The 144,179-nt window shown below is 37.8% G+C and overlaps 3 protein-coding genes, 2 long non-coding RNA genes and 2 pseudogenes across 13 annotated transcripts; all 7 read right to left on the bottom strand.

The window, feature by feature from the left end:
- Nucleotides 1–13,958: 13,958 nt before the first annotated feature.
- Nucleotides 13,959–31,163, bottom strand: LOC132152742 (zinc phosphodiesterase ELAC protein 2-like). 3 transcript variants are annotated; one of them, XM_059561622.1, is made up of 25 exons: nt 31,121–31,163; nt 30,769–30,996; nt 29,655–29,705; nt 29,452–29,522; nt 29,183–29,247; nt 28,989–29,046; nt 27,904–27,972; nt 27,699–27,815; nt 26,841–26,896; nt 26,660–26,718; nt 26,495–26,567; nt 26,301–26,413; nt 26,131–26,229; nt 25,914–26,052; nt 24,386–24,471; nt 24,035–24,156; nt 23,591–23,681; nt 20,176–20,314; nt 19,596–19,634; nt 19,395–19,504; nt 19,158–19,257; nt 18,604–18,724; nt 17,129–17,207; nt 15,801–15,945; nt 13,959–14,654 (listed from the first exon to the last, which is right to left on the bottom strand). In XM_059561622.1, exons 2-25 carry the CDS (start codon nt 30,945–30,947, stop codon nt 14,433–14,435), a joined length of 2,403 nt encoding a protein of 800 aa, XP_059417605.1. In that variant the 5' UTR covers nt 30,948–30,996; nt 31,121–31,163; the 3' UTR covers nt 13,959–14,432. The 3 variants fall into 3 exon arrangements, with proteins under 3 accessions (XP_059417605.1, XP_059417589.1, XP_059417598.1); XM_059561606.1 differs by lacking the exon at nt 31,121–31,163 and having other exon boundaries at nt 30,769–31,038; XM_059561615.1 differs by lacking the exon at nt 31,121–31,163 and having other exon boundaries at nt 27,699–27,812; nt 30,769–31,038.
- A 2,013-nt stretch (nt 31,164–33,176) lies between these two features.
- LOC132130440 (THAP domain-containing protein 6-like) lies at nt 33,177–33,899 on the bottom strand (annotated as a pseudogene).
- Nucleotides 33,900–34,859: 960 nt separating this feature from the next.
- Nucleotides 34,860–45,526, bottom strand: LOC132152709 (dual specificity mitogen-activated protein kinase kinase 4-like). Of its 7 annotated transcripts, XM_059561540.1 has the most exons (14): nt 45,305–45,526; nt 43,796–43,831; nt 42,152–42,184; nt 40,375–40,392; nt 39,844–39,946; nt 39,575–39,749; nt 39,306–39,425; nt 39,099–39,218; nt 38,962–39,013; nt 38,739–38,866; nt 36,719–36,796; nt 36,496–36,644; nt 36,209–36,254; nt 34,860–35,479 (listed from the first exon to the last, which is right to left on the bottom strand). In XM_059561540.1, the coding sequence occupies exons 1-14, from the start codon at nt 45,405–45,407 to the stop codon at nt 35,366–35,368; spliced, it is 1,275 nt and encodes a 424-aa protein (XP_059417523.1). In that variant the 5' UTR covers nt 45,408–45,526; the 3' UTR covers nt 34,860–35,365. The 7 variants fall into 7 exon arrangements, with proteins under 7 accessions (XP_059417523.1, XP_059417532.1, XP_059417541.1 ...); XM_059561549.1 differs by lacking the exon at nt 40,375–40,392; XM_059561558.1 differs by lacking the exons at nt 40,375–40,392; nt 42,152–42,184.
- A 12,348-nt stretch (nt 45,527–57,874) lies between these two features.
- LOC132126658 (uncharacterized) lies at nt 57,875–59,356 on the bottom strand. The gene is made up of 4 exons (XR_009427434.1): nt 59,249–59,356; nt 59,021–59,105; nt 58,373–58,500; nt 57,875–58,252 (listed from the first exon to the last, which is right to left on the bottom strand). It is a non-coding gene; the product is annotated as an uncharacterized LOC132126658 (long non-coding RNA).
- Nucleotides 59,357–65,248: 5,892 nt separating this feature from the next.
- Nucleotides 65,249–116,301, bottom strand: LOC132130348 (butyrophilin-like protein 2; annotated as a pseudogene).
- A 43-nt stretch (nt 116,302–116,344) lies between these two features.
- LOC132152704 (uncharacterized) lies at nt 116,345–121,968 on the bottom strand. The gene is made up of 15 exons (XM_059561527.1): nt 121,836–121,968; nt 121,424–121,765; nt 120,986–121,336; nt 120,587–120,694; nt 120,408–120,503; nt 119,713–119,805; nt 119,458–119,508; nt 118,934–119,047; nt 118,539–118,688; nt 118,241–118,318; nt 117,882–117,980; nt 117,628–117,711; nt 116,829–116,924; nt 116,608–116,703; nt 116,345–116,436 (listed from the first exon to the last, which is right to left on the bottom strand). Exons 1-15 carry the CDS (start codon nt 121,891–121,893, stop codon nt 116,360–116,362), a joined length of 1,893 nt encoding a protein of 630 aa, XP_059417510.1. The 5' UTR covers nt 121,894–121,968; the 3' UTR covers nt 116,345–116,359.
- Nucleotides 121,969–139,482: 17,514 nt separating this feature from the next.
- Nucleotides 139,483–141,754, bottom strand: LOC132126619 (uncharacterized). Its single transcript, XR_009427425.1, has 4 exons — nt 141,401–141,754; nt 140,957–141,052; nt 139,949–140,044; nt 139,483–139,813 (listed from the first exon to the last, which is right to left on the bottom strand). It is a non-coding gene; the product is annotated as an uncharacterized LOC132126619 (long non-coding RNA).
- Nucleotides 141,755–144,179: the final 2,425 nt, after the last annotated feature.

Genomic DNA, 144,179 nt, shown 5'->3' with positions numbered 1-144,179 from the left:
TTTCCGTCTTTTCCCAGATACTGACACACTAAGGTGATGTCGGCGTAAATGAGTTGACATGTTTCAAGTATTCCCTCTGGTGTTTTTTTTTTGTATTCCCGCTGGTGTAGGCTACCCTAGATGCGACATATTGTTGTTTTTTTTATCCACCGCTCTCTTGCCATCACCATTATAGCTTACAGGGAATCCAAAGTGCACCCAAACACCAGACCTGTTGGTTATTGGAGGATCTTCTATTTCTGGTCTGTTAAACGCATTGGCCATTTTGCAACGAGCCTTCAGCGCGTACTGAGTGAGCGAGCGCCTGACTGAGTAGCCTAACATAAACATATAAGTTGGTGGTTTTTTCTTCTTCGGGGGTGTCAGGGGCATTGCCTGTTACGTCGTTTGGGTTATTGGGCTACCTTGTTGAATGCATATCATTATATTTCACAATTTTTTTTATTTTCCAAATATAATTAATTAGTCCAACGAACCGTTCGGTCCATAATGCGTACCGCATACCGAACCGAAAGCCTCGTACCGAATGGTTCAATACGAATACGCGTATCGTTACACCCCTAATATATATATATATATATATATATATATATATATAAAAATCAAATCCATATCTTTCTTACCATAGTTAAAAACCAATGCAATATTTGGGTCATGTATATTTTAGTAGAAGCTGAGATTTCTGTTCCTGCTCATGCACACCGAAATTCAAAATATAAACATTTCTACTAATAATTCAGACATTGTTTTATTAGCATAGAGTAGAAAATGAGGGTAGCATCTTGTCTTAAAGAGTCACATCATACATTATTCCCAGGTTCACACCACAGGACAGGACCTATAGAGAGAGAGAGAGAGAGAGAGAGAGAGCTTTCACATGGCATCTCTGTCTCTATCAATAGCATTCTTCATTCTGGGATTCTGTCCCTGGCTCTCAGTCGACACACCTCAGCTCCCTCATTCCTACTCTATATGGCTTGTTTACTAAAGCTAGGTGTTTTTTCCCCTCAGGGAGTTCATAGACTCACTGATACAGACCCCATGAAGACACAAAACATCATCAACTTTCTCTCGTTCTGTTCCAGAACCCAGTGAGCTGAATGTTGACTACATAAGTGGCAGTGTTTGGGGCACTACATAGGAAGCATAGGACACATGACGCAACCGACACTCCGATGCTGACATGCTACTCTGATATGAACAAATACATACACTGCAACTCAAAAGTTTGCGGTCAGAATGATTTTGTTTGTTTGTAAGAAACTGATTCTTTTATTCAGTGAGGATGCATTATTGATTACAAATGACAGTAAATGCATATATAATGTTACAATATTTCAAATAAATGTTGCTATTTCAGACTTTCTATTTATCAAAGGATACTGAAAAATATAATGTATCATGGTTAAGACAAAAATATGAAGCTGCACAACATGTTTTAACATTGATAATAATCAGAAATGTTTCTTGAGCAACAAATCATCATATTATAATGATTTCTGAAGGATCATGTGACTCTGAAGACTGGAGTAATGATGCTGAAAATTCAACATTACATCACAAAAATTAAATTACATTTTAAAATATATTTTATTTTAAATTGTAACAATATTTCACACACCATTTCACAGTTTTTATGCCATTTCTGAACAGCCTTGGTGAGCAGAAGAGAATTCTTAATAATGTATAATAATAATATATAATTACTTTTACAGAATATTAGATCATTTCTAAAATTAGAACTACTTTTATATATCACAGTGCATATTATATTAATTCTGGGATTATGGCTCCAATTAAAATTAGATATTGACTTGGCAACTAACTGAAATAAGTCAAAGTCATTTCATATTTTTTTGTAATATTTACTAAAAAAAAAAAAAATAACCCTAAAAAAAAATAATAATATATATATACTAAAAATTTAAATGTGAAATTAAAAATGTTGTAGAAAAATTAATAAACATTTCAAAAATGTAAAATATGTTAAAATTAAAATAAAAAATAATATACCGTAATATATAATGATCAAAATAAAAAATAATTATATAAAAATAAAAGCAAATTCAAAATAATTTAATAAAAATAAAACCTATATATATATTGCTATGTGGAGTTTATGTGTCTATACATGACTTGTCTCCCTTCTTCAGTGTATATCTGTGTGATTTTAGTGCACATTTATTTATTCAACAATCACAGCCCAATTCCTCAGGTGCAGGATAAAATTTGCATGCTGAACATAGGGTTTTATTCACATCACTTATTGGCAATTTTAATAGTCATGAATAATAATAAAAAAAAATCAAATTGTGTTTCCTCATTGTTTCATATCAGTATTACATTTGGCAAAAACTGCTTGTTAAACTGAAAAGTGAAACTTTCAGTGAACCTGAGTTTGAGTCAGAACACTTTTTAGTCAAAACTTCCCAATAAATGGCTCTGAGGAAATGTGAGCAAACACACTTTAAAGGATGCGTCTAATGCTATCTATTAGAAACATCCAACATCTAGGCAAAGTGAATCTGTTAAAAGTAGAAAGACAACAAAAGAGAGACTTATGTGCAGCCGGACTGATTAAAAGTGTGGAAAGCCTTCGTTTAAACTCCCTCCGTCTAACACAGCCAGAAATCACACACGGCACAATCCCGAACAACTTCCACAACCCACAAACGCACAGAATGTCACTCATTATCATTCAAAAGAAAACAATTACTGCGTCCGAGCGCCGTCTATTGTTCCCCACGTCAATCATTAAGGTGAGAATTAACGCTGCATTCCTCTTCAGATATTTTAATGAATGTGTTCTTCTCCTGACAGCTTGACAGACGTGTGTTTCGGTCTTTCTCGTTTTCTCTTCACCAGCGGAAGGTGAAGATAAAGTTTCCTCTATCTGTGCCTGAGCAGAGACTGTCCGTCTCGGATAAGGACCCATTTCCACTGGTTTTGTTGAAAAGCAGTCTATTCTTGAGTATTTACATGCATTTTTTTTTCTGTTGATTGATTTGGCTCCCATTCCAATTGCACAACTGTTGGATTTAATTACCTTTTTATATAATAATAAAACACATACAGGTAGCCTACATACCTGCTTTTTTGATGCAAATTCAGTGTTTCTGCAATGAAAATTGGTAGAAGTACAAGCAACATCTTGTTTTATTAACAAAGCACTCTCAGAAAAAAAAACAAAAAAAGTGTGAATATATTTATCTGTAGCTAAGCAGTACCCTCACAGTTTCTACCTTATACCCCTTCAGGTTGCATGCGATATTATGCATGCTAAATCTTACCCTCAAGAAACTAATATGCACCTTGTAGGAGTAAATAAGATGCAAACGTGTACTTTTGAGGGTACTGCCCCAATGTATTTATTTTTTTCCTGACAGTTCACTAACTTCAAATCCTAGTGATCTGCCTACAGTAAGGCATCATAGACAGATCTGGGTAGTAACTGATTACATGTAATCTGGATTACATAATCCGATTACCAAAAATGAAGTACTTTTAATTTGATTATACTACATTTTAAAATACTTGTACTCAGACTAGTTTTTTTGCATTATTCATAATTTACTGACTTTCCTTAATTCTTTTCCTTTTCATCTTTTAAAATGTCCTTTCTGAAATAGCCTACCGCTTATATCGATTCAGAAAGATTTCCGGTTTTATGGACATTCGCACAAAAACTCAAGTCTCAAGTCTGGTGGCTACAGAAAACTGATTGATTGTTGCTGTTAATAACATGATAATGTGATAAACTAATTAGATCAAACTTAATTAAAAAGAAATAAAAAAAGTAGTCTAATTACATTACCTGAGTGAAATGGATTACTTTACTAACTATAATTTTTGTCATGTAATTTGGGATCAGTAATGGACTACAGTTTCCATGCAATCTACCCAGTGCAAGGAAGCTCATTGGGTTTTGGAACAGAGATTCATTTATATGGCTATGTTCAGATTAACTTATAGCCTAACATACTACTTATATTATTTCTGCAGTAAATAGTGTCTCCTGTGCACTATATGTGCTAATTTTCAGTATGCATAAAACACTGATAATACTAAAAGTGCAATAACCTATAGGACAGATTAAACATGAAATACTGCATCCAGATTGAAAATCACTCACCTTGCACTTGAATTTTGACTAATAAACCGGTAATGGCATCAACAGCTATTTTAAAGTGCCCTACTTTGACAAATGGATTGTGTATCAGCACAGAGACCAACATTATGTAATTGTGCACAAAATCACAAATAAAACTACACAAAACCCCCCCCAAAAATCTGTGTATTCAGGTACACACAGCACAGTTTTCAGTAAATGTAATAATCCATTCCAGACACAGCCATTATTTTGTCACAGTGTTATATCGGTAAGATCTTAAATCGCTTCACGGCCCAAAAATATTCGCAGACACCCCTAAAACAAAACCACCCAAAGACACCCGAGCACGGCGTGATGGAGAGAGATAAAATCTTCATTTCTCCCCGGGGATGATAACCTCTATCGTGCACATTGGCTGAAATAAAAGCTGAGACATCAGCAAACTTCACTACCGCGGGACACGGCTTTATGGATTCATATCGTTTAACTAAATTTGTTTCTCTGTTAGATTATGTGCGGCAGTTCCCATTTCCCGCCCGAGACTGTTTGTCCATTTTGGTGAGCATCCTGACCTCCTGTCTTGTCATACTAATGCGTACAAATGCAAACACTGACCACCAGTGCAAACCTTGCTCAATGTGAATGGATTTGTAAGGATAACAATCTAATCTCCGAAATGGCCACGCATTTATTTGGACTGATTTCATTACTCGGTAGAAAGAACGGAGAGGTTTTTTTTTTAGCTACTGAAACACATTGGAAGAATGTGCCTAGGAAAGATGACTTTGCAAAATCTCATTTCGTCCTCACTGAGAAACTCTGCAGCCCAAACGAGCAGAAAGCTGTTTCATTCAGTCTGAACAATAGACGAACAAACCGCTAACTCTGACAGACAAAACACTTTCCTTCGCCACAAATGTTCCCCCGGAAAATGAGGACCTGGAGGACCGGAGAACACAGGCAAACAAAAGACACTGATTTGTAAGAGACTTCCCAAAAGTGAACCAGCAAACAAGACCGCTGCTATCGCAATCGGTTCATGTAAATTACAAAACAAAATGTAGAAAATTCAGCAGGGGTTTTGTCAATGTTTGGAAACCTTATTTGTTATTTCACTGGTGTCTGAGGGTGGAGATTGCTCTGCAGCTGAAGGCCACAAGTTCACTGCCTGACTCTAAACTATTCAAACTAAACTGAAGGAAAACAGCACAAATAATGATCGGTTCTCTGCTGGGATCGGTGTACATCCCGGTGTTTACTGAAATGCAGGTTGGCCTGAAAGCCAGAGGTTTGTTTTAGTTTGTGGAAAACAGTGAGGAATGACCTTGATGCTAAAACCCTTTCTGTCTTTAGGATCTTTTGAGAAGTTGAGATAATAACAGAAATTAGTAATAATGACAATAGAATAGGTGTAAATAACTGCAGTACAAAATTCAAAATGCAAACACATGTTGAAAATTGTGACAAAGTAATCTTTAACAGACATCTTACAGATGTACGTGTGTTATCTGGGTTAGTATTGAATTAGTATATTATGTTATGTAATGTCCGTGTAATGTATTTTTTAAAAGGGTTTTTAGAGTGTGGATGCACTGGAGAGTTTCACTCTTTTACACAAAATAGTCTGTAATAAGGATGTCCAACATAGCAGAAAATTACCAGTAGGCAACATTTTATTCATCCCTACAAAAATGGCAGATTTAAAATACTGTTAAAGCACATAATATGGTACACTGGCCTTAATTTTTACAAACTTTTCACTCATGCAGTGATGCATGACCAGATGCTCTGGTGCCGCTCTGAAGAAACACAAGAGACATAAATGCTGCCAATTATTAGCCACGGTAAAAAGTTTTGTAACTGGGAGAGATGAGGGAGTCACAATGCTGTTAGTACTGAAGTTAACCAATGTGCTACGATGAGTCAAACACCGACGCGATGCATTATTGAAGAGTTTAAAATCAACATTGCTGTTTTTGAGTAGCACTGCTGTTGTGAAGGGCAGTGAGAGATCGCAGTGAGCCGACAATAGCGGGATATCATCGATTCTGACAAATCAATGTCATTGAAACTCAAGCTGTTTTACTGTTAGCTCTCAGCTCTGAGAATATTGCGTTTCATAAAAACGAACCTTTGCCACACATACGCACACACATTATCATTGGCATGGAGCCACAGAAAGTCATAATTTTCATAATAAAATTGAACATTGACCTTTCTCACCCACACACGCTCATCCGCCATTATGAGACGCTTTTTATTAACCTTCCACTCGCTTTTCTTTCATTATCTCCCTCGTTTCTTGCACCTCTTGAAACTACGTTATCAGACTTTAGAATTCAACAATTCTGCAGCTATTAAGATATACACATTTTCATTATTCTAAGTTAAATTCTAACTTTTACCAACTGTATTCCTCCAACGACTTGGCCTTCTCAAAGGGAATAAAACGTGTAATCCTGTCTTCTTGGAGTTCAGAGGAAAAACATGAAGACAGAGAGAGAAAGTAACACAAGTGGTTTGCTAAAGGCTAGTTATCACTCATTTTCAAAGTGAGAAACTGAAGCAATACGGATCACGTCCTCCAATTCATACGGGTCATCAGACTGCGACAAATGACAAAAATCAGTGGTACTCACACCACATAAACAACTTTGCTTTTTGGTATTAGTAGTTGAATGACACTCCTACAGTACATCAAGTATGAACAATAGTACTAGCGACTGACTTGGCAAATTCCACTAATTAAACTAAGATAACTGACTTGCAAGAGTATGACTTCATTTGAACGCAAGAAAAGAGTGTAATTGACAATGCTTAACTAAAGCACGGCACATAGTATGTTTTCCATCATGAGGGTTAAGGGTTTTAAAGTCTGGATTTCTTGCACTCTCTGTTAAACAAAACGGTGTGCTTGAAAGCAATTATTTCAGAGAGACCGAGAGGAACGTGTCTCAGTGGAGCCCTGAAACGCTGATGAAGCAAACCAGTGAGACAGAACCAATATAAAACACGGCTCTCTCGGTAACGAGCGGAGGATTAGCCAAAGTTTCTGAGCCTGCAAAAGATTGTTTAAATTAGAGATCTACAGCTTGAGATGGTTTAATGTCAGTCCATGATCAACACGGCAGAACATTGACTTCAGACCTGTGTAGTTAAAAAACACAACGAGTAAAGTATCTGTATTATAAACAGTGGTATGTGAGATTCAGATCAGTGCATCTCAAATTAGTGCATTGAGAACAGGATTTCAAAAGTGCAAAGATATTTGCACTTGCATGCTTATACCAAAGTGAAATAAAACCAGCAAAAAGGGTGGTTTGAAAGTCTTAGCTGGTCTCCTAAATTGGCCAGGCTTTTCTCATTTTTTTTTAGTTGGTTTAGTTGGTCAGCAAAGTGCCTAAAACCCCTCTAAAATTCAACAGACTGGACCATTCTGGCATATAATAATAATAAAATAAAAAAACAGGGTACTAAAAAGTATGTACTTCTCCGTCTCCAGGCAGTGAAGTACATACTTCGACATATGGAAATAGTGATGCAGCAAGACTCCCAATTCTTTACTTGGCAGTCCTTTTCATAGCTTTTCCAAAAGACGAGTCCACTGGTGTTTAGCAAAAATGTTTTGCTTTGAGTTATTTTCTCTTGAAACATGCAGGGATCCATGGTTCAGTTCAGAGCCAGTGCTCTTTAGGGAATCATGGACGCACTGCATGTATTGACTGTTCTCTCTAGGCAGTCTGGTATTTTAAAAATAGTTTCATGAAAACTAGATTTTTTAATATGCGTCCCTGTCTGACGTCTGGGGTTTAAATTAGGGATTGATTCACAGATACACTCTACATAAGTATGCAAATGTAGAAATACAAATATTTGGCTAATGCACTGCAAGCATGTAGCCTTGCTGGACCTATATTAACATGTTTTTGTGTTGCTGGGTTGGTATCAAACCTCAGTACTCAAGGGAGCAACAGAGTACATTCAAGTGTCTGATGTGTTTTTATTCAGGTAGCTTTTATAAACATCAGGGTTGTGGCATTTAATTTCGAACTGAGAATGCCTTTTACAATCCAACTCAACCGCTGAATTTGAATTGAATTTGTACTGAGGTTGCAAATGGGATGCGGAATTGCAATTCCAATTTGAAATCAAGGAAACAAGTCAAAGAGTTCAAAGAAATTAATGTAACTAATTTTAAAGAAAGAAAAGCAAAGTTAGTCTTTTTTTTTAAAGCCTTGCATTTTTTGTTTTTCTTACAGTTAGAACAGCTGCGATAGAGTAATAGATACAGTGGCTGATAGATAGAGACAGAAAGAATGGATAGAGATTATAATAGACACAATTAGTGCTGTCAAACGATTAATCTCATCCAAAATAAAGGTTTTTGTTTACATAACGTGCATTGTGTAAATTTATTATTTATATAAATTCACATGCATGTATACATTTAAGAAAAATCAGATTTATAAGTTTAGCATATTTATATATAATATCAGTTATATTAATATAAATGTATACACAGAAATATTTTCAAAATATATAATGTATGCGTATTTATATGCATAATATATATACACTGTATACACACATATTATGAAAACAAAAACATATTTTGGATGCAATTAATCATCGGACAGCACTAGCTAGCTAGATATAATGAATGAAAAAAAAAGCAGACAGATAGATAGCCTTTATGTTCACATAATAGAGACTCTGAGCCTCGTTGCTGGCTGTTCAGGGCAGAAACATCAAGCACATCCTAAGCTCTTTCTCAGCTGTCAGTTTTTCTGTCTGGAGATGCAGGTCATTTCTGCACTGAGACTTCGAGCAGATCCAAACACTGTGATCCGGAGCAGAACGGGGCTGATTTCACATGCAGCACCAACAGGACATCTGGTCTCGACTCGCTCCCCAGAGATGAGGTTTGCTTCTCGACAGTCTGCTAATACAAACATGCCTGCTGCGGGAACAATGGAGCCAACCACCAACCATCCTGAATACTAATGTCTACCATTGTGCCGCCTGTAACGCAATGCATGCCGGAGTCAGACACCTGCAGCTTTAAACCTCCGAGAAGGCAATTTTCACGTAGTTGCTGAGCTATCAAAGACCTGCCTGCATTGGCATCACTCTCTCTCTCTCTCTTCTGTGATGAATCTTTTCTCAAGGAACAAGACATGAGATACCAGCGAACAGAGGTGTGACGTGTCTCGAGTTTGACGCTGATCAGTATCTGACGGGCAGGTCATGTAGTTTTGGAGTCTACCAGCAATTACCGGCCTGTCCAGGTGAGCTGAAGTGCTGTGGAATTAGGCGATGATCTCTGGTGTAATCACACTCTGTCCACATCAGTGCCCACTCAAATGCATGCTGAGGGGGAGAGACAGAACCGAGGTGAGCAGACAATGTCTGACAGGTTTTAGAAGAACTCTATAATCACCTGAAGTATGAAACAAATTTCACACAATGGAGTCAATTGGGTAAGCCCCAGACTCTTTTACCTGCCTGCCTGAATGCTTGTGTAACTCAAAGTAAAGCAAATCACACATGAAATTGCTTTAACATCTCAGTTGTTTCTTCTATTACTTTTAAAAATAAAGATTCCAAAAGTGGGCTTTCATAACAATGCCACAGAAGAACCATTTTTGGTTCTCAGAAGAATTTTTCAGTAAATAATTATTTAGAGGAATGTTTCTCTCAAAGAACATTGGTAAAACTTTAGTAAAGGCTTAACAAGAGGAATACGACAACTGTAGCCGAAATCCTTAACACGTCTGTAGGCCTTGACCCCAGCCTCAGTCCATTCCTTGTGGAGTTCACTCAAATTCTTGAATTGACTTTACTTGACAATCCTCATAAGGCTGTGGTTTTCTCGGTTGTTTGTGCATCTTTTTCTTCCACACTTTTTCCTTCCACTCAACTTTCTGTTAACATGCTTGGATACAGCACTCTGTGAACAGACAGCTTCTTTGGCAATTAATGTTTGTGGCTTACCCTCCTTGTGATGGACGTCAATGATTGTCTTCTGGACAACTGTCAGATCAGCAGTCTTCCCCATGATTGTGTAGCCTAGTGCACCAAACTGAGAGACCATCTTGAAGGCTCAGGAAACCTTTGCAGATGTTTTGAGTTTATTAGCTGATTGGCATGTCACCATATTCTAATTGGTTGAGATAGTGAATCGGTGGGTTTTTGTTAAATGTGAGCCAAAATCATCACAATTAAAAGAACCAAAGACTTAAACTACTTCAGTATGTGTGCATTTAATTTATTTAATATACAAGTTTCATAATTTGAGTTGAATTACAGAAATAAATTAACTTTTCCACAACATTATAATTTATTGAGATGCACCTGTACATTAACAAGATCTCAAACTGTGCTCAGATTAGCCGGTCTACAATTAAAACTCAAAGATCTCAAAATATGACCTCAGATTTTTTTTTCCCAAGATCAAAAGATCTGAGCTGCTCCACATAAATTTTACATTTCTGTGTTTTACTGTATATGACAACAAGTAACTCAATGATATCTCAGTTTCTCTGAAGGAAGCTTAAAATAAATCTGAGACAAAGTTGATACTTGATAGCTTTGAAACGAAACATAACAGAACTCCATTCAGTCTAATGAGTGATGAAAGAGCAAAATCTGAGCAGGGGATAGCTGAGCTTCATAAAGGATCCCTTCAGGGGCCAAACCCACTTCCACAAATATCTACTGTAAAGAGAGATGCTGAGAAAACACACCTGCTTAAAAAAAAAAAGAGCTGCATCACAGCAGAGGCTACACGCATATGCTTTTATATGAACAACACACTGCTCACTCAAGGGACTTAGATGATGGGGTTGTGTCCCCCTGTAAAATAAATAAAATACAGAAATCACAGCATACCACAACACTTCCTGGATGAAAGAAGACATAACATAAAATGTGGAAGAACTGCAGCTGGACACACGGATATATTTTTAACTAAATGCATCACTGTTGTGTTGAAACTAAACACGGATATCTCTTTTCAAACAAAATGGTGTGCTGAAGTCAGAGAGGTTCTTGACATGAGATCAGCAGGTTTAGAGGGACAGTGTGGAGCCTATTTTTCTGGCCCAGAACTGGATTTTCTTCAGGATGAAACCTGAGATTTTTCCAGGGAGACTGTCTCTATAAATAAAAGCATCTGTTACACTTACCAGAAGAGAAGAATGTTCTTTTGGACCACAGTGACATCTGTCCTGTTAGCAGAGTCAGTTCACAAGGAAAGAGTGCTTGTCTTAAACAAGTCACCAACTATTTTTTAAACCTTCACAGGATGTACTACTATTGGTCCAGTCGGGTTTTGATAAGTTTTTAGACTACATAATGTATAAACAAAGACCTGACCTCATCATCTTCATTAAGTATTTAGTTCGTCAATAATTGCTTCTTCATTCTTTCAGTGGGAAACAGTCAGTGTAATTCCTGACGAAAGATCGGCCTCCAGTGGCGGACAACAGAAATGCATCCAGACAATTGACTACGAACAAAAAAATTGCAAAATGAGGCTGTGGCTCAGAGTGAAGAATATGTTCCTGAGGAATTAATAAGGAATAAACGCAGAGGTTAATAATAAGACGAAGAAAAAAAAGAGAGAAAGATTACCATAAAGTTTTCACTCTTATTCTAAAGAGTGATTCCAAACAAGATATTATTGGAATCATTTTCAGAGCATTTCTTTCCCAGCTATGACACGATCGTAACATTTGCCGCCAATCGAGCATCTTATTTAAAAGCGCGCGCTGCCGTTACTGACAGAACTGCTGCGCGCGCTTAACGTAAACGAACCGTTGGCGAGGACAGCGCCTTTCCAACGGAAGACCGAGGGGTTTAATTGGGAGTGGGACGTAGGTATACTGTACATTAATTAGAAGTTATTCATTTAACTAATTTTAAAGTTTAACTTAAACAAAACCATGTAAAACTATTAAAACCTGTACATTTCACATATTATTTGCAAAAATAATGAAATACATAAACATAAATCCACCAAGGCCTATCTGTGTTAAAAATGTTTTTTTAAACCATATGATGATTTTTTTTTAATTCATCAGTTGATGGCATGTTTTCCTTTTTGAATGGGCCTCCAATCTGTGCTAAAATATTTGGTTTCTGATGCTTTTAACTTGCCGAATAGTCTTGCCCCACATGGACGCCACAGTCTAGATGACCTAATGTAGACAGAACTTGTTTTGAATCCAGAACATTCCTGTCAGAATTCAAACTAAAAGAGCTAAGAGAATATTTGATAGATTTGTTCACAAGAATGAGTTTGCACATGGAGTCCAAAATACATTTTTTGAAATTAACAACACCAGATCACCTCAGAGAGTGCTAGCATTAGGCTAGTCTTTTATAAGTGATTTTCTTTTTCAATAAAATAAACTTTTTGTTTTACTTCAAATCTATCAGATGCTTGATATATGTAGATAAATCCCACTGTAATTATATTCACAGCAAACCACACTTTATTTGAACGCTATGATGAATATTTGATCAAAACCGCTCTGCGAGCGTAGCAGCGAACAGCAGGATGCAGTGCCATCGACAAGATCAGAAACATTCCGGTTCTGTGTAATAAATTGATACCAGTGTCAGACAGATGCCACAGACATCGTTTAATTTTTCATGTCTCTGAGCTATATCACATCAGTTTATTTTTCAGAGGCGAAATTTGATTAGATGTCAAGATGGGGTTCGACATGTACACAAATGGCAAAGCAAACATCTTTTCCCGTTGGGAAACACTTAATGAAAGAGTAACCATCAGACCCAGAGACGTGATGTTAAATCAAAGGCTTTGTTAGCTGACTGCACAATCTACTTCAGCGACAGCTTCATCAGTTCCCATTGAAGAAAAAAATGATGCCGTCTTCGTCTCGGTTACAATTAAACAAAAGCATAAGGCCTAGCATCTGTCTCAAAGGTTTTTGCTCTTATTTATTTATCGATCAACATTATTTAAAACATAATTTTATAACTTACTCTGCCTTTGAAAGGACTTTTGGCTGATGTTATCAATTCATAATACATAGTTTTTATGCACTGTGAATTGAGGGGATGGTAAAAAATATCATCCCGACCTAATTTTTGAACTTATGTTACATCATCAAAGTAAAAATGCATTGCAAAAACTATTTCGTGTGGTGAAAGAGTACATCTTTACTCTGATGATACTTTCATCCATTTTGTATGAACGTTCTACAACTGACAGCACATTTTTTTTCTCCTCAGCCTTCCTTTTTTAGCGGTTTTAAATCTGAAACATCAGTTGTGTCATGTTTAATACACAATTTAAAATCTTCTATAAACAAGTGGTCTGTAGCTTGATTCGCAGTTATTTCTACAACTAACATATCCTGGTACATAAGCAAGTCCATTTCCAACATAAATTTCATACGCTTTTATGTAAAACCAAACAATATGCATTATAAATGCATTAAAACAATATTTTATGCAATATTTCAAATGCAGAAACATTGTTATAACAACATTTATATTCTATATATAGTCTAAAAATCTTTTATTTATACACACATTATGCAAGTAACAATGCTTGTTTTTTTTCCTGAAGATAAACAAAGTAGTGTTTGCACAGGCAGTTTTAATAAAATTGGGCAAAGGGGACTGAAAATAATTACAATAATGACAAACAGTTATCCAGGTTTATGTTTATTTCCTTAAAATAATTAGAAAAGCCTAATCTGATCAGCCAATTCATAAACATATAATAAAATATTTCATTCAGAAATTTACTAGTGCTATTTAATACACCACTGCATTCAGTTTACTCACACACACACACACACACACACACACACACACACACAAACACCTACTTGATTCAAACTAAACTGAAAAGCTGCATCACTCCCAAATAAAAATTCCAAACTTAACGTCTTCTTTCAGTTCTGAAATGTTTCTGTTTCAGGTTTAAAGAGGCTGGAGGGCTGAACACATAGCATAGCAAACGTTCAAAGGTTTAAGGTAGTGTACTTTCCCACTATCACTTCAGTCAAACCTGCAGCTTTAATCAAATCGATCACAGCGGGACTGACTCCAGATCTGATCCCAGCCAGGAACCAATATGCTGTATTTCAGATTTGGCTTGAAACTCAGATTCATCTCCAGCTGCTTTAATCTCACTCTTTCCAGTTTGACTCTGCAGACTTCTACCCAACATGAACCTTGTGATGTACATTTTAAGATCATAACCCATTGGTTCAGTTTTTCCCAAGCCTGCCTTCTGATTAGTTGGGCTGGTCTAACCTTCACCCTGATTGGTTTCCCGTCAGTTCGTCTTAAGTCGTTTGATGACTGCTTCCTGGTGGAGGTCATCTTGCTCTCTCTTGGCACCTTTGCTCGTTCCAGACTCTCCATTAGATGAAGGCTCAGCGGTCTTCTTCATCTCTCTCCTTTCTCTCCTCTCCTCCATCTCTTCAATCTCCTCTGCAAACAATGCCTTCAGAGGCCGAATGAGCCGTGGAAGCATCGGGAAATCTCCAAATCGGATCTGTAAGGACAAGAAAATAGCATATCACATCACTTCACATTTGATTATGAATGCTTAAAGAACTTTTGAACTACGAAAGTGAGGTGAGAACGAAAAAGAAATAAAGGGAAGGACTGAAGGAAATAAATAAAGAAGGCATTATTTAAGTAAGAGATGTTGTAAGAATGTAATTTAGGAAGTAAGGAATTAAATAACGGATGGAAATGAGGAACATAAGGAAGTATGGCAGGAACAAAGCATGAAAGTCATTAAGGAAGTAACTAAGGAAGGAAGAGAGGAGGAAAATAACTAAGGGTGGAACGATAAGCAAGGAAGGATATAAGTATTAGAGGAAGCAACTGAGAAAAGAAGGATGCAAGGAAGGAAACAACTACGGATATAAGTAAGGAGGAACATTTCAAAGGATGGAAAAAAGGATGGAAGTATTTCAGGAAGTAACTAAGGAAGTTAAAATAGGATGGAAGGAAGGATGGATGGAGTTAAATAAAGAAATAAAGGAGGAAGAAAGCAAGAAAGGATATAAGTAATGGAGGAAGTAACAAAAAAATGACAAGGAAGGAAGGAAATATTAGGAGGAAAATAACTAAGGATAATAGGGAAGGAACGAAAGATGGATGGAAGTACTGCAGGAAGTAAATAAGGAAGGTAAGAAGTATGCAAGTAAAAGGAAATAACTAAGGAATAAAGCAAAGGAGGATGCAAGTAATGAGTTACTGAGAAAAAGCAAGGAAGGAAATAACTAAGGATGGATGTATGGAGGAGTATAGGAAGGAATAAAGGATGGATGGAAGTAATTAAGGAAAAACATTAAGGATGTATATTTTTTAAGGTGTCCTTGTTACACATTTGACATGTAATTAATATTATAAAAATAATAATAAAATATGCATAATTACATGCAAATAACCCAAACCCTAATGCTAACCACATAATGAGTACACTTAGTTATTTAATATTACTGTAACAAGGACACCTTAAAATAAAGTGTAACCGAAAGTTAATAGGGAAATACCTAAGGAATGAATTAAGGAAGTGTGGAAAGATGCAAGTAATGAAGAAACTGAAGAAGTACATACGAAAGGATGCATAGTTTATTTAAGATAGAAATAATTATTTGTGAGTTTTATGTGAGAATATCCTCCTCACCCTCATGTGGTCGAAGGAGATCCCCACTTTGCCGTTGAAGTCGTCACTGAAGAGAGGGATCTTGGCGTACCTCTGACTGAAGTGGTTCAACACGATGAACTCCGCGTTCATCTTCATCCCAACGCCGATAGCCTGAGACGTGGTGCTGGAAAGAGTTTCAGATACAAACAAATCACTGACAAAATCACAATTCAAACCCTAAACCTGAGGCTTAACATGAACATCTGGGAATGCTGTGCTGCAGTATTAATCTGTTTTCCTCAACCATTTCTCATGTTCAAGGGCTGAAGTAGGATCTGTTTTCTACAAAGCCTACAACACAGACCTGTACATTTGTGAGTTTCAGCTGATAAAGCTAAACCGATCCTTCAGCTATCTGGAAGACGCTCTCCACACTCTCAGGCAATCAATTCCTCACTGAAACCCAAATGAATCCCCCACAAAATCTCCAATCGATTTCGCTCAGAAGCTCTCAGCGTTATTCAGCTCTCAAATTGGAAAGAGCCGCAGTGTGAGACACAGAGCAGTTCATTCATAGACCCAGCGCCTGAGAACTCCAGCAGACGACAAGAAACCCAAATCAATGCTCATCTGAGAGGAGAATCCCACAACTTCAAGAGAGACCCGCTAGAAATGAGTCCTCCATCAGGAAGCACATTATCCACTGGGAAAGCTGACCACTTTCAATGCAGATTTTCTCCCTCTGCCTACAATTGAGGGCGATTTTTTAGCTCCCAAATCAAAAGGTGGTTGCTGCATCTTGTTTGTTTTGTTAGTTCGTAAATAGCCAATACAATCTCTTCACTCAAGACATGAGCTGTCTGATAAGAGCTGTTGATTAACTATTGCATGATTTATGGAGGAGAACTCATGCTGATGAAATGCATTCATTGCATTAGATGTTGATGGAAATTGTGCCACAATTAATTACTTATTTTATATGTGAATTAGAGCTCAAAAGGTCAAGGGTGGTAAGATTTTTTCTTTTCTTTTTTTAAGATATCTCTACTGCTCACCACGGCTGCATTAATTTGATAAAAATACAATACAAATGTATACTGAGAAATATTATTACAGTTCAAAAGAACTGCTTTCTACTTGAATATATTTTAAGATGCAATTTATTCCTTTTAACAATTAAAATTTGCCTAATTTTTAAAGTTTGCACTATTGGTTCTGTTATTTTACTATTAAATACTGTGAAGCTGCTTTTAAACAATCTGTATTGTATAAAGCGCTGCATATATAAAGGCCACTTGACAAACACTACAAGAAAACTTAATTAAAACACTTGTTGTGACCCTGTTATTGACCCTGTGTTCATGTACCTGTGTCTCTTCTCACATGCTTCTTCTTCCATCCCGTCCTCCAGTGTGGCTTCATGAATCAAAAGTGTTGCATTCTTGCCTGAGAGCAAACCAAGAGATGAATTAAACTCCCCCCACCACACACACACACACACACACACACACACACACAGATAAATTACAGCTGACATGCTGTTCCCTCTTTCCCCCCATTGTAAAACACACACCAGTGCACACTCTGTTTCTAGAAATCCATCACCAGAACAGAGACAACAAAGGCCTTTCCTAATGAGACGAGCGGACCGAACCATCTCCGGATTCAGGAGGGGAGCTCGGTTCAGGCTGAATGCACTCCATCACCGCTGGACTCCCTCAGGAGCCATTAAAGAGGTTTCTGTGACTAGGAGAACAGCAATGGAGTGATCGATTACGTTGCTGATAAAGACGGGAAGCAGCATTTAAACGCAGGCTTCATTCGTATCGATCCGTGAGTCACTATAGAGATTCAGGAACAATTACAGACTCTCTCTTTCCTGATGGGCCTTTAATGACCAGGTTCTGAATATTTTGAGGCAAAACTCTCTGTGGCAATAGACAACGTTTAGTTTGTCCGAAAGTTCAGACTGGAAATATGCAACTATAAATCTTACAGCAAGGAAAAAAAATTCTCATCTTAAATGAATGAATGAATGAATGAATGAGTGAGAGTTTGAGAGTGTTTGGGTTGAATTATCCTGTCAAGAGCATTTGCTGTCTCCCATTTCACCTCATAATCAATAGAGAGAGATTTAGATAGGTCAAGTGCAAAGATCGCAAGTGTAGCTATTCGGACAAGGCAAAATTCTCATTCAATTTATTGCAAAATAATGAGAAATTATTTAGGTAACGCTTTCAAGTAAAGCCCTATTGGTTAACATTGGTTAATGTTTTAACTAACAACGAGTGAAACATTGAATTTAGAGTATTGTTTGTGTTATTTTAGTATCACTAAGACACACTTACAGATTTTATTAAAATTGTGAATTGGTTATTTTAATGTTTGGTTGCATTTGTCCGTTTTTATTTCATATCAAATTGCTAGTTCATGATAATTTAGGATTAATTAAAATGAAAAGATACGACTTTTGATTTTAACGGCATATTACTGAATGTTAATAGAATATTAGTAAATGCTGAAAGTAATAAATTAAAAAAAGATCGATAAATGCTTTAGAAGTATTTTTATTTACAATTCACAATAACTAATGTAGTTAAGTAATGTTAGACATTTCCTAAATTAAAAAGTGTAACAGCTTTTATTAAAATATATATTTTGGTTATAATTTCATGAATGAGGAAAATAAAATTAACCTTTATTAACTCAAAGGTTAAAGCATCACTGCATATGGTCGAAAAACTATAACATCTGAAAGGCAACTTTTAGCCAGTTTTACCCTTTCAACTATGTACAGTACACGTGTACAAAAGCATGAGTGGTCATAGTGTGTGTGTTTTACCCATATTAACGACAGCATCGCAGGGCATGGTGTCTCCAGAGAACACGAGCTGCCAGCCAGACTGATGCGTCAAGCTGCAGGCGAACGCGTTCTTACAGTGACGAACATAACACGTCTGAAACTACACAATCAAGACAGAACGAGAGGTTTCAGAAGCGATAGATCACAACATGCTCATGCACTCTTCATTCAGTACGGACAGACAGTAATCTGAAGGGCATGCTATCAGATATTTAAAAGATTTACGAATAATATTTTGTTTTTAATATAACAGGAACAAAAACTAAAAAATTTATTGCTTCTCTGAGTGAATATGGCAATAGATATCTGATTAAAGTACAGCTACTTTTTTATGTTTCTTTTTGCATTAAACATTTTCCAATTCACATGTTTGGCTGAAAGCCTGGTTGATAATATAAAATAAATACTTTCAGAGCAACAGATATCATGATAATAACACATATATACATATATATATATATACACATACATACATACATATATATATATATATATATCTGTGTGTGTGTGTGTGTGTATAAAATCATACAGACCTTGACCAGGTCATTCTTCTTCAGAACACCCTGAATTAAAGATTTGGTCTTGACTTTGGGGATCTCTGCGTCATCACACAAAAACTTTGATGGGATAATACTGGAACGATTACAAACAAATGTGAAAAGTGCAAGTGTCTAGGACCAACTTCATTTACTCTCAGTTGTAAGAACTCTATGTTCTCACAGAATGCTAGAAAATAAAGATAAAGATAGAAGGTAATTTTTCTCTCGTACTTGATGTGGCTGAGTATCTGCTGGCAGTGATCATGATACTGGTTCAACCACGTCATGATCTGCACAGGAGCGATCAGGTACACGGGACTGAACGCTTTACCTAGACTGTTCTGCATCACACAAGACGCCATGATCAGAGAAATAATCCATACGCATAATCAAGAAATAATGAAATGTATATGCAAATAGATGTATGCATACCAGAGCTCGCTCTCGCTCCAATAATAACTGAATCAAACCCTGTGTGAACAACAAAACATACAGCAATCAACAGTCAGCAGAGCAAAAAATAACACTCTAGATTATTATTATAAATCGAGTAGCTCTGGTCCTTGATTCTGATTCGCTGAGATGTTCAAAGCTGTTGTAAATTACTCTCCAAACATACACCTGTGTTTACGTTTGTGTGTTGCTCGGCAAACAATTTGTTGCAACCGCAACCGTTTCTGAGGAACTACATTGTTTGGAGGAAGAATAATGGTTTTATTATCATTACACTTTATTTGCTCGGTTTTATTTTGTGAAACCTAACCGTGTCATGCCTAACGCCCCTTAGCTTTTATAAAGTCACTGTAAACCACAATTTCTTGAGGCTTAATGTATTATGAAGGATTTATCACACAGCTCTATGATTCAGACTGGTTGATTCTGTCATTAACTATTTAAGCATAATGACACTAAACTTTATTTGGGATAATGTATAGTCACATAATCTGGTTTACTGCATGTATAATCACCTCATTGCACATTATCTTGTCAGGTGTGTTTGTGAGGCTCCTACCGTGTGATGATCTGCGTGGAGGTGTGACACAAAGACAGTGGAGAGTCTGGAGAGGATCTCGTCCACATAATCGCCGTAATGACGACACAACTGGCCAAACGTTCCCTCGCCACAATCCAGCAGCAGCGACTGAGATGAGCTGAGGAGCAGAGACATGTTTAGGCATACTTCACTCCATTATAGGGCTGTAACCATTCACGGTTTGACCATAAATCAAGATAAAATTCCCCACGGATAGGATTACCGTTTCATATTTTAACTATCATTAAACCATATTTGATTACTGCAATTTGAACAACTGAGGATTAATAAATACTGTCCATTATAAAGCGCAATCTCATGTGCGCACAGTACGCAGAGTACAACGTTTTGTGTGAAAACCGGGGGGGAAGAAAAGCGGTGAGGTTTTAAAAGAGTGCTAAGGGAATAATACAAATGAATCACGATTCTGCTTTGTCCACAGAGGTTACAGGAAAACAGCTGTAATTCTATAGAAGCAGATTAGTCTCAAATATAATTCACGCAAAAAAAACGATTCACACATGCGTAGACAATTTCACATGCATGAAACCTAATTCACGTACACACAAAAAAAATTCACGTGCGTGAAAAAAAAAATATTCACAAAAAGCAATTCACAAGCGCAAAATAAAATTATATATTTATAAAATACATTTCACAAATGCAAAAAAACTATTTGTAGATATACAACTGTGCACAAAAACCTTTGAATGTTTAAAATGTACGAGTGTCTGAATGTACGAATCGTCATTTACTACGAATCCACTCGGATTTGTGTGTGTGTGTTTTTGAGACTTTCCTTGCAGAGCTCTCTTCCCACGTGGGTCTGTCGTACTCTTTAGCCAATCAGATGCGAGCTTACCATTCAACCAATCATATCATAAGCCACTGAGTGCATTCAAGGAGCACGATTCTGCACACCTTTTGCGCAATATGGATTAATTATAACGGAAATTAAGCCTTTACATCAGTAATCCAGCATGGCGAATGAAGAACGGGAAGCACGGGTAAGAGTTTAGTTTATTTCATAAAAGTCTGAGTTTAAAAAAAACGCAACAAAGCGGTCTTTTATCGCCATATAAAGAGTCATGAACAAAGAACATCAACAAAGTTTCAATATAATGCAACAAAGCACAAGCTTCCCCTTTTAAGAGGACGAGTGACAGACACAGGCTCAGTAACAAAGCACGGTTATTTTCAGCAGCATAAAAGAAACAATATGCAAGGCCTATTAAATGACCATGGAGCTAGCAGCAGCATCATCTCAAACCCGCGGCCCGTCACCAATTCAAATGCGTCCCACCATGCTGAACACAATTAATTTTTTTTTTCAGTTTCACAATTATTATTATTTTTTACATTAATTTAAACATTTACTTAAGAAATATAAGCTATAGCCTAATGTTTTTTTCATGTTAAATTATTTTGTGTTTCATATATTATTTTCAGACATGAGCAGACCTACTCACATAACATTACTCATTTAACGAACACATACAAGCGCCCACTTTGGCAGAATTCAATCAACAGCCATTAGTTCGGTAAAATAGAGCATCATAATGGACAAATTTGCTTTTAAGGGAGAAAAAAAGAGAAATGTGAAAAATGCCAGCGAATGAACACGTATAAAAAAATAATAGTCGCAGTATCAGTTGTGAAGGAGAGTGCTGGATTTTCGGTTTGCCCCGCATTTTACTTGAAGTTCAGGCAAATGGGAACACCATATATTACATAGCAATCATCCAACAATTGAAGAAATGTGGCAAAACATCTCTGGAGAGAACCTTATATTATTAAATTCGAATGTGCTTTCCATATTTGGATCAACATAGGCTACATTTGTGAACACACATTTTCTGCAAGGTCGCGTCAAGTCATGCTCCCGTGCGCGTCTTACAGACTGCATCTTAAGCCATATGTTAAACTTTCCGCGTCCGTGGGGAGTCCGTTATGGACCGCTTGGTAGGCGTGACGTAATCATTGTCATGGGAGAGTGTGTGCGGAGGCTCTGAGAGGACGAACGCGTACCTCCCATTTTTTTTTGACCGCGCGGACAGGTGCGCGTGGTCAGTAGGCTTCAAAAGCACAATTGCACATGTGGAGGCAGTGTGAAGAAGCCCATTGCTACTCGAACCTGTGCAATCCGCTTGCACTTGGACTTGGACCATAGTGCGGCCCAGTGGAAAAAAAGGTTGAGAACCACTATAACATATATAGTTACAAATTAAACAACGTTTCTAAATATGTGATGTTGTTTATCTTGATCGAACTACATTGCTTCAACGTAGTGGTTAACAATGACTAGGCTACATGTTTTAAAATGTATTACTGTAAGAAAGTACACACTGACCTTACAGACATTAATTTATAAAACAAGATTATTTAGAATTATAATTTCACAACTCTCAAAATGTTACTTTTGTCTTTACAGGTCTTTCTTTTTACTATCCTGATTGCAGTTTAATTTATAATTACTGTAACTGTCCTGTTACAACCGTATTTTTTTCTAACTAGTTTTCTAACTAGAAAAACTGTCTTGATTGAATGTGTAAACGATAAAATGTGTAAACTCAGACTTTTATGAAATAAACTAAACTCTTACCCGTGCTTCCCGTTCTTCATTCGCCATGCTGGATTACTGATGTAAAGGCTTAATTTCCGTTTTAATTAATCCATATTGCGCTAAAGGTGCGCAGAATCGTGCTCCTTGAATGCACTCAGTGGCTTATGATATGATTGGTTGAATGGTAAGCTCGCATCTGATTGGCTAAAGAGTACGACAGACCCACGTGGGAAGAGAGCTCTGCAAGGAAAGTCTCAAAAACACACACACACAAATCCGAGTGGATTCGTAGTAAATGACGATTCGTACATTCAGACACTCGTACATTTTAAACATTCAAAGGTTTTTGTGCACAGTTGTATATCTACAAATTGTTTTTTGCATTTGTGAAACGTATTTTATAAATATATAATTTTATTTTGCACATGTGAATTACTTTTTGTGAATATATTTTTTTTTTCACGCACGTTAATTTTTTTGTGTGTAAGTGAATTAGGTTTCATGCATGTGAAATTGTCTACGCATGTGTGAATCGTGTTTTTTGCGTGAATTATATTTGAGACTAATCTGCTTCCATATAATTCTGCTGTTCCATAAGCGCCACCTTGTGGCTTTACAGAGAGTTACGTTTACATGCAGCCCGAGTGCAGTATTTGTCTGGGCATGAAATGGACCAAATTTGCATGCCCTGGTGTACATTTTGATTGGTTGATTAAAAACAAGCTTTCTACACATTTAAACAATTCAAATAACGTATCTTTATGGAGCAGATAAAATACATAATTTATTAATCAATTATCATTTTGACTGCCATTTTTATTTTTTTATTACCTGATGTTCACTAAAGTTCCACTGACGTTTCTGATCTTCATTGGCAGAGAGGAGCCGGTGCCCAAAAACACAATCTCAGGAAACTTCTCACCTTTACCAAATAATGAACAACAAATTAAAAACATCATAAACATCTAAAAATACAGGAGAAAATCAGCCCACGCACCCACTATGAGAGCTCAGTTATTTTATAGCTCATCTAGACTGTTGGCGGTCCTTTATTATGATCATTTTCCAGACTTTAGAAACGCATATCCTTCGATCGGAGGCATCTGAGACAGATACAGTACAGAGTGAAAGTGAGAAGTGAAGAAAGTTTCACTCAGAGGAAATTAAATGTCAGGCTGTGGAAGTGTTCTTTTCTTTCTGCTCTTCTAATTCGATACTTTCATCCCATCCATCCCTCTCTCTCTCTGTCTGTCTCTGATTCGGTAGAAAGCTCACCAGACGAGGAGATGGACGCAGCCGCCTGGAACTTCCTGCATTCCTCCACTTCCTCTAAAAACTTTGGCACTTCGGCTGCTTCCTTCACAAACTCCTCAGAGTCGCAGGACGGGATGGCATCTCTACACACACACACACACACACACACATGAGAAAAGTTCCTCAAATAAGATCAAGTCTGGCATTTATAAGAACTTTCTGAGAACTAGTTTGTTGAAGATCAAACTCACAATTTTTGTTTCAAGCTGTTAGCTTACACAACAAGCTTGTGTGTTTCAGTTTAATGAGGGCCACAATAAAACTGTCAATTAATTTTGGACTTCTACATAGCGTCTGTTGACCTGAACTGACCTTTGCCACTCCAGTCTGGGCCGAAGCTGAAACTTCATCAGACACTCGGCTCTGACGTTAGCAACACGGAGAGAAGCCGGAGGCTCCTACAACAACAACAAACACCATGATGAATAAATCTTTCCTTACAGATTGGGGGGGGGGTAAAAACACTTAACCGTTAATTGGAGAAATAATATATATATATATATATATATAGAGAGAGAGAGAGAGAGAGAGAGAGAGAACTAGAAAAAAAATATATTTAATTTTTGTAATTTAATTAATTAATTTTTTTTTAAAAATCAAGTATATGAAGGATAAGCATAAAAAAGAGACCATTTAATATTACATTAAAAATAAATATTACATTAATTTAGCAGAGTTCAGTTGAGTAAATGTAAATAAAATATTAAATGAATAAAATAAAAACATAAAAAAATGAAATTAGAAAATAATTTTAAAAAAGTGCAATTTAAAAAAATTAAGAGCACAAAAAAATGTAAATGTTGGAGCTATTTTGCACTGTTTATTTTGGCTTAAGTTATAGTCTTAATTTATTTATTTTCTTTTCTTGCTAAAGGTTAACTTGCTTTATTTTGCATTTTTATGCTTATTTTTTTTTGTTTATTTACATTGTCATTTATTGGTCACATGGTGCTATGTTAATTTGCATAAATAGGTCAAGGTGGGAGGAACCAGCAGGGCTGCGAGGGCATATGGTTTTTTACCACAGCGTGAGAGAAGCAGCAGGAAATGTCTGTGAGCTTGCTTATGTGTGTAAATAAACCTCAGCGAACTCATCTTTTGCTATGGACATTAGTTTATTTTTTGGTACCTCTAACCATGCGTAAAGCCTAACCCATGACGTAGCCTCAGTGGCCATTTAAGGAGAAAGGTGTTATTAGTTTTAAGTTATAAGGACAAATAGCCACTTCAGTAAATATATAACTTTGATCAATAATAAATTTTAAAATGTCCCAGCTGGTAATGGTTAAAATATACGTCAAACTTATCTGTAACAGAGACTGTCATATTAAATACAGTTTTACAAATGCATTAAATATGGAATTAAATTAGAAATCATTAAATGAACAAATTGGGAGAAAAAAAAAAATATTAAATTAGACAAAAACATTTTTTTTTTTTTACTTTGAAAAAACAAACACAAAATTGTATTAAAAAATGTATTAAAATACATGAGAATAAAATGACAAATAATAAATAAAATTGATACGTTTCTTCTGAAAATAACTAAATGAAAATAACTAAATGACTAAAGCTAAATGAAACTGACCTGTAACATACCTTTTAATTTTACATTGAAAAGTTAAATTAAAATGTGCTACATAATAATAATAACAATAAATGAAATGAATAAATCAGAAACCACACACTAAAAAAATAACAATGGTCTGAATTTAACTGTTACAGACACTATTACATATTAAATTAGCCTACAGTATGGAATTAAATGAGTGAGACTGTAATAGTTAACGAAACCTTAAATAAATAAAAGGGGCACGAGTGAGTGAGTGAGGTGCTGTACTTTGGTCTTGTAGAGTTTGAGCGGAGGGAAGATCTCAGAATGGATGAGGTTGAGCTGCGTCTGGAGTTTGTGACTGCGGGTGTTGTGCGGCGTGAACGTCTGCTCATTCATCACCAGATGCTCAGTGCTGCTGGGAAACCTGAGACACGACAGATGCATCACACACACACAGCTCACGATCAGATCTGAGTGTGAGATCGCTGTTCTCCAGCTGTACCTCTCCATCCAGCTCTTGTACTCCTCCGTGTCCAGCACTGACTCCGGCGTCATGTGAACCACGAGAGCCGCACGATCCTCCGCTCCGCCCGTCTGAAACCTGCACACATCACAACAGGAGATACAGAGAGAGAAACAGGCCTCGTTTCTCTACTGGACACACCTGCTCACCTTTGGAAGACGTGATTGGTGCAGAGCGGCTGTATGAAGTCCTCTGATGGACAGTCGACGACTATGAAAACAGGCCCGGGATCAGCCGGAGTGCACAGCTCCTCGGGTCGGATCTGAAACACACGCTGCACGGTGAGCTGGGAAACCGGCAGATCTTACACTCTTCAGATCAACAGAACTAAAAAAAAAATCACCTCTTTTCCATCATGCTTCACAGTTTTTCCAGCTTTCAGAGCTTCGATTATGGGCCCGATGGCTGCTGTTCCTCTGCAGAGAACGCAGAAACAGAAGTGATGCTCTAAAGCGTGTGTTTGTGTGTTATAGTTCAGTCCTGAAACCATCAGATATCAGACACTTACACCGGCAGGCCCATCTCTTTAGCTTTCAGTGCCATGAAGTTCCCTTTCTTTGAGTGCAACTGAAGGAATATTAGAAAGAAAGTATGGTTTTGAGCACCGTGTATGATCTTAAAAGGTGAAAAGACACATTTATACTCATGAGGTCAGAGAAATGCGTCACATTGAGATCGTTTCTGCTCACCTTACACACGTAAGCCACCACGAGAGACGAATCTCTAGTAATCTTTTCCCTGCCTTCTGTGGAGAGGAAAAAAAGAAATAAATGAGTTCTCTGCCTCTTATTCTCTTAAAGTGCAAAAACATGAAACATGTAAATACAAACGTTTTGAGAAAATCAGATGTTTGTTAAAAGTTTTGCTGGAATTTAGACCAATTTTGTTTTTTATCATCGAAATATGAAGTTAAAATGCATTATTATTTAACTCAATTTGTATCAATACATCTAGTTCAAGTGTAATAAAAATTACTTAAATTGTATTATTATTAATATTATTATGGGCAAAACCTAATTCATATAATAGACAAAGTATGTGTTTAATTGATCAACACAAACCATGCATTTCAAATGTTGTAGTACGGTATATTAAAAAATAGATATCATTTTAATAAGACAAAATATGAAAGCATAATATAATGGCCAAAATAAAAAAATCATACTGGAATACTGTAATTCAAATGCAACATTTATTATTATTATTTTACCTTTGGACAAAGTCTAACAATATAATGGACTAAATTAACTTTTTAATTTTAATTATTATTATTATTTTTTTTTTTATTAATTGTAACAAAATGATTTGACTTATCATCATTATAACATTTTATTTAATAGTAAAACAAATAAAATAAGTAATAAACGAATACATATATTTGAATAAAACATATACATAAATAAAAATAAAATTGTTCATTGTTCTTTTAAAAGAAACTGTTAGTGATTTCAGTCCATTTCTTTGGTCATATAGACCCAACAGTGTGTGGAGTGTGTGTGTGTGTGTTGTCTGGCCTGGACTGGCTGATCTTCTGCTGGCGGTGTGACCCTGACTCTCCTCCAGATCGTCCAGTGTCTTGAGCGCCCTCTTCTGACGGCTGTTAGGACTGCTGCTGCGTCCAGAGCCTGGAGAACAGCCTCCGGCCTCCGCTTTACACTCAGCTGCTTTAAACATTCACAGTTGAGAGCAGTGTAAAAACGTTTTTAAACGTTCATGGTGGAAAACAGGGAAAAAAACCGAGGTGACACTCACAGAAGAGAGGAATTTGACTGACGCTCATCGTGTCATCTTTATATTGAGGTTCTGTATACGGTCTGACAGCTGCAGACAGAAACAAAAACAATCAATCCGTCTTATTTTAGTATTATTGATACACTATTAGAGCATTTATATATGAACCTTTTCAGACAGCTTTTATAGTTTCACTTATTTTAATTTTGGTTTAATTTTAATAAGTTTATGTCCTTTTTATTGTGTAATCTTTTTTTTTGGGGGGGGGGGGGTGATTGAGTTAAATTTTAGTTCAGTTAAGTTTAGCTGAGCTACAGTACGTTGTATTAAGTTATGCTGAGTAGTTTAAACTGAGATAAGTTGTTTAATTTAAAAGAGGTTAAATTTAAATTGTTTTATTTAAAATGAGTTAATTTTAGTTAAGTGTCATTTAAATTGAGTTGTTTATGACGAGTTGGGCTGAGCTGAATTTAAGTACGTTTACTTTAGCTTATTTAATTTTAGTTGTGCTGAGATCAATTTAAATTTAGTTCATTTTATTCAAGTTCAGTTAAGTTTCATATAAACAGTTTAATTTAAATTGAGTTGAGATATGTTTATGATGAGTTGAGCTGATTTTAAGTAAGTTTAATTTAGCTAAAGTTTAGTTTGGTTGAGCGGAGACAAATTTAAATTGAGTTCATTTTAGTCAAGTTCAGTTTAGCTTAGTTTATTTCATTTAAACCAAATTAAGTTTAATTTAAATTGATTTGAATTGTTTCATTTAAAATCAGTTAATTTTAGTCAAGTTCAGTGAAGCTTCATTTAAACTAAGTTTAATTTAAGTTGAGTTGAGATGTTTATGAAGAGTTGAGCTGATTTTAAGTAAGTTTAATTTAGCTTAAGTTTAGTTGAGCTGAGCCGAGTTAAGTTACATTGAGTTGAGTTAAGGTTTAATGTTACCTTAAGTTTGCTTAGTTCACGTTTTTCATCTGATATATGGCATCTTATTTATTTCAGATTTATTGCAATAAACAAAAATGATTTATAATAGATTTAGTTGTTGTTTTAGTAAACAGTAATAGCACTGCATGTAATCCATATGAGAGGATAATGGTGGGCTTTACCAAGTTTAATGTCTTCCAGCTGTCCTGAAAACACTCGTATGGCTTGTAAATATTTCTCCTAAGACAACAAAACACAATTCAGTGAAACACTGCAAGAAAATTAACAATAGTCAAAGATTTTGGAGAGTTTTTTGTAGTGAGAAAGACACAAAGATCTGCATTAAATGCAGATGTGTAGTGTTGACAGACAGTACCAGCTGCGGGGGTCCTGACAGGACGCACTGAGGGACTCCAGTGTCTTTGAGGGTCAGGATCATGCCTGCACACACAAAACAGAGAATGAAGCGGTCACACAGTGAACCGAGCAAACACACGCAGTCTCTAATCATGGGAGGAAACATGGATTGTGAATAGCTGCAAATCAGACAGAAAGGTTTTCAATCGGCTTCATAAACAGCAATGAAAGAGGCATTAGTTGTACAGAAAAAGCTTCAGATGCAGCAGAATAAAGTCCCAGTCTGACCTGATAAACCGCCGACCGTCTCCCAGCTCATCCTGGTGAGGAAGATGTTGTCCAAGCGTGCAATTTTTATTCTGCACTCAAACAGAAACACTTTACAATATGCAGTTTAATATGCAGACACAATTCACCAAACGCTTGTTTTGCTCTCTGATCAGATCTTTATAAGAGGTCAAGGAGTAAAACAGTGAAAGTTTATCTCTTACTTGTGTTCCTGCATCAGTCTCTGTGTTCCTTCACCACAGTTAAACAGATACCTGCATATGAAAGACATGCTTTATTAATAACACCGTAGAATCACTTACATTAACAATATACTGCTTAGACAGTCAGTGGTCCATGCATATTAAGATAGAACTGTAATCAAATAAATAAATGTATATATTCATTAAGCAGATGCTTTTAGCAAAGACAGATAAATGAGTCAAGAGTTTCACGTTTTGTTTTGAAATAAAATAAATAGTAGGTGATTTTATAAATTCAAATAAAGTTAAATAATAATCAAATAACTTGAATGATATATCATTTAGAGCTACTAGCTAGCACTGAGCTTCTGTAAAAACCTTTAAAATCATTCCTTAACTTAAATACTCACATTTTTATAAGTTTAGCAGTACATTTTTTCGAAGTATCATTGTACATTTCATGTTCATAAGTTTGATTTATTTTGATATAACGTTATGATTGGATATGATTATTTTTATTTTGATATAACGTTAATAATGCATGTTTATAAAGTACTGATTTGTTAATAAGCAGGCATTAAATAATGTGATCATGTTTGCGCTATTATTAATTTTATTTATACAGCATTTAATGTTCTATATTTGTTTATTTATTAGTAACCTTTTATTATCAATTTCCTCAATTATGTATTCATTAATAATATACCAAATAGTATACATACTACTTAGATGTTCAGTGATTACATAATAAATACATAATATATACACAGTACACACAAATGTTCACATCTTGGATGCGATTAGTCGTTTGACAGCACTATTAATCATCTATTTGTAAATGCATACTTCTGTTTATATATATATATATTACTGGTTTGTTAGCATTGCATGAAGTGATAGTTTCTTAATGTTATTAGTCTTATCACGAATAGTTACCCACATTTGTATAATATTTATTAAGTAATTAACATTATAATTTGTTTAAATAAGTTGACATGTCATTGAACTCTTTACACATTTCCATACTTTACTCAACGTCAACTAAGCATGCATTAAACCTGGTGAAGGCTGTTCTAAAGTGTTTTATATGACGGATGTGAGTGTGATCCTGAGTGAGGTGAGGATCAGCGCGCACCTGTTATACTCGGAGAAGACATACAGCGAGGCTCCGTTGTCTCGGCTCCCGGCGCCCAGCGCCTGCACATAGACGGTGGAGGGCCCGTGCAGCTCGCCCTGCCTGCGGCTCTCCTTCAGCTTCACATGGCGCAGGGGGTCTCGGACAGCTCTGCTCTTCCTGGAGGACTGAGTGTGCATCAGTCTGACGGATCCCTGCAGCGCAGGCTCTTCACACACTCCCAGCGCTCTAAGTGCAGAGAGACGCGCGAGCATAATCCACGCTCATCAGCGCGACTTCTGCGCGATAAACACAAATATCACTAATATCCGTAGACGTGTTCTGCTACAGGACAGCAGTTTGGAGGACTCACATGTGTGTTGATGCTGGACGCGCTTCCGACGCATGGTGATGACGCATGATCACATAGAAATAGAACTAGCTAGAATGGCGCATAAATATTTACAAGGTTAGTGAAAATTAAAGTCGTTACATTTATAATATAATATAATAATATAATATATAATTGAATTAGTCACTGCGTTTTTTCAAAATAAATGTCTATTAAAGTTCACCATTGTGATTGTTCAGATGTGAAACCACCAATCCAAATGAGTTATTTTTATTTTCAAACTTGACTGCGGTTGGGCCATTCTGATTAGCGCTGAGAAAAGTAACACGTAATTGAGAACGCGGTTATCTACATCCGTTACTTTTCTCAGCGCTGGTCAGAAGGACCAACCACCATAGACATTATATACGTAGACGCCTCATAGACTGACGCTGCCTATTGGAGCGGACGTATCAGCGCGGCGCCATCTTGGATGGGTCCCCAATGCGCCGCCCGCCGCATTTATTTCTACTGAGGAAGGTGTATCCTCAACTACAATGATCATAACTCCCCGAGTTTTTACCGGATTTTCACACGGTTTGGTTTGTTACAAACGGCAGAGACTTAGTTATGATACAGGACGCGGTCACACATTGAAAAATTCTGCTTTCATGTTGAAAGACTTTGTATTACGCTCTTTAACAAAGACATATGGTAGACTATGGCACATTGATAAATGTATAAATGAATGAATTTTATATTTTAATAAAGAAAAAAGTTTGATTGTTCATTTGAATTTATTTCTCTCTCACACACACAAACAATGGCATATTGATAAATGTATAAATTAATGAATTTCATATTTTAAAGTTTGATTGTTATTTTGAATTTATTTCTCCCTCACACACTCACACAGGAATATTGATAAATGTATAAATGAATGAATTTTATATTTTAATAAAGAAACAAGTTTGATTTTTCATTTGAATTTATTTCTCTCTCACACACACACATATACACTCTCACACACTCTCTCTCACACACACACACACACACACGCACACACTATCACACACTCTCACACACACACACTCTCACTCACTTTCTGTAACACATATACGTACAAGCTTCCCATATATACTGTACCAGCTCAGATTTTTTTTTTAGATTAGATTAGATTCAACTTTATTGTCATTATGCAGAGTACAAGTACAGAGCTAATGAAATACAGTTAGCATCTAACCAGAAGTGCAAGAATATAGTGTTTTATATACATAAAAGTGCAGAGTAAGTGAAGCTATGATATACAGAATGTACAGTGGAGTTGCTATATACAGTATTGAGCAGAGTATGTACAGAATATAAATAGGAATGCAAATGTAGAGATTGTATGTACATTATGAACAGAGCAATGTAGGATTATATATGCATTATGAACAGCAGCAATGTGAGAACAGTGATAATAAATACAGTTGGATGAGTGTGTAAAAGTATTGTTAAACAATGTATTACAGTATATACAGAATAACAGTAGTGCAATGATGTTTTTATAGAAATAGTTTACTGTGCTTTGTACAGTAACAGCTTTAGACAGTTTACAGTAATAGCTAGAACAGTGTGCAGTTTGTGCAAAATATGATTAGTGCAAATGCATGTGTGTAAAGTACTGTGACCAGTGCAGTAAAAGAGCAGGTGCAGGTTAGATTGGTGGTGTGGCGTTTAAAGGCCTAAAGTAAACGTTATAATTCCAGGACATTCCAGCATTTTACATTACCCTGTCAGGCTTGCAACTGGGACTGGGGAGCTAAAATCCTTTAAAAAGAACTGTTTTGCACAGCTTCTTGCGTATGCTTGCACTCTGTAACTCCAGGATAGTTAATTTTGCGATGTGGTGCAGCCTTACTTTGTGAAATACAGACACCACAAATGACACAAGCATAAAATGATGGTTCTCAATTCCAAATGAATGTCAGTGAAAGAAGGTGTTTTTTTTCATGTGTGTATTTATTTAATTATAACATATACTCATACACATATAAGTGTATGAGTATTTCTAAAAAGAGTTGCAGAAAGCAAGGGAGAGATTTTGATATGATGCTCACAGCTGTATGGGACATATCAAATAGCTTACAAATACTCACATCATTGGGCTGAGGTTCACTTTCAGGAAAATGCTGAGAAAGACCCACTGGTAGGCTCTCTTCAGCTTTCCTTGAAGTTTTTGTTTTCCTCGTTACTACAGGCTAAAATATAATAAACATAATACTTAAAAACACGTATTGTGTATTTGAATACACAATACATCACTAATACATGCAGAAATATCTAACGGTTTTACCGTTTTTGTTTTACATATGAATCATAGACATCTCTGTTAGCATGTAGAGTAAAACACACCTACTCTTTGGAGATGACATGGGAAGTTGAAGACAGATGGGGTCACACCATCTCGAAGCCTGACAATCTGACCCGTCCTGTCAAAACCATCAGGCTTGAAGTGTTCACTGCAGAGCTTTGACGACTCAGTCACAACAAAACCCTCCCGTCTTATAGCAACTTCCCATTGCCTCCTCAAGCCTGTATCACTGGGAAACCTTGTGTGTGAAGAGAGAAAAAAAAACAGCAAGAGATAATGAGAGAAAGTTACCAGTTCCTGCTGAACGTTACACGTAAGTAACGTTAGTTACGATGACATAATTGTATAAATGGTAAAATAACCTAAATTATTATTCAATCTTACTTGTGAAATGTAATCCCCATGCGATCTGGTATCAATAATGCGTCGGTTATTGCAGCCATAAGCTGCACAAAATACGGGCATAATTGCTCGCTCTCCGTTGACTCCGATTGACTCTGGTGCTAGCGTTGAGTGGAGACTGGAGAGACCCAACCAATATGGCGGCGACGCTGGATCACGCTCCAGCACGTCATGAGGCGTCTACGTTTATTATGTCTATGCCAACCACTGCCGTTCGCGATTGCTTGGAAAGGATCGTTTAATGGACACTGCTGTAGTGCTTTCTCATTTCCATTTTACTAATCAGTTCGGGCTTTTTAGATATATTTGAAAGACTATACTTTAAAGTTGGCAAATTTCTGAAGTAAAACAAAAAAACATCTTGAAATTTGAACATGGATAAATGGGAAATCAGCTTTCTGAGCTTACAGGAGCCCTCTGGAGGAGAAAATTTATCTTTTATTTTAAAATCATTAAAGTAATGTATTTTTGTTCCAAAATAGTGCAAACGAAATTATATATTTAAAACAATCTGTAATTTTATTCAATTAAATATTATGAGTTAAAAATAGTGTTCATATCAAATTATCAGCATTGTTATTTTTAACAATGCCATGTTTTAATAATTATTTATATTACGTACATTATAAATAATGAAAAAATAAAGATCCGTAATATAAAAGTGATATTACATTTAAGAATTAAATTATAAAACACTGCATTATTTTAAAATATATTACATTAAAAACAATAAAATACATTAAATAGCATTTGTATATTATAAACAATTAAAAGAATATTCATATATAAAAATTATTTATTATTATATATTTAATAATATAAATTACATTACAAATCTAAAAAAGAGATCTAAAATATAATACTGAAGAATCAAATAATAAAACAAAATTACATTGTAAATCACTCATATTAATATTTAAAAACGTCAGTGCAGTAAATAAACAACATATAGAGTCATTATACCAAATATAAAATTATTTGATAAGATTCGCTACATCCTACAAAGCACCAAACACAGAGTCGTTTCCATATTCCTCAGTTTTATTTATATTATCAGCACATAGTCGTTGTACAGTGAGGATTACAGAAACCCCGGCCACCTCTGCATCATCATTCACCTTTACATACAAAACACGTTTAATATCACATACACGAAGAGGAGGGACAAGACACGAGCAGATTTCCAGTACGTCGAAGGCTTTCCGAATCAAATATTCCACAAGTGATTTCAGAAGTATAAATACAATTCCAGGCTTATTTATTATTTCATTATTTAATATCAGTTTAAAATCACTATTCCGCATCAACGAGAGATCAGACCGCCGTCAGACATGTGTGTGTTTGCGCTTTACAGGTGTGTGTGTGTGTGTGTGTGTGAGAGAGAGAAAGTAAGAGAGAGAGAGGGAGGGAGGGACATGGGCTAGGAGGTATTTTACAGTCGAGCTTGAACTGAACGCCGCGGTTCTCTCGTGTACGGTTTCCTGTTTAATACTGCCGTTCTGTGTTTACACCAACGCTTGCGCCTCGTGTCAGTCCACGTACATGGGGGAGCTGGGAGACGCGGGCATCTCGTCCAGGATCTTGCAGACATAGCTGGCCACGTCCACCGTACGCTCCTCGTATATCTGAATGAAGGGATGTTTCTGAGACAGAGAGAGAAGTTCATTTTACTTTCATTTCTTTCACTCAATAGCACATTCTTGAGATTTTCGTGTCCTTTATAATGCACATCTCAAATAACCTGCGCTTTTATCACATTTAAAATAGGCTAAAAACTCCTACACTGACTTTTTGTAGCCTCAATAACATATCAATAATCAATATCATATTTATATAAGAGTCAAGATTCCCCCGTTATGTAAGTGAATAAGATATTAAGAAGTCATTTCTAATTATGTCAAGCTCTTAAATATTGTATTGCTATCTGTGAGTAAAATAATAATTATATTAATAGTAATAATAATAATTATAAGTCAGAATCTCCCAAAAACTACTGGAAAATTCACATAATATATTAGTATTTTATTTTATTTGAAGAAAATCCTGTCTTAAAGTTCCTCCACCTCTGGATAAATACATTTCCATGGCTTTTTATTTGAACAATGATTTGGTAAACAATTTTATAAGCAATTTCTAGCTAATTAAATCTTTTATAGCATAATTTATCATATTTCCTAAGGTCCTAACTATTTGAAATTTCTCTCATGTCTCTAGGTTTTCCATAACAATAGAAACTCTCATTCAACTTTCATGCAAGTTACACTTAATATCATAACAAGATATATAAAATATGATGATATAATATAATTGTCATGATACAATATCATAACAAGACTTTCAAAGTGTTGCATCTACAGGAAACAGGTACTCACCAGAAGCTCTTTGTACTTTGGCCTTTTTGACTCGTCCTTTGTAAGGCTGTTAGAAATTAAAACAAGAAAAGATTTCATTAAAACCCTTCAGAGTCAGATTAATCATAAGATCAAGCCTGAGCTCTTGCAGTTGCTGTGAATGAGCAGCAGGAGGCGTCGTGTGCGTCACGTGATCGCACAATAAATCGGAGTTATTACATCCCGTCAGCTGAGTCAGCAAGCTCTGAGAAAGAGGAAACACTGGAGACCTCAGTGTGACCGCGCTCGTGTGTGTGTGTGTGTCTCACCACAGGTTGACAAAGTTGATAAATTTGGGGGAGAACTGTCTCTCCTCTGAGCTGCTGAGCTGCGGCGGGTCGCCCTTCACCACCTGCGTCAGCTGATCGAACACGCTGTTCCACTTGGGGTAGGGGAACCGTCCCGTGGCCAGTTCATACTGAAACAGCATTGCAACACATCAGACACAAACAGAAATCACTTTCAGATCCCATGACAGATCATCATCCTCACCAGGGTGATCCCCAAACTCCAGACGTCTGAGCGCACATCATAACCCTGTCTGGAAGCGCTGGGGTCTATCCTCTCCGGCTGAGGGACAAACACACACATCAACATCATTATTATTATTACTAATGCTATCATTTAATACTTTCAAACAAATAATCACATCCAAAATAAGTTTTTGTTAAATTAAAATGTAATGTGTCTATACATATGTATATATAAATACACATGCACATGTTATATTTATATTTATATAAAATAAAACTTATACATGAACAGAAATATATACATATTTTTTTTAAATATATGCATATGTGTGTGTATTTATATATATATACAGAACAAATATATACATTGCACACACATTACGTAAACAAAAGCTTTTAGGTGCAATTAATTGCAATTAATCGTTTGACAGCATTATTATTATTATGCAGTGTTGTTTTTTTATTAATAAAAACAATAAATATAATTAATGTTTGGAAGTTATATTTATGCCATAAGTAATAATTGAAGTAATAAAATTGTTTTGTTTGGATTGATAAAAGTAACATTACATTAACATTTTCAAAAGTAAAGAAATCAGGAATATTCTGTTTTAATGTGAATGTCTCATCCTTTATGACAAAGTTCACATGATTTTTTGCTTCTATCATTTAAGCATGAATGATAAGTGCTTTATTCTAAATAAAAATACAGTATTATTAATTATTTTATTAATAAAAAGTAATTTCCTAGTGCATGCGATTTAAAAAATATTAAATATTATTATTAAATGCTTATTTTATTAAAAAGAAAAATCCTCCATTTCTGATTGTTTTTTTTCTGTTTCAATCAGAGATACCTCACACTGTTGAGATTAAACCATTTCATTTTTTACATTTTGATGCATTTTTTGGCATGGATCAGCACGACATGTTCTTTTAAATGCAATAATTATAATAATAATAATAAAAAAAAACTTTCTTAACTTTATTAACGGTTATTAAAAAGAATAATCATAATATATATATTTTTTTATCTAGTTTTCTGGCAGAGAAAATTTCTTCTTCTGACATATAAAGTCCCGTCCCATGAATATTCAAATTCATTCAGAAATACATGTGATATCTGAGGTAAATTGTGCTAGCATCATGTAGAAAAGCTGAGATCATGGGTTCATTTCTCTGGACACACACACTCCTGATGAACACATAAGCGTTTAACTGAGAGTGCTCTTCCAGCACATCAGACTGTCTGTGTCTGCCTGTGTCCAGCTGCTTTACAGACCCAAACACCACAAAAACAGATGTGCTTCCGTCCAGACAGCAGCAGAGTGTGTGTGTCACATACTAACAGCTGTGCATCCCAGTCAACACACTGATAATGCAGTGAGGAGACTCTGGGGATGATGATGTTGACGATGAGATCACAGCTAAGATTAGAGCATGATCTCATCATCAGCAGCAGAGCCACTGCAGAGCTGAGCTTCATTCATGGACACTCCTGCAGTTACATCACTCTACAGCACACACACACACACACACACACACACACACACACACACACACAGACACGCGCACACGGCAGGAAATTACGGAATTTCTTTTATTTTTCTGCAAGTACTTTTTCCCCAATCATTATGAAAATGTATATATAACACACACACACACACACACGCATTTTCATAAACTTCATACCATATTAATACGAATCAATTTCGTATCAAAGTTTCCACAAAAATATGAAGCGGCACAGTGTTTTCCACATTGATGATAATCAGAAATGTTTCTTGAGCAGCACATCAGTATATTAGACTGATTTCTGAAGAATCATGTAACACTGAAGACTAGAGCAATGATGCTGGAAATACAACTTTGCATTACAGGAATAAATGACATCTTACATACGACTTTTCACTGTATTTTTGGTCAAACAAATGCAACCTTAGGGAGCAGAAGAGACTGTTCAAAAAGATTTCAAAATCGTACCAACCTCAAACGTATGAATGGTAGTGGTAATGAATATATAAATGAATAAATCTTACTGCCATGTACGGTCTGCAGCCTGCGTCTCTGGTTTTGGCGATGGAGTCTACCAGCTGTCCACTGATGCCAAAATCACACAGCTTAATGTTGCCTTTCCTGTCCAGGAGGATATTCGATGGCTTTATGTCTGCGGGGAGAATGGAGCAAAAAAGGACTCCATCTAAACCAACTCAAACCATGCAGACAAAAATACACTGCTAGGGCTCTTTCTGCTTCTCTTACCTCTGTGAATAATTTTCAAGTTTTCTTTTAAGTGGTTAAGTGCTTTCACAGTCTGAAATGAGAGAAAGACAACACAGCATTTTAATCAACGCATCACTTAATCAATGCCAAAGTGGATCAAACGAACGAAAACTCACAACTAATGTTATTTTCCCTAAAATCTCCTCTGGAATCACTTCGTCTAAAGAGGAATAAACGTATTTGTAGAATTTGTCAAAGGAGATAGACATGAGCTCCATGCATATCCAGCAATCCCCCTGAGGAAGACAGAGACAGAGCAAGCGTCTTGAGAAGAAAGACTCTCTCAGAAAGCATGAGACGGTAAGCAGAGCAAACGGACAAACCTCTCTGAAAAGAGCCCCGTAAAACTGGACGATGTAGGGACAGTCGCTGCTCCTCATGACCACATCCAGATCCATCAGCAGCTGCTTCTGTTCTCGCTCGTCCACCGTCGACCGGATCCTCTGGCACACAAACAGAGTCATGAATGTCAGCTTTTCTAGTTTATACGTGCATTTTCAAAAAGGCTGTGTGCTATATTGATCACACACACTTTCAGAGACAACCTAAGGTGTAACAGAAAGCGGTCAGTAATTCATGACGCGTGTCTCACTTTGACGGCCATGATTTGTCCACTGGGTTTGTGCACCATCTTGTTGACGGAGCCGTACGCTCCTCGGCCGATCTCGCCGAGATCCTTCAGGTCTTCGGCTGTGAAGTCCCAGTGCTGCTCCGGAGAGATCTTCAGCTTCCCAGACGACTCGATACTGTGTGTCCGCAGCCGCTCTCTGAAAACACACACACACACACACACACACATGCACGTGAAGAGCGAAAGTTAAACTGTAAGTATCTTCTAGCCATCAGATGCTCTGTACTCACATGTGTGGGTTCTGGAAAGGAAGTCCGGCGGTGTTCAGAGTGATTCTGGAAGTAGGTTTGATCGGAGGATTGGCAAAATTTAACTTGAGGGCTTTACGTTTACCTGACAGAGGAGGAAGAGACCTTCGGGTTAAACAACACAGTCAGGAAACAGCACTTTCACACCCAAACCAACACACTCATTTAGCATGAAGATAAAGTTGCAGGTGTATTTTATTCAGGTTGCTGAAGGATGAGATCTCTAACTAAGCCATGGAAGATGTGAGAGACCAAAGTTCACTAGAGACATGCACATCTGAGCACCAGGAGAGGAACCCAAGAGCCAGGTTTCCTGAAGCCATCAGAGCACGCTGAAGCTGTAAAACATACTGAGGGTGATGATGGCTTTAGCAAATCTGGCAGCAGAGGACAGCGACTGCAATCTGACATGCACAAACCCTGCGTTTAACCAAATCAGCAAATCTTTCCCCATCTACCTACCTACCTAGACTCCAGACAGACAACAGAACGAAAAACTAAAGACAGACTTACCGTCATCACAGACACAACCTAACACAACCCAAACACAAAATTATACGTGAATCTGATTCGTGCAAACTGTACAGTTCATCTAGACTGCGAGAGGTGCGCTTTTATAAGCACTAAAAATATCCAGCACCAAAATGAAGCCAATGCAACATGAGAGAAATAGTGACGGATTTGTTCAACAGAAACACCAAAACGAAAATTAAGACTTTTATTATAGTTAAAAACTGAAAATAATGTTTCCGCAATTCAATTTGGTTAATTGAACTCTGTATGCTTGATATTTCACCTTAATACATTTAAGTAATTTTACTGTAGAGTAAAAAAAAAAAATTTTTTTTAATTATTTATTTTTTTTTACAGTGAAAATTCTTCAAAACACATTATCAAAGAAATTAAACGTCACTGTTTCAGTCACTGTTTTTTTTCCACCAAATCTCCAGGAAACCACAAATAATATTACTTTTTTATGTTTCTTTATAAAAAAAAATCCATACAAATAAAGAAAAATAATGTTAAACCAAATCTAACACTGATTATAACTGGTTTTGTAGGGAAAAATATTGATCAGACTGCGGAATTAATAAAAATGAATATAAATGTGGGCAATCCAGCTAATTTTCATTAAATTTAATTTTTCTTATTTCAGTATTTTATCACTGTATTTTGGTCTGTAACTCTAAGCAGCTTTCTATAGATATTAAAATAAAATTCTGAGAAGGGAAAGAGTAATTAGTTTGCCTTTTTTCAGTTTCTTTTCCTTCGCTATAATAATAATAATAATTCACAAGGCATTTATGTGACTATTTCTGCTCTTATAAAAAACAGATGCACATTTCACCTCAATCCACAATTTCGAGGAAATATGGGACTTTACAGAGTTATCAGTATTTTCTAAAACTATAATTAATGCTTGTGTCTCCATATAATTGCTAACTTGTGAATAAATTCAAATTAAGTAATATGACACAAGAGAAACGAAAACAACGTTAACATAAAACAAACAACACTTAAGCACCAAAAGCCCTTCAGATTCATGTAATAACTGGGAAATGAGGGTAAACTCATCTCTGAGAACTTGGACTATTTTCCCTCCACCACAAGAATGTGAGGATCCGAATACCAGAGGAACGGCATTTCTGAAATCTCACGGCATGTGCGTCCATGTCCCAACAAGCTGGTGTTTGTTCGAGATGCTCATGCCAAAACCATCCCAGCAGTGCTCCAACACTAAACAAAATGCAAACCCAAGAAAACAGGAAGACGGCTACAACACCCAAGACAATGTTGACTGCACCGGTTAGTAGAAAGTCGTCTAAAACAACAACCAGAGCTTCCATTACTTTTTACTGTATGAGAACCATAGATCAATGCATGCGTGATCATTAAAGAGATCTTGATCAAGTGCAGGCTGATTTTGATCAAAATAAAGTCAGGACCAATCTCCTGTCCAAGAGGGAATCTTCTGGTCAATGGAAGCTCAAAGTCTTAGACTTGTGCCGATTTCTCACTAAAACCCTCTTTATGTTGTTGTTTCAAAACAGATATATGAACATTTTAAGTTACCGAATGGAAATACTGCCTACCAATGTGTTATTTAATGGCTTAAATTACAATATCTAGAGAGAAGGGTGGCTGAAATAATGCTGATATAGACTTAATACAACCTGATGACAAACGTCAGTATGATTTTTTATTTTTTTTAGACCGGCACAAGTCCAACAGAAACCCATTAGTGTCCCCTAAACCAGCGAACAGACACGCTTCAGAAGGGTTGACTTACTTTGATGAAGTCCAGACAGGTTTATCTGAAACCCTGGTGAGGAGAAGAACAACGGACACATGGTTTGAACATCTGTTCAAGTCCAACGCTAATTCTTTCATAATCTGCTCTTCATAGCTATGGAGTCTCAATGAAACCTCAAAATACAAGAAAACCAGCTGGCGGATCTCACACTGAGCTTCTAGAGCTCGCTCAAACCAAACCTTTGTGCCGGGATGTGCATCAGTGAACCGGGAATCATGGGAAATGTGTGCACATGCAGAGGAGGCTCACACACAACAGCAACCGGAAACCAGCAGAACGTAAAACAAAGGAAAACACCAGACTACGAGAGAGATGAAGGAGAGAAAATCCAAATAAAACCGTTCAGAGAGGGAATATATAAACAGCGGTTGCTCTGGGGAAAACAATTTCACAGGCTCTCACCGTGGTCCGGCATCAGGGAGGATTGTGGGTAAGAAGAGACGAGAGATAAAGGGAGAGAAATATCATGAGGGGAAATATTGAGTTTCATTGCTTAAATACACAGATTTAAAAGAATCCGTCCAGCCGGAGTTTGGGAACTTCAGACTATGTTGGAGAAAGATTCATGTTAGGTTATTTCAGGACAAATACACTTGGAAAATGTTCACTTGGAAATTGCTACATAGTTACACATTCGAGAGACAGTAGAGAGTAGAGAGACATAAATAGTATTTTCTTTTAAAACATACTCTTATAATCTTTTTTTATGACAATAAGGAGGTTTTGCAACACAAAGCCATAAAGAAGATGATACACATCTTAGGCAACAAGTTTATCTAAATACAAGAACGCAGAGATGAACTTCATTAATCATGGGTTGATAAATCAGTTTCCTCTTCCCGTGTAAATGTGAAGCCAATGCATAAAGCTTCCCAACCAAAGCTGAATCACGTCAGACAGCAGTTTTAGGAAATACAGGAACTATGGTGAGATGCAGGAGATTTTGGAGAAGCACAGTAAAATGGGAAAACAGAAGGACTAAATGCTACTGTAAAACTGAAGGGTTTCTATTGAGATTCAATCAATCATAGAGTTAAAATTCAATATGGGCATATATTCTTTATAGCTGAAATCAACCCAGAACAGTGTAAAAATGCATTACATAAACACTAGTTCTACAAAAAATAACAATAAAAATCAGTAAACATGCACCAGAAATTAATCTAAAAAACAAACGTCAAATTCATATTTCAACCCAAAATCAGATGTATGTGTGTAGATGTAATTCTATTGTAATTCTCTGTTCTACAGTCATTTTTATTTAATTACCTTAAAACATAAGCATACTTCAATTATTATTATTTAGTTTTTTATTCTGCATGAATAAATAGTAGTATAATATAACCATGTATAAAGACTAAAATGAACAATCACAAATAATGATAAAAAATGTAATAAAAAAGTAATCTTATAGTTCTTATTACTGTACAGTAATTTAGTTATAAATAAATTAGTAGTACATAAATCACTATTGTGTATTTCTTAATTACATGATAGTATTTGTCATTTGTAAAATTGTAATAAGATGGCTTCATTTCCTAAAGACAAAACACAATTATATTCTTATATATGTTATACAATGTCCATGTCCAAACTGTTCAATGTAAAGTCAGTAACTACCTGAATCACTCTGAAACCTCCAGCATGAGCTGATGTCTGAAAATCAAAATGAAGTACATCAGTTTGGAGAGAATACCCAGGTTTATTAAAGAGGCAACTGAGGTTGGCCTAGCAAATTTGAGAGGAAAACTGACCCATAAGAGATTACAGTTAATGGCACGGTAAAGATATGCAGTTAAATCTCAAAGTGGAACTGAAACATCTTCAATAACAAGACAAGCAAAACAGCAATTGTAATGATCTTGGTGATGACTTTATGATAAACACAATTCATGCACATCGGTGTACTTGTTCAAACCTGCAAGCTTTCAGTTACCGGCACATATCTTTAACCACTTCACCACACCAAGTCCAACATAAACCATTTAAAGAGTCACATTTTTAGTACCAACTCATTAGAGATGTCTGTTTTCCACACAGTTCCACATTTGATGTTAAATACAGCAAAGTATCACATTTTCAAGCTGGTTAGTGTCCTAAACTAATCCACATTCTAACTAAAATGTAAAGTTTTGGTATATAATAATTATTTTAAATGACACATTCTATCATTCATATTCAATCACCAATATATCATGCTGCAATTGGAGTCTTAAAAACTACCCAAATTACAATCCTAAAAACATTTATGCAGCAGTTTGTCTAAAAACTGGGGGCCATAAGATGCCAGTAGGCCCATGGAAAGGTTTAGAGAGAAATAGTGTAAAACATACAATAATAATAATAACTAAATAAAATAAAAAAGTGAGTAAATAGAAATTACATTAAAATAAATATGTATGAATGGGTACATACACAATAAACTATATAAGGCGAGGATGATCATATGTTGGGGCCCGTGGCATCTAAAATATTGAGAAGCGCTGGTTTATGACAGATAAGCTGTCAGTGATCTTACCATTTAACAGTGTCGTTTTCTTTACGAAATCATTCTTACTTCTGTGGTCCACAGATAAATCAAATAACATCTAAATATTTCAATTTATTAAGAAATGGCTTTTCAATTCCCCCCCGAAAAACACTCGCATTTATGTTGAGTTCATTTTAGCATCGTATCGTTAGCCAGTTATCGTTAGCCATCCAGCTAAAAATGTCAACAAACTCCAATGACAGTCGGTAAACGAACAATGACAGAAAACGAATTGATATAATACTAAAAATGTGGGCTTGCAAAATATTCAGCTAAACATAGGTTACGTAGTAAACAATGTAATATCACGTTGAAAAAAATTAAATATTCACGGGCCTGTCAGTGTTTGACTGAAGCGGTTAGCCGTGCGGCTAACAGGACGCTTACATTAGAATTAAACCTACTAGTATAAAGCAATTTAACAGCGGTTACTACGTTAAAACATACAATTCAAAGTTTGTAAATCCTAACTGAGATCGATAGCTTAGTTAAAGCTACGCGGCTAGTAATGCAGCGCGATTGAGTCTCGTGTGATGCGAGTAAACGGTCGTTGGATCTCATTGTAGGGTGGATGGATGCGCGGTTCGGTGGTGTCTGACCTTGCATGCTGCTCATGGTGCTGATGTGCTGGCTCTGGGTCTGGTGGTGCTGTGCGCTGGAGGCTGATGCAGATGGGTTACTGCTGGGGCTGGACGTCGCCATTTGAGTTTGACTTCCAGCAGCCAGCACTGGGCTGCAATGCAGATAGACAGACAGCAAAGCAACCTACAGTACTGTAGTGTACTGCACTGAACTGGACTGCAATACACTACACTGCACTGCACTGCACTGCATAGCGCGCGTGCGCTCTCTCTCTCTCTCTCTCTCTCTCTCTCTCTCTCTCTCTCTCTCTCTCTCTCTCAATTCAATTAAGCCTTATTAACATGACTGTGTAACTCAATGTTGCCAAAGCATTAACATGTATATATAAATGATAAAAATAAACAATAGAAGAAAAGAAACACATAGATAATAAATACTATTATCTAAATAGATGAAAAGATAAAGTGAGTCAGGTTAGAGTTAGAGTATAGTATAGTATATTTTCATTGAGTATATTTCAAATAATGATAAAATGGATGATGTCTTTGATTTTACTTATTTTGGCAATAAAAGTTAAATATCACCATTGACCAAAAAAAATAAAACATCCATATTGACCGACCACGCCCCTGTATCTGAAATGGTTTGGTCCTGCCTTATAAGCGCACTCATCAGTGACGGTGTTTAGTTATTTGCAGACAGTCAATCAACGCACGGTGTGCTAGCAGTGTTATTTTCGTTAACGAAGACAACGACGAAAAATATTAGTTAACTAACATTTTTCTGTGACTAAGACAAGACGTTGACGAGCTAAAAATTATATCGGATGACGAAATGTATTCACCGTTTTCGTTAACTAGACGAGACTGGACTATCCTATAGGCTATTGTCTTTCAAAATGTGCGTCCCTGTCATTGGATTGCGATTGGATAAGGGCCGTTTGAATATCTAGTCAGTGTACAGCCGCAGTGGATGGATAGACTAATAAAACGTGAACTAGCGATCTGAAACAATGGTACTGTGTACATTTTAGGACATCCTCAGACCTCAGTCATTAAATGAAAAGGCGTTATGCCCAGGGGGGCAGGGTTTCATATTTTTTTGAACACCCGCTGGACCGCCACCTGCTGTTAGCATTCCATTGACTCCCATTCATTTTGGCGTCAAGCAAATAACTTTACATCTGAGATGTTTAAAGACTCAATTTGTCCATTAATTATTTCTAAAGAAACACAAAAATGTATAAAAGGCTCCATTACCTTGTCTCTTACGTTATGGTCCCGTAGAAGCAGTTTTTGTAAAAAATAGACTAACGAGTGTGTCAAAACCTGCGACTCTCTGTCGCACAGTAGAGAAATTACCGTATGGACAGGAGGAGAAGCTCGCAGGCAATCTTTTACTGTCTATGAGGCTATCGGGGAGGCGCGGAGGCATAAAGTCAAGGGAGATTATTAATCAGAATACTTACCAAAATGTGCTCCTATTCACACTCGCCTTTTCTGGAAGTTTCGGGGGGTGATTCAGATTTCTCTTGGCACACTGATTAGAAGACGTACATGTTGCTCACGTGACATTTACGTCATGAAGCTCAGTTTGAGTCTGCGCAGTACGCCCGACCCCCAGGAAGTGCGTGCTTCTAATTGACTTCACTTGTCTCCGTTGAATCCAATGGGGTTGCTGTGTCCATTTCTTTTACTGTCTATGGTCATGCCTCAGACTAAGGGTGCTTTCACATCTCTAATTCGGTTCATTTGGTCTGAACCAAGGGCAAACAATTATACATCGTAGCATTTTTCAGCTTTTTTTGGTTCCTTTTCACACCACACTGATTGCTTTGGTCCGAACCAGTTGAAACGAAACAAAATGCAGTCACATGACAACGTCCACGTCACTCATTGGCCATGACATATTTCCTAAACTGCTTTTCGATTGGTCAGAATTTAAGTGCGGGAAAATTCCAACATAAGAGGGAAAGCCAGCAAACAACATGGAGACAACACAACTATGGAGAGAAGACTGCGCGGGCTGGTTTTGTCCCTGGCCATAATCTAGTACATTGTTTGTATACACCACAATATGCAAACTCTACATTTCTATAATGAAGCACGGATGCGGCTTGAAAACAATGTTCTAATGCACTGCAAACGGCGAGCAGGAATCGCTCGTAACTTCAAGCGGAGGCGTGCATTAATTCTTCTTAACTCTGACATGCTCATGGTCATCTGACAAAATTTCTATGAGCACAACACAGCTGACTACGGCAGCTGGTTTAGTCCAAAAATTATCAGTACTTTTTGCAGTTGGGTCTGTTTGAGGTCAGATCACGTTAAACGGACCATAAACGGACTGCTCCAGAGTTCGTTTGTAAGTGTACCGAGACCAACTCTTCAAGCAGGTCTCGGTACGCTTGTTTGGTCCGTCTTTGGTACGCACCCGAGTGCGATTGCTGCTTTCACACCTGCCCAAACAAACCGCACCAAAGGGGGAAATGAACTCTGGTACGATTCAACCGAACTAAATGAGGCAGGTGGGAAAGCACCCTAAAAGGCTTCAGTCATCATCTGATGCCTTTTTGCCTGAGTCCGTTTCGTCTGATGCCTAATTGTATGAGACCTGATGTCGTTTTTCCTGAGACCTGAAGCTTTTCAGTCAGAGACTCAATGCCGTTTTGTCCGATGACTGAAGCCTTTGAGTCTGAGGCATGACGCCTTTTCATTTAATGACTGAGGTCTGAAGATGTCCTAAAATGTACACCATACAATGGCCCCAGCACCCAAAGGAGTAGGGATGAGGTGACCAGACGTCCCGTTTTTCCCGGGAGTCACAATTAGTTGTCGATTAACTTAAAGTTAGTAAAAGCGATATAGGCAGAATCAGTGTTCTCTCTCTCTCGCACGTTTCCACTTCCTCAGTTCTCATATACAGCGTGATCAGTTCTCAGCACTCAAATACACACACAACAGTCCAAATGTTTATTGTGTAGAGTATCTCACGTAAATACTTTAAGTTATGGATTAATGGACGTGAACAGGTGGGTGAAAACTGCATGTGTGTCAGTATTTCATGCATGCCTTCCGTCTTAAAAAGACAGCCTTCCAAATGAAATACCCATGTCATTAATTTTAACCAATATAAGACGTTGAATAAATGTATACATGTTAAGTAAAACCTACAGCATCTGAAAAATAGGTTTCATTTGTATCTCTATTGTATTTGTCTTATTGTGCTTCTTTAAATAAATATATATATACGTACATTATATATATATATTTTGGCTTCATTGATTTGATCTAAAGAGAGAAGAATTCATGATTATTTTAATTTGAAAACTACATATAAATTAGCTACCAAAATACATTTTGGTAACTACAGTTTGGCTAAAAGTAGTGACTGAAAGTTGACAAAAATGCAATGACTTTTTGTCAACTAAAACTATGAAAGACTCTGTTTCAATACTCTTTGGGACTAAATTGGTCCACTTTCTAGTAAACTTTGAGTACACAACTAGTTTACGTCAATATTTTTAGCTTATACTGCAACTATACTAAAAGTGAACTTACAGGTACACTGATAGTTTACTAATTAAATACTTGTAGTAGCATTTTTAGTATACTTTGCAGTATAGTATCATTGAGAAAGCATTTGAATTATTGCTTGGGCACTTAAATAAATACTGTGCTATAAGCAGTGTTGGGAAGGTTACTTTGGAAATGTAATAGGTTACAGATTACAAGTTACCCTATTTAAAATGTAATAGTAGTGTAACTTTTTTAATTACTTTAATAAAGTAATGTAACTAATTACTTTTGAGTACATTTTGATTACTTTTATAAATTTCTAATGAATGTTAATTTGCAACTGTTAATCATCTTCAACCATTTTACACCATGCAGGTTTAACCTTACAGTAGTGCTCAATACTATCAGACTTTCACCATCCTTCATCACTTAAATTAAGATGATCACATTTGAACACATCCACCACACAATCAGACTTTACTTAGAGATTGATCTGAAGTCCAAAGCAGATTTAAAATCAAAAGAAATAGTTTATAGATACTGTTTTTGAAACAAAATCTTTGCATAACTACAGGCATCTAACTGCATCTAACAATGGTTTAATAAAAGCATATACATCAACTCAAATACGGTTATCTAATAAGCATGTGTCCTATTTTGTGTACTAAACTCCTGAAACATTGGTGTCTTTTTGAAACACTGCTGTCTCTTTGTATATGATATGATGATAGTTTCTCAAAATAAGTAAAAAATGCTCATGAAGTGACTGTTCTAGAGATTAATTTCCATGAGGGGCGGACTGGGGAAAAAAATAGGCTGGGAAATCTCACACTCATACACCCACAACCCATTCTGAAACATGGACAACCCTATTTTTTTTTTTTGGACCTGACATGAAAAAGATTTGAATCCTTAGGTTGGGGGACTTGCAACGTAATTAAGAGTTCTCTCCTGAACTGCACCTTCACTTCCATTATCCATCCATCTCTCTCATGACTTTAATACTGAAGATTTTTATTTGACTTTTACCATGTTTTGTAAGTACAATTTTGTTTTTTTGGCAAATGAATTACCACTTGTATTTATTTTTACTACAAATTCCATAATTAAACCACGGTTAGTGCCATATACCATAGGCTATATTAATTTTCCTAAGGGTTGTGTTTTTGTATCCACTAGCTCCCCCTAAACCTATGATAAAATATGATGATTTGTCTGCTAACTTACTACTGTAACATTACAAAAGATAATAATGACGTTGTTTATACAGTATTTTGAGTGATTGCGAGCAATGTGCTGCTGCTGCTTGACTAAGTAAACAAAGACAAAACTACATTAGCATATTTACAGATGAAACTGACCTGCACCTGAAACCCTGAACAGAAGTGTCGCTTCTCTGCTCCAGCTGTGCGCTTACACAGTTCACTCCGGTCTCTCTCTCTCGCATTGATTACTCTGAGTCTGATCCAAACCGTTCGGCGGAGGCGCGGAGAACCATTGCCAGTCACGACTAACCGATTCATGATTTATTAGAAATTTAATTATCGAATGGCGGATTCGGAAATAATAGCTTTAGTATATTCGGCCTGCAATTATACAATAACACTATTAAAGTAGAAGGCCAAATCGTCTGCCAGGCCACCGGGAATAGTCCCGGTTCTCCCGATGTCCAGTCAGCGCCTGATTTCCACAGACACGCAGAAAGTGCAGGATTCATATTCAGTCTTTTTGCGGCTTAATATTCACAGACATCAGTCCATATCGGGTTTTGATTCAAGTGTACTGACCTACTTTTGATTTATTCGTCCAAAATGTGGCATATTGCGTCCGCGTTATAGGCTGAATTCCATTTTTATGACTGGATTCTACGAATGTGTTTTCCGCGTCTCGGAGATTATGGGCCATATGTCTTAGTGCAATTTGGGAAAGAAATAAGCTGTATGTGGATGTGTGTAAATATTCAAATGTAATCCTCTTTGTAATCGTTACAATTTTCATAAGTAACTGTAATTTAATTACTCATTTTTTCTTAGTAACTGTAACTGATTACTGTTACATTTATTTTGTAATTAAATTACGTAACGCCGTTACATGTAACTAGTTACTCCCCAACACTGGCTATAAGAAATACCCTCTTAGTCTTCTCTTTTCTATGTATTTGTTGCCACTTTTTTGAATGAAATTACAATGCCAGTTTGTGCATTTGTTGTACAGATATTTATAATAAAGTTAATGATGGGCAAAAGTGTTGCAGAATACAGTAATGAAACTGTAAAATTACAGAGCACTGCTGGAAAACCTGCTGCCAGCATTTTACTGTAAAATTACAAAAAAGCCGTAATTCAGAATACAGTAATAAAACTGTTAAATTACGGTACACTGCTGGAAACCCTGCTCCATATTACCATTTAATTTACAAAAAAAGCTGTAATTCAGAATAAAGTAATAAAACTCTTAAAATACAAGTATATTTCTTAGAAGTACATAAAGCAAATTTCTGAAAAGTACATAACAAGTAGACTAAAACATTTAGTTTGAAAGAAGTATATAGCACGCTTGAAAAAAAAAAAAGTCTTATTCGTAAGGGTAATGAAAATTGTGCAGCTAGTGTAGCTGTGTTGTCATCTTCTCCAAGTATGAAGGGCATTTTCTCAGTATCACTAAGTTCAGTAAATGATGGTACCACATGAATCATGTGATTCCTCTGTTTTCTGGTTTAGGTTTGATCCATTGAAAAAAGTTTCTTCACACCGTTCTGCATTCTAGGTTATAAAAAGATAAAATATAAAAAATAAACAATATTTAAGAAAAATGAGCAATCTTTAATAGCATTGCAAGAAACAGGTTAGCAACTATGGTTTTGGGAAAGGCACCCCTGATCTAGAAACTCACTTCACTTTCCTGCAGAGACCTATACCTGTCGAGTTTGAGGAGGAAAAGGCGGATTAATACTTTCCAATATTTCCCAAGTATAGGTCTCTGCAGGAAAGTAATGGGAGTTACCAGATAAGGGTGTTTTTAGACCATGATACCTGATTGGCTGACATCATAGTGATGGTAGGTTTAGGGGTGGGGTTGGGTAAGCAGGATCATTTTGATAGCATGATTTAGAAACACCCAGCAAACTGGACTGCAGTACCCATTTTAACCACTAGCTGTCTACTCTACTACTTTTTTTTTTTGCAATTATCCTGCTCCTTGTTAAACTTAAATACAGTGAGTTTATATCTGTAGTCTCATATTCATTGTAATCAAAGTCTGTTTGCAACAGCAGCTGGAAACCACCATGACTCAATGGCATAAAAAAACACACTTATAACATACTCAGATTTTCAAAACATTTTTCATCAATAATTAAAGCAAGTGTGTCAATTAAATTAAAATATATCATATTAAATGTTTACATTAGTGTGTTGATATTAACACACATTTATGTCTGCAAGATGTATTTTAATGATTGCTTCATCTGGAAAATGTCTGCTGTACAAAAATCTTATAGACATCTTTAATACACCGGTTTTACATACATTCTAAATCATAAACATCTAAAAGACATTTTCTAAATGTATATTTGGCATCTGATACTGAACATCTCAGAGCCATATTGCAAATGAAAGAACCACTTAAAAAAAACATCTTTCAGATATAAATGCAGACATCAAATAGACTTTTCCATGATGTATGTCTGCTATTAGTGTATAACTCATAGATGCCCATTTGTTGTGCACCGAACAATCATGTTAACAAGCTCAAACTTCACAGCTCGGCTATGAAGTTAAAAGAAAAAAGTCAAACGCCATCATCTTTTACAACATGAATATAAGGATGAATTTGCATTTGTGGAGGTATCTAGATCTGCTGTTTATATCATTTTATGATATAATTTTCACATTACTCTTTATAAAACCCTTTAAAAAAACACAATCAAATCAAAGGAATGGTAAGTAGTGTTCAATTTACTCTTATTTGCATATTGCATGAATCATGAATTTTATCTGTGTCATTGTAGAAAGAGAAAAATATTTATGGTCACCCAGGAGCTCAGCTGAAGCATATCAAAACAAAAGAGACTGGTTCGGTCGGATTACTGGATTTTGTTGAGTGTACATGCTTCAATGTAACAGTCAAAACAATTATATTCAAAAAGCACAATAAACAATATTATAAAGAAGAGTTCAAAGAATTATTCTAACAATATAAGGCTTACATGTTCTCTTTGTGACCTATATTGATCTAGAATTTGAGAGCTATAACCAAAAAAAAAAAAAAAACTCCTGCCAGCCTGGTGTAAATCAGAATCATAAAATCAGAATAATGGAAATCAGGTTATGTTTTGGGCCACACTATCTATGAAACAAACAAAAAAAGCACCCTCTTACTTAAATAACTTAAAAAAGTGTGCAGCCATCCCAAATAAGCAACCCATTCTCACCCCAAAGGCGTCAAAAACCGAAGAATGGTCAAGCGCCCCTAGCGTCACTTTTCTGACGCACTACGACCTTCATTGCTTTCAGTGGGAAACTTTTGGCGTCAGAACTTCGACGCGAGGACATGAGATGTTTATCGCTATGAAATCACGTCCAAGAAGTCTCATTCAGCACACATCGCAATACTTGCTGTCAGTTCCACAGTTTGGGTGAGTAGTCGTATATATGCTCTTTTAATGCCTTTTATAAGATGTATTCTGTCTTCTTTATTAATCAGATTAGCGCCATATGTTTAATCGCTGTATTATATCGGTCATCCGCGGCTGTCTGTGAGTTTCATTGCGTTTAAATAAATGAACACAGCTGCTAACTATGCTAACTGGGGTGATTAAACTCTATCGGTCACGTGACGTGCCATAGACCTTCGATCCGATTTATATTAATTTCAGGTTCAATGATGTTGCATTTGTAGTAAAATCATGGTAATCACGACACTTACAGTAGTAATAAATAAAATGTGAAGTTAAAACACAGTTAACGGGACATTTACCATGTTTTTACCACAGTAACTGTAGTTTTACTATGGTATATTAGTAATCAATACAATAATCACTAAACCAGCTATGTTTGTATCACTGTAATGTTAGTGTTTTTATGTGCTTTTATATGACAGATATCACAGTAATCATATGTTCTGTACCATGCTTTTAATACCTTTTAATGTAAATCCAAAAAAAATAAAACATTATAAATAAATAATAAAAAAATGTATTTTTCCATCTTGCAGTTCATTCATATCAGTTTATATCTAAATATTTTGCTCACAGATCATTATTAACATTCTGTATATAATTCAATTTTATTTTCTCTCCCCTTTTTTATTATTTTTATTTTTATTTTTAGCTGAAAAGACATAAAGGCAGTCAGTCCAGTGGTGTTTCTGGAGAGGTATTCCTCTAGAAATGGAGCAGACAGAAAGCTGCAGAGACAGACATTTGCAGCAGTAAGTCTGTGATAGTTTGGCTCTTTTATCAAACATTCTTGCTGTTATAAATTGTACAGCATTTGTTGTTTCTTAAACTGTTGCACTGTCCAAATACCCACACTTGCCATCTTTGCACTTGACCACTTGATTACTTATTTGACGTCTTTCCTGTATTTGGCCTAGTGTTCGAGTGTGCATGATGACCACAAGTGTGTGTCGAACTTTTCATGACCTGATGACTGTGTTTCCCAATCCTGGTCCTGGAGAACCCCAACACTGCATGGTTTTGGTGTCTCTCTTATCTGACAAACACACTTTTGAGGTCTTGGAGTCTACACTGATGAGCTGAATCAGGTGTGTTTGATCAGGGAGACATCGCAAATGTGCAGTGTTGGGGTTCTGCAGGACCAGGATAGGGAGCCACTGCCTTATGGGACACACTTATGTGTTTACAGAGATTTTTAATATCTAATAATTATCAATATTTCACATACTGTACATTGATCTCGGCAAAAAGTCTGACGATTTACTCCAAAACATGATGTATGATGGGGTACACTAAGCGTTGAATTGCGCTCCGGAGCAGTATTGGAGAGGTTTAGTGTGTGTTAAGGATGCTGTGCTTTGACATTATTAAGACCGGGGACAGTCTTGTGCACACACTGTCACGTACACACACTCTCAAGTGGCCAAGACTGCAAGTGTGGGTATCTGGACAGGGTCAAAGTCTTTAAAATGATCCCTAAACACAGTCGCACATCACTTGTATGATATTGTACAAGCCCCAGGACTGTCTCCTCTGACACAATCAAAAGAATTCATATGACTATAGCTTGCTATTAATTACTTGCTTTTAATAATGAATGCATTTAACATTTAGTTATAGAGCATCTTTACAGAGGCTGCTTTTATGGTCTAAACAAAACCCAGTGTAATGTATAAGTTGAATGTAATGTAATATTTCCTTCCTTTCTGTTTTACAGGATTGTTTGCAGATAACACTGTAGTTCTCCATCATGCAGAAGGACTCACCTCGTTAACTCTTTATCCCCCGCACACACAGAAATGGTCCCTGGATCAGTGATTAGACTTTGCAGTGGTTTGATTTTTGCAAAAGATGTAACTTTGTTTTAATTATAAGCTCATATTGAATACATTACAGAACCGTGATGAAAACAATAGTTAAAAATAGTATTTTTCGCATTGATAAAGCATATATAAGATAAAGCTCTTTTTCAAGCTTCACATAGTAAACTTTACTTGGTGTCTTAATAATGCTTTTATCATAAAAAAAGCATCAGTTCTCATCAGGAGTTTTAGTAAAGGAGATATTCATACACAGTCATCCCCTAGTTCCAGTCATGAAGTGAATTCATGATGTTATTGTCAAAGGTAGCAGGTGTTTGTTTTCCTGAACACTTTCTCTGTCTTCCATTGTTCGGACAATCAGTGTTTATTTGATGCTGTGCTGATAGAGTTTTTAGATGATATTGCACACTTGATTTGCATGTCTTCATGATGTTATTTTGTGAGTTTGAAACATTTACATTGTGTTGTATAACATTTTGGTCAGCTTTTTCCAGTGTTCTCTGAAAGACATACTGTATTTACTGTTTTGTTTTTTAATAAAAGCATTTTCATTTGCATACTGAAAATAGTTAACGTTTACAACATAACTGCCTTTTTATTCTTAATTTGGGTACATCTTTAAATGAGTTTGACATATCAATAAATAATGGAAGATCCTTACAAAATATGCATGTTCATTATGCTTTATGTATTTATTTGTTCATTCATTCATTCATTTATTCTTTCTGTTTTTATCCCTAGAGTTCAAATGGTAGAGAATGGTAAATCACAGAAACACAATTTAATGTGAACAATTGTAACTTTAAAACACAATGTAATATACAATGTAAGTTTTAGAAGCACATCATTTGATTAGTAAATATATTTTTCTTTGGTCAAAAAAAAATTAAATCTTAAAAAATCTGTTTTATATTTAATGAGAGGAATCTATCTGTTGGATACAACTGCGACTGCTGGGGATGTGCACGTCAATATTGCCCAATTTTTGTCAAGCTGAACAACAGAGGAAGGTGTAGACGTTAATAAAACAGAATCTAATAAGTAGCAAATATTATCTATTGTTAACCGAATCTATCCCTTCAGCCGGATAACGAAAGACATCTGTCATAAATGGATAAGGAAGTGTGACGCCGCTGCTCAACTTTGATGTCATTGGCTGTGAATTTTCAGGACAGTCTGTTGTTGGACTATCTTTTAACCCATATTAAACAGCGCATCATGTTAAAAAGTATGTTTTGCTGCTATCATCACATTAGTAATATATAAAGTCAACAATGAAGTGTCGCTATCTTGAGAAAAATGATATCTTTAGCGAGATCCTATCCCTAACCCTAAGCATAACTTCAATGAACTACAAAAAACAGCCCTCTAGTGTTGCCTTTCCATAGATAGAACGACGGAGGCTTGTGGGTAATGTAGTTTAAAACTTTTTATTAACGAAACAAAATTAATTATTTATTTTAAGGAAAACTGGATATCTAAATATGTTCAATGTGCAAACCTATATGATATATTTGAGAGGCAGGCTGAAATGTGGTATTTTACAGTGAGCAATATTTAAAATGCCTTTATGACAGCTTTCCATTTATTTCTGAAAAATGAGCTCAACATTATTTTATCAGCATAGCATAAGTAGTAATCCTGCTGATTTTCGCTTTGATACGTTAATTGGACTCTGATTTACAGCCATTTGAAATGTACAGTTTTGGGATCTTCCAGTGGGTGCTACTGGGCCCCTGGGGGTAGAAGGGCAGTAAAACCTACATATATGTGTTCTCCTCATCATGGACAACAAACTGAGCTGAGTCACATTTATATCTGACAGTTTTCACAGTCCTCTGTTTTCTATTCTTACATCATTACTAGTATACCTTTTGACAGGACATTGTGAGGCCATCTGATGAAACATGGAAAAATTTGAAAATTATTTAATAATGAAAATAATAGATTATTTCTTTGATTTTTGAAGTAAATGGCAATAAATATAATGGATGAACCTGCAACAACTTGCCTTTATCTATTCCTCACTGTAAAGCAGTAATCAAGGACAATTTATACTGTGATACTTCACTATTACACAAGGACAAATTCATGCAGTGCTAAGAATACTAATATATATATATATATATATATAAACTAATGAGCAAAAATCAGTGTAAAAATGTCCTCCTCACCCCCGTATCTTCCTCATGTGCTGGACATCAGTAATGTGCTTGCTCTTGGTTTGAATACAGTACAAGATCCACGTTGATCATTCCTGCTGCTATTCTCAGTTATCCCTCAAGTGTTTGTAACAATAAAGCCCATGGCACCATCTTGTAATGCAAAATAATTAATCTTGTAACTCCCTTTATTTCACAAAAAAATTGCATATTTGTTACTAAAATATAAAAAATAACTTTCTGGTGTACTGATGTCCCAGATGTTATTAATCTGATCAAAAATGTTTATGACTTAAGTAAAAAATAATCCCAATAATTAATATGTAGTTTTTCCAAGTCTAAAATAAACACATATGAGTCTACCTAGTAAAATGACGTGTTTACCAAGAATCTTCAGAACACAATATTCACCATTTTCATTTTATTGAAGCATAGACTATAAAGTTGATAAAGTAGCATCAAGACAAATAAGATTCAAGGAAAATAATTATCATCAAAAAGACATTAACCTCATATATTAATCAGTTCACACAGATGAGTGATGAAATGTCCTTAAAAGTCACACAGTCCCATCCAGTCAACTGTGATAAAGATCATGTGATACATATAAGACATGTGATACTGTTTCAGAAAATAATGATTCCTTATCATCACATCTAAACTGGTTTCATCTCCCCATCGTGATCTTCTCTTGTGTCTGGAAACAGTTTGTGGTTGATATCCAGCACTGATGTGGTGTAGCTTGTTCTCAGCCAGAGGATCTCTCGGTCCTAAGATCCCAGACCTGGTCAAAGTGAAACAAACAATCCAGATGAAGTTGTTTAATGGACAGAGAGCTCAGCTTATGTTCTGTGTGATTGTAGCAGTGTGAGCAACTATGACACTTGTAGTACTGTACACTTACCATTCTTCAAGCTGCTTTAAGACCTTTAGAGAAGCTTTTTCTCTGAAGACAATTTACCACATCATCTTCTTTCACTCCTTTCAAGAGCATCACTTGGTCAAAACCCCTCACTTGGCTGATGAGATCATCTGTACAAATTAAATTACTGCAATAAAAATTTCATTCTGTAAGAATTAAGAAAAAGTTACAGAGGCAAGGGTCTTGTTCATGAGACTGCATTAGCATGTGTAGTTCTCAGAGACTCTAGAATTCATCTATTGTTGCAGTAAATGTGTCTTTCTTCCTCTAGAATCTTTCTCCAAGGTTCCTGACTTCTCTCACAAATGTGTTTTAGTCTGTGCAGTGTAAGTTCTTGCTTTAAACCAATCAACTATCAATCCACAATTTATAACACAACATTTACAAAACAATGAAATCATTTCAATTGGTGTTTATATAAACTAAACCAATTTCATGACACTTGTCTGCTTCTAAAACATGTGGTGTGTTTTTAAAAACATAAGATTAAAAATGTCCAGTCACACTTTGCTTACATGCTGTAATTGTAATAGTATAAAAAAAAAATCAAGGCTGACATGACCAGTCCCGTGAGAGATCATCATAAAGTGCTGTAACACATAACACAGCATTGCTTCAACACACACATACCAGAGGACTTCTGGTTGTTTGAGCTCAAGATGGCCGTCTTCATTCCTCATCCTGGGCAAATCATTTCCTTGGTCTTCCTTCTCTTCTGTGAAACAAGATAATCTCTACTTACTCTGTGTGCAATTAATATTGCTCATTAAACATTTAATTAAGTTAATTTAAAATAAGATTCAGACCAGAGCATTTGAGGAGTAAATGTTGATTCAAAAAAACTGTAAACAAATGTACCTGGGAAGAGCTGATCATGGCAAGATTCACTGAGACTCAGTAATAGCTCTTTTAGTTTTTAGGAAGGTTTGTGAGGGTTGGCTCACCAAAAACTTCTAAAAAGAAGAACAGCATTATCTGCAAACAATCCTGTAAGACAGAAAGGGAGTAAATATTATTATGTGCAACTTATACATTACACTGGGTTTTGTTTAGACCATAAAAGCAGCCTCTGTAAAGATGTTGTATAATTAAATGTTAAATGCATGCATTATTAAAAGCAAGTAATTAATAGCAAGCTATAGTGATATGAATTCTTTTGATAGTGTCAGATGAGACAATATCATACAAGTGTTAAACTGAATTATTAAGACTGTGATGTGCGACTGTGTTTAGGGATCATTTTTAAGATGTTGACCCTGTCCAGATACCCACACTTGCAGTCTTGGCCACTTGAGAGTGTGTGTACGTGACAGTGTGTGCACAAGACTGTCCCCGGTCTTAATAATGTCAAAGCACAGCATCCTTAACACACACTAAACCTCTCCAATACTGCTCCGGAGCACTATTCAACGCTTAGTGTACCCCATCATGCATCATGTTTTGGAGTAAATCGTCAGACTTTTTGCCGAGATCAATGTACAGTATGTGAAATATTGATAATTAGATTTTAAAAATCTCTGTAAACACATACAGTAAGTGTGTCCCATAAGGCAGTGGCTCCCTATCCTGGTCCTGGAGAACCCCAAAACTGCACATTTGCGATGTCTCCCTGATCAAACACACCTGATTCAGCTCATCAGTGTAGACTCCAAGACCTCAAAAGTGTGTTTGTCAGATAAGAGAGACACCAAAACCATGCAGTGTTGGGGTTCTCCAGGACCAGGATTGGGAAACACAGTCATCAGGTCATGAAAAGTTCGACACACACTTGTGGTCATCATGCACACTCGAACACTAGACCAAATACAGGAAAGACGTCAAATAAGTAATCAAGTGGTCAAGTGCAAAGATGGCAAGTGTGGATATTTGGACAGTGCAACAGTTTAAGAAACAACAAATGCTGTACAATTTATAACAGCAAGAATGTTTGATAAAAGAGACAAACTATCACAGACTTACTGCTGCAAATGTCTGTCTCTGCAGCGTTCTGTCTGCTCCATTTCTAGAGGAATACCTCTCCAGAAACACCACTGGACTGACTGCCTTTATGTCTTTTCAGCTACAAATAAAAATAAAAATAATATAAAAGGGGAGAGAAAATAAAATTGAATTATATACAGAATGTTAATAATGATCTGTGAGCAAAATATTTAGATATAAACTGATATGAATGAACTGCAAGATGGAAAAATACATTTTTTTATTATTTATTTATAATGTTTTATTTTTTTTGGATTTACATTAAAAGGTATTAAAAGCATGGTACAGAACATATGATTACTGTGATATCTGTCATATAAAAGCACATAAAAACACTAACATTACAGTGATACAAACATAGCTGGTTTAGTGATTATTGTATTGATTACTAATATACCATAGTAAAACTACAGTTACTGTGGTAAAAACATGGTAAATGTCCCGTTAACTGTGTTTTAACTTCACATTTTATTTATTACTACTGTAAGTGTCGTGATTACCATGATTTTACTACAAATGCAACATCATTGAACCTGAAATTAATATAAATCGGATCGAAGGTCTATGGCACGTCACGTGACCGATAGAGTTTAATCACCCCAGTTAGCATAGTTAGCAGCTGTGTTCATTTATTTAAACGCAATGAAACTCACAGACAGCCGCGGATGACCGATATAATACAGCGATTAAACATATGGCGCTAATCTGATTAATAAAGAAGACAGAATACATCTTATAAAAGGCATTAAAAGAGCATATATACGACTACTCACCCAAACTGTGGAACTGACAGCAAGTATCGCGATGTGTGCTGAATGAGACTTCTTGGACGTGATTTCATAGCGATAAACATCTCATGTCCTCGCGTCGAAGTTCTGACGCCAAAAGTTTCCCACTGAAAGCAATGAAGGTCGTAGTGCGTCGATATTTCGACGCCAAGAGGCACATTTGGCGTCAGAAAAGTGACGCTAGGGGCGCTTGACCATTCTTCGGTTTTTGACGCCTTTGGGGTGAGAATGGGTTGAAATAAGACAAAGGCACTTTCAGATGGTAAGACAATGATTCTCAGATCCCACACTGTGCGTTTACCATTTACCGAAAATAAAAACCAGTAAAATCAATACCCTGATAATGGAGCAATTTTGAAGCTTCTTATATATAACAATTTACTAACCTGTTTTCAGTATTAGTTCTGTCACCATTACAACAGAGTTTACTACAACAACAGCGACTGATCCAAACAAATACACTGAGACTTTACGAGGATAATCTGTAATGCAAGTTAAAGCATTAAAAAGTTAAAAAGAAGAACAAAGACTAGCAACAAAACATAAGCTTTTATGATCCAACATGAAATTGTACAAACCCGATTCCAAAAAAGGTGGGACACTGTACAAATTGTGGATAAAAAAGGAATGGAATAATTTACAAATCTCATAAACTTATATTTTATTCACAATAAGTAAATAATAGTGAGACATTTTGAAATGTCATGCCAAATATTGGCTCATTTTGGATTTCATGAGAGCCACACAGTCCAAAAAAGTTGGGACAGGTAGCAATAAAAGGCTGGAAAAGTTAAATGTACATATAGGGAACAGCTGGAGGACCAATTTGCAACTTATTAGGACAATTGGGAACATGATTGGGTATAAAAAGAGCCTCTCAGAGTGGGAGTGTCTCTCAGAAGTCAAGATGGGAAGAGGATCACAAATTCCCCCAATGCTGCGGCGAAAAATAGTGGAGCAATATCAGAAAGTGGTTTCTCAGAGAAGAATTGCAAAGAGATCGAAGTTATCATCATCTACAGTGCATAATATCATCCAAAGATTCAGAGAATCTGGAACAATCTCTGTGCGTAAGGGTCAGGGCCGAAAACCACACTGGATGCCGTGATCTTCGGTCCCTTAGACGGCACTGCATCACATACAGGAATGCTACTATAATGAAAATCACAACATGGGCTCAGGAATACATCCAGAAAACATTGTCAGTGAACACAATCCACTGAGCCATCCACCTTGTTCCAACTTTTTTGAGATGTGTAGATGCCATGAAATTTAAAATCAACTCATTTTCCTCTTAAAATGATACATTTTCTCAGTTTAAACATTTGATATGTCATAATTTTGTATTCTGAATAAAATGTTGAAATCATTGCATTCTGTTTTTATTCACAATCTGTACAGTGTCCCAACTTTTTTGGAATCACGTTTGTATATTAATTAATTTTTATTCAGTCAGTATATATATATGATTTATGTTACAGTTGACAATTATTTTATTAAATGCAATTAAATCTCTTTGTTGTCCCTCTATTTGTTAACATTACTGTCTTAATGTTGTTTGAGTTTTTAGTTTCTGCATTATCATTGATTATAGATGTTATGCTTGATCACATATAGCAAACAATTATGAATGCTAATTTTAATACACAGACATGTGGAAAGGCTAATAATAGAATGAAACAGAGATCATGAAAATATAGGAAACTCAAGAGAGAAAAAATAGACTTGAACAAAGAACATGAACAAAAGTAAATTTGGAATACTCTACCCATATCTGTCAGGATGGGTGGTGGAGGGATGAACTCAAATGCAGACAGTAGTCACAGCAACACAGTTTATTATACAAAAAAACAAAACCCACGAGGGGGCAAAACAAGGGCTAGACAGACGAAGGAAGACAAAACTAGACTAACACTGCACTTAACTAGACTATGACTAAAACACGATCAAACAATTACTTAGACAAGACAAAATCACAACTGGTAGCAACAGTAGACAATCTTAAACAACGTGACAATATTTAAACAATGAACCGACAAAGGGACAGAGAAACACACGAGGTTATAAAGGGAGGCTACTAATGAACACAACAGGTGGAACAGGTAAATTAATGAAGACAAAACTAGGGTAACAAGGGGGGCGGGGCAAGGGAACGAGACAACGCAAGCACATGGCCCAAACAAATGGCCATGTGCTTGCACATAAAACATGGGCCTGTCATGATCCTGCCACAAGACTAGAGAAAAATCAGAGACAAGAAGGCAGAATCATGACAGAACCCCTCCCCTAAGGAGCGGCTTCCAGACGCTCCCTAAGGGAACACTAAACACGTGACATGACAGACTGAGACCAGGACACAAACCGACAAATAGCAATAAAGGCAGACATGAAAACACGACAACAGGGTTGGGATTAAACAACAAAAATAACAAACACGGGAGGGGGGGGTGGGGGTACAACAAAGTTCATAGGGGGCAGTCCAGGGTGAACAGGTGGACTGGGGGTCTTGGGTGGACAGGACGATGGCTGATGGCGAGGGGTCCGGGCAGACTTCGATGGGGACACATGAGGAACAGTTTGGGGTGATGTGGTGACAGGGGTGACCGGGGAAACGCACAGGGGTACAGAGGGCGAAGAAACAGGAAACCCGACCGGGGAAACAGCAGGGGACACAACAGGACACATGACTGGGGGTGTAGCAGGCGGCCGAGGAGCGGAGAGAGGAATGGAGCTCACAGAATCTGACTCAGAACCCACGCTCCACATCTCCACCTTGGAAACAGCGTTGTCAGTAGCGTTGTCTGTAGCAGTCTCTGGAACAGCGCTCACGGCAGCTGACTGGGGTTCGGCGCTCACGGCAGCTGACTGGGGTTCGGCGCTCACGGCAGCTGACTGGGGTTCGGCGCTCACGGCAGCTGACTGGGGTTCGGCGCTCACGGCAGCTGACTGGGGTATGACGCTCACGGCAGCCGACTGGGGTATGGCGCTCACGATAGCGGGCTCTGGGACAGCACCTGGGAGAGCGCTAGCAGTAGCGGGCTCTGGGACCGGCAGAGATGAAGGGCGAGAGGCTCCCTTTCTCTTCCTCTTAGGTCGCGGTGTGGTAGTCATAGCCGGACTTGTGACCGGTTGGAGAAGCTCAGCGGGATCTGTGACTTGCGTTGGATGGGCAGTCTCAGACAGCGCTGACTCAGCCGAGGATGACTCCGACGAAGAATCCCACGAAGTCCGTCTCCCTCGTTTACCATGAAGATTAACAGGCGTGGGAGGCGCCTCAGGACTCGAGGAGGGATGTGCCTGATCCCCCAGTGTTGCAACGGCCAGGAGACGACCCTCTGGGATCACTGGCAGCTTGGCCGAAGGTGGGGACCTCGAGGGGGAGACCTGCGGCTCCTCCTGGGAGATACTCTCCCATAGTTGGGCATAGTTCCGCAGGATCCACTCACCCTCGGACGAGTAAGGGAGGGTGACCCTCTTCTTGTCAGTAGGGGATGACAGCCAGCACTGCTTGCGGAACTCCAGTTGTCGCTGGAGTTCGGAGGACCCCCTGTCTGCGGAGTTCCTTCTTGGTCGGTTCATTCTGTCAGGATGGGTGGTGGAGGGATGAACTCAAATGCAGACAGTAGTCACAGCAACACAGTTTATTATACAAAAAAACAGGAAAACAAAACCCACGAGGGGGCAAAACAAGGGCTAGACAGACGAAGGAAGACAAAACTAAACTAACACTGCACTTAACTAGACTATGACTAAAACACGATCAAACAATTACTTAGACAAGACAAAATCACAACTGGTAGCAACAGTAGACAATCTTAAACAACGTGACAATATTTAAACAATGAACCGACAAAGGGACAGAGAAACACACGAGGTTATAAAGGGAGGCTACTAATGAACACAACAGGTGGAACAGGTAAATTAATGAAGACAAAACTAGGGTAACAAGGGGGGCGGGGCAAGGGAACGAGACAACGCAAGCACATGGCCCAAACAAATGGCCATGTGCTTGCACATAAAACATGGGCCTGTCATGATCCTGCCACAAGACTAGAGGAAAAATCAGAGACAAGAAGGCAGAATCATGACAATATCATCTAATATATATGGGAGGTATGTCATTGCCCTTAATAAATGGAGAAACCCAGCCATGCAGGCCCATTCAATGTAATCTGTAAATAAAAAGAAAATAAAAAGTAGACTCTACTGTACCAATGCATTTCTAAATATCAAGTTATTGTTTTGCAACATATTTAATTAGCTCTTTAAAGATTTCTTATTTATAAAAAATATAATACCTTTCTCACTTTTCATTGTTGTAAGGTAGAAGTAGACCATTACTAAACTTGACACAAACATGAAAAGTAACCATATTGTCCTCCATGTGAGTGGGTTACCTAAGGAAAATTACTTTTTATAAATTATCTTATATTATTGATCATTAAAAAAAATCTATCTATCTATCTATCTATCTATCTATCTATCTATCTATCTATCTATCTATCTATCTATCTATCTATCTATCTATCTATCTATCTATCTATCTATCAAGAAAAAGAATAAATACATTTTCACATACTTACACTTGAAATTTGTCCCACATACATATTGCCAACTGAATACTGTCACCATAACTAAAGGTCCCAAAACTAAGAACCCTAAATTTTGGAAATAATACATTTTATTGTGGACAAGTCAAATTGTGTTAAAACTGGTCAAATTTTACTTAAGTTAACTTCCTCTTAAACCACCTCTTGATGCTCCAAATGTATAACACAAGAGAATAAATTGCATTGAAGGTACAATATAATAGCATAAATCAGCTATAGCTATTAATTTACTAATAATCTTTTCACACAGCTGGTCCTTTTCAGATGTCTTTTGATCTCTGAAAGCAGCGAGTTCTATAAAAATATAAAATTAATTCAAAAAAATTAGTGGATTTATTATGATTATTATTTGATTTATGGCATGAACGTTTAAATCATTGAAATAAATGAAAAGAGTAATGAATTTATTTAGCAATATTCTACAAATAGAATCTATTTGGAGGCACATTCAGTTGATGCTGATAAAATGTTAGGTATTTATTATACTATTATACTTGTTTGTGTGCTTGTAAAAAAGAAAACAAGCTTGCAAACTGGGGGGGGGGGGGGGGGTCTAGTGGTTAGAGAGTCCTAACCCTAGGGTTGTGGGTTCGATTCTCGTGCCAGCAATAACACGATTTACGTGCCCTTGAGCAAGGCACCGAACCCCCAACAGTTCCCCGGGCGCCGCAGCATAAATGGCTTCCCACTGCTCTGTCTGTGTGTGTGTGTGTGTATCCGCAGCATAAATGGCTGCCCATTGCTCCGTGTGTGTGTGTGTGTGTTTGTTTTTGTTCGTTCGTTCATTCATTCACTGCTGTGTGTGTGTGTGTGTGCACTTTGGATGGGTTAAATGCAGAGCACGAATTCTTAGTATGGGTCACCATACTTGGAGGTATGTCTTGTCACTTTCATTTGGGCACAGAACCCATTCACGGTTTGTCTATCTTTTTTTTTTTATCCCTGTTCCTTTCTTTAATGATCCACATAGACAAATCGGTTTAATGATCCACATGTGCAAACCAAGTAACTAAAACACCCTTTAGTTTGTAGCACCTAAATGAATGTCACATGTTCAAAAAACATTTCCCTAAAATCTAGAAAATTCTTACCTTTAATTACAATGCAGGAATACATCAGAAGCACCACTGCAAAGATGCCTGTTATGAAGTTTCTGTCTTCTGCGGCATAACTTAGACTCATTCCCCAAATACGTACAAAGAGAACTATAACGTGAAAGTGACATCACCAAAAGTTACCAAATATTGACGAGTTTCATTCACAGCCATATCCTCCTGACTACCAGGAAGAAACAGTTTTGTGAATTTAGTATTTTAACATGTCACTACATAGTTTAGAGTCACTACATAATTTTTTTTATTGATATTTTATTAATATCATGCCTTGTCTTAACAATTTTTATGAAAGGATATGAATAGACATGAAAAGGCAATAACATTAGGATTTTTGCTTTAATCCCAAATCAAAATTTGTCTTTATAAAGAAAAAAAAAAAAAAATCACAAATCTATCTATAAATGGGTTATAATTTGGATATTAATACATTTTTGGGGCAACATAGATAGAATGAACAAATAAGTGCAATAATTGGAGCAATAGTTAGAAAGATTTTCATAATATCTAATACGATTATTGATATAATTTGTCTATTTATTAGTTTTGTCTCCCAAAATGTGTAATAAACTTGCTTTAAGCCCTGGTATCTGCTACAGTGGACATGTATGACATCGATGGAAGGTTAGATTTTGATTTGAAACACCATAATATGAGATGTTGATATATGACTTTATAAATTTTTTTTAGTTATTCTCTCTCTCTCTCTCTCTCTCTCTCTCTCTCTATATATATATATATATATATATATATATATAATTAGTCTGCTTGTATGATCATGCAATATAGCTGCAGATTCAATCTGACACATGACAGATTAACAAAAGATTAACTGCAAACATCAGCAACTGCACATACATAAATGACGGACAAGCTCTTTTATAGGATATTGTTTTGCATACCTGTATAAAAAACTATTGAAAAAACAGCATATTCAACAGCAACACTCACAAGCTTAATCCATCTTCTAATGCCTGTAAAAACGAAGGATACAGCATGTTAAAATCTGCATCAGAAGTAAAACACTTCATCAAGCAAATGTTTAGATGGACTGCTCTCCTATGGTTTTAAAATAAAACATACATGGAAGACTACTTAGATATGGAGCAGTATTCAACAACATAAGAGGTTTCAGAATATAAAGAGCACAGCAAATGATGATCTCATTCCAAAATCCTGAAAAGAAATCAAAGTGAAATTAATATATCACAAAACAAAGAGGAGGCAGCATGTAATCTGACTTGATGTTAAAGGCCGTGTTGCAAGGTAAATTTTTTTATGAATTTGTGCAATTTGCTTGTTGGTAATAAACATTTAAACTGTTATCCATTGTATTTTATGTTGTTGGGTATCACAAAACAGAATATAATACGAAAAAGTAGGTACTATTTTACAGCGGTCTCCTTTCCCCCACAATGCATTGCGTCACGTTGGGGAGAGAATTTACCAAAGCCGCCTTGAGAGCATTTAGAGAGACTAGAGAGACGAGTAGTAGACGTGAGTATTCAGTTAGTGCAGATTATAGATAAATACATAGATATAGATAGATAGATAGATAGATAGATAGATAGATAGATAGATAGATAGATAGATAGATAGATAGATAGACAGACAGATATCGACCAACAGCGACCCAAACGCACTCACTTCGCAACAGCACAAGCTTTTCAGCGCAGTTTCCATGGGACGACACCGCCCACACAAGCACCTGCCAAACACAGCGGCACACACGCGGCTACGTTTGCAACAACATTTTCACCGGAGGAAGAGATAAACGCTTAGAAACGTCCATATAGTTAGCATGATGCCTTCTATTTCTAGATGACAAAGACAAAGTCTACCAGTACTACCACACTATGACAAAGGTTACCGGTACTTATCTGAACTAACGTCATGATCACTGCCACTAGATATAAAGAAAACGTAGATTTTTCACTCGGTGCTACTCAATGACAGTATAAAAAAAATTAAAATAAAAAATAAATAAATGAATAAAAAACATTATATATATTTGTGTGTGTGTGTGTGTCGTTATTGTGGACTGCTGCTCGTAGACTAGCTCCAGTGCTCATTGCTGCGATGCTAAATGATAGCAACTCACCAGGACACTTCACCAACTCTCCACTCATTCTCCTCGGACCATGGATAGGCTTTGGCGGACATCAGTTATTGGCAATTCCTCATTTGCCCTCTCACATCTGGCAGGTTCTTAATTACACGGCTGTAGGCCATCATACATGTTGGCGCTTGCCACCTCTTCCTCATCCCAGTCAGTCGATATAGTTCTGATGCTGCGTTCCAGGCAGGTTTTTGAGCTCGTAATCCCTATTTCATACCACGACTAACGACTTTGTACCGTTCCAGGCAAGTTCCGGCAAACTTTCGGAGCGCAAGGAGTTGTAACTAGATTATTTTTTTTATTGCAACGTTACATTGACCTAAAATCGTTTTTTCAACGTGTACCACTTGCATAAACACTGCATCCGTAGGCAGTAGTATTAGTAGGGGCTATCATCGTTGTTTCGCGTAATGTGTGACCTCGAAACTCGGAGTACATCGATCTAGTATGAGACACGAGTTCACGGGTTGGAAGTCACGGGTTTGATTGCAGTTCCAGTGCACTTTCACGGGTTTAAGGTTGGAAAAACACGGGTTACGGGTTGCCTGGAACGCGGCATCATACTAGACTGAGGCTACCTTGCCTCGACTTCTCCCCAACGTGACGTAATCACAGAGTTGTGTAAAAAAAAAAATGTTAATACCAAAAACTCTTGGTCTTTAAGTCCATTTTTGAGACATTTTAAAAATGATATACATATCTTCAGTGATTTATGTACCCATTAATCGAAAGTGGTGGTTAACCTGCAACATGGCCTTTAACCTTGAATGTGCATATCTGACCAATTTACAACCAATTATAAAACATAACCAAATTAAAGTAAGAGAAGCATGTTGGTTCCCCCAACTGTGGAAGTAAAATATTTACTTTTAGTGAAACCCCAAAAGATGAAAGTAAAAAACACAGTCATGTTTGGACAGATGACAAGCAAAACTTGAAGTTTCAGAGTTGTGCCTACAAACAGAGAGAAGAACTGTCAATTTACAAATAAATAAATAAAACTTAATGATATCTGATACAGACAGTCTGACTAAACTTCAGAGATTATATTCTTATTATCATTATTCCTGTTGTTATAAACCTTCATTAGATGATCTGCAGTAGATCAGACAGCAGAGCAGGATTGCAGATCCAGATGCAGAAATACAGAGTATCAACACCATTATGTGTGAAACAGAAAAACCTGTAAAACATTGATATGGCTTTTGTAAGATGTGGACTTCCACATGTACAGGTGCTGTTCATATAATAAGAATATCATCATTTTTATTTCAATAATTACCTTCAAAAAGTGAAACTTGTATATTATATTCATTCATTACAAAGAGACTGTTATATTTCAAATGTTTATTTCTTTTAATTTTGATGAATATAACTGACAACTAAGGAAAATCCCAAATTCAGGATCTCAGAAAATTTTAATATAACTTAAGACCAATACAAAGAAAGGATTTTTAGAGATCTTGGCCTACTGAAAAGTATGAACATGAAAAGTATGAGCATGTACAGCACTCAATACTTAATTGTGGCTCCTTTTGCCTGAATTACTGCAGAAATGCAGTGTGGCATGGAGACGATCAGTCTGTGGCACTGTTCAGGTGTTATGAGAGCCCAGGTTGCTCTGATAGTGGCCTTCAGCTCTCCTGCATTCTTGGGTCTGGCATATCGCATCTTCCTCTTCACAGTACCAATCTGTGGGGTTAAGGTCAGGCGAATTTGCTGGCCAATTAAGAACAGGGATACCATGGTCCTTAAACCAGGTACTGGCAGCTTTGGCACTGTGTGCTGGGGCCAAGTCCTGTTGGAAAATGAAATCTGCATCTCCATAAAGTTGGTCAGCAGCAGGAAGCATGAAGTGCTCTAAAACTTCCTGTTATACGGCTGTGTTGACCTTTACACTGGACCTCAAGCAACGTGGGTTGTGTGCCTCTTCTCTTTTCTTCCAGACTCTGGGACCCTGATTTCCAAAGGAAATGCTAAATTTACTTTCATCAGAGAACACAACTTTGGACCACTCAGCAGCAGTCCATTCCTTTTTGAAGCGAGACGTTTCTGACGCTGTCTGTTGTTCAAGAGTGGATTGACACAAGGAATGCAACAGCTGAAACCCATGTCTTGCATACGTCTGTGCGTAGTGGTTTTTGAAGCACTGACTCCAACTGCAGTCCACTCTTTGTGAATCTCCCCCACATTTTTGAATGGGTTTTGTTTCACAATCCTCTCCAGGGTGCAGTTATCCCTATTGCTTGTACACTTTTTTTTCTACCAGATCTTTTCCTTCCCTTCGCCTCTCTTTTAATGTGCTTGGACACAGAGCTCTGTGAACAGCCAGCCTCTTTTGCAATGACCTTTTGTGTCTTGCCCTCCTTGTGCAAGGTGTCAATAGTCGTCTTTTGGACAACTATCAAGTCAGCAGTCTTCCCCATGATTGTGTAGCCTACAGAACTAGACTGAGAGACCATTTAAAGACCTTTGCAGGTGTTTTGAGTTAATTAGCTGATAAGAGTGTGGCACCAGGTGTCTTCAATATTGAACCTTTTCACAATATTATTATTTTCTGAGATACTGAATTTGGGATTTTCCTTAGTTGTCAGTTATAATCATCAAAATTAAAAGAAATAAACATTTTAAATATATCAGTCTGTGTGTAATGAATGAATATAATATACAACTTTCACTTTTTGAATGGAATTAGTGAAATAAATCAAATTTTTGATGATATTTTAATTATATGACCAGCACCTGTATATTATATCTATGCTACCCACCAATGTACTGGCCGAACTTTATTACTCCGTTAATTGAGAAAGATGTTTTTTTTCCTCAATACAACTATATAAGGAAAACCCGTAATGGCAAAAAATGGCGGTTGTATTTACATGTCCTGCCCCTCCCACTGGAAAGCCAATCATCTGCTTTTAACAGTCAAGTTGGGAAACATTTGAGACTATCGCCTGGTTCCACTGACGTATGCGCACAGTTGAGGTTTTGCGACAGCGGAGATGATTTGGCAACGGAGAGTTGTGGTGTGTGGAAGATCAGACAGAATCCACAAAGAGGATGATAACAACTTGAAGGCATCGGACTACCAGTTAAAGCATTTTATATCGACCACAAATATGTTACCTTACATTCTAAGTAAAAGACACCAGCATTCTAGATAGAGACGTAAATGAAGTTGGTGTCGTGAACCCTTGCGCATGCGTAGTAAAAGTATAACCTGTGGGGAAAAAGGCGTTTTAAACCTAATTTTTGGGCAAAGTCAAAATCAAACTTTTTCAGTGATTTTTATCATATTTTACTGCGGTTTCTATAAATGCAGTTTTTATGTCCAGGTGACCAGTGAAAGTGCAGTTCTGACTCTCTGCCTATTCATTAAGATAGGAGCCTGGTCTTGTTAGTCTGAAATAGCTGCCCGGAGGCATTGCCAAGATGGCGGCCGAGTGGCACGACTTGCCTAAAAGGAATTTGGTTGAGGTTATGTCTTTATACTGTTGCTGTAACATTTACTTATGTTACTGTATAGAAAATCAATTTACAGGTGTGTAACCCGGTATTCATTTATTTTTATAATAGTGTCAAATAAAAAGATTTTACCAGGATAAAGTGGGTAGTATTTAGCAGGTCATGTAATATTAAAATGGCAGCCAACTTATTTATCTCTGACATACCCAGTCTCTCCAGTACAACAATTGCATTGGCTAAAAGTCCTCCAGCAAACACTCGACACATGTAAACTCCCTTATCCTCAGTTCTGACACTCTTCAGTCTGAGAGAGAAGTTTCCTTTGGGGATTTCAGCAGTGAAGAACTCAACTCTGTCTCTGTATCTCTAATGTGATGAATCTGGAAAAGTCTTGTTGTTTTGGTACAGAAGAACTAGAATATCTTCATCTTCATTTGTTTTCTTCCATGAAACCTCTTCAATGTCTTCAAGTGTGATGTGAGAGTCTACAGAGCAGTTCAGAGTGACGTCCTTGCCATCATATGCAGACAGGTACTGATCTGATCCTGATACTAGCAAACGCTCTGAAAGAATAAAAATAACATTAAATATGAGCATCAAATATTTTAATGAAATACTAGACTGAATTTCTACTATAAGTAATTGGATTTATTTACTTACCAACATTTTATTTCAACCACAATCTCACCAAAATTCTGCTGACTGTAAACTTTGCAGGTGTACTGTCCCTTATCATCAGCTGTCAGATTCTCCAGACGGAGGGAGAAGTTTCCATGTTGAATCTGATCAGTAAAGAAATGAGCTCGATCATGATAATCCTGATGCTGGGTCTCAGGTCGACTCTCACCATCTTGATACAGATGAACCAGAGTCTCTGAGTCTGCTCTTCTCCATTCCACCTCCAGATCCTCCATTGATAAGAGTTCATCAACATAACAGGGCAAAACGACTGAAGATTCCCGAGAAGCAACCAAAGGACCAGAGGGACCATGAACACCTAACCCTGAAACAAAGACTTTTGTGGTTTATGCTTGGTTTGCAGTTTGTTCTGTCAATGCTTCCCAAACCTTCCTGCCCTGCACTTTTTGTGTTTATCTTTTTGTGTCTGCCTAATCAGACACACCTGATTCCACTTATCAGCTCATTAGTAGAGACCGCAAGAACTAGATTGGGAGTGTCTGATTAGGGAGACATACAAAATGTGCATGGCAAGGGGTCCTCCAGGACAGATCTGAGAAGCACCGTTCTAGTGTAAATGGAATCCTACAGAGATAATTATCATTATATACATGATTAAGTATCTACAGAATGTAAAAGTAGAAATGCACAGTAGTTCCTTAGGTTCTTCTTAAAAATATCTTCTTAAAATCTCTACAAAATGTTTCTTTCCCATTTTATCCTTGTAACCAGATACATTCTATATCTAAAATTTTTTTTAAGCAAATTGTGGTCTTGAGAGTTGAATAGAGATGCTTTAATAATAATACAAAAAATGAAAGCTGCAAGTAGCGATAAAAGCGCCCTCGCCCCCCTGGCTCACCACCACCTGGTGACCATAGGAGAACAGCGAACGTTGGGCCATATGCTTATAAAATGGTAAATATTTGTGTCACATTTCCTACTACCAACAGGTGACACTATGATTATAACTGAATATTGGCATGTAAATGTCTTCAGGCCAGGACTCTTACCAAACATGTAACGTTTGGGGCAAATCGGACATTGCATGTTTAAGTTAGTCTAAAACAAGTAAATTCCTTTTGCCAGCAGTTGGTGTTATGACTATAAATCAATATTGGCCTTAAGATGAGTTGAGGCCAAGACTCATGCCAAACATGTAAATTTGTGACAGACCGGACGGACATTGCATGTTTTATTTAGTTTAAAACAAATAATTTCCTGTTGCCAGCAGGTTGCGGTGGTGATTATGGTTGAATATAATTTAATATAAATTTAGATGTGTTCAGACCAGGGGTCTCATTTATAAAACTATGCGTAGGATCTTAACTAAAAGTTTACGTGCGCCCAAAAGCCAAAAATGGCGTACGCCAAAAAATATTCCGATTTATAAAACCGTGCGTACGCACACCTGTAAGCAATGTTCCCTTTATAAATCACAGATCACCCGCAGATGTGCGTACGTGAACCAGCCTCATATCCCGCCCTGTACACGCCCATTTTTAACCATAAATAGTCAATGCAAATCACCTCATGATTGCTGATCAGCATGTAAATGAGAGTGGAATCCCATATATACCTGGAAAACTGGCATGCGACCCGCCAATTAATTAATCCAAGAAAGTGAAAACGTGCATTTCTGTTAGCCTAATTTTAATAATGGCGACAGGTGAGAAAAGAGGAAAAAAACGTAATTTCTCAGATACTGAGATTGAAACACTTGTAGGGGAGGTGGAGGCTCGGAAAACTGTGTTATTTGGTGGCCACAGCAGTGGGGTCACTAATAAAAAGAAGCAGTGCGAGTGGCAAAGTATTGCTTCTGCCGTCAATTGTGTCAGTGGGACAGAACGGACAGTTGCAGAATTAAAGAAAAAATGGTCCGACCTGAAGGTATACAAATTTTTTTTTTACCAACATATTACATTTGTGTTTTATTAGGCTATATACCTATATAAATAGCAATATTGATTTTCAAAAAGTTTTATTTACATGTGCTTACAGTATGCAAAATATGTGAAATAAAGATTCTCATTCATTCAAGGTGGAGGCAAAGAGAAAACTGTCCTCCCACCGCCAGAGCGTGGCTGCAACTGGTGGGGGCCCATGTACAGCTGATCTCACATCAGTGGACAGCAAAATCGCGGCTATAATTGGGGAGGTCAGCGTGTGTGGTATTGTGTCGGAAAAGGAGGGAGACACTGACGTGACTGAAACCACAGAGGAGCAAGGTTAAACCGATTTTTAATCATTAACGCTGTACATTTGAGTGTGTGGGGTGATAAATGGATAAATGTTGCCAATTGTTTGTCCTCCAGTCCTTCCGGAGTCTGAAGCTGTAAATGAACAGGAGGTTCAGGGTGAGGGGTTCTCAGATGCAGATGCACAGCGTCCGGCTCAAAGCAGTGCCCCTTCTGCGTCTGGCACGTCCAAAAGTGGTCGGGTACTCACTGACGCAGTCCTGCAGTTACAGCGAGAGACAATAAACGCTGTCAACAGGGTTGCAGATGAGCTACGGCAGATGAGAGAAGTGATGCAAGAAATTGCACAATCATTAAAAGATGCAGTTAAAACATGAACCTTGAGTTTTGTCTTTCTTTACAAACGCCGCATGACATCCTCACGGATTCTTGCACCTCGTTGATATCCCTCTTGTCGGCCAGGGGGCTGTGGCTCGGGGTCGTAATGCTGGGGTAGAGGGAGAGGAATACCGTTTCTCAGTGCTATATTGTGCAAAACACCACACGCCCTGACAATCTTGCACACTTTTGCTGGATGGTATAAAAGTCTGCCACCCGAGGCATCCAGAGCACGCCATCTGCATTTCAGGATGCCGATGGCACGCTCCACAACTGCGCGGGCACGAGAGTGGACCTCGTTATAATGAGTTTCCTCTGCGCTCTGCGGGTTTAAAAATGGGGTGAGGAGCCAGCGTCTCAGGGGGTAGCCACTGTCGCCTGCAGGTTATAATTATATTAAAAACAAAATTGTTACAGTTTCTACTTTTTAATATTGTTAAACTCACCAAGAAGCCAGCCATCACGTACTGCGCCTGCATTTAGTCTGTTCCCTACACTGCTATGTGTCAAGATAAAGGAATAATGTGTTGAACCAGGCCAGCGTGCCACAATGTTTGTGAGGGTCATGTTGGAGTCACATATGATTTGCACATTAATAGAATGCACATGCTTTCTATTAACATAAGCAAATTCATTTTCAGATGGTGCCCTTATAGCAACATGAGTGCAGTCAATTGCGCCGATTACATTTGGGAAACCAGACATTGCTGCAAATTGCGTTTTAATTTCGGCCTGTTCTCGCACAGTGTAGGGGAACCTGATGTATCGACTAACCATATTAAGTATACCATTTAAAACGACAGATATTATGGCACTCAGGGACGGCTGTGATATACCAGACCTATAGGGTGAGATGATAGATTCCAATAGAATTATTTCATATACAAAAAGGTCTTAGAGACAAATTTGAGGATTACTTATAGTTTTTTTATATTATTAATTTACCTGTCTGCCAATTCCCGCTGGAAACAGCCGGTTGCCAAGAACCCCAGAGTGGTGAGGACTTGTATTTGGACTGGGATGGCATGGTTCCGGCGTGTTGCCCTCTCTAATACTGGACCCAATTCAGCACATAGATCCAAGAGCACAGCTCTAGGGAATCTAAATCGGCTTATTAGCCAGTCATCATCATGGGCCAGGAAATCATCATGGTCCCTGAAAACTCGTTCTCTCCTTATTCTGCCATTAGCGTAATCCTCCAACAGTGCCAGGAGTGCCATCATGAAGCATTACATACCCGGGTCACCGGAGAATTTATATGTTTCTAGCAAATAGACTGATCGTTAACACCTTGACAAAATCACTTAATTAATTTGTGGGCGAAAATTTAAGACGAAAATGTTATAGTGAACACATGCTTCTTGACGGTTTTGTAATGAACACCGTAATAGTTAGGACCGATGATGAGTAGCGATTGTGCTTCATGACTGTATTTGCAGACTTTGACATTTTATGATATAGGCTATGTACATTAAGGAAAATATTTCCTTTTTACACTGTGTTCTGCAGTGCTCTAATAAAAGGGTATTTCATGCTATTCTGTAGGCTATCACATGTATCGCGCCATGTCCTCCTGTGCTCCCGTTGTGGACAATGTGACTGTAAGGCAGCGCTGATTATTATTTTATTTTACTTTTAATACATTTTGAATTACGTTTGGATTTTACTAGATGTATATAGCCTAAAACAATCGGCACAAATAACACTGTTGGATTTAATCTTCATGATAATGTGGATATAACGTATGAAATGGAGTGAAAATTAAATGTCATTCATTCTTATAATCGTTCTTCTCACATTTATTTTCTACAATCTAACTTCAGTTCACGACCTCACCATCGGTGTCGCCAATTCCCTTTGTCTCCAGAATGTGCGTACGCACGGCTCAAAGTTTGCTTAAAGGTGCGCACATTCTCCCGTCAAGTTTGTTTTTTATAGATCACAACCTTTGCGTGGGAACTGGCGTACGTACGTTTCCAGCCCCGTTTTGTGCGTACGCACGCTTTATAAATGAGGCCCCAGGACTCTTATAAAACCTGTGACGTTTGAGGCAGTTTGGGCATTGTATGCATGAGTTACAGCAACTTAACAAGACCCTGGACGAAAACTCAAGATCTTCGCAATTTAATGCCACAAAGGTCTTTTGATGACCCTCACCAAATTTGAAGACAATCCGATTAAAACTGTAGGAGGAGTTTTTTAAAGTACAGGCATGGAAATGGCAAAAACTCACAAAAATCGTACATGTAATTCAAAATAACATATTTCCTGTTTGGTTCTGGATTTTGTACCATGATACTTTCTTGTAGGTAATGGTTTGTTACATGTGTACTGATTTTCGTGCATGCACGTAAAACGTAGCTCGAGGTGCACTCAGTTGAAATTCTACAGATGGCGCTATCAAGCCATTTTTCCACACCCACTTCTGAAACCTATTTCAGATGAAAATTTTCACCAGTTCTGATGCATGTGCAAAGTTTCGTGAGTTTTGGAGCATGTTTAGGCCCTCAAAAATGCAATTCACTTTGGTGGTGGATGAGGAGGAGGAAGAGGAGGAGGAAAAGGAGAAGGAGTAGAAGAAGAAGAAGAAGAAGAAATGGAGCAATTCCACTCGGGCCCTAATAAAAAATTTTTAAGCTGATCAGATAAAGCAACCAGGAAATGTAACCCGAGATAAACAACATGCTTCGCAGTAAAATCTTAGAAATATATCCACAGGTGTATTATAGAGGACAATTTGAACTATGACAGAATAAATTAATAAAATCTATGTATAGAAATCTCATTGTCAGGTCTCAAATAAATTAAAGTGCTAAAAGCTAAATAAATCAGAAACATGTTTAATGCATAAAATAGAGATTCATTTAAATTTGCTCTTAATATTCACAGTATATTTAATTTTTACACGACACAACTATATAAATTATGTTGACATAAATGAAACAAATTTTGTTTAGTGTGTTTCTACCTTGAACAATTTATTTGAGTTCATTTTGTGCTTTTTTTCTCCAGAACTAGCAGAAAAAAAAAATTATACATACCATCAGATATAACTAGAATAACAGCCGCAGAAACAAACACAAGCAGATCCATGTTCAGCTGAAAATATTTTTTGATTGAAGGTCTGTGAGCATATGTTGAAACTTGATTTACTTTCTTCCTTTTAGTCTAGATAGATCTGATAAAATGCAGCTAATCCCGATGAGCAGGTTCTGATTAAGCTGTACTATGCTAAAAAAAATTATAATCAGTTTATTCCGTTTTATTTTCATGGTTAACTGCCTTAAAAATCAGGTTTGCAAACCTGTCTACATGACCTGATCACCATGGCCAAGACAATAAATTACATAAAACCGCACCTTTGTAAGATATTAGTCAGCATTTTAATTGCTATGTGTGTTCGTTGCAGTTTTTCATATGTATCATTACATTATTCAAGTAAGCTCCGAACCAGTACCTGCATTTAAAGGTGCCATCTGCAAAAATTGAGGTAAAAATATACAAAAAATGACCTACACGCATCAAAAGTATGAGAAGAAATAAGGGCGATGATGTCATTAAAAAAATGTCGTTATAGTGCTGCAGAGATATCAACCTTAATTAGCATTAGCATTACTAGCCCCGGCCCGACAGGTGTCGTAATACCAGTTTCGGCCATGGGAGGCGGTATGCGGGCAACATAACCACCAGCCAACCTGCAATACACGAATAACTCGCACGGCTTGTGGGCGTACTTATACCTGATGTCAATCGTGTGGAAAGTACAGCCCACTACTTCATTTCAGTTCAGGGAAGAGAGCGGAAGGATGACTTAAGCCCTTGGCAAGAGACCACCACCTGCTACAGGGAAACAACCGCGCTCGGAATCACAAATCAAATCCGATATGAAAAGGAGCCGAACCAGAGTAAACATCGGCACTGCTTTCAATCGCTGGAGACAACTGATGGACCTGAAAGAAATGAGGTTCGACACCGAACTTGCAACATTTCTTTTGGATTGGTAAGTTAGATGCTGTTAGTATTTCGCTAGAAGTTTGTTTTATATGTTTGTGTATTTTTTTTTCGGGAAGTTATAACATAGAAATGTATCGAAGGCTGTTCTATAGACGTGCTAATGTTAGCGATGGCTTACCGTAGCTGCGTTTGATAATTAGCTATCTATAACTTACCCATTTTTTTATATCATAAGTAACCTGCTCTAACTAGTCTGTTGGTCTCTGTGTCCTCTTTGCTTCGTGGTTTTTCTGTCATACATGCCAACCCTCCCGATTTTTCCGAGAGACTCCCGAATTTCAAAGCCCCTCCCGAAAATCTCCCGGGCCGACCTTTCTCCCGAATTTCTACCGATTTCCACCCGGACAACAATATTGCTACACCATCCGCCGTTTCAGACCGAACAATAATAAAGGTTACACCTCGAAGTCAAGCGCGGCAAATTCAGAACGGAAAAAGAAGCAGAAGAAGGGGAAAAGGAAGAAAGAAGAGACATGGCGAATAAAAAGAGAAAATATGCCTGCAAATTCCTAACTGAATGGAAAAAAGAATTCACGTTCATCCAGGACAGCTCGAAGGGGAAGGGATATGCTGCCTGCAAACTGAATTTCACAGATGCTGCTCATAGCTACACTCCTTCAAGGGCTGTGCTACTGGCTGTGAAGCATTGCACCTTCAAATACAACCATCAGTAGAGGAGTGTTGTTGTTATTGTACATAATATGTATGTATAAATTATGTACAAATAAATGAATTATATTCTTCTTCTTCTTTTTGTTTGTGTGTGTGATTATATACCCCCCCCCCCTTTGAATATCTCTCTAATTCTGAGGTCTCAAGGTTGGCAAGTATGTTTTCTGTACGTGAGAAAATTGATGTGTTGCATGAAAGCATGTGAAAAGAGTCAATTGCGTGTGTTTCACGGTGAATGCTTGAGAGTTGGCAGCTCTGGTTACGTTGGTTGGCGCTAGCTTGGTCAACATCAGCTGTCTGATGTTGACCAATGATGTTGACAGAATGCTGTCTGTCAAATTAATTTAATTCAAATAATGTGTATATACAACTCAATGTAATATGAACAAAACGAATATGAACATATTCACTGGTAAAGGTGAAGGGGAGTAGCTTGAAGATGTCATGTTTCAAAATCACTTGACATCGCCCAAGGTTCCTCTGGAGGCAAAACGTCCTCTTATAGCAGCGGTTCTCAATTCCAGTCCTCGCACCCCACTGCTTTGCATATTTTGCACGTTTCTCTTTGTTAACACACCTGATTCAGATGATCAGCTCGTTAGAAATGAACTCCGTGCATGAACTGTTTTTCAAATGTTCATTGCTCCCTACTCTCTGAGCAGGGGAAATCTGTTGAAGTTTACCTCAAATCGAAACATTCATTCACTGATTTGTTTTGTGCAGCGTCTTTAAACATGGACAACTGTGACATCATATACCTCTGTAAATCAATACAATTTAAATTCACGTCTTGCACACTTCAATGCACTTTGATTGGAACATATAGCTACGTTCGCTTCGAACTGGAATCATGGCTGAATATCCTGTGATGTCCACTTCGCAGGGCACTTATGTTCGAATAGAACAAATGTCTGAAGCTCATTCTCATTCAGACATTCTCAAATGTCTCATTCTCGGAAAAATTTTGGAACCTACTTCGACACACTTTGAGTAAGCAAGGTTTGGGGTTAATCAACCAAAAGTTAAGGGTATGGCAAGTTAACCGTGCTTTCTGGAATACACCCAAGTTAGAACACTCCCACATACATTAGCACACTTTTGTTTCATTTATTTTTCTTAATGTTCAGTGGCAGCTGTGACAGCTAACAGTGCTCTGTCTGACCGGTCCCAGTCCTGCAGAGGCAGTATTTCATATAATTAGCAATAATGTACAGTATTAATATTCTCACAATAAATGTTGTTACTTTCATTTTCAAAACTGTAAGAAAGTACATTTGTTAAGCATACTTGTACAAATATAAAGTACTACAGGGTTTTTTTCTTTCTCATTGGACAGCAGCACTACAAAAATATGCTCTTTTACAACATGATGCATTGTTGTAGATTAAACTACCCAACAGTTTTACTCTCAATACCTTAAGTATATTAGATTATACAAGATAATACTTTTACTTAAAGGACAGTTCAGCCAAAAATGAAAATTTTGTGTTTGACATGTGCCTTGTTCCCCTGTCACTCCATTGTCCTCTGAGTAGCTGAGGACCATTCACCAAGAGATTGACCTCCTGAAGACCCCAGAACACATGGAGCGAGCGCTGGGCTCAAACTGATGTTGTTTTTCTGACGTTAAACCTAAGCTATGCTGTAAATGGTGGTAAAAAGTACTTTCAGTTATGTATAGAACAATTTGTTTTAATGTGTAAAAAAATTCTACAGGACAAAAAAAATAAGGACATAAAAGAATGTTTTGTGAAAAAAAAATTATAAGCTGCATTAAAAAAATATTACAATGTACATGAGTACTCTTATTTACACATGAATATGAAAAACTAAAATACAAAATGTACAGAAAGTACTCAGGTTTATTTACGAATAAATTACACACTAAAAAAGAAAAATGTATACAACTTATGCATTTCATTTTTAACTTGCATCACAAAAATAAAGTAGAGAAACTAGGTTTTTCCATTGACAATATGACATTTAAAAAAAAGATATTGAAAAACTGTAATATACACATTTTTTTCTACTGTTATCTCTTGGCTAATGAAGAATGTATTTGTTAAGCATTCTCTTAAGAAGAGAAAACTTGCGCTCTTCTCTCTCTCTCTGGAGTTTGATGTCCTCCCTGAGCAGCTCCACTCGCCCCCTCAGCACAATGATTTTCAGCAAAAATATATACTATTAACTTTGTATTTTTAAGTCTTTCCCAGCAGGCTCTCTCGCTCCAGAATAGTAATAAAACAAGAGAAAATGGAACCACTTATGAAAAATATAAAGACCAATAGAAAATATGACACAGCAGGCCATGCACACAAAATACTGCAGTGCTAAAGTTTGGTTAAAACATCTGTAGACATCTCTTGCATGACAGAACTTCAAAAACACAAAGAGAAATACGCTAAGTATTTGAGTGAATGAAAATACAATAACCTACTTACATATCAATGTGAAATCCTCCACAGAACTTTCACCTGCCACCGTCGTCATATGCACACAAGGGATTCTGGGATATGGTAGGGTACGAAGTGTCCATCACGGACCCCCTTGCAGTACTTTAACAATGTTTTGCTTATTTTCTACAAACTTATAACAATTAAAATGTTTTGTAGTTGAATAACAAATGGCTAAATCAAAGCATGCAGTAATTTGTATATTTTCATTTCAAAGATAAAAGTAGATTGCTTTTGCTGAATAAAGATTTTGTGTTAAAAGATTTATTAACAGATGTGGTGAAGGCATTACACACATGACATGTACTACACACCTGTATAAATATAAAATACATGGTCATGTTTAGAAAAAAATAAAAATAAAAACAGATGAAAATAAAATTGAGAAAATTGTCAGTAGGCGGAATTACAGCAAAACAAAAACAGATGTTAAATGCCCAAGTATTCCATCTTTTTAGTTTCAGTTTAATGGAAATTGAAAAGACTGCCCATAGTCAGATAACAAAAAGATATTTGTCTAGATTTCTCTTCTCACTTATGCAGGTTTTTTATTAACAGCCGCTTCTACACCGCAAAATCTGGAGTGTTAATTTAACACTCTGAGTGTGGACTCATATAAACACTGAAGCAGTGTTAAAAGTAACACTGAAGCAGAGTTGAAGTTAATGAGATAATTAAGTTAATTGAGTTATGATTGACCATTATTGAAGACACCTGGTGTTCAGAGGTGGAAAGTAACGAATTACATTTACTCGCGTTACTGTAATTGAGTAGCTTTTTTGTGTACTTCTACTTTTTTAAGTATTTTTTTTAATCTGTAATTGTACTTTTACTTAAGTATATTTTGTTTGAAGTATTGTACTTCGCTACATTTTAAAACACATTAATTACGGAGTAAAAAAAAAATCGCTCCCTGGAAGCTATGTCAGTAAATAATGGGCAGGAGGGCAAACTGGCGCTAAAATCACAAGAAAGATGCAGACGGACAAAACAGGCGTTAGTGGTGCAGACACCGCTGAAAACGAAACCCCGTCATATTCTGAAGTTGAACTTGAAGGAAATGAAGTGAACCCCTGCCCATATTTATGCTGTGTATGCTGTGCTTGCCTAGGGAGACCAAACTAGCAGTTTATAAAATCTCGACAAGACATCAACCCCACGTAATGTAAAAAAAAAAAAACAACTGTCAAATATGTACTATTGTGTATTATGTATTGTGTTAATCAGCTACATGTCGGCTGACTCGATTTTCTTCTCATACATTCCCGTAGCGTCACAGTGCATTTCCCTAAAGAAGCCGAGCGACTTCAATGGGGCTGCTTTGAACAGTTTTTTTCAGTGCTCCGAAGCTAGACGGTCATTGGATAAATGATGCGATTATGTCCCGCCCATGGACGCTCAGCGTCTCTGGAGGTGAATGAAGACTGGGCTTCCGCGTGATGATTGGAGGATCTGTCGATCTCCTTTTGACTGACAGCGGTCTGCACCATAAGAAGTCGGTGAAGCTGTTTCACGCTCAGTCCCATGATCGCGGATTTCTCAAGTGTATTCGAAAGACAAACTGCGGCAATATTTCTTGATATTTGTAAAATGCAGAACCACCACAAAATTGAATTGGTAACTAAGACAGATTGAAAATGTGCGAGCACACACACACACACAGACACACACACTATAGCCATCTAGTGGTTAAAGTGATTTATTACAATTTTTAAACTGAATTTCCCCAAAAATGGGCAAAAATCTTACATTAAACCTTATAAAATTATCCATGGTATCCCCATGTATGAAAGTTAGAAATCTGGGTCTTTTATGAAGTGAATTTTACCTGAAATGCTTTTTTCTTTTTTTGTAAAAAAAAAAAGCCTATTTAAATAAATATTTATTTATTTATAGAAATGTAAAAGATTTAAATCCTCCAAAAACTGTACAAAGTTTAGTAAAAACATAAATGAACAGAGTAAAATTATATTTGTAAAAAATTTAAATATTTTACTATTACAAAATGAAATGTTATTGTCTGGGGTCAAAAAGACCCCGAGTGTCACTACAAATGAAGACCATCAGAGGGTTATAATGTAGGCCGAAAATGAGCTTCCCCTCTTTGAAAGACCAGCAGCCGCCACTGATATATATATATATATATATATATTTATATATTTATATTTATATTTATTAAATATATATTTATATTTATATATATATATTTATATATATATATATATATATATATATATATATATATATATATATATATATATATATATATATATATATATATTATTATTTTGTTTTTTTTTTACAACAGGACAATAAACTAAGAGACTTGCGTTTTAGACACCATATTGCCGGTTTTTGCTCTATTTCTACAACAAAAATTTATTCCAAACACAGCCACCAAAGCAAAATTTTGCATCTCTGAGCAACATGACAGTGTTTCGTTTCTGAATGAATCAACCGTTTAAATGATTTGGTTCAATCGCAATGACTCACTTATTAACAGTGACTTGCTGACACATACTGGCCATTTTAATTTCACATTTAAAGTATCTTTTGATTTTTTTTTTTTATAATTAAGTTTTTATAATATCAAATGAGCATTCAACATTTTATGTCTGGCATATCAAAACATTATTCATGCATTTGTAACTGCAGGTTAAATGCATTCTTGTCCTGCACTAAACAGTGTGTAAATACATCTAAATGCCACGTCCGATGAAGCTTTTGCATTTCCTCTGTATTGAAAAGATGAGTTTGTTGATACTGATTTGCCTGGTAACAGCCCAAATGTTTTATTATTCTAAATAACTGATTCCTTTAATTAAAAACAACTAGTTTGAGATTAATAGGCCTATCCCAGGGGTGTCAAACTCAGTTCCTGGAGGGCCATAGCCATAGTTTAGTTCTAACCCTGCTCCAGCACACATATCATGTAGTTTTCAAATAAACCTAAATGATTAGATTAGCTGGATCAGGTGTGTTTAATTAGGGTTATATCTAAACTGTGCAGGACTGTGCAGGAGTTTGACACCCTTGGCCTGTCCCATTTTTGACTCCCTCCCACTGTTAAAATGTAACTAAGTAATTTTTACTCTGAGTAAATTTTAAATGAGCTACTTTTTACTTTTACTTGAGTTGATTTTTTAGACTGGTACTTTTACTTGTACTTAAGTAAAATTTCATTAATGTAATGGTACTTTTACTTGAGTAGAATATTTTTGTACTCTTTCCACCTCTGCTGGTGTTAACAAGCAGACTCACCAAACGAGAAAATCACAATTTGTGTATCACCATTATAGTGGTCAGTGTTAGCTTTAGTTGTGATCTTGGCTTGTGGCTTTTTAATTTTAAAATTTGTTTGGCAAACCAAGAACAAAAGTCATCGGGTGGTGATGATTATGTTTTAATGTAATTGTTGTTTGACCTGAGTTACTGAAGTCATTTACAGTGTTTTCTCTAAATAAAACTATTGATTGTAACAGCTTTGGTTCCACAATGAAAGCGTCTGCATTTTCGATACATTTTGTAGCCATCCCTTGCAAGTGATTCTGATTTTATTTTTTTTTTAATTAAAGAGTCTTTATTTTAGGCACACACAGATAACAAGAATCAGCGTATGAATCTCAACAACAGTGACAAACAGCATATCCAGATAAACAGATCTACTCTGAACATCACAAAACTAGATATTAAAAATTCACATAAAAACAGCAAAAATAAAATATAGTTAGAATAAAAAGTAAAAAAAACAGTTCAGCTCATAATTTATTCATGCCGCAATGCATGATGGGAGCCATGGATGAGTTTTTATTGGCTACAACATGCTTTTTTGATGGTCACCATTGTTGTGATGCTCATGCTGATTCTTGATGTCTTTGTGTCTAAACTAAAGAATTTTTTTCTTTGTGTAGAACTAACTTTTAAAAACATGTCATATTATGCCAAAATTGATGGATTGCTATCTTTTCCCCCCACTTAATTTATGTATACATTAAAGAAACCTGAACTCACGCATTCAGGTCACTCCATGAGAATTAGTTCAAACCACAATCAATAGCACACATGATTGCCTTTGCTCTGGTCTGTATATTATAATTCTGTTACCACAGCCCCACAAAGTCTAAAGTAAATAACTGAAGGTTCAAGATCCCAACTAAATCAAACACTGACCACTATAATGGTGACACACAAATTGTGATTTTCTTGTTTGGTGATTCTGCTTGTTAACACCAGGTGTCTTCAATAATGGTCAATCATAACTCAATTAACAATTAACGTAATTATTTCATTAACTTCAACTCTGCTTCAGTATTATTTTTAACACTGCTTCAGTGTTTATATGAGTCCACACTCAGACTGTTAAATTAACACTGGGGATTTTGCTGTGTATAGCATGTGAAGTTTACTTAGGCTGTTTGCTCTGTCAGAAAAAAAAAACATGGATATTCTGAGTCATCATTTTACTTGTAAATAAAGTTGCGGTCTTTTCTCATAATTAGCTTATTTAATGACATTACAATATGTCTAGAAAACACACCCTCGTTTCTGTAATGAACAAAGAGACCTTGCTCCCGTACAATTTGGTACAAGAAATCAGAGACATCCAGTTATTGTAACTCAATGTAATTTAGGAAACCAGTCCCTCATGTTTGTGATACCACTGAATCAGCCTGAGTTTCATTCTGATCTTCAGTCTTTTCTGCTGTGTTCTGGTTCTGCTGTGATGTGTGGACTCGTTTAGATCTCACTGCATTCTGTTCAGGACAAGACATGTCATTTAAACAGTATCCACATACTTTTGGAGAATTATTTAGTACAAAGTAAAAAGTCTCTTGATTTTGAAGGTTAAATGTAAATCTTAAATAAGCGTAGCTTTACAAATGATACTAACCTGACAAGACTGCAGAAAGTTTACGAACTCTGTGAGGTCAGAAAACAGGGACAAAAGACATTAGTGGATCTGATAATTCTCCGTTCAAGTTCAACACTGTACACCCAGACCTTTGAAAATAATATTTTAAGTAGAACACACAAAAAAAAATCAACCCGACCAGTGCTCTCTTCCACCCTCAATAACAAAACTAAGGTGAGACCCTTGAGTAAGGCTCCAAACCCCCAGCTGCACCCCAGGTTCCACAACATTGGCTGCCCACTGCACCGGGTGTGTGTTCACAGTGTGTATGTGTGTGTGTGCACTTGGAAGGGTTAAATGCAGAGCACAAATTCCAAGTATGGGATACCATACTTGGCCACACATCACGTCCTTTGACAGAGCAGGTTACTTCCGGGTGTGCTTCACACGTTTCTAGCATTTGTAAAACTGCATTTTTCCATCTCAAAAATATATATAAATTATGGCCTATGCTCTCAATGTCAAATGCAGAAATGTTAGTCCATGCATTTATGACCTCAAGGTTAGATTATTGTAATGCTTTATTGGGTGGTTGTTCTGCACGCTTAGTAAACAAACTACAGCTAGTCCCAAATGCAGTAGCAAGAGTTCTTACTAGAACCAGGAAGTATGACCATATTATCCCGGTCCTGTCAACACTGCACTGGCTCCCTATCAAGCATTGTATAGATTTTAAAATATTGCTTATTACTTATAAAGCCCTGAATGGTTTTGCACCTTAGTATTTGAATGAGCTCCTTTTACATTATAATCCTCTACGTCCGCTACATTCTCAAAACTCAATTTGATAATACCTAGAATATCAAAATCAACTGCGGGCGGCAGATCCTTTTCATATTTGGCGCCTAAACTCTGGAACAACCTACCTAACATTGTTCGGGAGGCAGACACACTCTTGCAGTTTAAATCTAGATTAAAGACCCATCTCTTTAACCTGGCTTACACATAACATACTAATATGCTTTTAATATCCAAATCCGTTAAAGGATTTTTAGGCTGCATTAATTAGGAAACACTTCCCATAACACCCTATGTACTTGCTACATCATTAGAAGAATGGCATCTACGCTAATATTTGTCTGTTTCTCTCTTGTTCCGAGGTCACCGTAGCCACCAGATCCAGTCTGTGTCCAGATCAGAGGGTCACTGCAGTCACCCGGATCCAGTACGTATCCAGACCAGATGGTGGATCAGCACCTAGAAAGGACCTCTACATCCCTGAAAGACAGCGGAGACCAGGACAACTAGAGCCCCAGATACAGATCCCCTGTAAAGACCTTGTCTCAGAGGAGCACCAGGACAAGACCACAGGAAACAGATGATTCTTCTGCACAATCTGACTTTGCTGCAGCCTGGAATTGAACTACTGGTTTCGTCTGGTCAGAGGAGAACTGGCCCCCCAACTGAGCCTGGTTTCTCCCAAGGTTTTTTTCTCCATTCTGTCACCGATGGAGTTTCGGTTCCTTGCCGCTGTCGCCTCTGGCTTGCTTAGTTGGGGTCACTTCATCTACAGCGATATCGTTGACTTGATTGCAAATAAATGCACAGACACTATTTAATTGAACAGAGATGACATCACTGAATTCAATGATGAACTGTCATTTTGCATTATTGACACACTGTTTTTCTAATGAATGTTGTTCAGTTGCTTTGATGCAATGTATTTTGTTTAAAGCGCTATATAAATAAAGGTGACTTTGACTTTGACACATCCTGAAAATTTAAGCTGCTGGTCCTTTGATTGCCCGTCGTTGGCTGACTGCAGTACATGTCAAAAACCCATCCCTCTCCATGTAAACGAATGGGAATCGAGTCAAAATATATGATATATGTTCGATAGCTTTTTTTTTTTGTGATGTTTGATTTTAGCCAGTTTTAATTTAATGTAATAATATAAAATATGATTTAATGATATAAAAACAGGGCATGTCATTATGGTTGATTGGGTCTGCAGGATTTTGATACCAATGCTCCACCTCACAACACAACTGTGCAGACTCTGGCTCCAGACCAATCTCTATTTGCAGACTCTGACACCACATGACATCATTTACACAACATGGCAGCGGCCATACTGAAATGCTTTGGCTTCACTTTTCTATAGTAGAAGGAAGGGGAAATGCATCATCCATCTTTTTTACAGTCTATGGTTAACTCTGATATGAAACAAGGTCTCAGCTTTAAAACTGTGTGATTTAAAAAAAAATTAAAACAAATATTGTTTTGTGGCTCTTTAATGTGTTGTGAGAAATCACTGTATTGTTCAACCATTTTTCAAGTGTAAGTCAACCGACGTTAGTCTGCTCTCCAGTCTGATTTGTTGTTAAGGCTAGAAGGGATACATCTGCGACCACTAGCCATGCACATTTACATATTTCCCAAGCCAACAATATATGTGAATTCTACGAAAATGGTTTTTAAAAAAGCACACGGTGCCATAGTTTCATCACTTTACAGTATCGCAGTGAAGATCTTTATTAGAAGCACGCACTTCCTGGGGGTCGGGCGTACTGCGCAGACTCAAACTGAGCTTCATGACGTAAATGTCACGTGAGCAACATGTACATCTTCTAATCGCTGTTCCAAAAGAAATCTGGATCACCCACCGAATCTTCCAGAGAAGACGGGCATGAATAGGAGCACATTTTGGTAAGTATTCTGATTAATTATCTCTCTTGACTTTATGCCTCCACGTCCCCCTGATAGCCTCATAGGCAGTAAAAGATTGTCTTCGAGCTTCTCCTCCTGTGCATAAGGTAATGGAGCCTTTTATACATTTTCGTGTTTCTTTAGAAATAATTAATGGACAAATGGAGTCTTTAAACGCCTCAGATGTAAAGTTATTCGCTGTCAAAGTGACGCCAAAATGAATGGGAGTCAATGGAATGCTAACAGGGGTGCTTCAAAAAAATATGACTGTCTGTATAAAAAAAATACTAACTGTCATGTTAGTAGTTTGCATTGTATGCATGAGCGATTATTAAGCATGTTAGCAGCAGCATTAGGCATCTGTGCTTATACAACTTGAGCAAAACGCGGTTTACAGCATATGTAATCGCTCTGAGGACACACCAATTGTAACGAACATGAAATGGGTTAAATTAATTAAGCATTCTTGTTTGCCTTTTTATGGGGATTAACTTTGGCCGTCTGATCATTGTACAAACATGAATAAACAAGCTGTTATGCTGCTGCTGGGACTGAAGTGGAGAAAGTAACCGCAGTTACTAAATTGATATTTGCTCAGGTGGGTGCTGGGGTCTCTTCTAACGGATTGCAACACATACATTTTGTTTATTAAACAGTACGCAGTGCGCGTCTAATTCAAGTTAAGCCAATCGGCCGGGTAGCACAGGCTCATATAGTCATGGCACACTATTGTTAAGCTGCTTGGCGTGGTGGCCAAGGCTCACACAGCCATAGGCCACTATTGTTAAATTAATTCAAACTTTAGACAAGAAACCTATGGATTAGTTCATATAATGTAAATTTAAACTAATGGTTCGTAATGGAGACAATTTTGGGTTATACTCACTAGGTGGAATGTGTGCTGAAATTAGCACACAAAGGATGAAGAAAGATTCTAAAGGAAAGACAATGAATCTCAAATCTCCAACTGTATGATCACCATTAGCTGAAAAAGAAGAGATGCGTGTCTGTGTTTTATATAGATCTATCTATCTATCTATCTATCTATCTATCTATCTATCTATCTATCTATCTATCTATCTATCTATCTATCTATCTATCTATCTATCTATCTATCTATCTATATAATCTTATCACTGTCGAAAAAAGTAATGCAGTTGTACTGTAATAGCTCCAGCTAAATACAGATGAATTCAGCTCATGAGTCTGATTAAAACAAGTCTGAATTTGAGACACTTCAACTATTTCTGTATCCAGTCACTCAAGACTAAAATGACTTCTGACTAATTTATGCACATTAGATAGTACATATATCTGACATGTAAAGTATACGTTTACTTTATGGATTATGAACATTTCTCAATTTCTTTTTTCTAAAATACTAAAGCACTGCATCCACTTACCTCTTAGTATCATTTCTGCAGATAGTGCAGTGGAGGTCAGTAAAACCAAACCAACTGATCCAAACAGATACACAGGTACACTTCGATGAACCTCTGTAATGCATGTTTAAACATTTAATATAAAGTTCAAACTGAATTATGGCATAAGTTTACCTTTAGGGACATAAAACTCACACACGCACACACACAAAAAAAAGTTTCCGATTTGATAATGGGAGAAAAGTAAGCCACATTGAAAACTACCCAAAGAAGATTCAAAGTAGATGATCATTACTGTACCCTGATCAAAACGAAGATAAATAAGATCTTCATCTGTAAACTTTATAATTGCCCAAATTATTTGCATAAACACCATCACGCAGCCCCATCCAATAGTATCTGTTGATCAAAAAGAAAAATAGTATAACTTCTCCATATTTTCATTAAATTGCATTATTTACAATATATTCCTACACTGTAAATAAACTGTAAATATACACCCTTTTAACAATGATATATTGCATACCAGCTGCATACATTATTATTTAAAATTAGGGCTGGTAATTTAACGTGTTAATTAGATTAAGTATGCAGAAAAATAATGCATTAAAATGAACGCATTTAACACACTTGCCCCGCCCCAGACCTATGTGGATCATCTCATACAATTGTTTGATGATTCATATGAGGCAGGACAACAACTTACTGCATGATGGGGCCTAGAGAATATCCCTAAAATTCAAGATATGGGTCAAAACGCCCGTTTGAGATTCTCATTTACATCACATAGTTAAGAAATATAACACGAGCTGTGGGCTAAGTGCAATATCACACTAGTGCAAATGTGATACTCATTTTTTACAACAGTTCATTTAATTTAAGAGGTTAATATTGTGTTATTTTAGATATAATGTTGTCTGTTTTGCTCAATTTTGCCAACCAGAAGATAAAGACAAATCAGAACTGTTAATCTCCGAGCAACTCACAGCGGCATTTCAATTCTTAATCCATGTCTTGAACGAATTTAGTGAATCATTTGGCACGTTGAACCATTGGCATATGCGTTGGCTTTGAAGTGGCGCTGCACAGACAGATCGGTGTATGACATCAAAGTACCGTGAGAGCGATTCAAAAGCACAAGGAGTCATCTGCTCTTGCGGTACTTTGATGTCACACCGATTGGTATGATGATGATGATCCGCTTCAAGTCGAGCAAGCCTAATGATTCAATGAACCATTCATAAAGAAACTTTTATTTCACTCCTAAACGAATCAACCATTTGAATGAATCAAATGAATGAATAATGACTCGATGACTTAATCATTAAGACATTTACCACCACCTACTGGCGGTTTAAAGGGATAGTTCGCTTTCAAATTATATTTTGGTATGTTTTAGCTTACCTGAAGGGCATCCAAGATGTAGGTGTGTTTGTTTCCGCAGTAGTTTCCATTTTGATATTTTTAGGTCAAACCGTTCTTGTCTGTGACTCATATAATACAGGTCTATGGTCACCATCTCAAAGAGCATGCACAGAGAAGTCCAAATTAAACATTTCCCCATCTCTCGCGCGTGTACATCACTCATTGTTTACACAGATTTCGGAAGTGTTACCTTTTACTGTGAAGATCTAAACATATTTAGACGTACAGGAAATCACAATGGAAGACAATTTCTATATATCAACATACAACATTGAATTTTTTTCACAACCATATTTATTTGAACCAGAATACACAGACCAAGTACTCAGGAGCGATCCGCTGCAGCAGCACGTCTTCAAGCCTCAGAGAGACAGAGATCTCTTCAAGAGATTGGTGGTGTTTTAGTAGCAAGTGTTGTGAGATGCCAACAGAAGTGGAGAGCATATGTTGTCATGAATGGAACATAGCAATGCCACAACTACTTTGTTTAGTTTGCCACGTATAAACTGGAGGCGACGTCCAATGCCAGTGGCTCGCTGTCAATAGAGTGAGTAATGTGTTGTATTTGTATTATTATCTCAACGATTATAGGGTGCATTATAAACCAATTAATTAATTACAATTACTGCATTATATTTCAGACAGTGCTGATTGGTGGCGTGTCATGTGGTAAACAGTAAACAATGAGTGACGTACACTCACGAGAGATCACTCCCGTGCTTTCCGCGCTTGCGCAGACTAAGCCAGAGCACGCGCACACTTCACACACACCGGGAAGCACGGGCGCCCTCAGATCACTTGGACATGGTTGTGTATAAGAGGTAAAAACGATATAAATACTGTTTGTTTTCTCACACAAACCGTTCGTTTCGTGTCTTAGGTCATCAATGTGTACTTACGATGGGGAATTGTTTAATTTGGACTCCTCTGTGCATGCTCTTTGAGATGGTGACCATATACCTCCATTATATGAGTCATAGACAAGAGCGGTTTGACCTAAAAATATCAAAATGGAAACTACTGCGGAAACAAACACACCTACATCTTGGATGCCCTTGAGGTAAGCTAAAACATACCAAAATATAATTTGAAAGTGAACTATCCTTTTTTAAGTTTATTATTTAGAGTATAATTTCATTAAAGAAATTATTTCATATTTTCATAGTAAAAATAAAATTAAGAAAATAAATTAAAGTTATAGTTCACCCAACCAAAAATGACAATTCTGTAATTTACTCACATGGTACAAAAGAGTATATGTAATTTTATAAAACAAAATATTTCTTGCTGAACCTACTTTTTGTAATGTCTGATGCTTTACAGAACAATTACTTTAAATTATATTTTGGGAGTTATTTCTCCAAATTTGATGTGTGATTAATTATATTAATCACCACATCATGTAATTATGCCGCGTTTCCACCGAAATTACCCGGAACATTTGTACCAGGAACTTTTTTCCCAGGAACTTTTTTCCCCCCAGACCTGTTGCTTTCTGCGTTTCCACCGCGGTGTTAAGTACCGGGAAGATTAGGCAAATAGACTGGTGACGTAGGTCTGCGCGCATTTCTCAATACAAAGTACGCTGATTTTGGATGTGCATCCTCCTCGGTAGTTCAGACTTTGTGCATTCGTCTCGGGAGTGTGATGTCCGCGACGAGCAAGTGCGGTAAATCTGTAAACAGCAGTGTACTTGATAACTTCAGTCAGCTGACCATGGCTACTGCAATTTTCCTCTCTGTATATTTACAATAAAAAGAAATAGGATATCAAATACCACTGCCTCCTTTCGTTTTCATTTTAACATAAGAACAGCTGCAGAAATGTACTTAGTTCAGGGATATGTGTGTATATATATATATATATATATATATATACAGCCATTATAATGAAACAAAATATTATAAAAACTTTTTTATTTTCATTTTAACATATAGATAAATTGAATACGGACCAAAGAAAACCTGTTAGATTTACCCCGCAGCTGAATTATATTTTATGTTTAAACACTAAAGAGAAATCAGAGCCAGCGGCACATATCAGAAGGTCTAGCCGAAGGGAGGCTGCTTCTCGGCAAATAGATGATCACTGAGCTCTCGCTGATTGCATGGAGCTGACCGTCTCTGAGATCGGCAAAAATAGGTGCTGTCTTTATAAATAAACCACAGATTTGAGTTTTAAAATACATTCTCGCCTGAAATACTTTTAAAATTACATTTCATGACACAATAACACTAATATTTTGAAAATGATCCGAATAAATGCCGCTTGAACTCAGCTGACCATGGCTACTGCAATTTTCCTCTCTGTATATTTACAATAAAACGAAATCGGATATCAAATACCACTGCCTCCTTTCGTTTTCATTTAAACATAATAACAGCTGCAGAAATGTACTTAGTTCAGGGATATGTGTATATACAGCCATTACAATGAAACGAAATATTATATAGATTCGCCTTTTTTATTTTCATTTTAACATATAGATAAATTGAATACAGACCAAAGATAACCTGTTATATTTACCCAAAACAAATTATATTTTACATATATGTTTAACCACTAAAGAGACATCAGAGCCAGCCAAAAAGTACCACTTCGCCAGCAGGGACTTTCTGAGGGGCATTTTTTTACCCAGAACTTTATTTAGTTCCTGGTTCCTGCGGTGGAAACACACCGAGTACCAGGCCAAAGTCCCTAGTTCCTGGGTAAAGTTCCTGCGGTGGAAACGGGGCATTAGATTACAAATTTTAATCGCTTACCAACCCTATTTAAAATATTATCTTACCTGTTTTATTTTCCACTGTCTTAAAGTAAAGAATGATCATCACTGAATTAATCACAAATCTAAAGATTAACATCACTGTTCGTATGACCAAAGGTGGACCTGGAAAAAGACAAGAGTGGGAATGTTTTCATGAATAACACTTTCATACTGACTGAAACAGAGCTAATCGGGGTTAAAATGGAATATGGACACTAAATTTGAAGGTGATCTGAAAACAACAAAACATCTGAATCTATCATCATGATTTAAATAATTTATGAATATTTAACTGCCATATTGTGAATGCGTAATCAATAAAAAGTAACTGTATTCTGAGTATTTTAAAATTGAATATCTAATTAAAAGTACTTAATTTTTGGAATATATTACTGTGGCAGGGGAGGTGTGGTTTAGCGAGGTCTGCGACGTTCTTTTGATCAGTATAATAAAGTTACCACGAGCCTCAGTACGCCGACTCTGGTCTCCTTCCTTCTCTGCCATACGAACTTTTATCATTACACTGGTGCCGAAACCCGGGAAGGAAGGAGAACGACGCCGCCATGCAAACCCCGTCAGGATCATCGGGAATGCCGTTTGCGGAGCTCATTACATCGCTCGCGGGCCTGCATCAGGAACAACATCAAGCCCTGCTGGAGCTGCGAGCCGACCACAAACATCGGTTTCAGGCAATGATGCAGGTCCAGCGGGAGGACCGCGAGCTGTTCCGGAGCATGCTGGACCGGGAGGTTCAGACGAGGTCGGCCTCCCCCAGTTCCAGCCCTGCTGCCCACATGCCTCTTACGAAGACGGGGCCAACAGATGATCCGGAAGCGTTCCTCGATTTGTTTGAGAGGACAGCCGAGGCGTGTGGGTGGCCGGAGGACAGCTGGCCGGTCCGGATAATTCCGCTGCTGTCAGGGGAGGCCCAGAAGGCTGCTCAACAACTGCCCGTCCAGAACCTCCTGGTATATGCAGACTTAAAAAGAGCAGTGCTCCAAAGGGTCGGCCTCAGCCCCGAGCAGCACCGTCAACGCTTCCGGTCGCTAGAACTGAACGAAGCGGGCCGGCCCTTTGTCTTAGCCCAGCAGCTCCGGGACTCCTGCCGCAAATGGCTGTTGGCCGGAGGAAGCGACGCCGAGACCATTATCAACACCGTGGTGCTGGAGCAGTTCATCTCACGTCTCCCGAAGAGGACTGCTCAGTGGGTCCAGTGCCACCGGCCGGCGTCGCTGGATCTGGCCATCCAACTGGCGGAGGATCAGCTGGCGGCGTGTTCCGGGGTCGGCGAACCCCTTCCATCTGTCTCTCTCTCTTCCCCCCTCTCTCTCTCCTCTTTCTCCAAAGCCTGTCCCTTTACCCAGGTCTCGGTACACGGGGCCACCGAGGGCCGCACCCCGTTGGAGAGCAGGGACGGAGCCGGCCGCCATGTCACGGGGTCCGGCCAGGGGAATGGGGCCGCCGCACGGGGAGGGACTGGCTGAGCTACCAGCTGCTTCCCCACGTCAATCACCTGACCCACTTCCAACCACTAGGGTGGCGGGGAGGCCTGGGCCGGCCTGGGCCGGCCTGCTGGCGTTGCGGGGATCCGGGCCATTTCGTGGACCGGTGCCCGGTTATGGAGGTGGGGACGTGGGTCCGGATCCCGGACGACCCGCAGGCTGGCCCCGATCAAGTCGGGTTGTACCAAATACCCGTGAGTATTAAGGGGGGTACCTATCAGGCTTTGGTGGATTCAGGTTGTAACCAGACCTCCATCCATCAAAGCCTGATACAATCCGGGGCATTGGATACGGGCCGCGTGGTTAAGGTGAGGTGTGTGCACGGGGATATAGTGGAATACCCCATAAAAACCATAGGCATCAAATTTAGGGGACAAAAGCATTATGTGGAGGTGGCCGTTAGTCCGCGCCTCCGGCATCCACTAATCTTGGGTACCAATTGGCCAGCTTTTGAACAATTATTGGGGTGTTTAACAGTGGATGCCTCTGGGAAAAAGAGAGGCCCGGTTGGCGGGGCGTGCGCTCAGGTGGGAGAATCTGTACCCGGACCCAGTGGGGAAGCTTCAGGGGAACCGAGCGAGTTGGCGAGGCTAAACCTTTCCAGTCGCGATGACTTTCCCCTGGAGCAGTCCCAGGATGAGACCCTTAAACATGCATTCGAGCAGGTCCGTTCCATCGATGGGCAGGTCCTCCATCCTGACCGCGCGCTCTCTTATCCGTATTTTGCCGTTATTAAGGACCGGTTGTATCGAATGACCCATGACGCTCAGACAAAGGAAGATACGGCCCAATTATTAGTACCTAAGAGCCGTCGGGAAATGCTTTTCCAGGCGGCACATTGCAATCCAATGGCGGGGCATTTAGGTATGACAGCCACGCTAAATCGTCTAATGACCCGATTTTTTTGGCCGGGCATTCAGGAGAACGTCCGCAGATGGTGCGCGTCGTGTCGGGAATGTCAGTTGGTGAACCCACTGGCCACCCCAAAAGCGCCGTTGCGCCCTCTACCTCTAGTGCAGGTCCCCTTCGAACGAATTGGTATGGACCTCATCGGGCCATTAGAACGATCCGCACGGGGACATCGTTTTGCGTTAGTCATAGTGGACTATGCAACACGATATCCCGAAGCAGTGGCGCTCCGCAATATCTCGGCGAAGAGTGTGGCGGACGCCCTGTTTCGTTAAATCTCCCGCGTGGGAATCCCAAAAGAGATTCTCACGGACCAAGGCACCGCGTTTATGTCACGCACGTTACGCGAATTATATGAATTATTGGGCATTAAAGCGGTACGGACCAGCGTCTATCACCCACAAACAGACGGACTGGTCGAACGATTTAATCGCACTTTGAAAACAATGATTCGTAAATTCGTACAAGAAGACGCGAAAAATTGGGATAGATGGCTAGAGCCCCTCTTATTCGCTGTGCGCGAGGTCCCCCAAGCCTCCACGGGGTTTTCCCCCTTCGAGCTTCTTTACGGACGCCAGCCCCGCGGGGTGCTGGACGTCCTGAAAGAAACTTGGGAGGACGGACATTCGGATAGCAAAAATGAAATTCAGTATGTCATGGACCTGAGAGCCTAACCCTAACCCTAACTCCATACACTGGGGCGGCTCTCAATGGAGAATTTGCTTCAGGCCCAGGGCAGACAAAGCCAGCTGTATAACAGGGGAACTAAGCTCCGAGAATTTGCACTGGGAGATAAAGTGCTCGTATTACTGCCAACCTCCAGCTCCAAATTATTATCAAAGTGGCAAGGACCCTTTGAGGTCACACAGCGAATAGGCGATCTCAATTATGAAGTAGTACGAACAGACAGAGGCGACTCCAGGCAAATTTACCACCTCAACCTCCTTAAAAAATGGAGCGAAGAGGAGTCAGTGTTGCTAGTGACAGCAGTGAGCGGAGAGGAGGATCTCGGGCCAGAGGCGATCATTAAAGAAAAATCCCTCACCCTGGCCCCGGGAGGGGATCACCTCTCGCCCTCGCAGCTCACTGACATTGGACAGTTACAGTCCGAATTTGCAGACGTGTTTTCGCCTCTACCTGGTCGTACTAATCTGATTCAGCACCATATTGAGACAGAGCCGGGCGTGGTGGTTCGCAGCCGGCCATATAGACTACCTGAACACAAGAAAAAAGTGGTTCAGACAGAATTAGAGGCGATGCTGGGGTTAGGAGTAATCGAGGAGTCCCACAGTGATTGGGCGAGCCCGATTGTTTTGGTCCCTAAAACGGACGGCTCGGTGCGATTTTGTGTGGACTATCGCAGGGTGAACGCCGTTCACCACGCCGTTTGGTTTACACCAATTTGTGACGCTTCCGTTCGGCTTGTTCGGGGCCCCCGCTACGTTCCAGCGTCTCATGGATCGAGTGCTGCGCCCGCATGCTGCATATGCCGCCGCCTACCTGGATGATATTATCATTTATAGTGGCGTCTGGCGGCGGCATATGGAGCATGTGAGGGCTGTCCTCGAGGCGCTGAGACGGGCGGGGCTAACGGCCAACCCGAAGAAGTGCGCGGTTGGGTGGGTGGAGGTAAGGTATCTGGGCTTCCACTTGGGTCACGCGCAAGTGCGTCCCCAAATTGACAAGACGGCAGCAATTGCGACTTGCCCCAGACCCAAGACCAAAAAGGAGGTGAGGCAGTTCCTGGGGCTGGCGGGATATTATAGGAGATTTATTCCTGGTTATTCGGACCTCACTAGCCCCCTGACTGACCTCACTAAAAAGGAGGTACCAGATACGGTCCAATGGACGGAGCGGTGCCAACAGGCCTTTACCCGAGTTAAGGCTGCCCTGTGTGGTGGACCGCTCCTGCACTCTCCTAACTTTTCTCTCCCCTTTTTGTTGCAGACTGACGCGTCGGACAGGGGGCTGGGCGCGGTCCTGTCCCAGGAGGTGGGGGGGGAGGATCGCCCGGTGCTGTACATTAGCCGGAAGCTCTATAAGAGAGAGGCTAAGTACAGCACCATAGAAAAGGAGTGTTTGGCCATCAGGTGGGCGGTCCTCACCCTTCGTTACTACCTCCTGGGCCGGAAATTCACCCTCTGCTCGGACCACGCGCCCCTCCAGTGGCTCCACCGCATGAAGGATACCAACGCGTGAATCACCCGTTGGTATCTAGCTTTACAGCCATTTAAGTTCAAGGTGATTCACAGGCCAGGGGCGCAGATGGCTGTGGCCGACTTCCTCTCCAGGAATGGCGGGGGGCTGCAGGCCGGATGGCTCCCCGGCCTGAGTCGGGCGGTGGGGGTATGTGGCAGGGGAGGTGTGGTTTAGCGAGGTCTGCGACGGGAGAGAGAGTGAGGAGATCAGCGGTGGTAAGTGAGTTAAGTGAGAGACAAGTGACACCTGCTTCTCATTGCAGTGATTGGCGTGGGGAAGCAGTATTTAAGCCAGCTGGGAACCAGAGACAAAAGAGAGACCTGAGGACTCGTGGGAGGAAGCGACCGACAGAAAGCGAGAGCCTGAAAGTATCAATGTTATGATTTATGCGCATGTGGCGCGACTTTGTTTTCCGTTCTTTTGATCAGTATAATAAAGTTCCCACGAGCCTCAGTACGCCGACTCTGGTCTCCTTCCTTCTCTGCCATACGAACTTTTATCATTACAATTACATAGCACTCCTGATTATGTTATTAGTTATTAGAGGGTGCGAGAGACCGAGACACAGAGAGAGACACAGAGAGAGAGAGCTTGTGTGAATTAGGCTTCCTCTTTGCAAATTCAAGCATTCAATGGCCCCTTAGTATAAGTCATATTACTGTAATTCTCCAAACACTGTGGATATAACATATACAAATATAACAGAGATAATGATGCAGTTAAAATAGAAATAAGTTCAGAATTCAGCAAATACTTACATATTTGCCTTCCAAATCTAAAAATCCATCTGTCATTTGTCATCATCAGTAACACTGGTAAGATTACAATTACGATGGATGCTAAAAACAGTAGAGATATATTTATGTGGGATATTAGTGGAAGATTTCAACAGATTCACAGCATATTGCAAAACATCATGATGAACATCAGTCATAATGAGTGTTTTAAAATGCCACCAGAGATGAAATAAACACAGATTATTTCAAATCATTATACATATGAACTCACCTTCTCTGATTGATGCAAAAGTGTAGAACAGGAGGATGAATTGTAATGTAGGCACAATATCGAAGGTCATATCAGCCATAAGGTCAAACAATTCAATTTTCCATCCACGTTTTATTCCAATCTCTTTGAAAACTACAGGAGAAAAAATTTTCTACAATTAAGATTTGGATATTTGATTCAGATTTGAGTCATAATTGCAGTTTATCATGAAAGAATTCAAAATACAAATCAACAACAAAATGTTATAATAATAATTATAAATAGCATATATAAAATAGCATCATATGACCACTTTAAAGTTACACAGTTTCATCTCATTCACAGAAAGGCTTAAATTATTTTGCAGAAGCAGGTAAGAATCCCTACTGAAAACAGGACTTTTATCACATATCTGTCAAATTCAGGGTAATACTGTCACGGAATGCACACAAACAGGTAGATCCTAATGCAGTGTTTATTAGGGTAATCCAAAATCAATAATCCAGTCAGGCCAAGGTTGAAATCCAGGTAAGCAGTCCAAAACAAGAAACACGACATAAACCCAGGGTCCATGGAGGGGAACAGGGACAGGAAGTGATGGTTTGCAGGTAGCCAGGGTGGATCAGAAAGTTCAGGGGGCCAGGGCAGTGCCGACAGAGCAGGAATCCAGGGTGGAGCAGGTGGAACTGGAGCACACCTGGGCGGTGCAAGGCAGAGCAGAGGACCAGTACAGTGGAGTCCATTGCACAGGAGAGCCAGTGTGGTCAGGTAGGACTGAAACGGAGAACATGAACAGGTTAATGGCGGCCTCCATGGCCGTGATGAGACAGTAGATGGCCTCCATGGCCATGACAGGGCAGATGGTGAGTTCATAGATGGATACTACTGATGCCTCCAAAAGGTTCTGCAGCAGTTGCCGCCACCTCTGGAGGTTCCACAGCAGTAACAGTCTCCTTGACAGTAATATAACAGGCTGAGAGAACATTGCTGTGTGCAACAGACAGGATGTGACGAGGGGGCCTGACTTGACTGATCAACGGGGGCATGACTTGACTCTGGGAAATCGATGGGGACCTGAACAACGGGGACCCGACTTGACTTTGGGAAATCGACGGGGACCCGACTTGACTCTGGGAAATCAACGGGGACCTGATCAACGGGGACCCGACTTGACTCTGGGAAATTCACGGGGACCTGATCAACGGGGACCCGACTTGACTCTGGAAGGTCGATGGGGACCTGATCAACAGGGACCCGACTTGACCCTGGAAGGTCGACGGGGACCTGACTTGACTCTGGAAGGTCGACGGGGACCCGACTTGACTCTGGAAGGTCGGCGGGGACCCGACTTGACTCTGGAAGGTCGACGGGGACCCGACTTGACTCTGGAAGGTCGACTGGGATCCGACTTGACTCTGGAAGATCAACTGTGGCTGCCATCTTGTGCAGTGGCACGGGGCTGGCGGCCATCTTGTGCAGTGGCGTGGGGCTGGCGGCCATCTTGTCTGGAAACAAAGGCGTAGAGTTGGCCATTTTGTCTGGAGAGACGGGTGTGGCTGGTGTATCCTGTTGACTACGATGGTGTAGGTTTCTTGTGAAGCCCCAAAAGTCCAGGATTTCCAGCCCCTTCATCTCCCATTGAGGCAGAGTGTCATCAAGGCAGTGATTAAACAAGTCCTTCAATGCATCATCATTATACTCCAGCCCTACTGCCATGGTCCAAAACACTTGAACACTCCCTTTGACGAAGGGTGGTTAAATTCAGGAGTCTCCCCCTCCGCTCCTCCAAGGTGGCTGGGGAACGGATTCGAAATCCCACACCGCTGGATCTAGGCATGATGGTGTCCTTCTGTCACGGAACGCAAACAAACAGATAGATCCAAATGCAGTGTTTATTAGGGTAATCCAAAATCAATAATCCAGTCAGGCAAAGGTTGAAATCCAGGTAAGCAGTCCAAAACAAGAAACACGACATAAGCCAGGGAACATGAAAATACAGGGTGACATTAAACAAGGACTCCATAACAATGACTGAAACAAACATGGTATATATAGGCAGGTGCAAACAATGTGAGTGGGAACAGCTGTGTGCAATAAACAGTGATGAGTTCAGACAAAAGGCTTGAGGGAAATAAAGTTCCTGAAGTGGGACGACAACATGGGGAAACGAGACCTCTAGTGGACACCCAGGGATACACAAACCAGACACTGTGACAAATACTGAACTTTTTGCAAAGTAGTTTTAAATAGAGGTAGAAGAAAGGAAGAGATAAAAAACTATCAAATAGAAGCACAAACAATATATAAATGCAGGTCAGAAGAATGATAATATATTTGTGTTTTAACTGGTTTTTGTGTAAATCTTATAATTTACACTGACAGTCTCTCTGTTATAATCTAAGTGGCACGCCATGTCTTGTTATGGACCTTGTTTCTCTGTTTTCCTGTCTTTTGTGTTCTGGTTTAGTTTCTGTGTGCCCATATTTGGTTATGTTCCTGGTCTCATTTAGTCTTTATTAGTCAACCTCCATCACCTGTGTATTGTTAATAATTCACATTTGTCTATGTATTTAAGTTGCTTCTTCACAGACACATTTTGTCTGGTCACCGTTTACTTGGTTTTGTGTTGTGATAATCTCGTGTATTATTTTATAGTGATGAGAAACCGAGGCTTTCTGAAGCATTTGAGACTTTCATGAAATTGTGCTGAAAAAATGTTTCATTACCGAAAGCTTTCAATGCAATGTGTGTCATAACTTCAAAACATGCTGACAATTTAGTAGGGGTTTAAATGTTTCTGCATATATGATTCTGAATATTCTGCAGAAAATCTGAAACATTAAACTATTACATTGTTTGGGTTTATTTTGTTAGCTTGATTTTATTATGCTTATGATAAATCTGGTCAATTGGCATTTGTATTTGTTTACCTGAATAAACAACAATTGAGAAGGGAACATATTCGGCAAAATAACCATATTTCAGAATCCGTCTTTTACTGCTGTCTGTAAAAAAGAAAATATCAAAATTACAACCATATTTCATATAACACAAACGCAAATACCTAAAACACTGTTTAATGAAAGTTTTATTCAAGTTTATTTTGGTAAATAACTTGTAGAGTCAGTATTAAGTCTGAATATCTGGGCATTATAATTATTTTTCTGATCTTCTTTAATAAACTGATAAATATGAGTCTTACATGTGAACTCTTTAACATATGGAGCCGCCCAAAGCAAAACGATAGGCCTCAGAAAATAAAGAGCACAACAAGAGACCGACTCATTCAGAGACCCTGAAACACAAACCAATATTAATCATGAGAAGTGAACTCTTTAATTTAGTAATCTGTGGATCCTCCTTTAGCAGCGAAACAGTTTCCTGTTGCTTATAAGAGTTATAATTATGGGCCATCCTCCCAACAAATCTTTTTCAGTTCAGTTCTATTCTGGGTTGTTTCATGTTTTCCGATCTTTATATCTTCCATTTTTTTTAGATGATTTACTTCTGTGTTGTACTGTAGTTCATCGTCTTGTTGCCTCACCCAACCTCTCTAGAGCCTGAAGTCATGATCTGATGTCATGACAAAATCTTGATATGCTTTTAAATTCATTGTTCCTTCAGTGATTACAATGCAGCATTAAACCATGATGCTCCTTCCATTTTTAAACATCCTTGTACTGTTGGAAGAAAATGTTCTTAAAAACATTCCTTACACCTCCTTTAAACATTTAGAGTCACAACTAACTTCAAACGAATAAGGTTCTGTGTGCCGTTTTAAAAGAATGTCCTTGGAACGTGGAAGAGCTTTGTAGCCTGTTCCATGTAGTTACTGTTCCTGACTTTTCTCTTAAATGTATGTAAATATTATGCAAGTGTCAGAATTAAATACTTTCAAAACAAATGTTTATGAAATCACGACATATTGTCATTAGTATTTGATGAATGTTCTTATAATTTGCATAAGAATGTCCTTAAATATAAAGGATCACTAACTTTCTGGCTTAACATAAGAGTGAAGAAGTGGTGGAGTTAATGAGATTATTAAATTCTGATGGAAATTAGGACAAACAGGTTAAGTCACCATTATGGTGGTCAGTGTTTCAATGGCAGCAGAGCAGTGTTGGGCTGTTGACTCTTGTTTTGTTTGGTTTCATTTACTCTGATTGCTTTAACAGTGTGTTCAGAAAACAATATATTGGCTGTTAATTAATAAGAGTGATCTGATTCACTGATTGCATCTCAAGGATAATCACTGATCAGAAGTATGTTTTATTATTTATTAAAAAGTTTAAATATTCTGCTACTAACCATCTGTCAGTATTTAATCTAATATGACAAAATATTCTGGAAAATGATTAAAACATAGGGAATGAAATTATTGACTACAGTGCTATTCGGAGTACATGAGTAAATAATGCAGCTGGATTATTTTGATGGTCAATTTTTTTTTACTTTTATTTTTTTTTTTAATTATCAGAATCAGCTTTATTCGCCAGGATGAAAAAAGATGAAAATACAGTGAAGTGCAAGACGTGCAGTGGCAATCTGCCATATGGTAACATTATGAATAGTACACTATATAATGTTGTGAATTCTATGTGGATGCGTTCTTCCCATAACACTGGCAATGAAAGCACAAAGGCAACAACACTTTCTGATTACAGCATGTAACTTATTTCAAGTTCACTTACATTTGCGGTCTTTTGTGCAGATACAAATTCATAATCTTATGTTTGTTATGTATCTAGGATATTGATTAATCTCATATAGGATGTGTCATGTAGAATAGGCTTACTGATGTTAATTTATTTTTCAGATTGACCTCATGCAGCAATTCCTTTTAGATATTTCTTTTTTGAAAACATTGATTTATTGATAATCTAAAAGCAGTATCTTTCTAGTCATTTTGATAAACATTTTCATGTAATTTTTATTGAAATATTTTCATTATCGCTACGACAGACATGCCTTACCCCTAGTACTGAAGTACTCATTTTTAAGACCTATCAGAACTTAAAATGAAAGATTGACAAAAAAACCCACCCCTAATATATATCTCGAGCTGAAAGATACTTGTCATCATCAGAGGACACACAACACTCATCAGTGAAATAAAACACATTGTACTTGAGTAACTACTGTGAAGCTATTGAGAACAGACCTTATTTAAAAATATGACTTTGCATATAAAACGCAACTTTATTGTAGTGTATAAGCTCACTTGTTCTTGTAATTAAGAAAACGGTGTAATTTATCATCAATAGGTGCACTCACCTTCAGAAACACCCCAGAAAACAAAAGCAAAGAACATGATTATATTTGGACAGAAGACTAGGAAGAGATGAAGACGGTGTAATGAATCTAGAGAGAAAACAAAAAGAATTGTTTAAATAAACGTGTAGTAATAACTTTAAATATGTATCAATAGTATGTCTAATCAATTACAATGTTTTAACCAGCTTCATTGTAACTGATTAAATCTTAATTATGAAAAGCCCCAAACTTTAATACAGCCAATGAGTATATTTTCCTTACCTTTCAAATCATTTTAAGGCATCTTTCTATACAGTGGCGGTTCTACATTGAATTACACCCTGGGCGAGACCCCCCATGAGCTCCATTGGCATCATTTAAATATTAATATCTAATATTTCATAGGAATATTGATGTATAATTTATTTCCATATTCACTTGTTGTGTCTCCCAAAATGCCTGATAAACGTAATTTAAGTCATGAAGACCTCTACAGTGGACATGTTCTGCACAGTCATTTTTTTTTTATTTGAAACCCCATATAGTTTTGACTATGTTGGTTTATGAAATAAAATTTGAAAAGTAGCCTGATTTAAAATCATAATTACACAGATTTGAAAATTCCGTTGGCTAATTACAGGGCCTAATGTTAACAAAATAATGGAAATAAATAATAACTGAACTTGTAACAGTTTTGTTGCAGATGCTTGTTGAGTTAAAAAAAAAATGTGATGCTCGTTGAGTTAAAACCGAACCATATATACCATATAGCTAGCACCATAGCAAAAAAGCTAACAAACTTATGATGTTATACCCACCAATTAACATTAGCCCTTCATTCATGACATGGACACCGCTGCGCCCCTTCTCACACAGCTTCTGTGCACGGCACTTTCTCAGCAAGCAGGGGCACCAATTTGCCAAATTCCCCACACAGTGAAATGATAGATAATAGAAAACTGCTTCACGGTGGTGGCGCAGAGAATTATTATTATTATTATTATTATTATTATTATTTTTAACTGCTCGTAACACCCCTCATGTATCATGAAAAAATGCCACCTGGGCGACTGCCCAGTTTGCCCATGCCAAAAACCACTACTGTTTCTATACAGTACTGTTTCTACTGTTTCTATATATATATATATATATATATATATATATATATATATATATATATATATATACTTTTATTATATTGTCCATGCATCTTTTGTGGTTAGATATTTGGCCCAAACGTTTGAGAATAAAGTGAGAACAGCACTCACAATAGCAGCATTGCCACATACATTCATCATCTCACTTATGTGTTTGTTCACTTACCAAGTACACTTAGTTTCAAATTACTTTGAGCTGAAACTGTACAGCTGTATGGTCCCTCATCTTCATGTCTCAGATTGTCCAGACGGAGGGAGAACTTTCCATGTTGAATCTGATCATTAAAGAAATGAGCTCTATCATGATAATCCTGCTGCTGGGACTCTGCTTGACCGTCTTTATACACATGAACCACATGAGTCTCTGAGTCTGTTCTTCTCCATTCTACCTCCAGATCCTTCATTAGTAAGAGTTCATCAACATAACAGGGCAAAACCACTGAAGATCCCCGAGAAGCAACCAGAGGACCAGAGGGACTGCGCACAGTCAACCCTAAAAATAAAAATAAATAAATAATGTGAATGTAATAATGTGATATTCTGCAAAATAAGTGATGTATTCACTTACTATTCTCTATTTCTGCATAATTCACACTTTATTTATTTTTAAAATTATCAGGTCCAATTATTTGTTTGGAAATTTGATTACACACACACACACACACAAAAAAAAATCTATATACCAAAATATGAATGTTTTCCATTTTTTTAGTCATCAGAAAACCACTAGACGAGAAGTGTGATCCAGATGCATCATGGGTATTTTTACACTAGAACATATTATGCAGTTTAGCCATTTTCTAAATTTTAGTGTCATTTGCTGGCAAAAACAAACATTCCACAGAATGATAACTGCAACATTTTACTAAGAATTCAGAATTTTTTTCTCTCAATTGCAAGTTTAAATTTCATAATTTTTATGAACCCCCCACCCAGTATTTCATGATATAAACCTGAAATTGCAAGTTATAGAGTCAGATTTTAGTTTTTTTGTGAGTTTGTCACAATTCTGACTTTAGTACTCGCAATTATGAGTTTATATCACTCAATTCTGACTTTATAAATTGGTATTGCGTGGTTATGAAATGCAATTCTGAGGGAAAAAAAGTCAAACTTACAATGTAAACTTGCAATTGTGAGAAACAAAAATCAGAAAAGTGAGATTAAAAGTAGCAGTTACCTTTTTATGCTGTAGTGGAAACAAGCTTCTAGACTAAAATTAATATTATACCATTTTAACATCATTAAAAATACAAACTTGAGTGACTGATACAGTCTCTGACATAGAATACACCTGTTTCTTCAACTAGAGTTCACAGTTTGAAAGTTCTTATTTCCTTTATTTTCAAGATCTGAGGTAAAATATCCATTGTCGCTTTGAATATAAAGGTATGGCTATAAATGTCACGGGAAACAATATTAAAAAACTCACATTAATCCTGTTGAACAAATTAAATAAGGCTTAGCTCATGAATATTGTGACTGCCCAGAGAGCTCTTTCACCTGATCTAATTAATATTAATAAGTCATGCTGGAGAGGTCCATTAGCACAAACACCAAAGGAGATTAATGCAGCCTTGCCTGTCCCAAACGTCTTTTGGCACTAGTCTTTTTGTGTATTTGACAATAAATAAATATGGTTTATCCTTTGACTTCTCTAACTTCACTCCTTCAAGACGCAAACAGAATACAGCAAATAAGAATATTTCTACCTTCATTAGATGATCTGCAGTAGATAAGACAGAAGAGCAGGAGGGCAGATACAGATGCAGAAATACAGAGAATCAACACCATTATCTGCGAAACTGAGAAACCTGTGAAACACAAACATCAGTTACTGAATACAACAGTCATGGGGTAACTTATGTTTGATGTTGCCATTTAAAAGTAAATATTGTTATTTGTTCAAATTTAGGCCCCAATTATTGTGTACTTATTCATCCATTAACTCACTTAATTTCTCCAGAACTACAGTTGCATTGGCTGAAAGTCCTCCAGCAAGCACTTTACACATGTAAACTCCTTTATCCTCAGTTCTGACACTCTTCAGTCTGAGAGAGAAGTTTCCTTTGGGGATTTCAGCAGTGAAGAACTCAGCTCTGTCTCTGTATCTCTGATGTGATGAATCTGGAAAAGTCTTGTTGTTTTGGTAGAGCAGAACTAGAATATCTTCATTGTCATCTGTTTTCTTCGATGAAACCTCTTCAATATGTTCAGGTGTGATGTGAGAGTCCACAGAGCAGTTCAGAGTGACGTCCTCACCAACAGACACAGATATGGAGCGACTTGATTCTGATACTAGCAAATGCTCTGGAAGATTTTACACTTCATTAATAAAGAACTAGATCATATAACATATATACTCACCTAAAGGATTATTAGGAACACCTGTCCAATTTCTCATTAATGCAATTATCTAATCAACCAATCACATGGGAGTTGCTTCAATGCATTTAGGGGTGTGGTCCTGGTCAAGACAATCTCCCCAACTCCAAACTGAATGTCAGAATGGGAAAGAAAGGTGATTTAAGCTATTTTGAGCTTGGCATGGTTGTTGGAGCCAGATGGCCGATCTGAGTATTTCACAATCTGCTCAGTTACTGGGATTTTCACGCACAACCATTTCTAGGGTTTACAAAGAATGGTGTGAAAAGGGAAAAACATCCAGTATGTGGCAGTCCTGTGGGCGAAAATGCCTTGTTGATGCTAGAGGTCAGAGGAGAATGGGCCGACTGATTCAAGCTTATAGAAGAGCAACTTTCACTGAAATAACCACTCGTTACAACCGAGGTATGCAGCAAAGCATTTGTGAAGCTACAACACGCACAACCTTGAGGCGGATGGGCTACAACAGCAGAAGACCCCACCGGGTACCACTCATCTCCACTACAAATAGGAAAAAGAGGCTACAGTTTGCACAAGCTCACCAAAATTGGACAGTTGAAGACTGGAAAAATGTTGCCTGGTCTGATGAGTCTCGATTTCTGTTGAGACATTCAGATGGTAGAGTCAGAATTTGGTGTAAACAGAATGAGAACATGGATCCATCATGCCTTGTTACCACTGTGCAGGCTGCTGGTGGTGGTGTAATGGTGTGGGCATCCTCCAATTGGGCATCGTTTAAATGCCACGGTTTACCTGAGCATTGTTTCTGACCATGTCCATCCCTTTATGACCACCATGTACCCATCCTCTGATGGCTACTTCCAGAAGGATAATGCACCATGTCACAAAGCTCGAATCATTTCAAATTGGTTTCTTGAACATGACAATGAGTTCACTGTACTAAAAGGGTCCCCACAGTCACCAGATCTCAACCCAATAGAGCATCTTTGGGATGTGGTGGAACGGGAGCTTCGTGCCGTGGATGTGCATCCCACAAATCTCCATCAACTGCAAGATGCTATCCTATCAATATGGGCCAACATTTCTAAAGAATGCTTTCAGCACCTTGTTGAATCAATGCCACGTAGAATTAAAGCAGTTCTGAAGGCGAAAGGGGGTCAAACACAGTATTAGTAGTATGGTGTTCCTAATAATCCTTTATATATATACACACATACACACACACACACACACACACACACACGCACGCACGCACACACATTTTTTTGAGCAGCAAATCAATATCAGAATGATTTCTGAAGGATCCTGTGACTGGAATAATGATGTTAAAAATATAGCTTTGAAATCACAATGAATTACATCTTAAAATATATTAAAATAGAAAACAGTTATTTTAAATAGCCTAGTAAAAATATTTCAATATTTTACTGTTTTTCTGTACTTTGGATCAAATAAATGCAGGCTTGGTGAACAGAAGAGACTTATTTAAAAACATTAACAAACTTACTGTTCAAAAACTTCTGAATGGTAGTGTATAGGCACCTTTAGTTTTTGTCTAATTTCTAGATTTTATTTGGCTTCAAAAACAATAACTGCAGGACAATAATCAGTAATAATGATTTGTTAATGTTTATATACTACAAACACTTTTTTTCACATAATGAGGCAGAATAGTTTCTATACTGTAACAAATGCTATGACAAGCACTGTATTGTTCAATTTACCATTTATTGTCAACCATATATTGTTGTTATCGTATGATTAATGTCTTCATGTTTCCAAAATTTTCAGTTTCTCTGTGAAAGCAACTGTTCTTATACAGCAATAGCTAGTCTCTTTTGTCCATATTAGGAATTTCCTGGTATGAATTTTCCTTGTATAAAATCTCTCTTTATTCTGGGTCAGAGTAAAACTTCAGATCATTCACAGACTATACTGACTCTTTAAATTTAAATCTATATTTATTCACACCTGCTTTTGAAAACCTCAATGTGAACACACTTGCCCGAAAAAGTGCATGATTTACGCCCCTGTAACGAGATGATTTATGCTCAACACTATACCTAAAAAAAAAAAAACCTCCAGCGATATGAGCGGGGAGTGGATTCCAACCTTATAAACACCTCTGATTCAAGAAGTCAACAGATTGTCTGTGGTTTGCTACATTGCTAAACGCTGCAAAAACACGTTGAAACAGAAACTGATCTCCTAAGTACAAACTATAATGCACTGGATAGTTTGTCATATCTGCAATAAAATGCCATTGATACAGCATTAAGTGGGGGTACTTTTGATTTTGTTTCCTACAGAACAATTCTGTATAAATAACTGTATAAATGTTTTTAATTGTAACCTTATCCATTTAAATGCACAGTGTTTCATGCATTAACTACAAGAGTGAAAATCAATGTACATACCGTTAATCAGAATGACAGATACAAATATGAATATAAGCAGGTTGTCCATTTTCAGTTATTAAAAATTATAATCAGCTCTGTGGCTCAAAGCTCATCAAACCTGAAGTTTTATAAGAGAGCAGTCTGGTGGATCCAGATGTACTGAAAGCGGTTTCAGAGGAACTGTAGTTAATACAGATAAACCAGATTCTGAGAAACTGCTGATATTTGAAATCAACCCAAACAAACACACCCCTTCCTTCACTGCTCCGTCCCCAACATGGAAAAAACATGACATGCAAGAGTGGATGTCTCTTCATCACAGCTGAAGCAAAGTGAAAAAAATGCTTCACAAAAAATAAAGCAAAGGTGTAAATGAACAACATGAAAAAAAAGAAACGAAAAAAAAAAACGAACCTACAGTACACAAGAGTAAACAAGAGTTTGTTTTAGTCACGTGAAGCAGCAAACCAGTAAATAAATGTATCAATTTATGATAAATAGATTTATGATTAAAAACAATACATTCAGTGAATTAAGTCGTAATTTATGGTCCGTTCTTTATTCAAATCTATTTTTTTTTTTTGACATGGCACATGCATCTTTCATATACAAAATCCTACATGTTTAGACCATCATGGTTTTCTGGCTGCTGTTGTGTTGACAAGCGGGAAGTTAAAATCATCCTGCATCTTAAACTCAAGGCCGCGTTATCTTTAATGACACATTGGTTTTCAGTGGCATGTGCCAACCATTTTTAAATAGGAAGTCATTTCTGTGCAGTGAAGCAGTATGTATGGAGAGCAGGGCACAAAAGTAGCACTTTTTGACTTTCTCAAACTGTGTAAATCCACATGGGGTTAATAATAATATATATATATATATATATATATATATATATATATATATATATATATATATATATATATATTAGTGGTGGGCATATATTATTTTTTTTAATCTAGATTAATCTCACTGTAATCTTGGAATTAATGTAGATTAATCTAGATTACAATGCCTCATTTGAATTCTGCCAAAGGCATTCAGAATATGTGTGCTACCCAAATAAAATAATGACTAAAAGTAAGTCTTTTAGAACGGGTTTCTCAAGCCAGGTCGTGCATTAGACCAGGGGCTCATCTCCTGTTTCCAAAATGCATCACAAAGTGCTTGAGAAAGCTGTAAACTAATTCCACATAGCACAAGGTGCAAACAACCTTACGCCTATTTCACACATAGGCTACTCCATCTGCAGTGCGCATGCGCTGCGTATTTTTTTACACACCGATGTTAACGGATTCCAGCGTTCACGTGGTTGCGGTCCGTCAGTGCGTTCCAGGAACAGTGCGTCTGCAGCAGTGCAGCGATCGTTTACGTACTGAGTAGTGGACTGCAAACGTGTCCTGTGAGAAAGCACAATGAGTATGAGTCCGTGCTGCTTCAGCACCACATATGTAACGCACACGGACTGCATACGCACTGCAGACATATTATTTGTGAAACAGGCGTGCGTCTTGTCGAGGTTTCCATTGGGAAGCTTCTTAAATTTTTTTTTTACAAATTCCCTGAAGCAAACCCGGCGTTTGATGTGGTAATTTCACAGTAGGCATACACACGGGTTTAAAGACTAGTTCTCACCCCCTTCAGTGCAATTCGGTTAGGCATAAATCCGCGCTAAAATGTCAAGGTGAAAGTCATCATAGCTCGCCTAGTATAGACCCAGCTCCCAACCCAACTTTGAGAATAGATTAACGGCGATATTTTTTTTTATCGCCCGATAAGAGTCTCCCGTTAACGCCGATAATGGCCCGCCACATATATATATATCCACAGTTATTTCACACCTGTCTAGTACAGATGTACATGTCGCTTTGTTTCATAATTACATTGTATACATTTTTCTTTATTTACCCCCCAAAATGGAAGTGAAATGTGACAACATGCCCCGTACCTGATTTTAGAGTTTGACAATGAACACATTGCAACCTATGCTTGGGACGGCCCACATAAACGAGACAAAATGCTTTACATGTCTTGAAATAATTTCTTAACTTTAAACATTCACTCTTATTCACCTGTTTCTCATTGTTTATCTTTAAACTGTAATAATCCAATTTATTGATAGCTATTAACTATTTATCCAGTAATTTTACACCTGTCTAGTATAAATATGTTGCTTTGTTTAATAATTATAGTGTATACGTTTTTCTTTATTTACCCCCAAAAATGGGAAGGGAAAATGTGACAAAATGCCCTGTAGATGGGGTACATTGTAACAGCTGAGGGGCATGTTGTCACATGACAGCTTGAAATGTTATCTGATCGCATGGAACAAAAATACAAGACAAACTAAAATATTTTGTCAATAAAATTTATTTAAAATAAAATGTAATTTTTTTAAAGAATTCAATATAATCTGATTTTGGAGTTTGACTATGAACACATTGCAACCACACAACCAAGCCAAAACAAGTAAACTGAAACACAAATACAACAAGTGCAACAAAAGGGCTCCATAGAGCTGAAACACACAGATCTCAAAATGAATATTTGGAAATGTAAACTGATATTTTCTACTGACACACTACAGCAAAATATATAAATAACTGGCCGAACAACAATCTTTGGGGTGAAAATACTAAAGTGCCAAAGACTTTTGCACAGTAGTGTATGTATAAAGTAAGTATAATTTAATTATACTTATTTAAATATACTTAAAGTATCCGTTATATGTGTTAAGGGCTAGATTTTCATTGAGCGGTGATCGCAGCGAAACCGACTGCTCCCTCGTAACCTTTTGTAAACTGCATTTATGACAAAGATCTGCACAGATACAGATATTCTAACAATCTGTCGATAAACACACACCTTGTGTTTCTGTTTGAGTCCACTCACGATGCTCCGCTGCGGTCTGCGGACTGAAGAGCGCTGAAAGACGAAGAGTTATCATATGATAGTGCATACTGGTTCCGGGTACCAGTTTCGGTACCCAACCCCATCTACAGTTAGAAACAGCTAGTCTCAAAACCAAATCATTATTAGGCTACATTAAAGAAAAAAAAAAGTTTGATGCCACAATTAACATATTTATAGTTAGGCTACTTACAAAGCCAAGAATAAAAATATAAAAAAATAAAACATATATAGCTACATTACAAATTAAGGATAAGTTTGATCTCTTATCTTAAATAACTGCGCTTCTGGGAGTTTGAACAAATGCTAATAATGTTGGATTAAGAGTGTTTTCCTCTCATTGTTGATCATGTCTGTGTTTCCATTGAATCAGGCGTTTCTTCTGTCATGTCAGTCCTACCAGCCTCCAGATCCTCAGTCTTCAGGAGAGTTCATATAATTAAAGCATCTGGTTTGATTCATTGGCTGGAGCTTCATCAGATCCTGCTGCATTCTGGGTTCAGGAAAAGAGATATGTTTTAATCTACTTATTTAGGATGACTTTAATATGAAGCAAATAGTCTTTTATTGTAGGTTGATAATAAAATCAATAAAAGCATCTACAAGATACTGACCTGTGAATCCTGGTTCTGGTTTGATTCAGTCATCGCTGCTTTCTGGATAATACAGATAAATATGTTAACTACATTAAACGTGAACTAAATTTCAGGTTGACTGTAAATCTCTAATCATTGCAATAATACTAACCTGACAACATTGATGGCGCTTTATATCAGAAATCCCTGTGTGTTAAGAGGCAGAATTAATTAAGCCATTAAATCAGTTTTAAATTATTCATTATGAACAAGACACCACAACACATAATGACCAGCTGAAATGAATGTAAAGGACATTAAACAAATGTTGAAGATTTGAAATGAAAACAGAGAAATAATAATACCAGTTTTACTTACAGGATTGAAACAAGAGTAAAATCAGCAAAGAAAACACAAAGAGACTTTCAGAGGTGAAGACGACAACTCTCATGTCCACCACACGCTCTCCATTAACTGAAAATAAAATCTAAATATTAGACTATAATCATTAGTATTATTTAAATTCATCTTCATTATATTCTTTTTCAATAATTACAGCATATGGCACTGTAGCATAATAAAATGTTGTGTTGACTCACCTGTTTTCAGTATCAGTTCAGTCATCAGTGTAACAGAGTTCAGTAAAACAACTCCAACTGACCCAAACACAAACAGCATCTTTTTAATGGTGAGATCTGTAAAATAGATTCAGCATTTTTTTGTTCAGATGTCCTATATAAAACAGATTATTAATTCACTTTAGAGTCATAACACCGTTTATTACCCACTAAAACTTTCAACCATTAGAATGAGAATCCATCTTAAACTACTCTTAATCTAATCTATATTTATTGCCAATTTTATTATCATTCTCAATTCTACATAAGGATATTGTTGTGTGGTTCTGGAGGAGCTATTTGATTATTATTTTGTTTTGAAATGGCTAAACTGTACTGAAAAAGGTTGATTAATAAATCCTGAATTCTGCCCTTAAGGAACAAACACTCATGTTACACTCATGCGGTTTTCTGTAGTTACATGTTCACAAATTCATAAAGCACACGCAAATTTAAATTGATATAAATATATAAATTCATAATTTTAAGCCATTTTAGTAAATGAGCAATATAGGCTAGTTGTGTTGTGTATTGATATTTTTGACCAATGTTAGCTATAACGCTGTGAATCAGAGTGCATTATGGGTAGAGTGAACCACACAGTGAAAGTAATGTCAATTTCCCCAATCAGAGAGAGAGAGCCATCGATGATGTTTTATTTTATTAGCATTATAATGAAAATCTCTTCCAAATTGGTAGCACACTGTAGGCATATTTAAAGCCATAGACCAGGAAGGAAAAACTTTTTAAAGATAAATCGAGTAGATGATCAATACTGTACCCAGATCTTCAGTAATATGAATGTACATTCCGATCATCCAGAGCACTTGCACAAATACAGCTGTACAGGTCCATCCTGCTCCATCTGCACAAGAATATTTGTATTATTAGACTTTATTGTATTAAATATTCAATGACTGGTGAGATCCATGTTCAAATGTTCATTTATAAATGAAACACACGTGAATTATGTTCTGAGAGGGAATTAGATAAATATGTTTTAATAATTTCCTGTTATTAGGAATGGAATTGTACCTTTTTCATTTTTCAGTGCTTCGATGTAGAAATACATCATTACTGCAGTCATGATAAACATGACCATCATCCACGATATTACATTGAGCATATTTGAACCTGAAGAAGATTTGAAAGTTTTAATACAATAATCTGTTCAAAACAGAGATTGCTTGGATATTTAAAAATGTGAAAATGAAAGCAAAAAACATAAATGTAAAATGAATCATGTAACAGAGAAAACATTTCACAACTGAACTGAACTTTAGTAAGATTCAGATTAGACTGTGACACTGGTCTTTGAATCATCCAGATTTACTAAAACTCTGTTTACTCACTGATCGCAGAACTATAAACAGATGAATTCATCACATACTTACAGCTTTTATCTTGGCTTTTTGGTAAACAGGTGAATGTCAGAAAAAATAAGAACGGGAAAATGATGGAGATCAAAAACCCTAAAAACAGAAGAATAGCAACATCTGTGTAAGATTTACTGAAATCATTTTTTGTATTCTGTAACAGAGACTTTTGTAATAATGCAATGTTTTTCTTTTCATTTAATTTATGAACAAAGATGAGACTTAATTCTCAGTGTTAAACACTAATACTGCTGTTCTAATTTGTGAATATTTTTACTCCTCATTAATGTCACAGATTTGATAAAGAGTCACTGACCTCCTCCAGTGGCTCTGAAAGCGATGAACAGGAGGGTGAATTGTAATGAAGGCAGAATGAAAAAGCTGAATGCAGCTATAAATGTTAATTTATTCCATATCCATTCACATATCTCTCCACGACATGACATCTCCTTGATTTCAGTAAATACTAAAAGAAAATAAATAAACGTTTTCAGTTTTGCTTCAGATGTGATTTTTTTTTTTTTTTTTTTTTGTTCGTAGAGATTGTAAAAAACAAATTAGATTAACATTGTGTCATCATTATTATATGGGAATTACTGTACTCATGAAGATCGCTGACAATTTAGTTGTTTCTTACAAAGTTAATATAAGATGAGAAAACAGATTCACAGCACTTACACTGTACAAACAAATGGAAACAGAAATACTTACAGTAAATGAAGTTGATGACAAAGAGCAGAATCATGACTACAAACACAGCTATTAGTGTTATTTTTTCAGACTCTGCATAATGTCCAATATTTCCCCAAGCTCGACTCAAAAGAACTGAAACAGAATAACAGCAGACATTAAACCATGTGACTGTTGAATGCTTGATTCTGATTGGCTGATGACATTCTAACATATGCAGTTATTCAGTAAAAGCACAGTTATGCAGCAGTTCAAGACAGCATTTGCATTTTGTTAAAGCTCTTGGAGAGAACAAACACAGGACAGAGACTTCTTGTCAGCACTACTAAAAAAAATTATTAATAAAATAGTTTCACAACTAAAGAGCTACATTACATTTCTTAGTAGTGAAGTGGTAAAGTTGATACATTAGTCACGATACACTGAAGTATTTATCCAATGCTGGTATTTTAAGGTCAATGCAGATTATTCTGAACTAATATTGTGCAATAATGACAGCATGATAATACACATGCTCATATGGAAAAATGTTTGGATTTACCAACCTGAAAAATAGACAACCATAAAAATAAACAATTCAGAGCGAAGGTAGATTCCTGTGAACAAAAAAAATATATTTTAAAACAAACAAATACATGCAATACTTCACAGAAAATCAATAATTCATTTCCACATGGTTGCACTTCATTTAAAAAATAAAATAAAAAACTCATAAAGATCACTAACAGAGATTATGGGGATTTCAGACATTAGAAAACAGATGATATAAAAAGAAAAAAAAAACAATGAAAAATACAAACCTGACATCTTCTCTAAATATGGTGCAACATAAATCATTGTCAGAGGCCTCAGAATATAAAGAGCACAGCAACAAATCGTCTCATATAGAAATCCTGCAACAAAATCAATTATGAAATTATTGACTTGAGACTTGAGACTTTTTATTTTCCACATTTTTCTCTACATCTCATAATGACAAATCAAAAACCTGATGTGTGATATATATATAAATACATAAATTACATAAATGAATTGAAATAAAATTAAATATCACACTGACATAAGTATGACATTTGAAATATCTAATTCTCCAGATCATCTCTTATGTTGGACACAACTTAAGTATCAGACGACTTGGAATAATCGTATTAATGTATACTGTACTGTAAAGTTTTTTAAAGTCTTTATTTTATGTTTAACTCTTGTGCAGTCCTTATTTGTGAACCACACTCATGTCCCTTTCAGTGGGGGAAATATTTATTTGATACCTGCTGATGTTGTAAGTTTGCACACTTTCACTTTAAGAAGTTAATCATAATGTCAGCTTGTTAGGTGAATAAGACACCTCTCCACACAATCTGTATCTTCCATTCCAACCTCTCCCACCAGCATGGGCAAGAACATTATTAAGATTATATTAAGATTATTTAATATATTATTATACTTATTTCATTTTAATATTTACAAATATAACTGAGAACACTAAACTACTCACCTTCAGTAAAGCCCCAGAGGATGAAGGCCAAGAACATACAGATGTTTGGACAAAAGACCAGAGAAACCTGAAGTTTCCTGATTTTGTTGCTTGTGGCTGGAGATCATAGTTAAAATTAACAAAACACTTACTTTGTGGCATGCAGATTTAAATAACAATATATATAGCCATTCACTTACAAACAGTGTTATTTGATCTGCAGTAGATCAGAGAGAAGAGCAGAAGCACAGCTCCAGAGCCAGCAGCGAAACAGAAGAACAACACGGCTATGTGCCGAGAAGAGAAACCTGTGAAACAAACATCAAGAATAACATTTGCATCTACACTGAATCAACTTGGTGTATTTAATCATTGATTCTTATATAATTAGGAGGTTTGCAATCAAGGCAATTCATTATTTAAATAACCTCCTACAACCATTTTAACAGTTATTTGCACCTTACACTGCGTGGTAGATTTTAAACCAGCAGTTTTAACGAGCATCTTGTTTACACCAAATGGAAACGATAAAAGATGCTATTTTCAAATTGTGTCAACAGAACAACATGTTTTACTTTTTACTATGTTTGTGGACTCACCCAGCTGCTCCAGTAAAACAGTTGCATTGGCTGAAAGTCCTCCAGCAAACACTTGACACATGTAAACTCCTTTATCCTCAGTTCTGACACTCTTCAGTCTGAGAGAGAAGTTTCCTTTGGGGATTTCTGCAGTGAAGAACTCCGCTCTGTCTCTGTATTGTTCATCTGATGAATCTGATAAAGTCTCATTGTTTTGGAAGAGCAGAACCAGAATATCTTCATCTGTTTTCTTCCATGAAACCTCTTCAATGTGTTCAGGTGTGATGTGAGAGTCCACAGAGCAGTTCAGAGTGACGTCCTCACCCACAGACACAGAAACTGACCAATCTGATCCATACACTAGCAAACGCTCTGAAAGAATAAAAATTGTTTAAATTCCATCACATAAAATACATCTGTTTAATATTTTTCAGCAGAATTCAGGTGGCTCTCACTCACCATGCTTTATTTGAACCACAGTTTCTCCAGAATCCTTCTGACTGTAAACTTTACAGGTGTATTTTCCCTCATCTCCAGGCATCAAATTGTCTAGACGGAGGGAGAAGTTTCCATGTTGAATCTGATCAGTAAAGAAATGAGCTCTATCATGATAATCCTGATGCTGGGACTCTGGTGGACCTTCGCCATCTTGATACAGATGAACCAGAATCTCTGAGCCTGCTCTTCTCCATTCCACCTCCAGATCCTCCATTGATAAGAGTTCATCAACATAACAGGGCAAAACCACTGAAGATCCCAGAGGAGCAACCAGAGGACCAGAGGGACCGCGCACAATCAACCCTATCAAGAAACAGACAAATTAAGTAATGTGTTAAAAATCGCGTGTAAACTTAAAAGTGATAATACTTACCATCAGCGACCAACATAATAAGAAGTGGTCTTAAAATACAGGTAAGAATGTCCATCATGAATTAAAATCAGACAAAGCTATCATTATATCATAAATGAAATCGACAGCCTTTTCGACGAGGGTCACGGGAGGAAAGAAACTATTTCACTTTCGCTTTATTGAATTATGTTCACATCAGGAGATGATAAGAACAGGCACTGAAAATACAGTTCAGAAAAACACGGTCAAGCCAACCACGATTAAGATTGGTAATATAACAAGATGACATTTCTCTATTATTTTTTTTTGTACTTCTGCTTTAATATGAGTGTTATTTATAGGCGTTTTGATGGGTGTAACTGTATTTTTCGACCTTTCAAATCATAGCAGGGTTAGAAAAAGAGATATGGGAAATTATTTGATTTAGAGGGCAATAAAGACCCCATTTTTTATAAGTAGGAAATAACAATAGTCAGTTCCTTTAAGAGACGTCACAGAAACGGAAGAAACATACTTACCATCAGCTACGTTCATAATAAGTAGTGATATTAAAATACAAGTAAGAATGTCCATCGTGTATTAAAATTAGACAAAGCTACTTCATAAATGAAAACGAGAGTCTTTTCGTTGAGGGTCACAGGAGGAAAGAAACAATTTCACTTTAGCTTTATTGAATATTGCGCGTCAGGACCTGTTTTTATACAGTCTACTGTCAGGGCCAGTGATGCACGGGTCAGTGTATACACAACCCGCACCCGACCGATGTTTTCAACTAACCAGCCCACAACTCGGACCGCAAAAAAAAAAAATATATATATATATATATTATACCCGACCCGCTTCCTGACCTGCAAAAAGTAGTAAATGTATCGCCCCTTTATATTAATTTAATTACTTAAATAGGCCATAATCTACAGGATAATAAGCGTTTTGACCACACACATAAGGCTTGCCACAAAGAACCAGTAAAGTAATGATTATGCATATGTTTATATTAGCAAGGAGACATTTGATTGATTAGTAATAAACGTGTGTTCCCTTCTCGAGGCGGTAACTCAACATTATGTCATCTAAGACGTATATGGGAACTCCTACCTTCTCGACTTTCGCTGAAATCTTATTGGCTAACGCCAGCAGGGGGGCAGCTGGCCAATTGACGAGAAGCATGCAAATACTGACAGGTTCGCGGGCAGTATAAATTGCATGGGCACGAAAATTACGTCAGAATCTCTTTCTTCATGCTAGAAGTTATGTCTTCATGCTAGAAGTCTTGTCTTGCCATCGTAGAAGTTGCATTAGAGGATTATAAACCCGTATCCTCTCATCATTCGATGGCTGCTACTTGTCAGATTTGTGTGGTTCCCATTGACCCGCAGGACCCTCACCAGTTCTGTGTGACCTGCCTGGGCCTCGCCCATGCCGAGGCAGCTTTCATGGATGACACGTGCGCCCACTGCGCCGAGCTGCCAAGTGCTGGGAAGTGGCTTGGGCATAGCAGGGATGAGGCCCACTGCTGCCAGCGAGCCGCTGGTGGGCCCTCCCCCGCCCCAAGACGAGTTCGACGCTGTCAGCTTTGCGGACGATATCTCTCCCCCCCCCCCCCCCCAAGCTGTCCCGAACTTCATCGCCTTCGGAGCTGGCGAAGAAGATGACTCCATATCACTCTCTGCGTCAGAGAAGGATTGGGCATTTCAGTTGGACCGCCCCGACCACGAGGGAGCTCGTCAGGATCCTCGGCAAGGCCGTCTCGGAGCTGGACCTCACCTGGAATGCACCTGACGAGCCTGTGAAAAGTAAGCTGGACTCATGGTCCCTACAGTCGAGCCGTCGCCCGGCCGCATTGAGAAGAAGAACCCCATTCTTCCCAGACATACACGAGCGCGTGGTGAAGTCGTGGGCTGCACACACCCACTCTACCACGCAGGCCATGTTCGCGCACGTGGAAGGGGTGGAGGCACACGGGTATGTGCGCATGGCCCCATGTTGAGGAGACTGTTGCTGTGCACCTGTGCCCGTCTACCTCAGCGTTCGGTTCAGACCGCAGCCTGCCCTTCAAGCCGTGCAGGTTCACAGCCCACCAGGCGGACAAAGCCTATGCTGCTGCAGGGGAGGCAGCTTCTGCTCTTCACGCCATGGCTATACTCCAGGTGTTCCAGGCAAAGCTGCTTCAACCAGCCAAAGCTGCTTCACATCATCAGGGATCTGCGTGCGGCAACTGATCTTGCGCTGATGGCTACCAAACGCTCCGCTCAAGCCATTGGCCGTTCCATGGGGTTCATGCTCGTCTTTAACAGGCATCTATGGCTTACCCTAGCTGACCTGAAGGACGCGGACCACAGGGCGCTTTTAAACGCTCGAGTCACTCCCTCTGGTCTCTTTGGTGACACCCGAGCTGTGGAACCCTGATGTGTGGCCGCTGTGGGGACCCTTAACGAGCAGGACACTCTACACTCATGAAGTGGGGAGTTTTCACAAAATGGTGCGAGGACATTCATATTGACCTGGGGACCTGTTCCGTGTCGGATGTTTTGCGCTTTCTACAGCACAGAATGGACTGCAGGAGTTTGCCATCCACGCTGAAGGTGTATGTGACCGCTATTACCGCTTCTCGTTCCCCGGTTGACGGGAAATCAATCATTAAGCATGCTCTGGTAATCAGTTTTCTCAGGGGAGCGAGGAGATTGTGTCCTTCACGGCCCTCCGTGCCGCCATGGGATCTAGCTCTAGTTTTGAGGGCTCTATCTCTACCGCCGTTCGAGACCTTAGCTTCAATTAGGGTTAAGGAGCTTTCCCTGAAGACTGCCTTGCTTCTTGCTCTCACCTTATCAAAGCGCATTGTAGACCTACTCTTAGTTTCTACTTTGTAGAAACACTCTTAGCTACACGACCATTGGCTAGAACTGTCTTGCTTATGTGTGGGGGTGATTGACTCTGTTCTAGGCTTTTCTTCACTGCTCACAGCGGGATAATATATAGTTCCCATATACGTCTTAGCTGACGTAATGTTGAGTTACCGCCTCGAGAGTGGAACGTCTCCGGTTATAATCATAACCTCGGTTCCCTGAGAGGCGGGAACAAGACATTATGTTAGCCGCCGTGGCCGCTATTTGATCAGCTGTGCTAGCGAACCGCGAACCTGTCAGTATTTGCATGCTTTGCGTCAATTGGCCAGCTGCCCCCAGCTGGCATTAGCCAATAAGATTTCAGCAAAAGTGGAGAAGGGAGAAGTTCCCATATACATCTTAGCTGACGTAATGTCAACAAAAAGCGGACGGGACAGGTGGTCACTCCATAATCGCGCCAGTTATTTAGCCAATAAAGTGTAGGCATATGTATTTCAAAATTGTGTCTAGTACTATATAAATTACAAAGGTTTAATTGGCATCTTTATTTCAAACGACCCGACTGACCGCGACCCGAATATCATTAAAAATATTTTTGGATGACTCGTAACCGCAGGCACCCGCTCTTTTTGGATCAACCCGCGCATCACTGGTCATGACGTGAGTCTGCACATCCACGAAAATGGGCATCTATTTGTACTGTGTGAGTTGAGACCATGCATTATTAACTTAATAAAATTTAAAACATTTGTAATCCGTTTGTTTTTGTTGTCTTTGTTTAGTAAATAATTATCTTTAATTTAGCATTGTGTTTGCTAAAATAGCAGACACTTTTATTTAAAGTTACACACGGGATTAATTTACTGTTACAATACAAGCTATTCATAATCTCTTCGCCAAAATTAATTACATGTTTTAAAAAATTCAAGGAGATATAATGCACAGCGTTACGAGTATAGTTAGTTTGTTTAAAATAAAATGAATAAATCTGGAGATGCTTGGGGCAGTACAAATATATGTAGACATATCTAAGTTACATACATACAGACGGTTGGTCTGGGAACACCCCCGGGAACGCCCCGTCACATGATGTGAATTTAGCTGTGGGGTAAACATTGCCTTGGCGCCAATTGAAATACACGGGACAATCATGCCGTAGAGTTGCTGTGTCGTTTTCTGTACCTCCAATAAACTAACAAACTATGAATTGAAGTTCTAAATCCTTCCTAATAAACATACAGAACTGGAAAGGATGAGAAAATGGCTAGAAGCAATAAGTTGTGAGGATGATCAAGGGAAGTTGTGGAATCCCACGACTAAGCATGTGTGTGTGTGTGTGTGTAGTCGGCATTTCATCACAGGCAGACTACATTAACATTGTGTTCATTATTAACGTTATCAAAACTGTGTAAGGATGTTTTAGAAGTGTCATGCATGTATAATTAGCCTTATCATTCTACATGAAGCAAAACTATGTAACGTTAGCCTAGTCTCGAACATAAACTCGCATGAAAAGGCGTCTGTACCAGTACACCAAATCGAACTGAATCATTTGTAATGTCTCCAATAAGCATTAATTCACAAATTACTTAAACTGTTAACTTTTTTTACGTGGCTGACACTCCCTCTGAGTCAAAATAAACCAATATCCCGGAGTAATTCATGTACTCAAACAATACACTGACTAAACTGCTGTTAAGAGAGAACTGAAGATGAACACGATCCGAGCCAGAACACAAACGAACACGCCCACTGCTGGAGCGGTTCTCGTTCTCGAGTCAAGAACCGGTTGCATCGGTTGTCGGATCAGCAGTACACTGAACCGAAAACAGTTTCTTTCGGACGCATCCGATTTGAGAACTGAAGAGCTGATGATTCTGATATGTTTAATTGAACAGTAATGTCACAGCACAGCAGCACCGCCCACCACAGATGTCTGAACTCTGAACCTGACAACTGATGCCATCGTGAGCGCGGTTGAAACGAGGATAATGGGCCAATCCGGCGAAATGTAAATTTACTTAATTGCAAATAATCTGTAATGGATTAAACATAAGTGGAGTAAACTTTCTGCGCTGATGAAGTCTAATTTATTGAAGTCATAACTGTAAAGCTTCCTAGTTTGCAGATCACTGCCTGTATATGTGTTGATGCTTTAGACACAAAAATCCAAATAGTAAGAAACGTATCAGATTATAATGATGTTTTAATTGACCTGATGTTATGATTACTGACTTTATATTTGAATGTGTTAATCCCGCGATAGACTTGATGCCTTTATGTCATCGTCAATGATGTCATTACATTGAGCGTAAAAGAACTGGTGAACCGTTTTTTTCAACCGGTTTATTGAATCGAACTGTCCGAAAGAACCAGTTCGCGGAAAAGAACCGAACTTCCCATCACTACAAGGACTTCCGTATACCCACTTAAAAAAGCCTTAGGATATGTAACAACTTTGTTTTGTGTCAGAACTGTCTGTGTTTGCGAAGCGACACGGATTGAATCGCGGAATCCAGTCAAAAGTGGATCTTGCTATATAAAGCAGAGAGTCAAGTAATTTGGCCATTTTTGAATGAATACATCTATAGTAGGGCTGTACAATGAATCAAATATCGATATGGTAGGGGCGCAGATGGGATCTTTTAACTGAGGGGGACCGAGCTGTCCAGCAGTCAAATTTTTTCAGTCCAAAAAAATCACCAGCTCAGTCATAGTCGACAGTACAATTACATCTCAAAAAATTTAAATATCATAGAAAAGGTCTTTATTTTTTGTAACTTAATTCAAAAAAGCAAACTTTCTTATATTTTATATTCATTGTACACAAACTGAAATATGTCAATATTTTTTTGTTTAAATTCTGATGGTTATATATATATAAAATCCAGCATCTCAAAAATTTTAATATTCTATTTTGAGCTTGATTAGTTTGATTAATTTTGAGTATAAATACAGGGTACCTCCTGGGCTACTTTAGAATGGAACCACAATTATGGGAAAGACTACTGACTTGACAGTTGTCCACAAGACAATCATCAACACCCTCCACAACCTTGTGGAGGGCAAGCCACAGAAGGTCATTGCTGAAAGGGCTGGTTGTTCACAGAGGACTGTATTGAAATATATTCATAGAAAGTTGACTGAAAGGAAAAGGTATGGTAGGAAAAGGTGCGGAAGCAACAGGGATGACCACAGCCTTGGGAAGATTATCAGGAAAAGCCGATTCAAAAACTTGGGAGAGTGTCACAAGGAGTGGACTGAAGCCGGAGTCAGTGCATCAAGAGTCACCACACTCAGACATCTTCAGGAAAAGGGCTACAGCTGTCACATTCCTAGAACCAAGCCACTCCTGAACCAGAAAAAAACGTCAGAAGCATTTCACCTGGGGTAAGGAGAAAAATAACTGGACTGTTGCTCAGTGGTCCACAGTCCTCTTTTCAGATGAAAGTAAATTTAGCATTTCATTTGGAAATCAACGTCTGGAGTCTGGAGGTAGACTGGAGAGACACAGATTCCAAAGTCCAGTGTGAAGTTTCTGAAGTCAGAGATGATTTGGGTGCTGTGATGTCTGCTGGTGTTGCTCCATTGTGTTTTATCAAGTCCAGAGACAATGCAGCCATCTGCCATGAGATTTTTGGGAGCACTTCCATCTTCCATCTGCTGACAAGCTTTATGGAGATGCTGATTTCCTCTTCCATCAGGATGTTAGCACCTGCCCACAGTGCCAAACCACTTCCAAGTGGTTTGCTGACCATGATATTACTGTGCTTGATTGACCAGCCAACTCACCTGACATGAACCTCACAGAGAATCTATGGGGTATTGTGAAGAGGAAGATATATAACATCTAACAAACAATACAGAGGAGCTGACGGACCGCTATCAAAGCAACCTGGGCTTCAATAACACCTCAGCAGTGCCACAGACTGATCGCATTCATGCCACGCCACACTGAAGCCCCAACCAAGTATTCAGTGCATAATTAAACCTACTTTGGATTTTAATATTTATTTTTCTTTAAAAGTTTCAGAATTAATAAAAAAAAAAAAACTCTTGAAATATTTCAGTCTGTGTGCAATGAATCTAGAATATAAGAAAGTTTGCTTTTTTGAATTAAATTACCCACCAAAAAAATACTTTTCCATGACATTCAGATGTTTTGAGATGCACGTTTCCACTTGGCTGATTCAACTAACTCAAGGCCGCAAATCTGCTGCTGAACATGCTATCAAGTTTAGGACAGTTGCTGCTCAGAGTGGTTGGAACAACGTGTCACTCGAGGCTACAATTCATCTCAGTTTGAGTATGGAGTTACAGGCAGAGCTCGCTTGTAAGGGTGAGGATCATTCCTTTTCTGATTATGTCACATTGGCCATCAGGATCGATAATCTCATCTGTACTCACCACCCTCAAAGCAAGTCCCTGAGCGTCATGCATATCCCTCAAGCTACACAGATGTCGGAATCAAGCCATGTCAATGATCATGCCAGTTCACAGCCCATGCTACTAGGAGTTACACGGCTGTCATCTGACAAGAGATCAAGACGAGTCATCCAGAAGTTATGCTTCTACTGCGGTAGTGCAGGCCACTGCAACGCAATGTGTCCACTCAAGGCCTGGAGGGACTTCGCTGACAACAGCCGGGTGAGTGTTGATCACATCTCCATTTCCAATGCTAAATCTCTCACTACCAATTTCAAGATGACTACTGAAAACGACTCATTCGAATTCACAGCGCTGATTGACTCTGGCTCAGCATTAAACCTCATTCATCAAGGCCTCGTTACAACATTCAACATCCCTATACTACCATGTGACCCCCCTATCAAGGTGAACGCTGTGAACAACAAACCCATTGGAAGTGGCAAAACTCAACAAACCCAACCCATGAAGATGCAAGTAGGCCTATTTCACCAAGAAACCATCACGTTCTATGTCATTGACTCTCCATGCCATGAAATCATCCTTGGATATACCTGGTTATCTGTTCACGACCCAGCCATCTCCTGACAGAGTGGTGTGATCAAACATTGGTCACAATTTTGTTTTTCCAAGTGTCTGAATAACATCCTTTCTAAGCCTCGTCTCACTACCAGCATCGAAAGTCCAGAGTGCAAGCCCATCACCATACCATCCCATTATCAAGACCTTCAAGAGGTCTTCAGCAAAACCAAAGCCAATCAACTTCCACCTCATCGTCCTTGGGATTGCGCCATTGATCTGTTACCAAACGCCATGCCACCCAAAAGTAAAGTCTATCCACTGTCACATCCTGAAAGTCAAGCTATGGAAGCATGCATCAAGGAAGCTCTCAGCTCTGGGATCCTCCATCCATCCACTTCCCCAGCTGCAGCTGGATTCTTCTTCATGGAAAAGAAGGATGGAGGATTACCCCCATGCATCGACTATTGAGGTTTGAACAATGTCACTGTCAAGTTTCGTTATCCACTATCACTAAGTCCCTGCAGCACTTGAACAACTCAGAGAAGCCAAGACTTACACTAAATTAAACTTGAGAAGTGCCTATAACCTCATTAGATTAAGGAGGGTGATGAATGGAAGACTAAATTTCTTACCACCAGGGGGCAGTATGAATACCAGGTGATGCCGTATGGGCTGGCCAAGAAACCTGCGGTATTTCAGTCCTTCATTAATGAGATTTCCAGAGATGTCTTGAACAAATTTTGTGGTGGCTTATATTGATGTTATCCTGATCTATTCTAAGTCTGAAGAGGAACACAAGGGTCATGTCAGAACAGTACTTACCAGACTGTTAGAGAATCAACTCTATGTCAAGGCAGAGAAATGTGAATTCCATGTGCAACGAACCTCTTTCCTAGGCTACAACGTCAGCCATCAGGGGGTGGAAATGGACAAGTCCAAGATCATGGCAGTCACCGAATGGCCACAACCTACCAAGGAGCTTCAACGCTTTCTGGGATTTGCCAATTTCTACTGACGATTTATAAGGAACTACAGCATCACGGCGGCCCTGCTGACATCACTGTTAAAAGGTAAACCATCAAAGTTGAAATGGACTGATCAAGCTATACAAGCATTCTCTAACCTCAAAAACAACTTTACCACTGCACCCATCCTTAAACACCCTGACCCCAACTTGCCATTCGTACTGGAAGTTGATGCCTCCGACTGCTGAATAGGTGCAGTGCTCTCCCAACGCCACGGACAATCAGGCAAGCTTATCCCCTGTGCTTACTTTTCAAGAAAACTCACGGACGCTGAGCATAACTATGATGTCATAGCTACTGGCTATGAAGGTGGCCATTGAAGAATGGAGGCACTGGTTGGAGGGTTCCAATCACCCCTTCCAGGTAATCACTGATCATAAGAACCTTGAATATATTAAGAGTGCCAAGAGGCTTGCTGGTCCTTGTTTTTTACCAGGTTCCAATTCAACGTAATCTACCGTCCTGGCAGTAAAAATAGCAAGATGCTCTTTCCAGGAGACATGACCACCCACTGACAGATCACCTACCTGAATCTTTCCTACCACCATCCATCATCATAGCACCAGTCACTTGGGACTTGATGGATTAGATCCAAAGGGAACAACGTAACTAGCCCGCACCTCAGGGTTGTCCCGCTACCAAACAATATGTTCCAACCAGGCTTCGACTACGTGTCTTGCAGTGGGTCCATACGTCACTGTGTTCCGGGCATCCAGATATCTCTCGCACACTACACCTCACGCAAAACTATGGTTAAAGATGTAGCAAATTACGTCAAGTCATGTCCTGTGTGTGCACAGTCAAAAACCCCCAAAGAACTTCCATTTGGTCTGTTGCAACCATTACCTATACCTCAGAGACCTTGGTCACACCTATCTATAGACTTTGTCAACGATCTACCCTCATCTGACGGATTTACCACAATCCTAGTAATCATTGACCGCTTCTCCAAGGCTTGTAGACTCATACCTCTGAAAGGTCTTCCCATAGTAGTGTTGTCAAAAGACCCAGTACTTCGGTACCAAGTCGGTACTAAAAAAATGAAAATGTCACGGTACCAGGTTTCTTTAAGTACTGGTGGTACCGAGGTCCCGTTCAAACCAGGTTCTTGAAGCATACAGCGATATGATTACCGCAAAGCAGAAGACACGGACGGAATCTCAAAATCCAGTCATGAAAATGAAACTATTACATTTTAATATGGACAGTCACAGAATTTGTCAAAGTTAACATAAATTAATCAAATCAAATCTCCATATGGACCAGTATTTTAAAATGTTAAGCCGCAAAAGTTGGTTGAAATCTGAATCCTGCATGTTCTGCGTGTCTCTGTGTGAATGAATGAAAGGCAGAGACGTGCGGGTTTGTTTACTACATAGCAACCCTCTACATTGCGAGTACATCACTCGCATATGCGACTAAATCTTCCTTCTGGCGACTAAATAATGTCTAATATTAGCCAATGGCTAATAAATTCTCCGATTTTATTGCCATTGACTCGCCATTGAGTTGGAGGCTAAGTATAAGTTTAGCTCAGATGTTCACTCGCCAAACACTCTCTGCCAGAGCGCTTTAAAGTTTCACTCTCAGTCAGGCCATCTGTGTGATTCAGTTCATCTCAATGTGGATGCACAGCGCACCTGTGTTTAATGTTACTCTAGTGTGAAGGCACACAGATCGCTGTCGCTTTCTCTCACACACACGCAGAGACCGAGAGAGAGAATTGACGCACTACATTTAAACTATTCTTGGTTGTATTTTCCTGTCAAAATAGTGGCATATCTATGGAAGTCTTCAGCTTTTAAGAATAGCTGGGTCTTCCGATAATGTTAGTGTGTGGAGTAAATGCGCAAATGGCAATCTCATTGGCTGGCGCTCACCTATTATCGTTCGTTTTGATTTCAGCAAATCAGTTCAAGCGAATGCACAAAACCTGATTAATATTCATGAATCCAGCAGCTAATTAATCGTTAGTAATCTTTAGTGTGTTTTTATAGTTCTTCTTATTAGAATTCGTATCAATATTATCTTATCAGTATTCTTTTTCTCACCTCCTTTTTTTTTTACAGAATCACTGAATGACCAAAAAAGCACCACCACCATTCCAGTTAAAATGTTCAGTTAAATTGACTAATATGCATTTAAACATGGTTATCAAGTTTACTTCTAATTACTAAAGTTCTAATTATATATCAGTCTGGCGAGTAAACAAAAATATTTAATGGCCAATGGCGATTCAATTGCAGAGGTGTCCGTAGAGGGTTGCATATACTGAAGCGCGTGACATTTGCAGTAATTTCAGCATCTGCCATCTCAATGAGGACATAAATACATAAAAAAACCTCACCAGAACTGTTCCGAGTCACTTCACAAGCATTTTATCATTTCATTTGAGTAAAACCAGTGTCAGTTTAAAGGTATTCACGGCAACACGTCAAAATAAGTTCATTTTTATAAGAAGGCATTTTGCTAGAAATATTACTATTATTTAGTAGAATGCATGTGATACTGCTACTACTGTTGCAAAAATTAATAAAACTTTTTAAAGAAATAAATCACACAATATTTCTTCCATGTTTTAATTTTAATAGCAAATCCTTTATTTACCAAAAAATAGAATGTGTTCAAATTTCATTAATTAAAAGACAAATAAAATTTGGTTGAAACTTGTTTACTGTTTTTCATAATTGTATTACTTGTAAAAAAAAACTTTAATCACAATTTTAAATAAGTATAAAGATTGGCATTGGTTTTATTTTTAGTGATAGAAAGTGTGTTTTTTTATTAGCATATTGTGTTTTGCTTTGGTACCGAAATTGGTACCGAGAACCGTGGATTTTCACTAGTATCGGTACCGAATACTGAAATTTTGGTACCGTGACAACACTATCCCATTGCTATGGATAGTGCTCAAGCAATGTTCCACCACGTCTTCAGGATTTACGGTATCCCCGAAGACATTGTCTCAGACCGAGGAACCCATTTCACATCCCAGGTACAGAGAGCATTCTGTAAACAATTGGATATTAATGTCAGTTTAACTTCAGGGTACCAGCCGCAATCAAATGGACAAGTGGAGAGACTGAATCAGGAGATTGGCAGATACCTCAGGTCATACTGTGGACATGAGCAGCATCGGTGGTCAGAGTTACTTTTACAGGCAAAATATGCGCAAAACTCATTGAGGCATTCATCCACTGGCCTGACACCGTTCCAATGCATGCTAGGATACCAACCCCCGATGTTCCCATGGTCTGGAGAACCATCACTAGTACCTGCAGTCGACGACTGGATTCGTCATAGCGAGAGGGTGTGGGACAGCGCTCATGTACGTCTGCAAAAAGCTGTTAGGAATCAGGAGATTCAGCCTAATCGACGATGTCGCCCACATCCTCCCTACCAACCTGAACAAAGGGTCTGGCTCTCCACACGGGACCTCAATTTATGGCTGCCCAGCAAGAAGCTCAGCCCACGGTATGTAGGCCCATTTAAAATCTTAAGACAGATTAATGCGGTCACTTATGAACCGGAGCTTCCCGTTAACTACCTTATCTCTGCCTCCTTCCATGTTTCCCTCCTGAAACCGTTCCACCTGGATGCTGACCAACGTACGGAACCGGGAGCCACCTCCGCCGCTGGACATTGATGGAACCCCGGCATGTGCGGTAAAGGAGTTGTTGGACTCCAGACGGAGAGGGAGTCAGCTCCAATACTTGGTGGACTAGGAGGGATACGGACCAGCCCACGACATCCTGGAACCTTCATTAATTGAGGAGTTTCATTGAGCCAGACGCGATCGTCCAGCACCCCGACCACAGGGACGTCCTCGCAGAGCGCCAGGAGTCACTCGTAGGGGGGGGTTCTGTAACACCACGCCAGCAGAGGGAGCCCTTGCCTGAGTACTGACTGTGTTCTGCTCCCTCTGCTTCATCTGTCATTTCCTGTTTGGTGGACATTTAAGCCTGGCCTTAGCCACTATGACTTTGCGAAGTAGTGAAAGCCTGTCTGCCTTACCGAGCGTTATTCCCATTGCCATAGTTTGCCTTCTTGTGTATGATCTGTGCCTGGTTATCCTTTTTCTGCCTTTTGGATTGCCCACTGTCTTGTTGTTTGGATTGGACTGCCTATATGAGTAAGTACCTCTGCCTACCTAACGTTTATGATTCTCTGCCTACTGTTTTGGATTTGTCTGCTGTGGATTTAATTAAAGCACTGCAAATTTAAAGAGATTACAGCAGGAGGGGTGTTGATGGCGCAGTGGATAAGACACATGCCTTTGGTGTGAGAGACCCGGGTTCAAATCCACTGTGAGACACCAATGTGTCCCTGAGCAAGACACTTAACCCCTAGTTGCTCCAAAGGAGTGCGACCTCTGACATATATAGTAATTGTAAGTCGCTTTGGATAAAAGCGTCAGATAAATGTAAATGTAAATTGATTCTAATGCCGCCTCCGCATCCTTACATTACCTCAAAGTTCTTAAAGAAGTATTATGTTGCATTTTTTTTTTTTTTTACCCATATTAGGGTTTTGTGAGCAATATTGAGTACTCAATTAATGTAATCTCTTTATCATTCATACTCATAGCCGGAGGGCGCCCTCGTGCAGAAACTCCCTTACATGGACAAAGATTTTGGAGCACCCCATCTTGACTGAAATGTAGGTGAGAGCAGTCGGCCATGGAAAGTCGTTTAAACATTTAATCTATAAGGCGTACTAGTATCTTTTTTCATGGTACTAGTACTTATTTTTTAGATACTAGTATCTTTTCCATTAAGTACTAGTAGTCTACTTATTCATTAGGTGCTTATTCTTTAGCTACTAGTGCTTATTCTTTAGGTACTAGTGTCTGTTGAAAAGATACTAATACTTATTCATTAGATACTAGTACTTATTCCAATAGTGACTAGTATTTAAAGATACTAGTCACCAGAGATATCCCGAACTTAATAGATACTAGTACTTTTTAAATTAGCATTTCTGACCTGTATGATAATCGTATGTTGAATATTAATGAGCCAGCATATAGGACAGAGATTAGACAGGAAACTGAAGGAGATGGATGTACTTTTTTGAGAAAACCAAATAGAAAAGAAACAATTTTTTGTACACAAGGACATAGAAAACGTATTTTTGTCAGTTTTGTAACACTGTAATTTCGTAAATATAGTAGCCCAATGTGTTTGTTGGTCATTGAGTGACCTCTGGTGGCAGGATGAAGATAAGACACCAATTTTATTAGCTGTTGTTTTCCTATTTTTCCTCCAGTGAAAACAATAAATACCATACCAGGAATTTTCTCTTTTTTCATGCATCACTGGTGCTGCAGAATGTTACATTAATATTCTGTACAGGGCACACTGGGTAACCGAACTTGGCTGTATGTCACGTCACTTTCACTTTCACTTTTGAAACTGTTGTCAAATATTTATTGAGTTATTTAATAGTGTATTACCATGATGGTGTTTAAGTGTTTGTGTGAATGTCACTTTGCACCTGGTTCATCATGAGATGTTCTCATCACTGCCCCCTTTTGGTGGCTGTCAATGTTTTTTAATGGTAAAAAAAAATGATTTCCATACTTCTATATGTTGGTATTATCATTATATCAGTTAATTAAATATGGTTTGAAATTTTAAATTCAAGTTTAATCCATAAAAGATAAAATGTTGCTATCATATTTTTTATGGTAAAATTTGGGCAACCACAGCTGCCAGTTTTTTTTACCATAGATTTTTTTTTTTTTTTACAGTGTAGCCCATTAAGATGCTTTTCAAAAAATATTTGAAAATGTTTTATTTATTTATTTTTTGGAATTGCACTTAATGCACTTTTACATTTTCAGAAATCCAGCCCCATTCAGACAAATTTAACTGAACAGAATCGTTCTAGTTATTACACACAAATTGGTCATGAATCACACATGCACCACTATCACCAAACTCTGTTTAACTAGAGTGTATATTAAGCTATATTTACCCTTCAAAATATAGTCAAATAATTGCTCAGCAATATTTTTCTTTTACTTTTATCTGTTGACTTAACAAGTCTCAGTGCCAAATTTGTTTTGGATGAAAGTACTTCAATTGAACCTTGTTCTTTGTAAGCTGTACAGGTGTATGGTCCCTCATCTTCAGCTGTCAGATTGTCCAGATGGAGGGAGAAGTTTCCATGTTGAATCTGATCAGTGAAAAAATGAGCTCTATGGTGATAATTTTTGTCCTGTTCCTCAAGTCAACTCTCACCATCTTGATACAGATGAACTAGAGTCTCTGAGTCTGCTCTTTACACTTCCAGATCCTCCATTAGTAAGAGTTCATTAATATGACAGGGCAAAACCACCGAAGATCCCAGAATGAACAGAATTTGCTGTAGTTTCTACAGCAAAATATTACAGAATATCACTGTTTGAACATTTTACAAGATGTAGCTGTAATTCGCAATGCATTATGGGTCAAATAAGGTTTTACAGTAACAGTACATTTGCATGTCAACTGTAATTCATTTACAAGAAGCAGGTGTTGTAACTGTAGTTCCTGCTTTTTACACTAATTTACTGTAGTGTGGCATTATGGGATTGCACGCGCATCATTCAAATCTGAAATCCAGCCGATTGGAGCAGCGCGAGAATGATTGAAGTTTAGATGCTTTATTCATAATTCCTATATATATATATATATATAGTCTTAACCTTAATGCTGGACTCTGTTCTTTAACCACTTCCACTTTGTGGTCACTTACCATCAGTACCGAAGCTCCGAATATACAGAGAGAACGCAGTTTGCATATGGTACCAACTCCCAGGGAGGCACCATCGCAGTTGCATAAAAAATGTGTTTTATGGTGAAGACTGTAGACAGGCTAAGCACACGTCCACGCCCATGCTCGCTCTCATCTCATGTTTGCGACTGACAAATGATCATAACTGATGGACAACTGTCCTTTTTATTGTAGTGTCAAATGTATCTCCATTTACAGAATCACACATATGTTAGCCAATCATAGCAACAGGCATTTCCATTAAAGTCTCACAGCAGCCATGTCCCTTCCACCAGAGCATTCAGATCAGAGGTTTAAAATCAGGTTAGATCTTTTGAAACAATATCTGATGTAATCATACTATAAATGCACCTCAAGAAACATAATCAAATTTTTCTTTTTTTTTTCTCAGTGCTACATTGTTAGAGTAAAGTTTACAAACAGTGACTGTGTAAAATGTACTTGAGTATTGCAGAATTAACTTTAAATGATTAAGTCGAAATCAACAAACTTTATCTGGCCAACTTTTCTGAAATCAGCACAGATACAGCAAATAAACATTCAGGAAACAAACAACCAATCTCCCACTGCACCAGCACCATTCTTTGAAAAAGAAGAGTGGATGCATGTATTTGTGTTAAATATGATTAGCACTATTTGTACAAATGAATGCAGTCATGACTATTTTAGTAAGGATTAATTCAGCTCATAATATTTTGATTAAAATTAGCCTGAGAGGGTGATTTCTGCTTCATTGTGACATGCAAAGTATTTCTATATACAGTCTCTCAGTGTTATTAATACATGTTTAAAGTATATATGTACATTGAACTTGGAATATGGAATAAAATACACTGTTGTTATTATTTAAAAAAAGAAAACTGTTTTGTTCACTCACCTGTTTTCAGTATCAGTTTAGTCATCAGTGTAACAGAGTTCAATAAAACAACACCAACTGATCCAAACACATACACAGGAACAATACACTAAAAATCTGCAATGCAAGTTTAATCATTGGATATGAAGTTCAAACAAAAATATAAATGATTGCATCAGGTGGTATGACCATTTTTAAATATATACCCATTAAAACAAGGTTTTCAAAAAGTTCAAGTTCAGTTCATATTTTTTTAATACGTAGAGACAATGAAGGTCAAAACGATCTTAATGAGTTTGGTCTTGGCTGAATACATCTGCTGCTGCTTTTGAAGCAGAGAAGAGACTGAGAATTGCTACTGCCAATACATCCACCACCGACATGCAGATGTCAGCATATGACAAATATTGCTGCTGTACATATGTAAAAAAAATACCCCCCCCCCCCCCCCCAACAAACAGGAGACACAAGAAATGAGCATTACATTTATGCACATAACAAACCACATACATAGTTGTATCAAAATCCTATACGTATCCTGTAAGTAACTGGTGACAGAAAACCAAACCCCCTTGCTTGTTGAGACTTTGCTCAGCCTGTTAGATTTTTTTTTTTTCTAAAAGATCGGTCAGAGTCCAGGATGTGGCTTATTTTGCACAGTATTATTTCTGTCTCTTTGATTTACCATTATCAGATGAAGACAAATTTCCATTTCATTAGTCTCATGCTCTCTGTTCAAAACAAGAAATTAGCACCTACATATCTGTACTCTATACTAAGATGACAAATCTTATCCAGCAGATCAGCTGATATATTTTTGCATAACCCTTAGATGATGTCAGTGACTTTCATCTGAATTATATACATTGTGTGCAAATCTGTGTCAATATAACAGGAAAAAACACAATTATAGGCCAAATATCCAACCTGATCTCATGCCGAAAACGTACTTGTGGGAACTTTTTTGCAAGATGCGAAATACATACCGCCATGTGTGTTTCATGACATATTCAATGTAAAATGTCCACTGAGTGAACAGATGAACATATACAGTATATGGTGCATTTTATGTGATGTTGGTTTTGTACCAACCGCAGTTCTGCCTTGAAATGTCTGTTGAGTGGCACTATAACTTTAATAGCATTGACATTTTAAAATAGCGTATCTGCACTACACCTGTCCTAAATCTACCCGATAGTATAAACAAAAGCAGGTACATGTTCATCAACTATCGATCTACACAGTTTTTTTTCTAGAGGATAACAGCTGTAAAGATTAAAAAATGGAAATAACTCAGGCCTAATGTTCACTATATGACAGGATGCATTAAAAAGAGAGAGAGAGAAAAAAAATGAAATGCCATGTTACCATATTGTAATATTTAGAATGTCAAAATATTTAGCAAAAAAAACAAAAGCTGAGTCTCCATTAAAAAAATATTATAAAATACTTAGAAAGAACGGAAGTTAATTATCCAATATAAGGCCAAAACACATTCACAGGGGAAGACAATGATTCTTAGATCCTTGATGATACGCTCCCCGTTCCCTAAGCATTAAAATAAAAGAATTACATGAGGATAAAAGGAAGATTTGGACATTTGCAAATAAAATGGTAAAGTTTTTGTGATAATGTAATATTGTAAATTTAGTCCAGACCCTCCAGACAATGTGACAAACTTACATGTTTCCAGAATCAGTTCTGATGTCAGTAGTCCAGAGTTCAACAAAACAAGACCAACTGCTCCATATGCATACATGATCATATGAGAGGTATGCACTAGAACATAGACATCAAATGGTTGCACTAATTCATGAAACTATTATGACAAAAAAATATATATTATTACTACTATACTAGAACTACTATAGAATATTGTAAAACTATTAGTCCTGTTGCATCAATACAACTATTTATATACTTTTTTTTAAATAGTTAAATCAAGAACATTTTAAATTTCTTAAAGTGATTATTTTTAGCAATGAGTGATTACATGATTTCTATTCTCCCACACTACTAAATGTTCTGGCTTTGTGTGAGAACAAATCTGAAGTGACTCAAAAGTCAAAACGATTTATTCATTTATCCTTGGATAAGAGCACACAACAAAATATAATAAAAACAACTCTGGCTGTCAAGAAGTTAAGACTGAATATTATTGTCACATAATGTCTTCATTATGGTCTATTAGTTGTTTCATATGTTTAAGTGTTTTGCACACCCCTGTGATAAATGGAATGAGTTGCACCAGTTACATGTTACCATTTTAAACAGGAAGTGATGTGGAAAATGTGTAGTGGAAAAGAAAAAAAAAATCCTGCATTGCAGCTACCTTATTTTCTTTAAAACTTAAAACTAGTTTGGAGTATAGAGCTGAACAGACTTTCCCAAAAGAAAGCTATTACAACATGTTCATATAAAATAAATTTTGAATTAGATCTGTACCTACCATGTAAAAAAATAAAATAATAAAATAAAAACATGTATTTATTTATTTATTTAATTTTTTTTTTTTTCAAACAAGACATGTGTCATTAAACCATCTTCTAATTGCCCAGGGGTTCTAAAACAAAGATGTTGAAACTGTTGGGAAAAAAATTGTAGTCTGTTTGAATATGGGAGAATTATTCAGATAAGTTTTTGTTATTATGGCTCATGACAGTTTTCAGTTTAACACTTAATCTCACTTACCTGATCTGAGAAGGCCACATGAGGAAATGTGTTCGACAAATAGTGCCAAAGATAGAAAAAATTAAGAGATCCAATTAAACTGCATCCGACTAAATCCTAAAAAAAAAGGCTTATTACATTTTTAATATTTAAACAACTATTTTGTGAGAACCTTCTGTATGCAAGTGGATATTTATATAGTGGTCACACTTCAGGTGTATTTGTAATACTACTACTACTACTACTACAGTATGTAATAAATAATAATAATAATAATAATAATAATAATTGTTAGGTAAAATATACTTATTGTGTGCATACTGAATGGCATTTTTTTTTAGCTTCTGAGTTGGGATACAGGTTAGGGACAGGTTTGGAGGTATTAGGTGTCACACTAACATGAGTTAATCTCTTTTCTAAGCCACTGTAATAACTAATGGAAACAAACCATTCAGAAACTCTTACCTCTAAACAGTTTTAGACAGAAGACCACAACACATCCAAAGCATATTCCAAGAAAAAAATGTGTCATGTTCCTAAAATGTGCACTCTTTTCATGGACATAAAAAACTGTCAGAATAATAAAAAAAGAAGAAAAATAAATATTTCTCCACATAAAATAAATATTATTACTGTGCAAAATAAATAAATAAATAATCAAACTGGAATTACTATACAATATTTGTCAATGTATTCTTTCAATTAAATGAGGCCAGTTTACATCATGAGAATTAAAGGGATACTCCACCCCAAAATGAAAAATTGTAATAGTCCATCTGCCATCAGTGTTTTAAACATAACATTGTTAAGCGATGAGAATACTGTAAAGAAAACAGAAATAATGACTTTATTCAACAATTCCTCTCCTCTGTGTCTCTCCAAATCACTCAAACGGCCTACACTCTTCTGTGTCAGCCGCACCACAAGGATGCACTGTTTTCTTTCAAATCAAAGCATAAATACAGGTAGAAACAGTGCATCCTTTGGCACAGCTGATACAGAAGAGCATACGCAGCATACAGGGATGTGGAGAGACACAGAGGAGACTGTTGACAAAGGAATTGTTGAATAAAGTCGTTATTTTTGTTTTCTTTACTTACAAACCATATTCTCGTCGCTTCATAATGTTATGTTTAAAACACTGATGGCAGATGGACTATTCTGACAATACTTTTCATACTTTTCCAACTTTGACAGTGTAACTTACTTGGAAGTCTATGGGACAGTTTCAAGTCTCCCGATTATCATCCAAAATATCTTAAATTGTGTTCTGAAGACGAACAGAGCTTTTACGGGTTTTGAACGACATGGGGGTTAATGATTAATGACAAAATTTTCATTTTGGGGTGCCGCCAAACACCCTCACGAAAGAAGAAATCCGCTGTGTTTACAACTGTGAGTTTTTTACATATTTACACAATGGTCTGTTATTGTGTTGACATTTCCACGCCTCGAAGAGTGACGCTGAACGAAACGAACTGTGATTAATTGTTTGACATGTCGGTCAAATCGCCTCATGGGCGGGCCTTGGCCAATGAAAGCTGCCATGAATTCCAGAACTTCAATCTGAAGGCTACGCGAGACTAAGTTGTCATTAATGTCAGTGTGTACAACAGTCAAGGGGAAGTCATGGAGAAGTCATGGTTAGAGAGTCAAGCTCATAACCCTAAGGTTGAAGGTTTGAGTCTCTTACCAGCAGGGATAGTCGATGGGGGGAGTGAATATACAGCGCTCTCTCTCCCACCTTTAATCCCATGACACAAGGACTCACCTCAAGGACAAAAAAAAAAAAAAAAGCATTATCTGCAAACAATCCTGTAAGACAGAAAGGAAGGAAATATTAATTACATGCAACTAATACATTACATTGGGTTTTGTTTAGACCATAAAAGCAGCCTCTGTAAAGATGCTGTATAATTAAATGTTAAATGCATGCATTATTAAAAGCAAGTAATTAATAGCAAGCTATAGTCATATGAATTCTTTTGATAGTGTCAGATGAGACAATATCATACAAGTGTTAAACTGAATTATTAAGACTGTGATGTGCGACTGTGTTTAGGGATCATTTTTAAGACGTTGACCCTGTCCAGATACCCACACTTGCAGTCTTGGCCACTTGAGAGTGTGTGTACGTGACAGTGTGTGCACAAGACTGTCCCCGGTCTTAATAATGTCAAAGCACAGCATCCTTAACACACACTAAACCTCTCCAATACTGCTCCGGAGCACTATTCAACGCTTAGTGTATCCCATCATGCATCATGTTTTGGAATAAATCATCAGACTTTTTGCCGAGATCTCACAAGAGGTCACGGAAAGCTGTCCAATGTACAGTATGTGAAATATTGATAATTAGATTTTAAAAATCTCTGTAAACACATACAGTAAGTGTGTCCCATAAGGCAGTGGCTCCCTATCCTGGTCCTGCAGAACCCCAAAACTGCACATTTGCGATGTCTCCCTGATCAAACACACCTGATTCAGCTCATCAGTGTAGACTCCAAGACCTCAAAAGTGTGTTTGTCAGATAAGAGAGACACCAAAACCATGCAGTGTTGGGGTTCTCCAGGACCAGGATTGGGAAACACAGTCATCAGGTCATGAAAAGTTCGACACACACTTGTGGTCATCATGCACACTCGAACACTAGGCCAAATACAGGAAAGACGTCAAATAAGTAATCAAGTGGTCAAGTGCAAAGATGGCAAGTGTGGGTATTTGGACAGTGCAACAGTTTAAGAAACAACAAATGCTGTACAATTTATAACAGCAAGAATGTTTGATAAAAGAGACAAACTATCACAGACTTACTGCTGCAAATGTCTGTCTCTGCAGCTTTCTGTCTGCTCCATTTCTAGAGGAATACCTCTCCAGAAACACCACTGGACTGACTGCCTTTATGTCTTTTCAGCTAAAAATAAAAATAATAAAAAAGGGGAGAGAAAATAAAATTGAATTATATACAGAATGTTAATAGTGATCTGTGAGCAAAATATTTAGATATAAACTAATATGAATGATTTCATAGCGATAAACATCTCATGTCCTCGCGTCGAAATTCTGACGCCAAAAGTTTCCCACTGAAAGCAATGAAGGTCGTAGTGCGTCGATATTGCGACGCCTAAAGGCACATTTGGTGTCATAAAAGTGACGCTAGGGGTGCTTGACCATTCTTCGTTTTTTGACGCCTTTGGAGTGAGAATGGGTTGCGGGTGTGGTTTCATGGTGTGTGTGTGTGTGT

Source organism: Carassius carassius, chromosome 1 (assembly GCF_963082965.1).
Source record: "Carassius carassius chromosome 1, fCarCar2.1, whole genome shotgun sequence".
Taxonomy (NCBI): Eukaryota; Metazoa; Chordata; class Actinopteri; order Cypriniformes; family Cyprinidae; genus Carassius; species Carassius carassius.
This window is presented reverse-complemented; position numbering and strand designations above follow the sequence as displayed.

Bases quoted from the DNA above. Each gene is read 5' to 3' on its own strand.
- LOC132152742 (XM_059561606.1), bottom strand. From the start codon at position 31,022: ATGCTCGCGCGTCTCTCTGCACTTAGAGCGCTGGGAGTGTGTGAAGAG. The intron at 26,568-26,659 runs GTAAGTGTCTGA...CGTTCTCTGCAG, and splicing joins AAAGAGATGGGCCTGCCGGT to AGGAACAGCAGCCATCGGGC. The intron at 26,053-26,130 runs GTACAGCTGGAG...GTCGTGTCTCAG, and splicing joins TACAAGAGCTGGATGGAGAG to GTTTCCCAGCAGCACTGAGC.
- LOC132152709 (XM_059561540.1), bottom strand. From the start codon at position 45,407: ATGGCGACGTCCAGCCCCAGCAGTAACCCATCTGCATCAGCCTCCAGC. The intron at 38,867-38,961 runs GTAAGAGAAGCA...TTCTCCCCGCAG, and splicing joins CTTGAAAATTATTCACAGAG to ACATAAAGCCATCGAATATC. The intron at 35,480-36,208 runs GTGAGTACCTGT...TCTCTGTCTCAG, and splicing joins CAAAGTACAAAGAGCTTCTG to AAACATCCCTTCATTCAGAT.
- LOC132152704 (XM_059561527.1), bottom strand. From the start codon at position 121,893: ATGATGGACATTCTTACCTGTATTTTAAGACCACTTCTTATTATGTTG. The intron at 119,509-119,712 runs GTTTGTATTTTT...TTTTGTTCACAG, and splicing joins ATATTTAGAGAAGATGTCAG to GAATCTACCTTCGCTCTGAA. The intron at 116,925-117,627 runs GTACAGTATTGA...TCTATTTTACAG, and splicing joins TCATATTACTGAAGATCTGG to ATCTCACCATTAAAAAGATG.